The following is a 144,179-nucleotide window of genomic DNA, read 5'->3' as shown; positions in this document are numbered from 1 at the left end:
CTTGAACCCAGGTCTCTTGTGAAACAACTGAAAATGGGTTGAGATTGCTAACATAAATGAAATTATAAGTTAATCCATAAGCTTCCTGAAAGGAAATTGGTTGTGTATGTTTTTTCCAAGGAATATTTTACAATTTGTTCATGTGTGTATTTTCCTGAAATATAAACACCATCATCATTATCATCATCAAAATCTCTTTTTAGATCTAATGGATTACAAAACGGGGGTAGTCCATCCCCCAAATCCATAACTAGGGGTGATCATCAAAAACTGAAAAATGGAAAGATCAACCGAACCAATGAGACCAAACCAAAAATTCCAATTAATTGAATCAGCCAGTTTGGTAATTTCAAAAAACCGAAGGTATGGATTTAGTTTCAAATAACTAATACAAAAAACTGGCGATTAGTATACATATATTATATATATTTTTTATATTATCTATATATTGTAAATTAATATATACATTATATATAAATATATACATTTATAAGATATAATATTATTTATTATTTATAATATAATATTTTATATGTACTTCTAGCTTTTTATTATATATTTATAGATTTGTTTATAATATGTATTATAAATATAAAAAACTAAAAACCAACGCCAAACTGATGGTTAATCAAACTGGTCAATTGATTAACCGATCAGCTTCGATTCAGTTTCAATTACCAATTTTCCAAAAACTATAATATCTAAACCGAACCGTTAACACCCCAACCATGGTGCAAGTGGGATTCAATCGCTACGATTAATAGGAAACTTTACCAACCAGCTAGTTGGCAGATCATATCAACACTAATGAACTGGATCCCATGAATCCTGTTTCACCACTCAAATCTGTTTAATGCCATATATTCATTGTGTAGTTATGAATGTTTAAATTCTATTTCCACCCATGTCGTTTTTGTTTAGCCCTAAACCTTCTAATCCCTTCAACTTGCAACAGATCACCATCCCGTTCTTTGAAATATAAAATTATAGGAAATATGATACCCTAAAAGAAAGTCATTAAACTTGAATGTTTCACATTCTTGATTTAAAATAAAAGATTCTATATTAGTAAATGAAACGTCCCCGCCTCAAAAGAGAACATTGGCTGACATTAAAAAAATAAATCGAACTTCTAATACACTGTCACTGTCAGACAAAAAAAAGAAGAATGAGTTTGTAACATTATTCGGGGAAGTTTAGAAATTAATTTTAATTTTATGAGTAGAGATAAAAGTAAAACAGATAAAATCATCTAACAAAACACTGGAACTTTCTTTATTACCGCTTGAAACAAAATAGAGCCTCTCTCCGATGAGGGGGGCACAGGAAGCGGAAGGCCCTAGTCGTCTCTTTGGGTGTGTCTTAGCTTTCATTCATCAGTCCATGTTATTCAGGGAAAAAGGCTGGAGATGGATCAACCAAAAGGGTTGAAGGGATTATTTTCTAGTTTTGCAGGAGGATTCGTAGCTCGTGATGGTTTTTTCGTCCGATTTGCAGCGTTTGGTTGTTTTGAGGGATTTAGGGTTTTCATATAACCTGGTTTTGTTTTCATAGGTTATAATCGCTAGCTATTAATGAACTGAATAGAAAGATCAAGACGTGCCAAAATTTCGTTGCGATCCAACTGATCTCACTCTGTGAAATTGACCAGGAGGCACTTCGCATACTCTCTTGAAACATCCGCATGTGAAGCACTTCAGGTGACTCTCTCTCTCTCTCTCTCTCTCTCTCTTACATATAATCAAAAGTTCTAAACTGAACTTCTGAAACTGTGTTCTAGAAATGCTACCCATACCTTATAGCCATGACAACGATGGAGAGAACAGTAACAGTATGCTGGTCCAAGTGGTTGAAACTTCTGAGGATCCATGGATACCATTTGAAGACGATATCTTTACCGGTCAGGAGGACTCGAGCTCGTTCCTGCATCAAGAAGATCTGATCATGGTGCAACCATCTGTGGCTGAAGGGTTGATTGCAGCTAGCGACTATCAGAATAGTAAAGAGAAAGCTGGTAGGCAGAGGCGCTTTCAGACTGGGAAGTCAGTGGTGCAACCTGGTGCGGATGAGGAGTTGGTCGTGAAGAAACTCGATCATAACGCAAAGGAAAGGGTACGCAGGATGAAGCTCAATTCCTCCTACTTGGCTCTTCGCTCATTGCTACCAGATTCTCGTAGATCAAAGGTTGTCCCGCCACCATTCTTTCTCTGTCGAAGCTCAATCTGTTGAATTAATATAGGGGATTTTGGTTAGAATAGCAGACACTTGAAGCACAACAGCCTAGCTGCTGCTCTATGTTGTTTCCTAACCAGATTATTCAATCTGACCCAACTCAATGTTTCACAACCAACCGGATATTCCAGGTGACCCATTTCAGTTATAGTAAAGAACGTAAAAGACCCAACCTTCAGAGAGCTTATCTTGAAGAACTTAATACATAGCAACCATTACAACTGGGTTTGGTGCTGTTAACCCCATCATTTTTTTTCTATCCAACTAAATATGATCAACCCATTTCTACCCAAGATTTGGAGATATGAAGTCTCCATGCCCATCAATCCTTTTGGTTCATTCAGTAAGATGTTGCAGAGAAGTGTTCTCTGTCTAATTTGTTTGTCTATGATCTTGCAGAAGAAATGGAGCGCTCCTGTTATAGTGGGTAAAGTTCTAGAATACATTCCAGAGTTGGAGTCTGAGATTGAGAATCTTACTCAGAGGAAGGAACAAATGCTGTCCATCGTAGAAAAGAGGCAAATTCCCACCCAAGGTTCACCTTCAGAATCCAAAACTCCCACAGTTTCAGTAAGTGAAGTTAGAAAAGGAGAAGTGATAGTTCAAATATGCATTCAGAGAGAAAATTCCAGTGTTTTCTCTACTCTACTAGCTAATGCTGAAGGTGAAGGAATGCAAATTGTCAGCAGTTCGGCTCTTTCAGTCTCTGATGACAGAGTTTGCTACCATCTACATCTTCATGTAATTTTCTCATCTTATATCTTGTCTTTCTATTTTCCACTTAATCCCCACTTCCTCGACTAGTAGTATTGTTATCATCAGCAGCACACAAGTAGTAAAATCAAACTGCAACAAGAACTACAAAATTGGCGAAGTTGGGGATATCTGTTATTGCCGAACTATCAGCCCGGTCTATGACAGTGATGAGATAAATAAAATTAAGCATTCACACAATGAATTGGCTAACTCTAACACAAAATCCACTGGGTTCCTCGGGTTCAATGAATTATTATGCAGATTAGTTCCCCAGAATAACCAAACCTCTCCCAGAGTAACTGCTCTTATAATCAGTTTGCTGTTGCTATTGATGTGGGCCACTTGGATCTTATAATTTTGTGATCTCCTCCATTGATCAGGTGAGTGGAAGATCACCAAGAGCCGACTACATTGCAGTGTTAAGGACAAAGATACTTTCTTGGTTGTGCGGGAGATCATCTATTTCGGATGACAGAAACGTCTAACTGAAAGTCCTCTGTGAACGAAGATGGAAATTGGTAAACAAGTGTTTACATCAACAGATATATCATATTTTTCTTTTTTCTGTTTTTGAGTATTGCTCCAATTCTATGGATGTCTCCGAAGAGACATCTCAATTGTATTCGGGAGTACAATAAAATTCAATGACAAAAGTAGCAGAAGGCATGTGAACTGTACATGGTTCGGAGGATTTCCTACATGCACTGTGTAAGATTAGCAAAATTCCATCATGAAGATGTACAGTTAAATTACTATTTTTCTCAACTTTTTATTTTATTTAACCTTTTCTCGTCTCTCTTCACTCGGAAAATTTACCATTTCTCTATTGCTCTTATCTTCATTAAATGACGAGAGGATTTCATGGTCATCAGAAAGTTACAGCAGGTTCATGTGAGAGTAAATTCTAATTACAACTCCAGCCCTATCCGCTCTCGCTTTTCCTTGTGCAAGTATTTGGTTTTGTCGGTGATTTATACCTTAGACCCATGTGGAGAGATGAAGTCTTCAGTCCATTGGTTCCGTTTATATTTATTGAGTAAATGTTTTGTTATTATGTGAGTGCAGAATTGAGAAAAGTAATTAATGAAAGCATTTATGACATATAGGTGCCATTAAGCACTACATTAATAAATTGCCAATAAACACCTGCCCTTTTTAGGATGGAGTTTCCTAAAATGGGAAAGGGGCATAGAAATCAATGTTTCCTTTTATTGATGGGACACGTATACACCGTTTACTCAATAAACTTAAACAAAACCAAACACATACTAAGTGTGTATTTATTCTATGGGCATTTCAGGCGCAAGGGTTGAATCACTGTTTGGTTCACCCGTTTATTTAAAAAATGATAAAAAACTGAAACGCATGGATTTGTGTGCCCAGAGCCATTGGGGGTAGTGACAAATTATTGTTTATTCCAATGACATGGCGTTTCCCAAAACTGGTTGCTGGTGTGGCGTCAACGTGGATGCCGACATGGTGATTTGATTCGCTTGATCCCATACATTGCGGATCACAAAACAAGATAACCCTTTTTCGCCCTTTTCACACTAATGTGTCTGAAGAAGGAATTTACCCTGAGAACTACCGCATTCGTTTCGTCCGAAGAGAATTATCATGGCAGTTCACGACTTCCCCGTTCTTTGTCGTCAATAAGACCACCGTCAACCTGAAACGTTCTACAATTTCCATTGTTGCCAATATTGACATTCTCTCTCTCTTTCTCTCTCTCCAGATCCTATTACCGTCCCGCAAGTCTCCCTCGTGAACAGAACTCCTAGGGCTCTTCTTCCCGTTGTCGACAACCCTGAGTGTTTATTGCCATAACTCACCTCAAAGGGAAGAACAGGGAATGGCTATTCCCTCAAATGGGAAATGCCATTCAAATAGGAATGAGAATAGGATTCCAATTTCACCCAATAGTTAAAATTGAAATAATTCAGTCTGATTCCGATTTCAGATCCCAATTCCTACGAAACAAATGGGGCCTAAGGATTCGTATTTTTCCTAAAAAAAAAGAATCCTGATTGCCAGAACAAAGTTTGAGTTTAGCCAAACCCAACTAGAGCAGATTCATATTATCCCCACGAGTGACTTGCATGCTTTTTACAAGGAGCTAGAAAGCTGCTTTGATAGTGTGTTGTAATATTTAAATGGCTAAATTTGATAACTATACCTCCACTGGTCTATGTTTTTAATTGAGCTATAGGTGACAATTGACATGACATTGAGATATTAATATTTGGATCAAATTAAATCTTATATGTTGAATTTTGAGAGAATTTAGAATATTTAAAAAAATGATAAGAATATCAATTGGTGGACCCTTATTGGATCAATTATAGAAGGATCAAATTCATTGGATCAAGAACTTCAATTCCATTAGATTTGAATTCCAATATAGACAAACAGACACCATTACCATTTGCAGCTCTAGTTATTTTCAGGTGGGTCGTCCAGTAATTGGTCCCTTTCACAGACGGCAGGCTTTGTTTGGCCGTGCCCATGTCCCTACTGTTGCCCTAGAGTGCATGGCCGCTTCCATCAGCGTTCACTGATAGGAGAAGGAACATGGGGATGAAGATCAAAGTAAGATTTTGGTTTTTTGGGCATTTGATGCATTGACACTGGACGACTATGAAAGTTTTTTTTTCCGGCTGCAACATCTATCTTCTCTCTCTCCCTCTCGACTCTCTTTTTTTTGGGTTCGACAATTGATTAAAAAGCCACCCAGAAACAGAGTAAAGTCCGAGTATTGAGACTTCTCTTTTAGATGGGTATGGAGAAGCTTCATTAGTAAGGAAAGTTAAAAGGGAATGAATTGAAGGATCAATTAACAGTTCAAAGTTCAAACCGTCTGCTTATCTCAAACCATCACATATACATCTAGGGTTCTGCAATTAGATCTCATAATCATTTTAAGATGGTCGGCCATCCAAGCACACAACTTCCACTACCAGAGATTATCATAAGATCACTTCAACAAAATTTCTGGTTCAGAGATGATAAGAGATGGTTGGGCCTCGTGCAGGAAACGAAAGGGGACATATGGATCAGTGGATTACAACCGACTGATTACAACGAATGGAAATAACTGGGGACTCAAAATCCTATTAACATAGGCAGAAAACCACTTAGCACCACCCACACCATAACGCACATAGTTTAACAGAGCTTAACATCACTTCTATAAGTTTTAGCAGTCGCATCCATAGTTCAAAAATACAAGAAATTGAATACCCAGATGCTAAAGATGAAAATAAATACATCAAAGCAAGCCAAGATGCACTGATTTATAAAGAAGAAATCAATTTGTTAAAGAGAGAAGATGTAACAGAAGAGCCAAACTCACAAACCATGTAACCAGGAATGCAAGCATTAAACCTCTGTTTCAAGACTGATTGATCGATTTTGGGAGAAGAACCAAAAGATGGGGCGGCAACTGATTACTATGGTCAGGAATCTTCTAGAACCAGAGCCGCTTTTCCCATTCTTCCCCAGACTCCACAAAAACCCTAGAGCTAGATTTTTATAGTGACGTTTCAAGGGCCATGGTGGGCCTCTTAACGTCTCATGGGCCGATCCTTGCCCTTGGTGTTAAAATGAAAATTGGGCTAGATCAACCGAATGGTCTGGATCCACAAGACCCATAACCAATATGGCCCCATTTTTTGCCATGTTTAATTACGAGAATTGAACTCTAAGATTTGATGGGTCTCACCAACGGGATTAGCATCAAGTCATTCACTATTAAATAACTAATAGATCTAATGCCATGCAAGTTCTTTCTTTTAAAGACAATATAGGAAGTAAGAACCTATGTAATGGTCTGGTCTTCCTCACCAGAGAAGGCTGATCTTCCAAGCAATCTTTGCCAAGTGGAAAAAATACAACCTTTCCTTCGGATAAATTTAATATAAAAAACATTGAAATTTGGAATTATCAATATTCCTTGTGGAAGACACCAATAAAATGATGGTCACCAGATCAGATTCGCCACATCATTCCTCCATTAGGTTGAAATATTTTGAGGTGTAGGTAAAATCTCTACTTGACCCAATTGAGAATAATTTATCGAGGTGAACAAAATTTGTGGCCATCAGCTGTCTTTAGAATGGAATTTTCACTAGACTAAAATTTTGTCTTTAGAAAACAAAATTTGTTTTCATAGGTTAAAATCTCTACTTGACCCAATTCATTATTTTACAGTGCAATTTCATATATATCTATATCTCTCTATACTATCTATAAGAGTATAAATAGATGCAGTTGACTTTTGGAATTTTCACTAGACTAAAATACCCCTTCTTTAAGGTTTGAATCAGAGTGGAGAAATGGTAAATATGTAATTTGGTTTTCTCATTAATGTTTATTAGGAAATGTCTATTCTTTATTACAAAAAAGACACAAAAATTCATTCTTTTTGTGCAAAAATGTTATTTAGCATTCCCATTTAATGCTTGTTAGGGAAAATATAAAAAAAAATCCTCTTTTTGTTTAATAATAGGAAAACAAACCATGGTAATTGCTGAAATCTCCATTGAGGTTTTTGACCATTGTCCAAACCTTCCCTGCAGTTTGGTAATTGCAATCACCTCCCCTAAACTTCTTGACACAATTGCAAGTAGACCCCTTTTCTAAAATCTTCTAATAAGAGGTATGAAAATGTCCAAAATACTCATGTAATTATTATTGAGGCTGGTTTATACATAAAAAACAATTTAAATGTTATGAACTACAAAAAAAGAAAGTTTAAAATTGCAATTTTACCTTTGAGCAATTGATATGAAGGGCAAATTAGGAAAATACATCAATTTCGAGAAGGAAATTAGAAGGGACTGGGGTAGTGATTTATATGAAGAAAATTTGGGAAATAAACATTTTGGCCAAAAGTAACTACATAGGTATTTTGGATATTTTTGTGATGTTTGTTAGAAGATTCTAGTATGGGTTTACTTAAAACTGTGTCAAAAAGTTCATGGGAGGTAATTGTATTTACCAAACTTTGGGGGGGTTCAACAATGATCAACAATTTTACGAGACGTTTTAGAAATTTACCCTTTTCATTTATTTAAATTAAAAAAAAAAGAACAGACATGAAAGTACATCTTATGTTCTAAATAGCAAATGTTGAGTCACATTAACCACCATGAAGAGATTTCCAACTTGTAAATGGATGATTAAGGTAGTTGATGGTTTTCTCTTCTTTATTTCCAACATATGGTGGGTTAATTTTTCACTTCAATCACCTTAAAGCCCATATTATTGGATGACAAGATATCTGCAAGAGCAAGTGATATTTTTTATAACAATTCATTGTAAGGTTTTCAGCGGTGAAAGAAGCTAAAGTTGGATTTATCATATAGAAGTTAATTCTTGCAAAGGTAACAAAAATTCAAATAAAATTTTGATGAAGGTAACAGAGAAGTATGGACAGTAGGGGTGATCATTTCAGCCTGGCTCGAGCCCACATCAGGCCCGCAAATTTTAGGGTTGGGCTTGGGCTTAATACTTCAAGCCCGGCCCGCATATGTAATATTTTATATTATATAATATAATATATAAAATAAAAGTTTATATGCATGTTATGTCATTTAATATAAAATATTATAGATATGTAATGTTTTATATATGAAAGACATTGGCCCGAAATCAAGCCCAGCCTAGGCCCATGTAGACCTGGGCTAGGCCAGGCCCGGGCCCAGGCCTAAGCTATAGCCCTTATCATAAGCCCAGCCCATGATCACCCCTAATGGACAGGCCCAATGCAGATTTTTGAATTCCACGACAGAGCTATAAACATTCAAAATGTCAAAAACCCCCACTCTATACACCAATGCTCACCCATGAATTGGCATCAATTCTAAGCTGGCACCCACCCCAACTGTACTTTGGGCCTAAAAATTCTGACCCTAGGCTGAACCATCAGTCTCCCTAAAAATTATTAATTTTATTTCTTAACCATAATAAATAAGAATAATAAGAATTTTATCAATTCTTATTAGCTATGCAAGAATTTTATTTGAACATATATTTATATTAATGAACCATAATAAATGTGATAAATAAGAATACTTTTTTACAAATGTAGAAATATAGAAAAATGTAAAAAAAAAATGGAAATATATTATATAGTATCATCATCACAAAATCTGTCATATGCAAAGCACATAAACAAATACTAGTACTACTATTAAAAGCATGAATTAAGTCTTGATTCTAGAAATTTTTGACTAAACTATCTTTATCTTTTAAACTTAGTCCCCCTTTATTATGAGGGAAAAAAGGGAAAATCAATGATGCAGGAAAGATATGGTATCGAAAGAGTTCTGGCCAATGAAAACCCACCCATGAATTTTGATTAAATAACACCTAACTGGCTACCACGTTTATGATTCCAGTTAATTGGTCAAAAGTTTTTCAAATATCATATCTTTTTGATATCATAATCGAACTTGGACAAAAAACATAATTTGAACTAATACTTTTTATTAAATTCATTATATTCTTCATCATTATGTCGTATATTTAAGGTATTAACTCTCATTTCCTTTCATTAAATCTTATATTTAAGTCACATTAAATAAATGAACATTATGGACTTTTTTTTATTAAAACACCCTATTTATGAATTTAGTCCCTCTAACTATGTGGGTAAAAAATGTAGTTTAAAATTCCACTTCATTGAATTTCTTCTCATTAAGGTATTAATTCTCATTCTCTCTCCTTAAATACTTTATTCTAAGTATTTTTGTTTCTCACCAATAAATTATACAAATTAAATCTATACCCAATATTTTTAATAATTTAAAACCTATTCTCAAAACCAACATGGAAAACACACCACCCTTTTGGTTGAGTGGCAAGTAATAGCCCACACATCTGCATCAAATGAGTTAACCAATGCTCTCATAGTTAAACAATAAAAATAAAAAATATATATAAATATAAATATTACAAAAATTATAAAAAAATATGAAAAATTTAGGCACATCTCTAATATTATCTATTTATCATATCAAACAACAATAAGCATGGTAAATAAAAGTGTTTTTATTCAAAATGAAATACAATATTTAAAATTGGCCAAAAAATGGAACCATTTTCCTATTCAAGTGATGGGTCGATGGTTCAACATTTTAGGTCAAATGGATCAACCCATGATATAATAAATAAATAATAAAAATTAAAAAAAATAGAAACACAAAAATTATTAAAAACATAGTCATTTTGTAAAAAAAAACATTTGGTTGCATCTGTAATATTATGTATTCATCATATTAAACAAAAATAAATGTGATAGATAAGAGTTTAGAGGCAAATTATGTGGTCTTAACTCGAGCCTGAATTAACCCAGCTCGTAATTTTAGACAAGCTATCTTTGATTTTTGGACCTTGACTTGGGCCTAGGCCTAGTCTCAAAAATTTGGGACTTTTAATTTTTAGATTGTGTCCAAGCCTAGCCCTTGGGTAATTAAAGTAAAACCCAAAACAAAGTTAAACCAAAATTTGCATTATTTCATTTGTGCTCTCATGCATTTGTACTAGTGCAAATAAAATTGCACTACTACCAAAAATTGCCTTAGGCTTTTACTTTTCTTTGCTTTAGGTTTTATTTTACCTCATTCATAATGCAAAGAATCAAAATAAAGTGAAGGGTGAAATAAGACTCTATTAGAATTTGCAATGGAATCATTTGCACTCCCACACTTTTGTAATAATAATTTGGTCTTCCCCACTACATTGGAGAGGACAAAAGCCACTCAGGAGTCAAGTCACTCCATGGACCCTAGGTAGGCTGTAGACAACGCAAAATTATAGTGTCCCAACCAATGTTTTTAAAACCAATCCAGAAATGAAATAGTTTTGGCCATCGGTTTTTAGTCAATGGTTTGACCATCTAGGTCAAATAGTTCGAACATTTTAATCATTTGAAAACTTAAAATCATGTTATATATCATCTTACCCATTGGGTTGGAATATTAGGGTAAGGTGGAAATAAAAGTTATGAGGTGGAGGTTGCTAATGTCGACTGAGAGAAGAAGAAGAAGAAGAAAAAGGTGACTTGTACCAGTGATGACAACGGCGATGGCAATCTATAATGGCCACGACGACAATGATCTAAGATCTCTATCAGATCTCTCTTTCTCTCTCTCGCTCTCTCAGATCTCAAATCTGTGAATGACTGAATCTGAGATCTCTCTCATAAATCTCAAGTCTCTTAGATCTCTCTCTCTTTCACGACTTGAATCTCTCTCTCCTCTCTCTCTCTCTCATATCTCATATCTGATATCATTCTCTTTTTTTCTGTTTTATTATTTTAATTTTTTGAAAATTCTAAATAAATTATATTAAACTGCAAACCATTGGTCGTGTTGAACAATTCAGTAGTCAGGCCATCGGATCAATGGTTCGTTGACTAATTCAATGGTTTTTGGTATTATAACGGTTCAGTATTAAAATGAAACCAGTACCTTGACCGATTCCCCGGCCAAATGATCCAACTGTTCGGCCCGATCCAATTTTCAAAACCATGGTGCCAACCCACGTCCACCCCCACAGCTGTGAATGCCTTCAAATATGAAGCATCAATTAAACCATAAAACCCTAGCCTCTAAATAACACCTAGATCATTATAAAAATCTATGTATAATCCAACTCAATGTTTCATGCTTAGCAAAAGATAAGAGAAAAACTATATTTTTATTACTCATCTGAATAGTTGAGAATACAAGAAAGTACATGACTGAAAAAAGGAAGTAGAAATTCTGTAACAGAATGGTAATGACTTCAATACATTAATTATTGGGGAGATGCACAGAGGCTCATTACAAGCAAATAAACGCGGAGCTTTGGGAGAAGGGTAGCCTAGTGTGTAAGGAAAAAAAAAATGGTTGCATTATAATGATGTATTGGCCCGCTGAGCCTATTAAAGTCTTTTTGTTGATTCATTGAGATCTTTATTGGCTGTTGTTGGTCTATTTCAGCTCATCTGTCCATACACAGGGAGGCCTATTTGGCTCATTCTTGATCTGGCCCATGTGGGCCTATTTCGCTTTCATAACAATCAGCTATGGAGTCTCTTATTCTTGAAAATGGAGCAGGACTACTACATCAACATGTTATCTATTGGCCACATCATCATCATCAAAAGCAGCTTAGAGATTTGGACACATCATCACATTGAAACAGTTTTTGTCAAACACATGAAGATCTTTGATGATCTCCATGTGTTTAAGGGGGCATGTTAGGTAGTTGTATAAGACTAATTTGCTATGATTATAATAAGGATTAGATACGAGAGAGAGAGAGAGAGAGAGGAGATTAGGAGTACAAATATATACAAAAGAATACAAAATATAAGGTTTTGCACCCTACAAATTAGTATTTGTACTCCTTCCAAATTGAGCTTAAGTGAAGGAATAACAGGACCGTTTGTCTTAATCAACTATTTGGTGCAAATGCGGCCAAGGAATTAGCATATGCGGGTGAAAAACTAATCAAGATGGGTTGCAATTGATGGGCATAGAGGGAAATCATGCCCCTGCCAAATGGAACTTTCGGAGTCCCATCATGTGTGATGCCACCACCACTTGAGCAAAAACATTAACTAACTCTGGGACATAGACAGTATCTGCTCAGATTTCCAGGAAAACAATAGATATTAAACTATGAAGAAGAGCATCTTTTGACATTTCAGATACAATGAAGCATCAATCTAAATGAAAGATCGATCAGAGTATCACTCATACATGGGGATTAGAAGATAATACTTGATTACAAACACGACCATATGCAGCCATAGACTCGATCTTCTTTCAAATGCAGAACTCTCACAAAAACAGGGAGAACCTAGTAATTAAAAGGGGGATGGGGAAGAAAAGAAATGTAAGCCCACCAAGTTTATATTAGAACTAGCACTGAAAAAGAAGGAAGAAATAAGGTGACCTAAAAGATTACCTGGTTCAAAGGAATAGACACAGGGATCATCCTTGCAACTGCACTAGCAGATTATCTTTTACAGCATGGTTCAGATTCTCCAAACAATGGGTAAAGTGGAATATAAACATATATGTATAGCAAAAGGGCAGCTTTAATGCCCATGCAAATATTGAATATATTTGTTAGTAATAAGCTTTAAACTGGAGAAAGTCAAACCCAAAAGAAAAGCAGAAAAATAAGAGATGGCTAACATTAAATACTATGGCCAAATTGATGAAGGAAAATATAATTGAAGAATTGAAATCATAACCATCAACCTTTATAGACTAATGATGTTTGTTTGACAAAGGATACTTCAGGATTGGCTCCCCACCATTTCTACACAATTCACTCTCACAAATGCTTAGTTGTGTTGGAGTTTTGTTTGTTCTGATCCAAATCAAATAAGTTTTCCCCTGTTTTGAGCTTATTTTGATGCCTTCTAATATTCTTTTATGCCTCTGTTTTGTTCCAGCTTTACAGAGTGTACAAAGAGTGTCTTTCTTTGTCTTGAGTTGTGGAAAGTACTAGAATCAAAGGAATGAAAATCCACTTTAATTAACCTTATTAATCTTTGCTTATTGCTCATAATATGTCTGATAGACATATATAATACATATAAAGAGAATGGGCTAGAAACACTGCCCTCCTGCATGCGCCAAGTTGGCCTGGGCTAACACATGCATGTGTCCACATGCCGTGCCATGCCATATTGAGAATTCACATTTGTGCCCCACAGCACATCCTAACTGTGTATTGGGATCATTTTCCATATTGAACATGTGGCAGGCTACTTTTTACATGTGGTGTCGGATCAAGTTGGTAGGGTGTTGGAACATGTTTTGTTGGCAGGAGATCTGAACTCTTAGTTGTGCGGAGAGTAGAGCTTAATGAGTAGAACAGTAATAGAGAAGATGACTTTTCTCAACATTCCACAACTATGCTTATTTATTTGTTGTTCTCTTCTTCCTTCTCACTAGTTAACTAGTTTTACATTGGGCTTTCACTATTTCTTCCCTCTTTTCTCATATCAAGGCGTGCATAGTGTTCTAGTTTGTTGTTTTGAGTGGTAACCACAGTTTTAAGGATATCATCAATTACAGTGCCACAACTTTTATCTTTGACATGTTTATCTCTCTTTCCTCAGTTACTGGATTAAATTCTTCACTACATGGAAAAACATACTGCTTAGCTGCTAAGGGTGGATTTAAGCCAAAGTTGAGCTGAATATTTGGCTATTTAAATTTGGCTTGCTAAAAATTCATGAGGTTTGAGCTCAATTTGAACTAAGGACTCGAGGTTGAATTTAATTTGACCCAAAAGCTTTTAAGTTTGAGCTTGGCTTGACTCGAGCTCAACTGTGAGACAATCTTCCTATAAAAATTATAATATAAAAAAATTATATACAAAAGGTTATTTTTATTTTACATAAAAAAATTAAAAATTATAAAAATTATTTATTATTATATTTATAATAAGCTTGATTAGGCTCGTGAGCCTCAGAAATCAAATTTCATTTAGCTCATGCTTGACTTGATTAGCAAACAAGCCTATGTATTGAGCCCAAGCTTTGCTCAAAACTTGGTTTAGACCAAACCAAATTGATCTTTTCATGAACTGAGCTCGAATAACTCGATTGGTCTCCACCCATATTAGCTACTATTATTCTGGTTTATCTTTATATTTTGTTGTCTCTCTTATTCAAATTACATATTAATATTCTGTACTGTTTTTTTTTTTTCTTTTCGCTTGATTGTAGATGCTTTAATTTCCCATAATCTTAGTTCTACTACTGAAAATTTCTCCAACAAGTTGCCTCTTATGATGCTAATTTTTTTTACACCAAGGACATTACATTCTGCAAAAGAACTTAATTACTCAGATAGAGTTGCAAAGGGGCAGTGGGAAGATGGATGTCAAAATATTGTGTTGCATAAAATTCTTACATCAAATATAACCTACAATTGGAGAGCCCATTTCTTGGGCAACTTCAGCAAGGCAACAACAATTATCCGACCTTGTGGTGGGTATGAAACTTTATGTACTCATTAACAGTACAATGGTGAACAGTGGTGATAGGGCATAAGGGAGGAGTTTTTTTTGTATAGAGAGAAGGGTTTATTAGTTGTATACAGAAATACATAATTTTGTTTTACCAAAAAAAGGGGATAAACGCGTCAAAAGAAATTTTGTCTGCTATCTCCAAACACGCCTGACTCAAAGGTAGCAGGACCACTGAACTTTTTGGAGGAATTTTCAATGTTCAGAGCCATCGCTCGAAGCTAGCACTGAACACTACCTGAGTCTTTTTGTGCTGAACTGCTTATTGTTGTAGCTATAATAGTATAGTTGATTGGCATTGGACATAAGAATTACGTGTTGGAAGTGTTATAGAATATAGATCATTGTTTAAATGTAGATATAAATATACTTGACATCATCATTTTAATTTACTTTGAAATGCTTTGGAAAGCTTGACTATTACTTTGATCTATATATAATGATTATGAAGGCACAACATATTAAAAGACTTGACAACAATATATGCATAGATTAGGGGTGTCAATGAACTGGGTTTGGGTTGGATGGTCCAATAAAAGGTATTGAATTGGACCAATTCAAACTTAAATGGTCCAAGGTATTTATTAGATTGGATAGGACTTGGTCTATAATTGTAATGGATTTATATTGGACTAGATTGGGTTGAACTGATATCTGATCCATTTATAGAAGAGTATGTGTGTCAATGGACCATGTTTGAATTGGACCAATCTAAATTAAAACAAATTTGAATAGGTTGAATGGTCCAATAAGACATTGAAGTGGACTTTGGGGGAGAATCGTTAGTGGAGTGAGTGTGTTTCCTAACTTTCTAAAAATGAGCTATTTATATCTTTCCTTAATAACATGTTTCTGGAATCTTTTAATGCATGCTTCCATAGGTTAATTATTAAATAAAGCTAAACTAGACTAAGTGGACCTGGCCAAGTCTATGATGGTCTGCAACTCAACATAACTGACACTATAAACAACTGACTTATTGATCAACTAATTTGGGCCATCTACTTGCCCAATAAGAAAATGGTAAATTGCTAATACAACAAAAGGTATATCATGCATTTTACATTATAGGCCTATGAAGATGAGAATCTTTAATAATACCATTTGCATAAATGTCTTCACAATCAAACATATTGCATGCCAAAGAATACATCCAAGTAGGAAGTTAAAAAGTATTCTTCCTTAGGCTCAGTTTGGAAGCAGTACAAATGCAAATATGTACAGCGTAAATACATACAAAATATAAGGTTTTGCACTCTACATATTTGCATTTGTACTCCTTCCAAACTCAGCATTAACAAATACAAAATCTATACTACAAAAAAAAACTCATGACAAAGAAATAATAAAAAGAAAAGTAGAATAAACTACTAATCAAGAAAATGTCATCAAGATATAATAGTTACAACACCCTTGGAAGAATGGAGTATAAAGATAAGGGATCAAGATTGCTATAAGTAAAATCTAAATGGTGATTAAAGGAACTGAACCAATCAAATCAAGCTTAAGGTACCTAGTGGAAGTACTAAGAAGCAAGCTTGACTTGTGAAGCTCACAAGTCTAATCTCTAATCAAGCTTATATTATGTACAATACTTTTTAGTTTTTTAAATGTAAAATAATAAAGGGTCATTTACTAGAACATCCCTTATAGTTTTACAAAATTACTTAAACCTACCATATAGTTTGTGTTTTACTAAAACACCCCTTATAGTTTGCAACCAATTTACTTAATCAGCATTTCATTAAGAACTATTTGTTTTCCATATGAAAATAGTAACATGATCACCTAAAGTAATTGGAAAATGTTCAAGGGCATGGGCATGGACCCATGGTTATTTATTCCAAATGTACCCCTAAACTGAGTGAAAAATGTTCGAGGGTATGGATCCATGGTTGTTCATTTCAAAAGTACTTGTAACACTTTTTCTATATAAAACAAAATCGACCAAATAGTGAAAAGTAAAGTGGTTGTCCATGTTTTACTAGGGGTAAAATTGACGTTTTTGTTTTTAGTTTCTTTTGATTAAATTTATTTGAATGGATATTAAGGTTAAAACTGTCATTTTCTATTTTCATTTAATAGAAGGTTGATTAAGTAAATTGATTACAAATTGTACGGGATGTTTTAGTAAAACACAAACTTTTAGTAAATGACCCAATAATAAATAACTTTGGCATATTGTTAGCATCAAATTTTTGCTTGGTAAGTCGTCAAAACCCTAATTCATCCTAAACACCTGATCGAACCTTTTCACTCTCTTTGAAATACCCAAAAACCCTAAGAACCCGAATTTCAGCCCAGAAGACCCTAAATCCACTGTCGAACCTACGTAATCCCAATACAATGGCTCCAATTGAATCCACTACAACCATCAAATCAAGCACTATCATCAGACCCATGACTTCCCAAATACTACCAATGAAATTTCAACTCAAAACTCCCTCATTTACCACTTCATAAAACCAATATTCCATTTTGAGCCCTCTTGTTAGACTAAACACCCGCAACCCAAATCCCCTTGATCCTAACATCTCCGGACCAATCAAACCATACCATTAAACCCTAGACACACCGAAACATCTACCCTAGAGGTGTAAATTGGGTCTTTCTAGGCTAGCACAACATGGTGTACACAAAGAGCGAATCGTGCCATGTCGGGCCATACTTTTCTCCCTTAGGATAATTTGGGGGGTCGACCCACGGGTCTAGATCGAATGAGTTATAGGTCGTGCCGGGCAGGGCTATGGGTCGGGCCTTAGGCCTAGGCCGACCAGGCCAAAAAGGCCAAGATTGTTTTCTTTTTTTTTTTGACATTTTGATTTTTTTAATTTTTTTGCTAAGTAAAACTAAAATACTTAACTTTCCTTTGAGAACAAATTAAAAAAATAAAAAATCTAACAAAGAAATGAAAAAAATAAATCCTTGCCAAAATAAAAATTGGACAATAATCAGAAAATTTATTTCATTTAAAATGTAAAAATAATACAAATTGAAAATAAAAATTACATTATTAAAAAAATTACTCCATCTCCTTAACTTTAATTATCTACTTCATCAAGTGTAGTAGTGTCATGCCCTCCTTTGTCTTGTAATTTATACTCAACATCTAGCAATTCTTTAAAGTATATGTCTTTTTCTTGTTTCTCATGAAAGAAAAAATGTCTACTCGAGTGGCTAGTACCACCCTTGCTACTAAAGCTATAGTCAATCCTAAATTTTTGGCAAACGACTCTTTTTTCCTTCCCCTTAACCTCCTCTATTTTAAATATTTTCCAAATCGGGCTAATGAACTTAATGTTGGGAATTGGTTTTGGGAGGAGGAGCTGACCATTTTTAATTCTAAAAAAAATAAAAATTAATTTAATTGCACTTACCCGAATGATCGAATTACTCATTCAGAATCTAGACTTGATTTCAACGGTTGAAGCCTCAAAGCCTTCTAAATTGCTAAGTGTATGACAGCATGAAACTATATGAGATGAGAGACTGAGAGAGTATGCTATTGAGAAGAAAATTGTTGAATTGGTGTGATGAGAATGGTGGAGGATATGGCTATTTATAGGAATTGAAAATAATTCAATTGCCCAAACTACCCTAAAAACTAGCCATTCTTAGTTCTTGTGAGAGATATTTTGGTCGTTGTAAAGTCATTTATCACTTTACCCAAATGCCCCGAAAGTCCTAAACGAGCTATTATATAGGATATAGTTGTTGGAGGGGCATTACTATATTTTTCTTCCCAAGCCAAAATACATAAATACACCCCTTATAGCTATTTATAGGCTTTAGGGGTGGCAACGAGCCGAGCTTTTCATGAGCTGCTCGAGCTCGGCTCGTGAAAAGCTCGGATCGGCTCAGTTTTAGCTAAGCTCGAGCCCAATTCAGTGGCTCGATTATTAAACGAGCCGAGCTCGAGCCTAATATAGCTCGTCTCGTGAGGCTCGCAAGCTGGCTCGAATATATATATATATAATTCTTTATTTTACATATAAAAACTTAAGAATTGTAAAAACTAATTATTATTATACATATAAAAAAATTATTATATATAATATTTTTATTTTTTTCATTTTTTATGTATAAAATATGTATGTACTTACAAGCTTGATTAGGCTTGCGAGCCCAAGGTTTAAAATTTTGATACGGTACGCCTGATATGGGGCATATCATATCGTATCTTTGAAAAACCGATACAGGATACGCATGGAAATCGAACGTTTCACCTGATAGGCTTGTGATTTCACTTTTCTTTTAATGCTTAAATTTATGTTGATTTACATTTCTTACATTCAAAATTATAATTTTTTTTGTGTTATTAGTAGATTTATGGAATTTCATGAAGATATTTGGGGAAATATAAATTAACAAAAAATTTGAAAATGTAATTTTTTTCTCTGCCTATAAAGATTAAATATGTTTCAGATCTATGGATTTATCTATCATATCCATAGAGCAATTAAAATTTCTTCTTTAATATTTTTTTATTCTTTATATTTTTAGAATTAAAAAATAAATAATAATTAATTATACTTTATCATTTGATCACAGTAATTGAATATATTATAATTCTATTGATGATCTATCATATCCACAAACCAATTGAAATTTCTTCTTTAATAATTATATTTTATTTTTATATTTTTAGAATTAATAAAATAATTAATTAATTAATTATATTTTATCATTTGATCACAATGATTGAATATATTATAATTCTATTGATGATCTATTGTATCCACAAATAAATTGAAATTTCTTCTTTAATAACTATTTTCTGAGTATATTATATAATGTTTATTTATTTTTTATAATTTTTGAAAACGAATAATAAATAATAATTATTTAAATAATAAATAATTATTAATTATATTTTCACATAGAAGTTGTGCCAATGCATGTTTTATGGTTGGGTAGGAGAGTTGGGTTTTTTTCATCCCATAAAATATTAAAACTTAAGAATTATAATTTATAAATTATAGTTAAGCATAAGATTTTTAATGAAATTATAATTAGCTATAATATATTTCTCCATAAAACCATTAAAATATATTAATTTAATGTATATATACCTCATTGAGGTCTTATATTTAGTGTTTTTGATGTATTTTTATGATTTTTTAAAATATTTAAAGTGTTTCCAAGCGTATCTATGCATATCTTAGTTTTTTGCCGATGCACATATGTATCCAAGGCATATCCCAATACATATCTTAAAATTGCCTTTCTGATACACTTGGCGTTTCCGATACTTTGAACCTTGTACGAGCCTCATGAGCCAAGTTTTATTGGTCTCAATCTCAGCTCAATTAGCAATCAAGCCTATATATTTGGCTTTAGCTTGACTCGAATATTAATTTAGACCGATTTGAATCTAACTTTTCATGAGCCAAGCTCGAATAGCTCATGAAAATCTTGCTTCGTGTCCTCCCCTAATTATATCTCATGCGTTTTATCATGTTGCTAGACTCTATCTAAGCTGAGTACTTTTGAATCTATTCAATCATGTGCCTCGCTGCTTCTTTTCTATGGATAAAATTAGATAATGAGAAAGATAATATTGTACTATGCATGGTTTGTTGTATATCAAGTTAGCACTATCATTTCATACATGATATATATATATTTAAAAATGCATCTTACATAAGTAGATGTGCCACTTAATCCCCCTCTCTTAATGCTATTTTTAGGTGAGTACTTATTAGCTATATGAATTTACATTCATCATATGACTGTTGAGAAGCAGTTACTTTTGAACTATCAAGAAGTCACAATTCTAATGCATGTGCTACGAGTTTATGGACAGAAATAACAGTTTATTTTCTCGTTATTTTTCTCTTATTTCCTTGGGAGAATGAAATATATATGAAAATTGGAAAGAGATCAAGAAAGTGGAAAGAGATCATTTCTAAGAATTATTCTCCTTCATTTTGTCATTGCCAATTAGACGATGATGGTGATTCTATATATATATATATAGGCCATGTTTTGTATGATCTTTAGCTTGGCCTTTTAGAGTGCTATACAGTAACTGGTTGTATGTGCACATGACTTAACCATCTCAGTTGTCTTTTTTCTCCTCTTGTCACCAATTAGGTTTATTACTAAGTCCTCTAATATGTTCATTTCTAATTCTGTCACTTCTATCCTTGGCATTCATCCATCTCAGCTAGAGTCATTTATTGCATACGTTATTTCTTAATTGCAATCACTCTATCCCATATGACCATGCTACTTTTATAGTGATTTCATAAAAATTTCTTTTTAGTTTTAGTGGTATATGCTAGTTACATGGCATAGCATATACACCTCTCCACTTCAGCTACCACAACATTCTTTTCAACTTCATTGCAAATGATCGATATCTTTTGATCACTGTTATTATTGACATTTTTCACTACAATTGCAATACATGCATTCTATCTTATATATTCTAACTTGTCTTGAAACGTTTTGATTCTAAAGCATCTCTCCAAGGTCCAAACTATAGAAAACGCCAAGGTTTAAAATAATTAAATCTTTATTTTAATAATTTGTTACAAACATGTTTTACTAGTTTAGTAATTTAAATTAATTATATTAATAATTTTAATAAAAAATAAATCATTGCTAATCTAATAAATATATATTAAAGGAATGATTTCAGGCCAAAGCCCCCTATAGTCAGACATGTGGCCCATCTACATCCAAACACTTGTCATTCTAAAGGTTTAAACAAAATGGACACGTGTCAGATTCTGATTAGTGATAGTTCAAGAAAAGAGCCCACTAACATGAAGAGTGGAGCCCACCACCATGCAGAGTTGTGAGAAGAAGGAAACTCCCACTTTCAATTCTTTCCCAAAAAGGAAACTGTGCTATTAATTACTGTTAACTACTAAACTAATTAATTAATTCCAGCTATTGATTACTAATAATAATTACTGTTAACTACTTATGATTAATTAATTACAGCTATTAATTACTAATAATAATTATTGTTAATTACTAATAAATTATTGTTAACTACTTTTAATTAATTAATCTCAGCTATTAATTACTAATAATAATTACTCAGTGATAATAATTAATTAATGATAATAATTTCTTATAATAATTACTACTATTACTTAATTGCTGATGAAAATTAACTAGTGATATATTGCCCATTATTAATTCGGAAAATAACTTCTTATAATAATTACTACTAATTATTAATTCAAAATGATAATTAATAAAAATTTTCATAATGGTAATTAATAATTCGAGAATAATCATTTTATATTTATATTAACTCATATTAATTATTTTGAAAATAATAATTAATGATATTTATTTATATTATAATTATTATCAGAAATAATTATATTATTATTATAAATAATTATAATTAATTATTACTAAACTAATGATAATTAATAAGCATTTTAATAATGCTAATTATTAATTGGGATATAATCATTTTACATTAATATTAACTCATATTAAATATTTTATAAATATATAATTAGTGTTACTTATTTACATTATTATTATTACAAGTAATTATAATTAATACTATTATTAATCTCCAATAAATGCATTATTTATTGAAAATTAAATTATAAAACTTTCAATTATTCAATATTGCTAAACTTAAAGACTTAAAGAATTATAAAAGCAAATATTATTTTATGAATTAACTAAAAATCGTAATTATAACAAATTAATTACTTAATAAAAATAAAAATAATAATAATAATAGTAGTAGTAGTAGTAGTAGTAGTAGTAATTAGTTAATAATTATATGAAATAATTAATTATATTATTATTATCAATATATACAATTTATTATTACTAATAATAATGATTTCTAATAAAAATTAATTACGAATTATAATTACTTACTGATAATTAATTGCTTAATTATAACAATGCTAATTATTACTTCGGAATGTAAATTAATTAATGATAATTAATATTTTAATAATGTTAATTATTAATTGGAATATAATTATTTTATACTTATATTAATTCATATTAATTATTTTATTAATATATAATTACTGTTACTTATTATTATTATTATTATTATTATTATTATTATTATTATTATTATTATTATAAGTAATTATAATTAATACTATTATTATTCTCCAATAAATATTTCATTTAGTGAAAGTTAAATTATAAACTTTCAATTATTCATTATTGTTAAACTAAAAGAATTATAAAAGCAATTACTATTTCAGGAATTAACTAAAAATCATAATTATAAAAAATTAATTAATTCATAATATAATAATAATAATAATAATTTAATATTACTTATTTAAAAATCAATACACACATAATAAGAATATAATAGTAGTAAATAATAGTAATAATAATATACTTATTATTATTACTGATTTCATAATTATTAATATATTATTAATCTATAATACTCAATAAAGACGTGGAATAAAAAAGTATTCAAATTACCACTAAATGAATAAACTAAAAAGCTATGAGTATTCTAATTAACTTGAATTTAACACATCAACATGCCCAAAATTATAATTTCAACCTACATTTCCTATTTCTATCTCCCAATTCCCATAATTCAAACATACCATTAGGTTATGTATAGGTTTCCCTACCTTTTTCGTAAAGATAAATTTTAGCCAATCTACGTGCACCGTGGGGAGCTTAGACTTAAAATCCATAACCATGATTGACCAAAAGAAGTGTTGCCACCTAACTTGGAGGTGACTTCCATACTCAGGATGGTCCCATTATTCTCCTTTCTTACGTGTTTCTTCTGTTGGATGGGCTTTGGAGTCCTGATTATATTATCAGTTGATTATAGCCATACATGATGATGATTTAATTGTAGTCATATATTTTTCATCTCTTACTTTAGAGGATGGATGCATCTGCTATTGTTTGGCATGGATTGTTTTTCTTAGCAGCTCTTTGAATGATTTTCTTCCTTCTTTGCCTCTTTGAATGGATATCATTTAAATGCTTTTTATCTATTCATATGTTCCTAAATATTAAGCAGTATTTGTGATGTTGTTATAAACATCCACCTAATTTTACTATTTTATAAATAGATTAATGATTTCAAAGTTATTGATACTTTTTTGGGGTGGGTTGCTCAATAGAACATTGATTTTTTATTGTTAAATAGTAAATTTCAAATTAAATGATATTGTAGTTGCCCCTTAGTATGGGGTCATTGTCTAGATAAAACATGGTAAGTCTCTTAAATCAAATAAAGAGCCTACCCTAAATGTCTATTATAAATAATTAAAAAAATGAAATAATTCAAATTAAATCAAATAATTACTTGCTAAAAATTATTGGATTAAGTAAATAATAATAACAATCAGTTATTTATAGAAATAATTAATAATAATAACAATCATCAAGTAATTAATTAAGTAAATAATAAAAAATGAAATAACAATCATCAATTATCATTAATGTTCATTCAAAGCATGCCCCATAATAATTACCAAATACAGTAATTAAACCTTAAATAAGAATCAATATTTATTAACAATCATTAAAATTGTTAAGCCAAATCATTAATGTTTATTCTTAAATGCAAAATATGAATTAAAATCTATTATATAATAATTATACTCGGTTGGAAAAAAAATATTTTAAGTAAATATTTAACTAATTAAAAATTTAGTTATTAATATTACTATATAACAAAAGTTTTAAATTAAATACTAAAATAAATTATTAATAATAATAAGAATGGTTAAATTAAAGTAATAAATGGTTCAAGTTGAATTTAATGACCCATATAATTTTACGGGTTTGACATATAAGGGTCAATTTATATGGACCTGTAGACTGTATGAATGTCTTAAAAAATGGCAGTTTATAAATAGTAGTAAAAAATGGTGATAAAAATCATTACTGTTTATTATATATATGTACGGGGTCATTCACTAGTTACTTAATAAAATAATTATTTTTTCCATATTATTTGTTAGTATTCTATTTTATTTATTTTACTTTATTAATGATTAAATGTTTTAATTGTTTGTAAATATCACTTAAATATTTAAAATACCTAAATATCAGTAAACATATAAAATTAGGCTATAGTCATAATTAAATTAATCTAAGCCCAAACTTAAGGTTTAAGACTTAGGATTGATCCTCATCCCGACCCAACCGACCCAAGTTACATGCATTGTAACATTCGTAATTGGACTGAACCAGACCAAGTGCAACCCATGCATGCATTATTTTTGGGTTTTTTTTAACTATTTTTAGATAATATTAAATAAGTAGCTATGAAGGATGAGCTGTAAAACGGATCGGACTGGGTTGGCATGGCATGACTTGCTTGTAGCTCGAGCCAACATGAGCCAACATGACCCATAGCCTAAGCCCATGTAGGCCCGTGCCTTGCCACGAGTTGAGCCTTGGGCCAGGCCAGGCTGGGCCATGGATTATGAAAGGTTTATTTAAAAAAATTGAAAAGAAATCTTAAAATTTTTATTTTATATGAATTTTGATATATACAATTGTTTATATATATAATAATTAAATAAAATAGTATAGCAAAATTGAAAGCAATTGTTTATTATATATATATATATATATATATATATATATAGGCCATGCCATGTTAGCCCACGGGCCACAAGCGGCCTGACCCGGCATGTGGACTTGAAACCCCAAGCTTGACACAACCCATACAATCATGTTGTGCCCCGACACGACTCGTGAACCATCGTGTCGAGTTGCGGGCTACATGACCCGATTTACACCTCTTAGGATGGGTTACCCCATTGTGTAGCCTAATGAACCAAAAAGTTAAAAATCTCGGGCTAAATTTTGATAATGCGTTAGTAGATTTTAATGTTGCTTGGCCTAGCCCAGCCCACACCACACCTTAAGTTTAATAATATTTGTCTCGGCCTACAAGCTTGCTCGTGTTAATTATAAAACTATGATTTTTTTACAAATTAAAAAATATATATTTTTTATATTTTTATATATTAATATAAAATTTGTTATCTAAATATTATATAATAATATCTACCATATGTGAATATAATTTCCACGTTGAGTTTACTATGGGTTGTTTAGCTTAGGCCCTATCCACTAGGACCATCATTGGACTTCAAAAGTTCGATACTCAATTAAACTTCAAACCCGATTATCCTAGATTTGGATGTTAGAACTTGCATCTGGTTAATAATTCAATTGGATGTGGATTTAACCCCATTCAATTTGATTAAAATCCACGTCTAATAAAAAATTATTATTTTGTATATATAGTATAATTATTGTATATACATAGATATTAATATATGCAAAATCCAGCATTATAATAATGAGATATTGATGCAAATCTAGAAATTTCATAATCAGATGTTGATGTGGATGTAGTTGGATTTGATTTAAATTCGATCCGTTTACAGCCCTACTACCCACATTATGTGTGAGCTTGGTGCATCTTTGAGCTTGACCTAACTCAAAAAAAAAAAGTTGATTGAGCATGAAAATTTATAGATCTAATCGGGTTAGGCTAAGTTATAAACTAAAATATGTCTTCTTAATTTTATTAATTTTACAACCCTACTACCCGCATTGTTTGCTTGAGCCTAAGGTTAGACTAAGTTATAAATGGTCATCCCTAAGTAGGAGCCTTATGACATAATTAAATTTTATTATTAATTTTAAATTATCCTATATTTTTATTATTAATTTTAATTATCTTATTAATATTAATTATATTCAAATAGAATTAAATTGTATTTTAGTTTTTTAATTTATGAACTACTAATCTTTATTAATTTCTTAACTTTTAATATTTTCATTAACTTTATTCATTTTTATTAATTATAGTTATTAAGTTTCAAATTATTATTATTATTTTATATATTTATTATATAGATAAACTGGAACTATTTTCGAAAATGGGTCAATATAGACCTGTTTAACTTATCTTCTTTTCCTAAGTGATAAAATGGGTTCTACATTTTAAATTTTCATTAAAATTTATAAATCTCTTGTGTAGTATAGGCATTATATAGTAAAGGTCTCAACTTATAAAGTTATTAATTTTAATAATTAATTAAAAATGCATTAATACAAAGTTATCTAATAAAATAAAAAGAATAAACAAAACAAAATACACCATCAGAACATGGGTTCTATTTGCAATATATCAAACCCATGTTTAAATCATAATATTATTAAAATTATCAATTAATATTTTTTGTATTTAAATTTATTATTTTTATTATCGCTTATTAAGTTTTAAGTGGAATTGAAACTAAGTTTTGTTAATATTTATTAATTAGTTTTAAGTGTAAGTTTAGTGGATTTTTAAATTAATAATTTTTTAAAATAATATTTTTATTTTTGTTGTTTTATATTTGATTATTTAACCTCAACCTATTTATATTAAATATATTTTTTAAATGTAATAATAACATGCATTAAAATAAGAGGCCTCGGAAAACCCAAAGGTTTCTCTTTCTTTCTCATTATAATAGTTTACAAATTTATTGATCTAACAAAATGAACAATGATTACTTTTTATATTTTAAAGAAAAATAAAATAAGAAAAATGCAACAAATTAAGAAAATAGATAAATAGCTTCTCTAGCTGTTTTGCCGACCAAATCAACTTGGTTCATTATAAATTTAGTTTCAATAACTATGTATTTTTTTTTATAATTTTTGGAGATTAAACTATTGTTATTTATTAGAAATTTGACTATTAATTTAGCTGAAATTAGGAGTGTTCAAGGATTGGTTCAGTTTAGTTGCAAGTTGTTTTGCCAACTAAATCAACTTGGCCAAGTTGGGAGTTTAACACCCAAAACCGATTGACCATTAGTGAAAACCCACCAACTCGGGTTGTATCGATTTGGTTTGTTTGTTCAAAAGATTTAAACTTAAAAATTAAATTTAAGATGTATATATATAGTCAGGTAGGTTTAGTTTTGATGGATTTTCAAATGGCAAAACCGAAACTAACCTAACTTGGTTGGGTTGGAAAATTGCTAAACCACAACCAATTGGAAATACTAGAAAACCGACCAACTCGAGTTGAGTTCGATCGGATTGATTATTAAAATGTTAAAATATGAAGCAATTATATACACTTTTGTATTTCTAGGGGCTGTTTGGTATCGTTTTCGTTTCCTGGAGCGACAATGCCACATCAGCGCCACATCAGAAAAAACGGTGCTCCAAGAAACGGGCATTTGTTTGGAATCGTGTGCTCCAAGCCACGCCTCGGAAATCGAGAAGCCATAGCTTAGAGCAATGCCAAATTTGGTGTTTCCTGGAGCTACAGCTTGTTGTTGCCAACAGGGCAGTGATGTGGCACTAATGTGGCACTGGATAATGGGTACTAGTGCTGAAAACGTTTCCTGGAGCAATGGTACCAAACAGAAAAAGTTGTTGTTGCTCCAGGAAATGTCCTATCTGGAAGCAACGATTCCAAACAAAAATAAAGGCACCATTTTCTCAAAAAACGGTGCTACAACTGCAGCATCGATGCCAAACATATACCTATTGTTTAGTCAATTAACAAAGCCCATACATCACATAGGTCCCCGCTAGTATATGCATAAATAGATACATATTTGCATATATATATACATGCATATATGCATACTATTTTAGAAAATCATATATACATGCATACATGGATACACATACATGCATACCAAATTTTAATGTGGTCTAATTGACCGGTCTGAACCCGTCTTGAGCTCAAACCCAACATGAGCGTAACAAAATTGTAGTGCGGACTAGGCTTAAGTTAGATAGTTCAGACATGCCCTCAGGCTCAGGCTCAAGCTTTAGGCCCAATTTTTAAAATTGGGATTGGGTTAAACTAAAATCCAACCCAACCCACGACTTGCACCCCTAGTCCTGTCCTTGGAGACATTGCTAAAATTGAAGCGTATTAAGGAATCTTCATATCCACAATATGCAACCCATTGATAGGAAATTAGCATTGTGTAATTCACACTTGAAATATCCTATAGTACACGACTATAGGACATTCAATGAACCAACTGTGGACAATATAGAACCTCTTCTCATGTAAAAGAGTCTTTAATTGCTCATAGCTCATATTATTCTTCAATTAAAGATAACCCCTTTTATATAAAGTATATTAGGCCAACGTTGGAGTTTTCCTATTGGAAGAAGCCCAACAATTTTGGAGCCTCTAAGAACTTATCATGATCTTGACAAAGTCTGTCCTCTGGAGTTCAAAACTATATCCTACCTACAAGGTAGGATACGTAACTTCCTTTTGTCAACTACCTGACTATGTTTTAGCCACTTCAAAGCACATGAAGTTGATATAATAAAGACCCATTCAAGGAATAACAGTCACATTAATGTCTTTAAGTCTCAGTTTAGAAGGAATACAAATGTAAATTTGTAGATTGTAAAACCTTGTATTTTGTTTATTTTGTATGTATTTGTATGTATTCCTTCCGAACTAAACTTAATTAGTAACAAAAAATAATAGTAATAATAAAGTATGAGTTTGAAATTGTGGATGTTTATTGATTAAATATTTTGTACTTTATTTGTTTGAAAACAGAGAAAAGCAATGGTGAACTCGTTTATTTACATTTAAGTGTCACATCAGTAAAATGGTGAATAAACCTTTATATGCTAAAATGAAGCTTCCCCTAATAATAGACACACACATAAATTCAAGTCTACTTTTGCAAGTCCTCGTACATATGGATTCACATAATGGGGGGAATGCTGAAATAATGCCTATATGGCATTGTTTATTCGATAAATGCCCACACAATTCCAAACATAAGGAAAAAAACAATACTAACACACATTTTAGTTTTAAAATTGATTATTTTTAATATATATAATAAATATATATAAATATTAAATATTAAATTCATTAATTATAAAATTTATAAAATTATACATAATATTCATATAAATAGTAATTATAGTACGTAGGTTTTCTTCCATAATTATGCAACATTATACAATCCATTGACCATGAGAAACCATTGCGTTGGTGGACAGAGTAGCAGCAGTTCTTGGTTCCATTGAACCTTTTCTAAATAAGGTTATTTCCTTCTGGGAGGTCTGCTTCCATGAATTCTTTTCGAGTTGTAAATGTAAATTCCTTGGAAAATAATCTTCCACCACTTGCCATTTTCAGGGGTGAGATGAAAAGGTGTCGTGGGAGTTTGCATATTGCCCTTGATAACTGTTTGGTACCATCTGACAGCACAAGTACCAATAATGTATGGAGGAAATTACTGAGGTTAAAGAATGTCTGTTATGATGTTAGTTTTCCTCGTATGGATGATTATCCCCACCAAACAATGTTGGCAAGCTGGGATCCTGTTTATCTATCCACAACTAAAGAAGATGCTGCATCAAAAAATTCAATAGCTTTCTGGAAGGGAAGTCAAATAACAGATGAGGGTTTGAAGTGGTTAATAGAAAGAGGATTTAAAACTATCGTAAATCTTAGAGCAGTGATTGTCAAGGATGACTTCTATCAAGAGGCTATTGATGATGATGCCGTCTTGCAGGGAAAGGTTGAAGTGGGAAAATTGCCGGTTGAAGTCAGAACTGCACCTTCAATTGATCAGGTTGAAAAATATGCATCTTCAGTATCAGATTCCAATAATAGGCCACTTTTTCTTCATACCCAGGAAGGTGTTTGGAGGTCTTCTGCATTAATGGTCTCAAGATGGAGGCAATACAATATAGTTCGCTCTTATATTCAATCTGTCTCAAATAACCCAACCGCTCCCACTGAAATTTTTTCCAAAGATACAGAAAGAAAAGGGGGTCCACAGACATCATCCAAACTAAAATCAGGCATGCATTTGGAAGATGCTAATGTTTCACATTTTAAGGGTTTGAATGCCACCAACCGTGCTACTGAGATATCTGGGGAAGAAGTTTCTTTATCCCCGGAGAACAAAGATCATACTGGAAATGGAACCCTTAGAAACCTTATTTCTTCTCATTATAGTACATCAATACAAGGGATTAGTGTCACTGGAGAAGGGGTAAGGTCTCCCGAAGGCTTCTGGAGGGAAATTGATCCGCAAAATTCTCAGTTCCCAATCTGTGATGTTTTCTCCAGAAGAGAGATGTCTAGGTTTTTCAAAAGTAGGAAGATCTGGCCTCCCACTTTTTTAGATTATAAATGGAAAATATTGAGGGTATCAAAATTCTCTGTAGGGACAATTACAAAGACAGATCATAACAATGAAATCATTGGAACTCCTCATATATCAGAGCTGGAGAGGGAAAGAATTTCAAATGGGCCATTTCATGGTAAAAGTTCATTTTCAGAACCCCAAAACTCTTCTAATGGAGATAGATCCATTTCTATTTCTGCAAGTGTTAATGGGTTTTCCAAAGTAGGAAATCTTGTTGGGATTGAAAAATATACTTCTACCAGTGTGAGTTATAACTTGAAAAGGAGTATTACATCTACAGCTATTAAAGAGAATCCGGATAATGTGGAAAGAAATATTACATCTAGAAGTGTTAAGCAGGACCAAATGGGTCATGGTAAAGCCTCCTCGGGTTCATTTAATGATGTCTTGGAGATTGTTGATGGGAATATGTGGGCTTCTACAACTGGTGTTGTAAGAGTGCAATCAAGAAAGAAAGCAGAGATGTTCTTAGTCCGCACAGATGGATTTACTTGTACTAGGGAAAAAGTAACAGAATCCTCCCTCGCCTTCACTCATCCCAGCACAAAGCAGCAGATGCTTATGTGGAAATCAACACCAAAAAGTGTACTATTGTTGAAGAAATTGGGGCGTGAGCTCATAGAAGAAACTAAAAAGGTTCGATGTCAATTTCTTGGTAATCTTTTAAAAAATTAACCTCTACCTTTACTCAGTAACTATAGTTATTGGCATCAAAGAATGATAATTGTGTCACGTTGCAGATGGTCCCAAGATTTAGAAGATGATCATAGTTCAGCCTGTGAGTAATGGCAAGCAATAGAGAAACAGAAATAAATTATAGGTTTGGAGATATAAAATGATGAAATATAAGAAGCTAGGCATGGAAATTAGAGATTTTCATAAGCTGAATTCCAGTTTGCACATTGTTAACTTTCACTTTAAGGTATTTGGCTACTCAGCATTGATCATGTAGTGGTAAAATCTTGTGCTAACAAGCGTGAGAAGATGGATAATAAATTAGAATAAAAACAGATAAATAAATTAGAATAAAAACAGAAACACCTAAACTATCTGTAATGGAAGACTCCCTGAAACTTCTGCATACTTGTGAAATTTGAATAGTTCCCCTACAGCTTTAGATGACTTCTCTAGTTTAAGTCTTGCAGTACCTTACTTTTTATAGTAGAATTTGACAGTGCACTTACTCAACTTTTGAAAGCTTTATTATACTTTTCCAATTATAATGAAACTTTACAAGAGCAGTACAAGTAAATCCTTATGGTTGCCAATCAAGGTAAATTTGGTTGAAGAGAAGTAGGTGATTATCAAGAATTTCAAGGAAATCATCCAGATCTCTATTCATCAAGCTATGTTAAACAGTTATGAAAAGGCTATGGCTTGTGTGGAGAAGGTATCAGACATAGAAATATTGACCAAAAAATAAGTGCCCATGATGAGACATAAAACCCATTTGAAATGTTAGGAGGGAGGAAGGAGGTCATTACTTGTGGAATGTCATGGTATTAAGATCTTGAATAAAAAGAAAAAGAAAGATTGACTTCAAAGAAGATTTGCTGAGGATGAGGAGATAAAGGAAGCAGTTTTCTTTGTGCAGGAGGATAGAGCACTAATTGTAAAATATATGAGATGTTTTTTGAAAGGTAAATGTAATTTGTATTATGCATAGAGGATGACCTCAAAAAGCTTATCAATACATACCTTGTGAGGTCGGTATATTAAATTCAATGTATATGTTTAGATATAACCATGTGAGTTTTAAACCTATATATTGAAGAACATTCATTATAGGAGTTTCTTCTTTTAATACTGGAGCCAATACTTCTCCAAGATGTTTCACCTTATTCCTCTGTTCTATAGGTGGCAGCTTTTTTGTATTACGAAGAGAAAATGACTGTTTTTGTGGAACCTGATGTGCGTGACATATTTGTAAGAATCCCTGGATTCGGATTTGTTCAAACCTTTCATAGTCAAGACACTAGGTATGGAAACATAATGCTATCAAAAGGCAAAAGCATTTAAAATAAGATTTGATATTGTGCCTGCTTCTTGTAAGTCTTTTACTTGATCTTTTTTTTGAAGCCCTTTTACTTGACCATTTTTGGATAACCTTGATGTAGTGATCTGCATGAGAAAGTTGACTTTGTGACTTGTTTGGGAGGAGATGGGGTTATACTCCATGCATCATATTTATTCAGAGGATCTGTTCCTCCTATTCTATCTTTTAATCTTGGATCTCTCGGATTTCTCACTTCTCATAATGTATGTTTCTTCCCTCTACCTTTAGAGTCCAAATTTTACCCCTTTCTTTACACTTTTTCCCTAAGATAACATCCCTTTTCAACCACAGTTTGAAGACTATATGGAGGACTTAAGGCAAGTTATACATGGGAACAACACATTGGATGGCATATATTTAACACTTAGAATGCGCCTCCACTGCGAAATTTTCCGCAATGGTAAAGCAGTGCCTGGGAAAGTTTTTGATGTCCTGAATGAAGTTGTTGTTGATCGTGGTTCTAGTCCCTACCTTTCTAAGATTGAGTGCTATGAGCATGACCGCTTTATAACAAAAGTAAGAATGATGGATCTGTTATTTGATAAGCTTTCTGGAATATTCTTTGTGCAGTTCCATTGTAGTTTTTTATATGGTTAATGATCCTTTTATAATTGATTGATATCCATGTATTTTAGGTGCAAGGTGATGGAGTCATTGTAGCCACACCTACAGGGAGTACAGCTTACTCCACATCTGCAGGAGGTTCCATGGTCAGTTTCTTACCAAGAAAAGAGAAAAGAACCATCACTTCACTACTATTGCTGTCTTGTTCTTTAGTGTCCAATAACAGTCTAAAAACTCATCAATAGAAGCTATTCCTTCTGTTAGATGTCTAGAATTATAAATTGAATTTTTGCAGCTAAATGGACATCACATCTTTAAAATTCAAAATTGATGAGAAATGCTGAAGAGGCAACAAAAAAACTGCAAAGTTGTAGTTGTAATATAGAAGATAAAAGCAGAACTAGTGATAGAATGGTTGGAGAAAAAAATAACTGATATAGAAAAACAGCCAATTATATAGAATTCAGATAAAAAGTGGGATATATATATATATATGTATATATATATATAATATTAACTATATAATGAGCTCAGGTCTGAATCAGTTTGGAACAGCAAGAACTGGTCTTGACCCAATTAGTAATCCAGACAATACCACAGAACCAGTGTTTTTTTTTTTGAAAAAAGGTAAAGTAATTTTATTAGGAACAGAACAAAGATAAAAGAGAGGCCCCAAGTCCCCCAATAAAGATCCAAAACCAGTGGTCAAAATCCCAAAACTACATTACAACTCTAACAGGCTTCTAGAACTCAGCTGGGCTTCAAACACCCTGGTCTGGAGACCTTTTGCAGCTGCAGTCCAAGAAACTTGTTTACCAAAGGTACAGGAAATTAGAAAATCTACATTTTTCGTTCAGTTTTGGAAAATTATTCTGTTTCTTTCCACCCAGATGGTACTATCACTGCTGCAGGGACAGACAATCACACACTTTTTGCCAGCTTATAGAACCAGTGTATTTTTTTATTCCGGTTCTGTGGTTTTGTCTGGATTCCCAATTGGATCAGTATATATATATATATATATATATATACATACATATTGTAATTTTTGTTATATTTTATATCTAAAAGGGTAAATTTTATGAACAGTATACAAGACAATTATGGTTAAAAAACTTGTTTTATCAACATATAAATAGTTTAGATGCCAAGTATTATGAAAATGAAGTTCTAATTTGTTATTATCATTAGTAATTATAGATGCCAAGTATAATCGGGTCAGAGTTGTCAGACTCGATTGCCTTGATTAATAACAAGTTCAGTTCTGGGTCTTTCTTATAGTCCCAATTAATAATTGGAATGAGACTGGTATACCCTGTCCCGAACTAGAACCTAACCATTGACATTTCTAGATAATATACAATGATTATTATCCTACACTAGTTTATGGAAACCTCAGACCATGCTCTTCTTAATTATTATTGCTCTACACCTCAATTGCTAGGGGTGCAATCGAGCTGAACCGAGCCAAACGTTGGCATGTCTTGGCTTGGCTAGACTAAAATACTACTAGGTTTGAGCTCGAGTTCAAGTTCGATTCAAATTTTATTTTCCTATTTAAGCTTGATTCAATTAAATATTTGATGAGCTCGAGTTCAGCTCGAAAGCTCAAAAATGAATGTTTTTTTATATTATACATATGATATATTTTTATAATATATAGTATATTCTTATATTATATATAAAATATAAGGATGTATTTTATACATATATATATTATGAATATTTTTCGAGCCAGCTTGCGAGCTTTCGAACCAAACTTTTTATTGGGCGATCTCGAGTTCAAATAACTAATTGAGCTTACCTTGAGATTCAAGCTCGATTCAAACTCTGACTAGAATCAAACTTGATTAGTGCTAGAGACCTAACCTTGTAATCTCCCCTTTTCCCAACCTTTCTACCCCATGAAAAATTTATTACTCTATTTCTCAATATTTTTGTACCTATCCCATTATGGAATTGAGGGGAAGCACTAGTTTTGTATTATATTAGGTTATTTAGTGGTAAAGGTGAGGGGACATTGCTTGGTGCAATGGTAAAATCTTAGGGGTTTCAGGTGGAGTACTCCAGAAAGTATTAGCAGTTTCTGTATTACAAAATATCATTTGTCCTGCATGCTAGAGTGCAAAGGTTATCTAGAATTGTAGGGTAGCAATTACACGGACTATATGGCAGGAGAGAAATGTGATATTCTAGGATAAGGAACTGATGAAAGAAGAAATAATAGAAAGTGTAAGTGTGTAACAGCAAAAGTAGGACATTGGGTGAAAACAATGAACATTTTTGCACCATTCACCATGATGACATATAAAGGGGATGGGGGCAATGGGTATCAAAATATTAACTAAAAGGCATGTGGTTCAAGTTGATTAGAGGCCCCCAAATCTGAACTAGGTCAATCTGAGTTTTGATGGGTGTAACATGGGAGCCGTCGAAGGAAACTATATTCTGTACTACATGGCCTCAAAGTATGCTGAATACTAAACTTAGGAAATACATTGGTGGAAGGTGACTCAAAAGTAGTAGTGGGATATATGTAAGAAGACATGGAAGATGGCAGCATGGATATACTATGAAGGAGAAAAACCAAGTAGCAAGCTGAGGTTTGATTTCAGATGGGTGACAAGTTTAGTAAATTGTTTGGCTGATTCATTAGTGACAGATTGTAAATAAAAATGGGTATGGTGGAAGGTCGCCAACCTAAGTATGGGATGTAAAAACCTTGTATGTACACTTAACCTTTTATTACCTCAATAAAAGTCATTGTTATCCATCAAATAAAAGGGTACTATCTTGGGTTGACAAGTATGAGATTGTGTGTTCTAGTTTGAGACCAAGAGTGACCACTTTGTGCAAAAAGTTAAAAGCTTAGGTCCTTATCTGGTGGTAAGGGTGCTGGTCATTTTTTCTTATTCTACTTGAGGATCCTCTTCCTACTCAGATGTGCCAATAATATGTACAATGAGGGGCTTTGGCAAGAAAGGTAGCGTTTTATGGCGTATTGCTTCATTTGCTATTTCTTGGTGCATTTGGAAAGAAAGGAACCAGAGGATATTCATCTGTTTGGTTCACTTCAATAGTTCTAATTTTATTAAGGTACATGTTATTCTTAACTGTATTAGTGTTACTTATCTTTCCTTTATTAGAATCCTCTACATGTTGTTCATTTGATAAGATAATGGAAGAAATGAAGATGCTTGATGAAAGGAGGAGTATTATGGTGCTTATATTTAAGAACAATGGTGATTGTAATAATTATCGGGGGATTAAAGGGATTAAACTCATGAACCACATATGAAACTTTGGGAGAGAATAATTGATCAAAAATTACAACATGAAATAAGTATATAAGAACCAATTTGGATTTATGCATGATTGATGGAAAAGTTCAGAGAGGAAAAGAGAGATCTTCATATGGTGTTCATTGATCTAGAGAAGGCATATCATAGAGTTCCTAGAGAGATAATATGGTGGGTCTTGGAAAAGGAAGGGGTTCCAAACAGGTAATTAATCTAATTAAGGATATGCATGAGGGTGTGATAACTGATTTTAGAACACCTATGGAGACAGGGGAAGATACCTGATTTTATGGTTACTTGGGTCTTCACCAAGGTTCAACACTTGCCCCTTATTTATTTGCACTGATCGTAGGTGAATTGACTAAACATATTCAGTAGGAGACCCCATGGCATGTGTTGTTTTCTGATAAAACTAATGACACGAGTAACTATAAAATGATGTATTTGGGGATCACCAGGGCTTGGGGAACATTTGTAATGCTAAATTTGTGATGTTATGAGTTATGCATGGTTGGCTTTATGCTGTTTGTATCCTTTGCCTTTGTTGTCTAGCTTGGACAAGCTAAGGAGCTTCTTTTAAATCTCTTAACACAAATGTTCTACTTAACTATCAAAAATGAAGGATTAAATGCAAAATTAATCTTATGGACAAATGCCTTAGAAGCAAGGGGAATTTTAAAGAATGGAATAACAATGCCGGTTGGAAAGGGGAAGAGTTTAGTTCATATCTTCTTCCTTTAGACCCTTTTTCAATTTCTTCTTGTTCTCTACTATAGCAGATAGCTTTCTCTACATTTTCCACTTCTTTTTCTTCTCTTTTCTTCCTTTATTTTCAGGTTGTAACATCGTATAGAGCTATGAACTCGACCGTCATTTTCACATGTCTTTTTTGTGCCCTAGTGGTTGAGAACTCCTTTTCAAGACAAACAACACAAAGGGACTTTAAAGGACTGGTCATCCCTTAGGTAAATAGGTTTTAGTGCTATGAGTTGGTCCGTTTAAGGTAAAGGGTTTTAGCCTAGTTAGCATCAGTGTGTGCTTCCAAATTCATATGTCCATGCTTGGCAAACGGGAAACCTTTCCTTGGAGTACCTTTCAAGTAACAAAAAAACCCTCTCAGCAGCTGCTAAATGTGTATATCTAGGAGAATGCATGAACTGACTAATGACACTCATTGCATATAAAATATCTAGCTGAGTTATGCAAAGATATACAAACTTCCCAAGCAGTCTTTGAAACACTCCCTTATCAGTCAACAGTTCACCATCAATAGTCGAGTGCTTGTTATTTAAGTCTATAAGAGTGGAAGTCGGTTTAACACCAAGTTTGCTAGTTTTTGCAAGTAGATCAAGGACATACTTATGTTGAGAAATGAAGATACCATCCTTAGATTGAGCAACTTCAATTCCCAAGAAATATCTGAACTCACCCAAGTCTTTGATCTCAAATTCAATGTTAAGAAACCTTTTGAGATTAACCATTTCTTGGGTGTTATATCCAGTAACCACAATGTCATTAATATAAGCAATCAGAAATGTCACCAAAGAATCCCTCCTCTTAACAAATAGGGTATGATCAAACTGTGTTTGTGTAACCAAAAGTAACAAGGGCAGCTTGGAATCTCTCAAACCAAGCTCGAGGATACTATTTGAGGCCATAAAGAGACTTCCTCAATTTACACACTTTCCCTTGCATTTCCTTCCCATACACTCCTAGAGGTAAAGACATATAGACTTCTTCATGTACGTCTCCATTCAAGAAGGCATTTTAACATCAAATTAAAGAAGTGGACAATCAAAATTAGTAGATAAGGATAGAAAAACCTGAACTGAAGTCATTTTAGCCACGACCAAAAGTTTCTATGTAGTAAACACCATACATTTGAGTGTAAACTTTAGCAACCAAACGAGCCTTAAACCTCTCAATAGTACCATCAAAATGATACTTGATAGTGAGCACACGTTTACAATCAATTGGTTCCTTCCCCTCAAGCAAGTCCACAATTTCCCAGTTATTGTTCTTATGCAAAGCATATAGCTCAGTCATCATAGCATCCCTCCATTATAGTTTAGATAAGACTTCTAAGACAGACCTGGGGACTGCATGTGTAGAAACAAAAGCAATAAAGGAATACTAGATTGGGAAAAGAAGGTTGTAGGAGAGATGTTTGGAGATGCAATGGGCTATACACTTCCATTTACCTTTGCAAAGGGCAATAGGAAGATCAAGGTTTGGGAAGGTATTAGAAGGGGTAGAGGAGGGATGACCTATTACCTCAATAGTGATGGGAGGTACAAGAGGCTTAGTTGAAGGAGGAGAAACAACTTGTTCATACTTGAGTCTTTGTCTTTGGTACCACCTTTGGACAATAGGATGAGAAGTGAATGTGGGAGGATGAGTTGGAGGAGGAAGCGGAACTGGAATATGTGAAAGAGGTTCATTGGGAGGTGACTCAATAGAAGTAGATGACTTAACATAGGACTCAAGAGGAACTAGAAGAGGAACATCCAAGGACAAAGCAAACAACTCCTTTGAATGCTCCCCCTTAGGAGAAGTGCCAAAGAAAGGGATAGACTCTGGAAATGTGACATCCCTAGAAACAAAGCGGGTGTCATGGACTAGATCAAAACAACAATATACCTTCTGTGTGGAGGCATATTCTATGAAGACACACTTGTGTTCTTTTGTCTTTGATGATTGTGAACATGAACATAACAAGTGCACCCAAAAACTCGGAGAGGAAGAGAGAAGATATCCTCATTCGGAAAGGGAAGGCTAAAGGGGGTTTTGAAACCCAAAACCTGAGAAGGCATACGGTTTATCAAGCATGTAGCTATAACGACAACATCCCCTCAAAACTTAACAGGAACATGGGATGCAAAGAGGAGGCTTCTAGCAACCTCAACCACACGATGATTCTTCCTTTCCGTCACTCCATTTTGTTGTGGAGTGTAGGAACAAGAACTTTGACGAATAACCCTAAAGTTTTGTAAGGGTTAGAAATCAGATTAGACATGACCGAACTAGATCTAGTGGCTAGCTGAATTTTTAAAATTGTTCTAACCTAACCTAGGAACCAGTTTCTCGGTAATTTTGAAATCTGAAATTTTGGGATCAATCTTGCATTGAACTGGATCAGATTTGAAACTCAAATTAATTTCTGATTATATTTGATATGGAGTCCACAAATTCAGCTCCCAAAGTGGTAGTTCACACCTAATGTCAGACCTGAACTAGCCTTTTGCTGAAGATGGCATAGTAGTGAAGCCGATTCAGCTGCAACCTTTTGCAAAACGAACCTCCAACTTCCTTGGGATCAATGCAGTAGTGCAAGCCTTCTTAGGATTGAAGTTTTTCTCCAAAACTCAGTTAAGAATTGGAAGAAATCAGTTCCTACTGGGGCTGGAATGAATTAGGGTTTTATGGGAGCAAGGGAGGTGAGAGAGAACTGAAGAGAGCTTAGGATAGAATGGTTTGCGCATCCCTCTCTTCCCTTATATAGAGCACTTTCCTAGTCCTATTAGGAGCTGAATTGAAATCAGATTTGGATTAGGGTTTATCCTTATCAAATAAACTCTATCTTATTTGAAGAATGGGTGCTCCATACTCATATCCATAACCCAAATTCGCTCCATGTCACAACTTAAGTTGTTATGTGCCTGAACATTGTATGGTGTGGGACCCACAAAGGTCTCACTTAAGTCCACAAGGGTTTAGCCCCACCTCTAGAAGAGGTTAGGCTGGATTTTGGTCTATGAACCCCTGGCCGAATCAATTTGGGCTCAATTAGGCTCAACATTTTCATATAAATGATCATTGGATTCAACCACCCTATGAAGATGAAGCCAATTAGGTACTTAGCCCTAATAGTCTTTTACACCTAACCTCTCGGCCCATAATCATCAAAACACTGCTCACAGGGAAATGCCTCTTTCTTGATTGCAAAATGCAATGTCAAACTCTTTGTTCGGATGGATCCCAAGAGTAAAACCTTTTGCAAACCTTTTAATAAAATAGTAATATAACATATAACTACATTTTTGCAAATCAGATTTCAAATACAATTGAAATCCACTGTTGGCAGTTTTGGTTTCCATTAGAGAGAATGTAAATCCTGATATTCACTTTGTTTGACAAAGGGGCCGATCCTGTCACTATGATCACCACTCAATTGATTTCCTAAACTACCCCAACATTCCCAAATATTTGACCCTTGATAGATTTCACTAGTTGGCACATCAAAAACAATTCAATCAAAAACCTAGTGCTGTATCATAATCAAACCTGGGGTTAAGTGCAACTTTCCAGTTTTGTCCATCTATCTCCTAGGTCTAGGGCATAACTGGACATTGGTCCAGGTTCAACGTTTCAAACACCCACTGGATGTGCTTAAGGTCTAACCCTAGTAGCTAAGACAAGCTGCTCCACCATTTTATCAAAACACTAGTGTCGTCCTCTTTAAGATAAACTGCCCAAGTCTATCTAATGGCTGAGAACATTCTAAACTAACACGAGTTTCATAAGTGTTCAGTTTAAGGAGTAATTCACAAAAACATACAAAATGTGGTCATGAAACGATAATGTACTTATATTATTTATAAATGTTTATGTATGTCAATCTGATTAGAGCTAAGGGCATACATTGTCAAACATATCAAAGTAGGACGAGAGGTTCTTTTCAAAATATTCCTTAGCATTATTAGAGCGGAATATTTTGATTGAAGTGTTAAACTTCTTCACAATAGTTTGTATTTCATCCCGGGATCTCATAAGATAAATCCAAGTATAGCGAAAGAAATCATCAATGAAAATGATAAAATACTTGTAACCCCCATAGCAAATAAATGATATGGCCCCACACATCAGAGTGCATAATATGGAAAGAACAAACTAATATTTGATTAGTCATTGAATAAGAATGTCTAATGTTTTGCAAGTTCACATGACTCACAATGAAGACTTGATAAAGATATTCCCTTAAATATTTTTGAAATAAATGACTCAAAGCGGAAAAAGACAAATGACCAAAACGCAAACGACATAACATGACTCTATCAATAGACTCTGATGAAATAGACTCCAAAGCTACTCTATGATGTGGTCCAAGACTTCTATCAGGTGTATCCAACAAGTACATTCGGTTCGCCTCGTGGCCACTCCCAATCGTTCTCTGAGATTTCAGGTTTTGAAAAACACAATGAGTAGGAAAGAAGGTCATGCTGCAATTCATGGATTTAGTCAAACTACTAACAAATAAAATGTTGGTTTTTAAGTTTGGGAACATGAAGAACAAAGGATAAAACAAGGGAGTTAGAGGCTTTGATATCCCCCTTACCGGAGATGGGAGCAAGAGACCCATTAGTGAGGGATATCTTCTTTCTTCTAGAAAGGAGTTGATATGAACAAAAAAGGTTAGATGCTAGTCATATGATCCGAAGCACCAAAATCAATGATCCAAGGGATTTTATGATTACCTAAAAAAGTAGCATAATTTGTAGAAGCATGAATACCTAAGTGAGAAAATGCAGATGAAGGGGTCTTTCTTAATGAGTTGCTAATTCCACCTTTATTGTTGGTAATTGCTCCATAGCAGACTTCTTCTCACTTTCTCTATTTCCACCTTCAGGCACAATAGCAACATTTGCATTCTTAGGCTTCCTAGTTTGACCATTCTTCTCAGTATAGTTATTTTGAAACCTTTTTGGGAGAAAATCTGGATGTAGCATCCAATAGGTGTCCCTACTATGTTTTAGTTTCTTGCAGTATTCACATATCACCTCTTTAGTTAAGATATTTTGCCTCGTAATGTCAAACTTAGGGTTGAAACCTATGAGAAACTCAAATACCCTATTTCTTTCTACTAGTTTCCTGAATGTCTCTGCATCCTTGATGCTCTCCCAAACAACTGTCTCCATGACATTAATCTCCTGCCACAGTGACTTCAACATATAGTAGTAAACAACTACACTCTTCTCTCCCTGTCTCAAATTGTTTACATCATTCTTCAACTTATGTGCTCTTGTAACCAATGTTCAAAGAATCGGACCGGGCATCAACTTGATAAAGGTAGAGGTTCACAGGTTAGAGGTCCAATCGAGGTCGAACCATAGCTCAAACCGTGCTGATGTAATAAATAAAAGTAAAAAAAGACCAAATATGAAGGAAAATTAATCCACCAAAGCTTTCAAGAGGGCTTAGGCTAACCCACAAGACTGAACAACTAGGTGGACTATCTTGTATCTTAGCCAAATTTGGTGGACTAAGAACTTGAAGCAAAGATCAAATTCCAAGTTTAAAGAAAATATCAAATTAGATTTTCAATTTGAGCAAACCTATAAACAAAAGTTATAAAACTATGAATAATTAATTAATTTCAAGTTCATTAATTAAAAAATAAATATTAAAAATTTAAGTGTGAAATGTAAATGACTAAATGTTTCATAATGTAGAAATCAGAATTAAAGAATTTAGTCAATTTACATTTTTCAGGGTTCAGGCGATGGGAGGAGGAGAAAGAAAGAGGGAAGAAAACTAGGAGAGGGCGAGAGGCTGTCACGCGGTGAACAAAGCACTACCACTGCTGCCAAAGAAGAAGAACAAGAACAAAGCACTACTTGGCGTCGGCGGTACTAGCGGTCGGTGACGGAGTTGGAGTCTTCCGTGGTGGGCTAGTGGTTGGACTTAGGTTTGAATAGAAAGAGGAAGAAGAATAGAAGATCGATTGAATAGGGTTTTTGGTTTTAGGTTGGGATTGGGATTTTCGATTGGACCTTAGGGCCTCTTTGGTCCAATTTTAGGTTTTTTGTCTTTTTGTATTGAAAATCAAAATGTAAAAAAACCAGCTAGTTATGCAAAACTAGGATCAGTTCTCTGGTTGAACTGACACGGTGAACGGTTTTTTAACATAGCATTTTTAGGGGTATATCTAGACCAGCCAGGGGCTGGGTCATGGTTCAATCGGCTGGTTTGGTCCGGTTTTCAGAAAATTGCATGCAGCATTCAATTTTTGAGAATATGTTTCTATTCTGTAACACTGTCCTAAATTTCCTTGGCCGAACTCATCCAGAGGTAATGTTGACTTATGTGAGGTGGGCATAGAGTTGACTAACCATCCAATCATTGTGTAGTTCTCTTGTATCAATTTTTCATATGTAGGATCAATCTCTACTGGTTTTTCCTTACTACTTGTGAGATACCCTAGTTTACTTCTACTACAAACATAAATCCTTATGGATTGTGCCTAGGCCAAGTAATTTGTTCCATTTAGTTTAATTGTGGTCACTCCAGTCAAAACGGAATCAGTTAAGCCAACTCTAAACATTGGGATTTACTTCATCTCACTTCTCGATTGCTCCATAATAAAGATCCAAAAACAAGGTTTTTAGTTTTTATGGACTTAACTAAGGCCAGTCCATTACTTCTAGGTCCCAAAATTAGGGTTTCACTACACCTAGCTGGATGAAAGGAGAAGAACAACCTCTCCTACTAGAGCTTCCCAAACTCCTTTCAACTTCAATTGCCCACTTCTGGAGATCAAAAGAGAGCCCCCAAGCTTTGAGCGCCATGCTCAAACTGTCGCCATGCTCAAACCCTATAACTGTAAACTCTCTAGTCGACTAGGGTTTTGGGCAAAATATTAGAAGCCTCATCTTCTTGGCAATCTATAGCCAGATTCCATCTCTCCAAACCCCCTATTAACTAGGCACAAATGTTCTCTAAACAATCAGAAACTTATCTCTTCATACACTCTTCTAAACGAAGGGTGTATGGGGAAAAAAGGAAAAAAGAAAGAAAGAAAAGAAGAGGTGCTCTAATACCAAGTTGTGTTTTAGTTCAATAAAGTCTGAAAATAATCTTTGATAGTTGTAAGAAAAAGGAGAAGAAGGTAGAAGAAAACAGAAGAAAAGAGAGAAGAAGGTGGAGAAAAAGAGAGGAAGAAGAAGAGAGTTTGATACTTCTCTCCTTTCTCTCTAATCCTTTTATTAATCTCACTTAATTAGAACCAATTACAATTCTGACCTTTAGTGGGTGGCCAACTCATCAACACACTTAAAAGAAAATAAAAAAGATTAAAAAGCCCATCAGAGAAAGGCCCATTAACAAAAAAACATGTAAGAAACACTAATAACAAGAAAGTAATGCACTAGGGCCCCAGTCTCTTTAAATGGTGTTTGTATTAAAGTTTTTTGTTCTGATAATGAAAATGAGTATTTTCATAGTTCCTTTCAATCTTATTTTGATGCTTACAGAGTTCCCACACTCCTCAGTAAAATGGTGTAGTTGAACGGAAGAATCATCACATTATTGAGACAATTTGTGCCTTGTTACTCCAAATGTCTGTCCTTAAAACCTATTGGATTGATGTTGTTCTCACTTCATGCTTCTTGATTAATCGTATGCCTACATCTGGCCTTGCTAAAGACTCACCATGTTCTGTCACATCACCCTCAAGGTCCCTTTTCTTTCTCCCTCTACATGTTTTTAGCTATGTTTGTCTTGTCCATTGTTTGGGCCATAGGCATGATAAACTTGAGTCCCAAGCAATCTAGTGCATCTTTCTTGGCTACTCCCACACCCAGAAGAGGTATAAATATTATGATCCTATCCTCCATAAGTTGTTTGTTGTTCTTGATGTCACCTTCTTTGAGAGTGTAAAGAGACTGGGCCGAATGGGCCCTAACAGCCTCTTATGTGATATCATTTATTTTATCTTTTATTTTATGTTGATGGGCCTCACTTAATGGGCCTGTTATTTGTTCTTATTTTATTTTCTTTATGTAACTGCCAAGCTAGCCGCCCACTTAAGGGTATACTTGTCATCATCAATTTGTTTTAGAGATTAATAAAAAAATAGGGTTAGAGGAGAAGGAAGACTAATTCGACTTCTTCTTCTCTTACCTCTTCTCTTCGACATACACAGCTCTTGCACTATCATTCAGATCTGATTTGTACTGTTAATCACTGATTTTAAACCTAATATTAGAGGACTGATTCACATCTTGGTATCAGAGCGGGTTCAGTTCCTCTTTCTTCTTTTTTCTTTGTTCCTGTACACTCTAAAATCAAGAGAGTGTATGGAGAGATAGGTTCTCTATAGTATAGAGAATCACTTGCCTAGTTGGTAGAAGGGTTTGGAAAGTTTAGTTCTGGCCAGATTTTGCCAAGAAGTGATGTTGTCTTGCTACTGCCCGAAACCCTAGCCGACTAGAGATTTTCGAGTTACCAGGAAAGGTGAAGCTTGGGTGTGGCGCTCTGTGCTTGGAAGGTGTCTTGTGACTGCTAAAGGAGGGTGGTTCAGGTTTGGAAGAGTTTGGGTTACTCTGGTAGGTGCGGCAGTGTCTTCTCTCTCCCGCCCATCTGCTGGACGGAGCAAAACCCTAGCTTTCAAGCACCCAAGTTCTGGTTTGACTTCAAGTAAGTTCACATAGTCAAAATTTTCTGTTCTTTGATTTCCGTTTGATTAATGGAGACATATGGAAGTGAGTTCAAGCAGGTGCCAGCTTCTGGACTTGCTCCAGTAGATTTCGTTTTGACGGGTGTTACCACAATTAAGCTAGATGGGACGAACTATCTTGCTTGGGCACAGTCTATAAAAATCTATGTTTGTAGTAGAGGAAAACTCAAGTATCTCACAGGTAGCAAGGTGAAACCCGAAGAGACAGACCCTGAATTTGAAAGATGGATGCAAGAGAACTATACTGTTATAGGATGGTTAGTCAACTCTATGCAACCTCATATAAGCCAGCACTATCTCTGGATGTCTTCGGCTAAGGAGATATGGGATAGTGTAACTGAGACCTATTCACAGAAACTGAATGTAGCCAGAGCATACAAATTGAAAAGTTATGTGAAGAACCTGAGATAGGGGGAGAAGAGTGTGGCAATCTACTACTCCATACTAAAGTCCCTATGGCAGGAAATTGATGTTATGGAAACAGTGATATGGGAGAGTAAAAAGGATGCTGAAATGTATAAAAAGCTAGTGGAGAGAAATAGGGTGCTTGAGTTTCTCACTGGACTCAACCCTGAGTTTGATATTATCAAACAGAACATTTTGGCCAGGGATGGGGTTACTCTTTCACAGGCATATGCTATGATAAGTAGTGAGGAGAGTAGGCAACAGGTGCAGTTGCAGAGTCCATCTACAGAACATTTTGCACATGCGGGAATGAAACCGAAGGGCCCTATTGAGAAAAGAGAGCAGTTGTGTGAATATTGCAAGAAACCACGACATACAAAGGACACCTGCTAGAAGCTTCATCCTGAACTTCTTCCCGATAGGTTTAAGAACAATAATAACCCTAAGAAGGGCAATCAAGTGGGAAAATCCAAGACTGCTAATGCTGCTACAGTGCCTGAGGGGGGAAGTAAGGAAAGTGAAGAAAAATCAACTATTGAGCAATTGGCTGCAATGAAGCTGGATTTTGAGAAGTATGGGAGGCTCCTAAATCACCTGGAAGCTACGGTTTCTTCAACTCACCCTTCCAACAGTACATCATCTTCATCGGCTTTTGCTCACTCAAGTACATATGCCTCAGCAAATCATGCTTCAGTTTCAGATAATCATAAACTCCCTTGGATTATAGATTCCGGTGCATCAGACCATATGACCAGCCTATCTAACCTTTTTTGTTCATACCATCTCCTCTCTGGGAAAGAGAAAATATCCCTGGCCAATGGGTCACTTGCCCCCATCTCTGGTAAAGGAGATATAAAGACCTCTGACACCCTGCTCTTATCTTCTGTTCTCCATGTTCCTAAGCTTAACACAAACCTTTTATCTGTTAGTAGCTTAACAAAGTCCATGAACTGTAGCATAACCTTCTTTCCCACTCATTGTGTTTTTCAGGACCTGCAGTCTCAAAGGACGATTGGGAGTGGCCATGAGGCGAACGGAATATACCTGCTGGACACACCAAATCAAGCCTTGGGATCACCTCATGGAGTTGCTTTAGAGTCAGTTGTGTCAGAGTCTGTTAACAAAATTTTGTTATGTCATTTTCGGTTTGGTCATTTGTCTTTTTCTGCTTTAAGTCATCTGTTCCCAGATATGTTTAAAGGAGTGTCTTTATCTAGTCTTCATTGTGAGTCATGTGAGCTAGCAAAGCATTGTAAACATTCTTATTCAATCAGTAATAAAAGATCTCTTTCTCCTTTCCATATTGTTCACTCTGTTGTGTGGGGGCCATATCACATGCCAACCATGGGGGGCTACAGGTATTTTATCCTTTTTATTGATGATTATTCTCGTTATACTTGGGTTTATCTCATGAAATCCCGGGATGAAGTACCAATCATTGTGAAAAATTTTCATGAACTCATCCTCACCCAGTTTAATACTCGTATCAAAATATTCCGCTCTGACAATGCTAAGGAGTATTTTGAGAAAACCCTCTCCACCTACCTTGAAACTTTTGGGGTTATTCATCAAAGCTCTTGTTCCTACACTCCACAACAAAACGGGGTGGCGGAAAGAAAGAACAGACATGTGGTTGAGGTTGCCAGATCTCTCAAACAATCTCCTCAGGCTTGGTTTGAGAGATTTTGGGCTGCTCTTGTCTCCTTTGGCTACATTGAAACACAATCTAATCATACACTGTTCTTGAATAGAAATGACTCTCTGGTGACCTTCTTGATTGTTTATGTTGATGATATTGTGGTCACGGGTAATGACATTGAAGAGGCTAGTAAACTAAAAGCATTTCTCCACTCTGAATTTGAAATTAAAGATTTGGGAGATCTTCGGTATTTCTTGGGCATTGAAGTTGCTCGATCTAAGGATGGTATATTCATATCTCAGTGCAAATATGTCATTAATCTTCTTGCTGACACTGGTAAACTTGGAGCTAAACCCATCTCCACTCCCATTGATCCTAATCATAAGCTTTCTGCCACAGATGGTGCACCGTTGTCTGATAAGGGAGTGTTTCAGAGACTGCTCGGGAAGTTATACCTTTGCATGACTCGGCCAGATATTTCCTGTGCAGTAAGTGTTCTCAAGTCAGTTTATGCATTCTCCCAGAGATACTCATCTAGCTGCTGCAGAAAGGGTTCTGTGCTACTTGAAAGGTACTCCAGGGAAAGGTATTCTATTTGCTAAGCATGGTCACATGAAGTTGGAAGCCTTTACTGATGCAGATTGGGTAGGATGTATTGATGACAGAAGGTCCACCTCTGGTTATTGTGCTCTGGTTGCTGGGAATATTGTGTCTTGGAGGAGTAAGAAACAATCAGTAGTTGCTAGATCCTCAGCTGAAGCAGAATACAGGGCAATGGCTCATGGTGTGTCAGAATTACTATGGCTACGATCCCTTCTAGAGGAATTGGGGGTGGACTACGAGCAACCAATGATGCTCTATTGTGACAACCAAGCTGCTATCAACATTGCACATAATTCGGTTCAGCATGACAGAACTAAGCACATTGAGGTTGATAGGCATTTCATAAGGGAAAGAGTCTCTTTAGGAGAAGTCTGTTTACCATTTATCACATCAGAAGAGCAACTGGCTGATATCTTGACCAAGGGAGTTCCCAAGGGGAAATTGACACACTATATAAGCAAGTTGGGCATGATTGACATTTATGCTCAGCTTGAGGGGGAGTGTAAAGAGACTGGGCCGAATGGGCCCTAACAGCCTCTTATGTGATATCCTTTATTTTATGTTGATGGGCCTCACTTAATGGGCCTGTTATTTGTTTTTATTTTATTTTCTTTATGTAACTGCCAAGCTGGCTTCCCACTTAAGGGTATACTTGTCATCATCAATTTGTTTTAGAGATTAATAAAAAAATAGGGTTAGAGGAGAAGGAAGACTAATTCGACTTCTTCTTCTCTTACCTCTTCTCTTCAACATACACAGCTCTTGCACTATCATTCAGATCTGATTTGTACTGCTAATCACTGATTTTAAACCTGATATTAGAGGACTGATTCACATCTGAGAGTGTTCTTTATTTCTCTGGATGGGAACCCTCTCCCTCTTCCCTCTCCCATCTACTTCAAGTGAAGTGTTTATTCCTCTTCCCAATCCTAAGAAGCCCATTCGACCATCAATTAAAAGAGTGTACATCAGACGTGTTTGGGAGCTTGAGCCAGTTTCTACACCAGCTCAGATTCTAATTTCTAACTCTCCACCAACATCTGAATTGTTGATAGATCCTCCTCCTTTCGAGCTTGATCTTCCCATTGCATTATGTAATGGTAAGCATACTTGTACTAACCATCTCATTTCTTTTTATTGCTTTCTTGTTCATTTATTTTCTGCCCACTAGAGATTTGTGTCTCTTTAGTCTTCCGTCTTTGTTCCTAGGTTTGTTCAAGAATCCCTTGCCTCACCTAATTGAAAAAAAAAAGCAATGGATGATGAATTTCAGGCTGTTCAATCTAATCACACATGGGACCTTACCCTCTTACCCCTTGGAAAATAGGTAGTTGGTTGTAGGTGGGTGTATGCAATCAAATACAAATAGGATGGTAGTATTGAGAGGCTCAAAATGCAACTGGTGGAAAAAGGCTACACACAAACTTATGGTGTGATTACTTTGAGACCTTCTCTTTGGTGGCTAAGTTGTCATTTGAATAAGTTATTATTTCTCTTGCTGTCCATTTTGACTAGCACTTGTACCAACTTGATACCAATAATGCTTTTTTTAATGGTGACCTTCAAGAGGAAGTGTACGTGGAGCAACCTCCTGGATATGTTGCTCAGGGGGAGTTGAAAAGGTATGCAAGTTGTGCAAGGCAATTTATGGGCCAAAGTAGTCACCACAAGCCTTGTTTGGTAGGTTCAGCAGTGTTGCACAACAGTTTGGTCTCAAGCAATGCAAAGTTGATCGTTCAGTTTTCAGTAAGGATACCACATTTAGGAATATCATTTTGGTAGTGTATGATGATGGCATAGTCATTATTGGAAGTGATGTTAATGTGATTGATGATTTAAAGTAGTTTTTACAACAACACTTCCAAACCAAGGATTTAGGATCCTTGAAGTATTTCTTGTGTATTGAAGTAGCCCGCTTGAAGTGGAGTTTCCTTGTCACAATGCAAGTATGTCTTGGATTTGTTGGATGAGACAAGTCTTCTAGGGGCGAAACTAGTTGAGACCCCTATGGATCCTAATGTGAAAATGACTGATAGTCAGGGGGAGCTATTCAATGATCTAGGGAGGTATAGGAGATTACTTGGCAAATTGATTTATCTTACTATCACCCATCCAAATATCTCCTTCAGTGTAGGGGTTCTGAGCCAGTTCATGTAAAATCCCACAGTCGTTCATTGGGAAGGTGTTGTAAGAGTGTTGAGATATTTGAAAAGTGCTCTGGACCGGGGATTACTATACAAGAAAGGGGGAGAATTAACCTTAAAGGGATATACTGATGCAGATTGCGCAGGTTCCTCAATGGACAAGACATGAGATCTACTACATGGTATTGTACCCTTTTGTGTGGCAATCTTATTACTTGGAAAAGTAAGAAGCAAAGTGTAGTGGCTAGGAGTAATTCTAAGGTTGAGTGTAGTGGCTATAGAAAAGCCTATAAAGTTGTTTTGTGATAATCAGACTGCTATTCATATTGCATCTAATCCGGTCTTCCATGAGAGGAGGACCAAGCATATAGAAGTTGATTGTCAGTTTGTAAGAGAAAAGGTGACAAATGGTGATATTGTTACTCTTTATGTCAAGTCAGAAAATTAGCTAGAAAATTTGCTTACCAAGAGCTTGTGCTGTACTAGGATAGATTATATTTGTAACAAGCTAGAGCTCCATGATATATATGCTCCAGCTTGAGAGGGAATATTGAAATCTATGCCCATAAGGGGCATTTTGGTCTCTTAGCATAGTATTGTATTTTCCCTTGTTAAGAATCATTTAATAGGGACATTTTTGTATTTTCACGCATTCTAAAGAATGGAATAACAGTGTAGGTTGACAAGGAGAAGAGTTTGTATCTTCTAACTTTAGATCCTTTTTCACTTCCTTCTTGTTCTCTACTGTAGAAGACGGATTTCTCTACCTTTACCCCTTCTTTTTCTTCTCTTACCTTCCTTTATTCTCAGGTTGTAATGTATGTGATAAGTGAATGCCACTTAGATTAAAAGGAAAATCCTATAAAACAGTTGTAAGGCCAGCTATGCTATATGGAGCAGAGTGTTGGGCAGTCAAGAAACGGCATGTCCAAAAAATGAGTGGCATAAATGCATATACTGAAGTTGATGAGTGCAAAAACTAGAAAGGGTAGGATCAGATGAAGTCATTTGAAAGAACCTAGGAGTAGCCCCAATAGGTGATAAAGTTAGAGAAAATAGACTAAGATGGTTTTATCGTGTGCATAGAAGACCATCAACAACACCTATAAGAAGTGATTTGTTGCAAGCTGAAGGGGCTAGAAGGGCTAGGAGTATACCAAAAAGGACATGGATAGAAGTAGTAAGAGAAGATTTAATTTCCAATAGTTTAACAATTAATATGGAATTAAATAGAATGGAATGATGAAATAGATTCATGTAGCTAACCCCATATAGTTGGGGTAAGGCTTGGATGATGATGATGGTGATGGTTTTGGAGGATTTCCATGGGTTGAGGTTCATTTCTATTGCCATTGACTGTGAATTGTTTTTGAATCCCTTGGGGCTGATCAATTTTATATGTATATAGACTATAAATGACTCTGTTTGGAAGCTATCATTTTGTAAAGGGTGTTCTCTCATCTACTCCTATAATTTGTCTTATTTCAAGTATTTGTCAAGAAAACTATTAACTTGAATTCCATATTGATGGATCTATATCATGTAATATTCTTTTGTCCTCGACCTTGTTCTTGTTTTAAGTTTCATTGTTTTTTTAGTATGCTTATAAGCTTGTCTTTATAATCATGTGTTATGGATGATCTGGCTCACAGGTTCACCCAAATGTTCCATGCATGTTATTCACTCCAATATGCCCACACTCCCTCTCATTTAGGCCTGTCATACTTCCAGATTCTGCGCGGATTGAATTAAAGGTAGGGCATATGTACCTCTAAACAACTATTACTGATTAAATGGAATGAGAAAAAGTCTGTTATCCATGTTATTTGGATCATGGTCATTGCTAGAATGGTTCTATTAGAATCTTCTATGAATCAAAGCTTTATTGTATCACTCATGCTCCATTTTGGCATAGTTACTGGGAACTTTATTATAAAATGGAAGTGAGAACATAAAGTTGTCATGCTTTTCAGTGGATGTATCAGCTAGCACATCAAAGATAAGGAGGCAAACTAGAACCAGTGGATGTGGTTCCTACTGACCTGGAATCTAATCCTTCCTAGGCAAAAAAAGAAGGCAGACTGCATCCATGAAGATACAAAAAACATAGAACATGAAAAAAGAAAAAGCTATTCTGAGAGGGATGCCACACATATGCAGAATGTCAAGCATATATTAGAATTAAAGGAAAAGGTACAGAAAAACTGTACTTTTATATCAACTGCCTGAACCATGGTGGAACAACTGGAAGAAAGAAAGAAAAATAAGGAATAATTTTCCTGTGCTCAGCTTCTTGGATTGAAAATTTTTTATTTGCTATTATCATATATTACATTTCCTTCTAAGGGGCCTTTGCTTCATTCAATGGTAAAACCTCGAACTGACAAGAGTGAGAATACAAATTTGAGTCTGAGAGTGACCACTTTGGGCAAAAAAGAAAAGAAAAGCCAATTGTTCGGTCCTTATCCACTGCACCCCTCCTAAGTCCTTGGATAGCTGGGACCAATAATGGTAATGGCCCTTCATTATATTTCCTTGTGGATTATCTAGATTTCATCTTATGTCCATGCTTATGTTTCTTACTAGCTTATTGCTAATCCATTAATGATTTTTATGACTTGGGTGACCAGGATTCATTGTGACCTGGGCGACCAATGTTCAAATCTTGGAAGCAGCCTCTCTGTATGTGCAGGGGTAAGGCTGCGCATATCTGTCCCTCCCCAGACCCACATTGGGAACCTCGTGCATTGGGCTGCCCTTTATGCATTATTTTTATGTTTCAAATGCATCACTTGTCTTGTACATTTAAAGTTGACATCTAATGAGAACAAACTCCTACTTAAAACATGATGCCAACTCTAGTGGCTGTGCAAAGCTTGCGATGTGAAACAAATATGCTAAAATTCAATTTGGTTTTGTGCTAGAGGGATCAGCCATAGTAGCTATTATTTTATTGAGGTGATTGAGAAAAAAACCTCTGGGAGAAGAGAAATGTTCATGGCATTCATTGATCTAGAGAAACTATATGGCAGGCTCCCTAGAAGATAATATGGTGGGTTATGATAAAAAAAGGAGTACCAATCAGGTATTTGGATCTATCACCAAGGCTTACTAGGCTAGTTGAGGCCTGCACTAGTCATGGATGAATTGATTAAGCATATTAAGGAGGGCATCTTAATGATGTTTGTGGTTTGCTGATGGGATGGTATGAAACTAGAGGGCGATTATATGCAAAGTTGTATCTATGAAAAGATTCTTTGTTAACAAAACGTTTTAAGATAAGTGGGACTACAACAAAATATGGGCAGTGTAAATTTAAAAATAATAGGAGTAGGATTTGGGGTACAATAAGGATTAGAGATCAAGAATACCTCTACCATATGACCTTTTTTTATTACCTTGGTTTGGCAATTCATGACAAGGGAGAGATTGAGGGGAGTGCCACTCAGAATAAAAAGAATAAGGGCAAAATAGAGGGGTGCATCTGGAGTCCTATGTGATAGGAAAATACCACCTAGGCTAAAATAAAAATTTTATAAAATGGCTTTCAAGTCCATCAATGTTACATAGAGTATGAGGTTTGGACAAAAAAAAGTGTGTAAACATTGAGATTGATGACTGGAAAGACTAGAAAAGATAGACTGAGAAACTAGTATATTTCTAGGAATGTAGATCAGCCTTATTACTTAATAGGTGATAGAATGAGGGGAAGTAGAAGATGGTTTGGTCACATGTAAAGAAGACGTACAACATTAGTAATAAGTGACTAGTTGCAAGTTGTTGGGTCTAGAAGAACCAGGAGCACGCCAAAACAGGTTGAAGTAGTGAGACATGATTTGAGGGCCCATTATTTAACTAGGGATATGCCACTAGCCATATGCCAAAACAGGATTTATGTAACCGACTTCATATAGTCAGGGCAAGGTTTTTTTGAGTTCAGTTGGGTTGACCACCACCATATGATGAGGAGTTTAAATTTGCTTTTGCTTTCCTGAGCCAACTTATTGTCTGTCTTCTTTTCATTGAAAACAACTAATGATTATTATTATTATTTTTCATTTTCCCTCTTAGAGCAACATTAGTCCCCCCCCCCCCAGTGCTTGCTTGGAGTTTATGATTTTGAATATACACCAGAAAGCTTCCTTCAGAATAGAAAAGCATGACTAAAATCTTTAATATCTCCAATGATACTACCTAAACACAATAGAACCTCCTACATAGTCATGCATTAATAGACAAATTGTCTTCTACTGGAGGTGTGCAAAAGCACCATCACGGTTGCAAAAAGAAATATATATGACCCCCGGTGTCTTCTATACCATGTTAGAAATGCTTGGTTTTTAGTTTTCTCAGTGAACATCTTGTTCAGATGGATTCTGATTTCTACAACTCTGCAGCTGATGGGTTGTATTCCTCAATACTTCATATTTTTGTGTATTATCCATCTGTTCCTTGTATATTTGTTTTACCCCATATTTCGATAACTTTGTTGGATTTTGTCCATTCATTCCTTGGTGAACTAGATGATTGTAATTCCTCTCCTTTTTATTTAATTATAATTTCTTCAGGTTGCCTTTGGTTGTAGTGCAATTTTATTTGTACTAGTACAAATGCATGGAAGTGCAAATGAAAAAAAATCTAAATTCTCTTTTAATTATGTTTTTGGGTTTTACTTTATTCTGCTTCATGTGTTAATTTACTTCATTTTCACTGCAACCAAACAAAATAAGCTAAAATTTGAAACAAAAGTAGGTCAGAATTTACACTCAAATCATTTGCACTGCCATAGTTTTGCATCAGTGAAAATTTATTTGCATTGCAACCAAACACAGCATCAGTATCAATTGCAAATAAAAAATATTCAGCCAAAATATACAAAAGACAATAAATGTAGTTTAGTTGCAATCTCCTACTATCCCTTTAGAGCTGGTATCTCATGGGGAGGTTCAAGGTTCACCACAGGGATGATTATGGGCGAGGCTGGGCATCCTAGGGGTAAGCTTTTTACGTCCCCCCCTCCTAGGTTTCTTTCCACTTTATTACTTTAATAAAATTCACAGTGGCCACCCCTCCACCGAGAGTAAATTTTGGGACTAAAAACAAAGGCTGGGAATCCAGGCTTGCCCATATAAATTCATCATCATCATCATCCAAGCCTAATCCCAAATATATGGGGTTGGCTACATGAATTCTGTTTCACCATTCCATTATTTTTAAATTTTTAAAGAAATTAGAATTTTAATCTAAGTTTATATTTAAAATTACAGGATACACTCACACATTTATACCATAAATATTATTTATATTATATTGTAAATATTAGATAAATAAAACTTCCAGACAATGTGGGCCCAGGAAGAAGTGATCAACCTAGTTCACCACTAAGGGAATGGTGCTATGATCTGTGCTTCCATTTGCTCTTTATTGGATCCCATGGTTTTCTTGGGCTAATTTCTGTAACTTCTGTTGTAGTTGTTATAGTATTGTTTGTGGGGTGTAAGCATTCACTCAGACATTTGCTATATTGTTGGACCTTAATGCCAGAAGATTTTAAAGTGATATGGTGCTATAATAATTTTCTTCACAGTAGATTTTTACACTGTCTTGCCTTGTTTAGTTTCATTATATGGCCATAACTGCTTTTCGTAGCATGCTTATAATTGCAAAATTTCGGTTGCATGCATTTATGGCATTATCCATTAACTTGTACATATCAAGGGAGGATTGTTAGAAAGCTAAATCCTCTTATCAAAACAGAAAAAAAGCTAAATCTTCTTATGTAGCAGGAACTTCTAAGTGAATTCTTAAATTTCTAAGCTCTTTGTCCTGAACTCCCTGATAGTTTTTAAGTGTTGATCACCAGCAAGAAACTCTGAATATCTTTTTTGTATTCCTTTTTTAATCTGTTAGAGAGATCCCGGTACAGACCCAAGATAATTTTTTCCCTTTTGTGACTAATTTGTTTCCATACATAAGACTGCATATAATGTATTGCTAAATGGTGCTGGCAAACTCCTCAATTTTGTCTGCTGTGCAACTTTGCAGTTGGGACATGCTCTTTGAGTGACTTAAGCCACAGTATCAATATTAAACATTTTGTTCTAATGATTGCCTATGTTGTCATCCAATTGTATGGTAGTAGGCTTGGCTAAATTGAGGGTTTATTTAGATAGTTTTATTTTAGGGCATTCCTCTTCAGTGTTTCTTTTCTTGATGTTATTCTTGTAACAGACTCACTATCCGAAAACGATGAATGAATTTGCCTGCGGGCTTTCTTTTGTTCAAAAAAATTTTGGATGCCTATTTTCTGCCTGGTACCCTTCTATGGGCTGTATAATCCTGTTTCTAAACCTACATAATGTGGCACCTGTTGCACATGCCCCACCACAGGGATGGGGCATAAGGGAAATTAGATATATTTCAAGGATTTTAACTTTTTAAGTGAAAAGGATAAATTTGAGAATTGATGATGGGGAAACTGAAACTCTCCCTTATGCATACATACATGCACGCATGCATGCATGTAATGTTCCGCATTCTTTCTTTCTTTTAGTAGCATTCATTCTTGCCGTTTTGGAATATTTCCCAAGTCTTTCTCTCTAACTGTTCCGCATTTTGGAATTCAACAGATCCCAGAGGATGCACGAAGTAATAATGCATGGATTTCATTTGATGGTAAGAGAAGGCAGCGGCTCCTAAGAGGAGACTCTGTCCAAATCTATATGAGCAAGAACCCTCTACCTACAGTCAACAAATCTGATCAAACAGGTGATTGGTTCTGCAGCTTGATCCGCTGTTTGAATTGGAATGAGAGGAAGGATCAAAAGGCCCTTTAGAGGTTTTATGACTTGAACGAAAAAGCTTATTCTATCCTGCCCAAGGTCTTAAATTCCATAACAGCCGATAAATACAGATTATAATATTAATATAATATAATATAATATAATAACTTCATTCTCTCTCTAATAACTTTAATCATTACTCCTCTCTAATATTCAAATTCAAACCTAAATTTAAACATGCCATTAAATATGCCTTAAAGCCTTAAAGTAGCTATAAAAACTACAAGTAGGAGGATTTAAACCCTAGTCATTAATTTGTAGTGGCCAGAAGTCCACTACTAAGCCATATTATAGTTGCTTGTTATAAGCATATGCATTTTGATTCTTAAGTAAATATTCTATTCTTAGGGGATTTTTGGCAATAAATGCTAAAGTTGATTTTTTTAAATTTATATAATAATAAATATTGACACATATTATATTGATTTTATGAAAATTAAGAAACAAACATATAAACTTTAGTTCTTTCATCATTCTTCAATGATTACCAATTGTGTCCCGATACCTTACAATTTATATAAACCATTGAAGTATGGTCTTTTATGTTTAAATAACTCATTTATAGTTATATAAAACTTATATATATTTTTTTATTAATTAATATATTTTTTAAAGATTTATTTGAGTTTCCTAGCATATTCATGCATATCCTGATTTTTTGTCCATATCTAGGTGTATCCAAAACATATCCCGATACATCTCTTAAAATTGCTTTATTAATACATCTTATGTTTCTGATACTTTGAACCTTGGTCTTTCCCCCAGTTAATTGTAATTTTCTATAAAGAATATAAATTTACCTCATAAATGATATTCATAGTTACAAACAAAAATTGATATTCATTCCTTTACTGGCTTACATAGATTGGTAGTGTAACTCAATTGTTCATACTGTAAAATGTATTCAGATACTGCCTTACTAATAAAGGTCCAATTTTATGCCTTTTTGATGTATGCATGGTGTGTATGGTGTTTTACTTGAGTAATCTTTGTAGACTATCCCTATATATTCCAACTATTTGAGTTTAATTTTGCATTGTATCATGCCAGCTACGTGAGCTTGTACTTAGCATTGTAATATGTTGAAGCAGATACAAGAAATTTCCAATATCTTTTAAAATGGGATCACATTTTTGTTTCCATTCCTACCACCAAACATGGTTGTCAAATTGCCTAGGTAATGAGTTTTGACAAAGAAAGAGGAAAAACCATTTAAAAACTGATCCAAAAAGCCAAACCATTATATATTGTGTGTGTTTGTATAGGTATGTATAAACATGTATTTTATCAATAAATAATGTATACTTATGTTCAACATGTAATATATGTATTATTTTATATTTAATTTATGTTTTTAATTCAATTTTTTATTTTTTTTATTTGTAAAAGAATATTACAAATTTCAATTTGAGGCTAAAAAGGCGTTTTCCCTCAAAACTAATAAAAAGGTCACCCTAATTAGACATCAGAGTGCAAAGTTTTGGCCTCTAGAAGTTTGCATACACATTTAGTGTGCAACTTGTGGCCTGGTCACCAAGTTAAACAGGTCAACGATCTAATTGCCTGGGTCGAATAGTTTTTTACTTTTGTCAATGATTTTTTGACCAATTTTTGGGTTTTACTAGAGCCAGGCTCGAAATCTTGCCGACTGATGGTTCAAATGGTTGGGTCAATGGTGGGTTGAAAACATTACATGTAACATATGTATTATTTTATATCTATTTTATATTTTAATTCAATTTTTTAATTTTTATTTATAAAAAATATTAAACATTACAATTTGATGCCAAAAAAGGTTTTTTCTTTTCTTTTCGCAAAGTTAGTGGGGTAAGAAGATGCTTACAACACTTTGGGACGCATAGATCTCGAAAAAATTACCTAAAATAAAAAAAAAGATCACCCCAATTGCATATTGGAATACAAAGTTATGGCCTCTGGAAGTTTACATACATATTTAGTGTGCAACTCATGACCTGAACCACTAGATCAAACAAGTCAACGGTCCAACTGCCCGGGTTGGATGGTTTTTGACCTGGTCAATAGTTTTTACTAATTTTTGGGTTTTATTAAAACTAAACCCAAAATCATGGCTAAGTGATGGTTTGAATGGTTCAATTGATTGGGCAACGATGCGTTGAAAACACTAGGAAAAACTGTAATTTTATGTTAGTTCCTTGGTGTGACATGGCTTCCAGCAAATAAGAGCATTTTATTTCTACTATTTTCAATGGTTCAAACAGAATATTGCATTACAAAAGGTAATAACATTTTTAATCTCTTCAACCACCATCCCTTGCCAATGACCAAATAGCTGAGATGGTTAGTGGGCCTTCAAATATGGAGGCATGAATGTAAACTCTGAGTGCGGATTTGCTCCTCCCGCCGACCTCACATGTACCAGCCTCATATCGGGAACATTTTCCATACTTGATTGTTATTATTCATGGGAGATGTTTTCAATGCATAATGGGTGACTGTGAGGTTGGTGTGAGGAGCAGATCCCAATTCCTCTACTCTGTCCCCACCTCTTCATGATGTAAAACAAACTACATTTATAAAAGAAAGATAGATGCACAGACCCTGTTTTGGTTTATTGTCAAATGTTCATCGAAGTAGAAATCAAAAAATAATAAAAAAAAAGATTAATTAAGACTTGCTTGGTTTTATTGAATCTATTACCTCCCACCTCCACAATCTCCCCTCTTTAATTTTGTAAGTTGTATCCTTGGAAACAAAACAAAATAAGGAATTAGTAGTAAAACATGCCATATGATATATTGTAGTGTTGCCAATGGTGTGGTAGTTTTGTTAGGTGTGATTCAAAAGTTTAGTCCTTTTAATTCATTTCTTCCTTTTGCATTTAATTGTATACACTCACACTTGTATTTTCATGCCCACACGAACTCTTGAGTTTTAGCTAAATTTCAAATTCTTACTTGAATCCCACATGGGATAATTACTAAAAAGTTTTGAACTTATTACTAGGAGTTGGTCTTTGCCTCATGCCAAATGGGGGTGTATATATATGCATTTTCTTATCTCGGTTGGTGGTTGGGAATGGGTTTGCCCATATATCTGTTATTAATGGGGATTGGTGCAATGCATGAGTTTTGTTAAAAAATTTGTAGCATAAGGAGTCGTGTGATAGTCAAGTTGGTCTTAAAGCCCAAAGCAAATTGTAGCATAAGGAGTCTTGTGATAGTCAAGTTGGTCTTAAAGCCCAAAGCAAGCATTTTTTTGGGCTATGTTTTTTATCACAATCCAAGTTGCACTATCTTTTATTAAATAATTTTAAAATTTTATTAATGTAATTTAAGTGAACAATAAATTGATTAAAATTAACTTTGAAATGAATAGTTTTTATTTTATTAATTTTTCTTAATTTATATTATTTTAAAATGAAAATTACATAGTTTTGTAACTTTATTAATTTTAGTAGATATAGATTTATTAATGTTACTAATTAATTAATTAATATTATTGTTACATAAATTTACATTAATCTTTATTATACTGAAATTGATTTTAGTTTTTCTAATTATTAATCTATAATTTTATTTCTATTGGACCAGATTTAGATATATCCCAGTTTCAAATCCAATATGATCCGTTTTCTTCCTAGGGATATGATGCATAAACTCATGTCCTCACACCTCACTATTAACGCTTCATTACAAAAATAGAGAAAAATGGACCTAATTGGCCCCACGCATAGCGCATAGGGGATCAAATAAAAACATTATATAACACCTACATTTCCATACAACAATTAAAAACAAAATGACTCACTATCCTCTTCCCATGTCCTCCATTTGTAACCAAGCAAAACAATGTTCATAAAAAGGGAAAAAAAGGGAGAGAAAAACAACCTACAAAATCATTACCAAATATCACATATCGTTATGCTGATCCATATATTTAACAAAGCTTACCAAATGGCTTCAAATATCCATCTTCACATGGGATCATCAGAACTTGACTGAATGGCTTTAAACCCAACCAACAAAAGAATTAGTGAAAAAGAAAGTCATCAAACCATAGATTTATACTTGTAGAAGCAAAATAATTGAAGGTGTCAAGATATCATCTTCAAGTTGTTTGGATAACAAAGGATACGATCTTAAGAGATAAAATCCCAACAAAGTCTTTGCAATTGTTCCAAACCTAGTTCAAGCTTTGGAACTCTCCGTGTTGTTTATTCAGTCACAACCTGTATGGCTGTAGCCTCGGAGTCCGAGGCTTGTTAATGGCGAAGAGTTATTGCCTCAGAAAACAAACCATCATTTAGTATACAGAAGCAGATAGATTAGAATTAGAAGGTATTCACCTACAAAGGCGGTTTGACAATAGCGTGAAAATTATTTAAGCCATTTTTAGTCATTTTCTTCGCCCGACGACAAAATGGGTCCTGCGATGACCCGTTTTGTTCTCTAACATTTTTAAATGTATTAAAGCTGTTTTTTTTTCATTTTACAACCATTTTCAAACATTTGAGTTGTTAAATAAAAAGTGCAAGGTTTAAGGTCTCATATTTAACCATTTGATCTATTAACAGTTTGGACCATTTCATTTTACTAAATAGAGAGATTTGAAGCTGTTTTTTTAATCATTTATATAGATGGTATCTAAAAAATGGTAAGGTTTAAGCTTCTACCTCTGTTGTAGTTCATTGCAAGCCTTTTCGGTAACAAAGGCATTGAAGTTATCAAAATACCCTTATCATTGTTAATGCATGACTATATATAATTTAAAGTTTCAACTTTACCCTTCACTAATTTATTTTGCCTGGCAACTTTCAAAGAATAATTCTCCTTACTCTTCTAGGACAAACTAAGGTAAAAAGGTTGAAGAAAAGTAAAATTAATGCATTACATCAACATTCTTTATTTGGAATGTTGACAAAAAGAAGGTATTTGCACATTTTTTTCAAAACAATAGGGGAGACTTTTCTTAAACTTAAAGCATTGGGAGTTTTATAGGATTGTTAGAAAACCCAATGAAGTTTTTATAATTTTCCTTATTTTTAAATGGAATTTAAATTGATTTTAAAATAACTAAACTATATTTAAAATTAATATTTTTATTATTTTTTAAATTAGTAAGAATTGAATTTATTTAAATATATTAATTTTTTATTAAATTTAAGTTCCTTATGAAATTTAATTGACTGTATAAATCTTTATTTTTTAGTTGAACTTAAGTTGGTTTTAAATTAATAAAATATAATTATAAAATTAATAATTGTTTGATATTTTGCATTGGTTTTATATTAATTTTAATATGACATTATTTTTAATTTATCTTATTCCTTTTATTAATTAACTGTTTATTATTATTTTAATAAAAATTAATTAATATTTATTTTTGTTTTATTTAAGGAAGTTACTAAATTATTTTTATTACGGTTAATTATTTTTTATTATTTTGAAATGGAATATAAATGGAATATAATTTGAAATGAAAGTATATTATTTAGTGCAATAATATATTATTGAATATCTTAGTTTCGATATAATTAATATTTACTAATAATTATAGTTTATTGTAGAGTATATCTAATATATATAAAATTATATTTTAATTGAATTGGATTTATATAGATACATTTAATGTGTTTTATGCAATTTAATGGAGTAATGGAGATGAGAGAGAATTAGCGGCAAGAGTTATTAAAGGAGAGTTAATGGCATAATTAATGAGGAGAGATTATTAAAAGAGTTAGTGTGTGTGTGTGTGTGTGTGTGTGTGGAGAGAGAGAGAGAGAGAGAGAGAGAGAGAGAGAGAGTTCATCCAACCAGGGGGGGCAGAACTGGGCTAATACTCTATGGACCTAGCAAAGTAAAGCTGGATTACGCATTCCAGTTTCAATTCCGAGCTTCTAACAATGAAGCCGAATATGAAACAGTGCTGGTTGGCTTGGCACTAGCAAAGGAAGTAGGAGCCAATCACCTTGTACTGTGCAGTGACTCACAGCTCGTCGTAAATCAAGTGAATGGGGAATATAAAGGGTTCTGCTAAGGTGAGAGAACTCCTCTCCAATTTTGACTCTTGGTATCTCTAACAAATTCCGAGATCGGAAAACACAGTGGCTAATGCCCTTTCTAGACTTGTGAGCACGATTGACTTGACAAAAAGAACGAAATGCAACTCGGCTCATAAAACGACAAGCAACTCGCTACATGATAGTAGGCGAGTAGCTCTACAGAAGATATTTCATGTACTACAAAGCCGAGTTGGATAGATCCAACCTTCGACAAGGCGTATTTCCAAAAGAATGAAATGTAACTCGGCTCATAGAACGACAAGCAGCTCACTACATGATAATAGGCGAGCAGCTCTACAAAGGATCTTTCATGTACTACAAAGCCAAGCTGGATAGACGGATCTTCAATTACCTAAAACACGACACAATGCCGAAAGAAAGAAACGTAGCTCAGCGGATAGAACGACAACTAGCTCACCATGCAATAGTGGGTGAGCTGCCCTATAGAAGGTCCTTCACCCTGCTCTACAGAAAGTCCTTCTGCCAACTTGGCAACCTGATTCCTCCAAACTGCAACCTGCAACCACTAACCAGACAACCTCGGCCGATACTTATGAGCTCAACAAACTAGTCGCTCTGGGCCAAAGGACCTACAACAAGCTACTCCCTTCTTTGAGTTGACTTCAGCTCGGGAGTGGGGAGCAATTGCTGATGGTAGATTTGGCCCTCCATTGACATCATGACATGTGGCATCTCAAAAACAACTGGATGACACCCGACACCACGTAGGCAATGACCTGCCTTAGCCAAAATGATGGAGACCTGAAGACCTACCTCTAGAGACCTGCTAGAGACCTGGAGACCTACCTACAAGGCAGATCGACAAATCAACATGTAATGCCCGACATTAGGTGGGCGGTCGAGATGGGGCGAGCTCGGGCACCGCCATCGCAAGCTCGCCTAAACCGTTCCACACGCTACGCCCACATAGGCACCATTACTGCGACCATAGGAGTAGCTTGCTGAATGTGTGCCACAAGACCCGCGGGCAACCTGTAACCGTTGCACAAATCTAGCAACTAACACTTTAATGTGCCTGAAAATAGGGAAGCAACTCCATAAAGAGCTCAAAACAATTACCCTAAGCCCCCTAAGTCCAGGAGACTATATAAGACATCTAGATCCACCCAGAAAGGTATGCACACTGATACTCTTAGAGCTCCCTTATATTCTCAAAGACTACTCCTACACACTCACTGACTTAAGCATCGGAGTGCCCTCCTTGGGTAAAAACTACCCAGACACCCTCACCTCTTTTCTCTTTATAGCTCGAACACACAAATATCAGCTCGGTTGTACAGCTTGGCACTACCAAGTTGGACCCCTGTTCGAGCCAAATCATAAGACACGAGGGAGCGTCCAGATTGTGCATCATCAAAATTCGAGCAAGCCTTTGATTGAATACCAACTCTCCACTGCTATCTTGTTCACAGTATATTCATCTAAATTGAATCAAACAACATTTTTGGGTCCGGGTTCCAATAGCAACATTCTTCCTTCAAATGCTACAATAGGTAAGATTCCTACCTCATCTCCTTTGTAGTTTCACTCATTTAATTTTACTATTTTTTGGGGTTTTCCTAAAAACAAGAGATTGTCTACATCTTCTTGCAATCGAAGGAAGAAATTCAAGGGCTCTCTCCCTCTTCCAGTTGATCAACCAAGTAAGATTATGGGGGTCTAATATAAAAGGGGTGAGAATGTAGTCTCACCCTTTTGCTCAAGCCCATGTACCTAAAAGAAGGTTAAATGGGAAGGAAGAGATGCCTGGTTACAGAAGTTCCCTTCTATTGTAGGTGAAAGACAATTATCTTCTTCTACTACATTCTTCTCATATGATTTCAGGGAATAGAAGTAGTATTTGCACTGATCAGAGAGAGGGGTGCCTAATCCCTTTCTTTTTCAACTTACCTAGATCTGTAATGAAAAAGCTTGGGAGTCATTTTTTGGTTTAATTCCAGTTATCTAGGAGGCCCATCACTCCTTACTATGCCATTTTGGTGGGTGGCAACTCTAACATTTTGCTAAGAAGTGAATGACCGCTATTTTTTCAAGTTCACAGGTATTTATTGAATCAAATTATGTCATCTAAATTCGAATCCGATTAGCTATTCTATATGAATGGGATATCCAAATTTGACTGATTAAATATTCAAATTATCCAAATTCAATTCAATTATGTTGAATTCTCAAATTCAAAATCGGATTTTTGAATACCGTTGACACCCCTACTAACAACCAAAATAGCAGGCGCAAAGTAAATCTGTTGCATCATTTTCAGGGATTCAATTAGTATATGACACTTTACCAGTTCTCATGGGAGAAACATTTATTAATGTGTTTCCATTCAGAATTGAAGGAGCCCCAATTTTCCTTCTAGTTCCTAACTATTTCAAGAAATATTGACTGAACATCTTCGTCCACCCTACCTTTATTCTTCCCTTCTACTAATACATCTTCATCGTCTCTACTCAAATCTTGATGTTGTTATCATCCTTCCAAATGTTTTTTCGGAATTAAGAAATTAAACTTTCAATTTGAAATTCAGCTTCTTTTTGTTGGCTTTTGCAGGCTATGAGAACAAGAAAGAAAATTGGGTCGCATGGGGTAATATTTTAGACTTTTAGTTTAAGGCAATTTGATCCCAGAAAAATAAACCCTCACTCTTATTGCGTATTTTTTCAAAACTACCTGATTTTGTCAAATGACCAAACTTAGTCATTTTTCCTGTAAAAAAACCTTTATAATATATGATATATGATTTATCATTTATTATTTATAATATAATGTTTTATATTTATTATATATAATATTATGAAAATTAAAAAAAAAAAAAAAAAAAAACTGACAAACCAACGAATCAAACCGATGATTAACCAATCGGTTTCGGTTCAGTTTCGATTAGTGATTTTCCCAAAGCCGATACTACCGATTCGGTTCGAAAAATAAAAATTCTAGAACCCCTGGAGAAAACTGAATTTACTTTCTTTATCTAAAGAAATGCCGGAACGTGAGGCCGTGAGCTGCCGACTTTTAAACTTCTCAAGTTTCGAACTTCTAAGCAATATGATAGGACTCCACCATTGACCAATATTTCATTAACACTATTCCTTTCTCGAAAAAATATATATAAAAGAATGACACCATTCCATCGTGTATCTATTGTTTGAGACAATATCTATTACGTGCACTCAAATCACTTAATACTATTGTCCTTGTAGGGGGATCTACCTTATTACACCAATCCACAAATTTGTTCTCTGTTTAGAATAAGTAACTTCTTTTTTATTTTCTAATTATAATAATAAGCAAATTTATGGTTGGATCCATATGGTGCGACACAGAAGTATGGTGGTAAAATAGACCAAGCCCCAAGGAATCAACCCAAAGAAAAATCAGAGCGGTATTCCTACTTCAATCTTCTTCTAGTAACATGTTCTCAGAAATGTAATCATCTCTCCAGTGGCCAGGTTTCTTGACAAAACAGCTGCTTAAATTACTATAAAGACCAAAGTTTAGGATGATTAAATGAACAAAGCTTCATATTGTGATAATTTTATCAAAAATTCTCACAGTGGACCAGATTAAATTTTGTTCCAAATAAATAATAGGGTCAGTTGATCTAAACCTCATTTAAATTCAGATTGGTCATTCTCAAGTCTAGCGTACCGTTGAAATGGCTTCTGAAATCATTTAGTCAGCCAGTTGAGTTTGAAGTTTTGCAGTTCCTTCTTTGCTTGAAAAACCAGAACACTATCCCATCGTATTGGCAATGGTCAAAATCCAAAACCTCACACCCAAGAATGGTCTATCTTTACAACACCAAAACAACTCCAATTGCATTGGCTATTGTCAAATTCAAGTCCATGCTTACACCTAAAGCATGCTTTGTTTTCTTTGAGTTTTAACAATTGGATCTAGAAATATGGGAAATCAAAAGAAGTATCATAACATGATTTGGGAACGGAGAAATCTACCCAAGTGATGATACATAATTCATGATCATAGAGACGAAAAGGCAAAAAGGAAAGATCCTAATCTTCTTCTTTGATTCAGATTCAAGTAGGATTCAGGAAGGGGACGAGAGGCTTCCAGTCTACCACCTGCCAGCAGTGGATGGCCACCCTCCATAAATAGAACGAGCATCCAAGTGAATGAAAGAGAAATGGCTCATTGTCCGTCGTTTTAGAATATAACTAGCTGATGAATACTTATTCAAGTTGAAGATGTGGTCAACTGTTATTGGGTTCAAGGATACCATGAAATGAGTAAATAACTAAATACTAGTGCTCATATAGTTGATAATTTTACACTAGGAAACCAAAAACAGCACTAACATACTGAAGCAGAAACAGAGATAAACAGACTTGAGGAATATTATTTATCAGTTCAAGAATCTAAGTTAGGAAAGGAACCATTCAATGAAATGGTAACTGGTGATTAGTTTTCATCTACTAGATAGATATATTCAAAATGCAAACAAATAGGACAAGGTGGACCAAAGAATTTCAGTGAGAGTGGAAATTTATCAACACATTCTAATGATACTCACACCTGGACAAAAGCTCCTTCTTCATCTTCCTTCTACACATGGTATTTTCCTAATTACAATCCAAACAACAAATCCATAACCATATATAGAAACTGCTATAATAAGATACATTCAAAAAAATAATATGTTCTTTTCATCAAAAGGGAGTAGGGAGATTAGGGCACATCCCCTGTGAAAAGACAAGTACCCTTATTAATCTACATGTATGCTTCATAGGGGTGCCTATCTTTTCAAAACACCACTTTTGATCTATTCACTAGGAGTGTACCCCCTTTATGCGCTCTAATCACAACTCTTCATCAATGATGTTAGATAGAAAAGATACATCACAAGTCAAAAGATTACAACTTCTTTTATACAACAAAATTTCCAAAAGAATATCCAGTCTCTATATAACATAATCAATGTTCTGTATAGGATAATTCATGTATCAAGCATCGACTATAATTAATTCAAAAACCATAATTCTGTACTACTCAACTGACACTTGATAGAAATGAATCAAATGGAATTGCAGAGTTACACATTTTCTGAGAACACAGCAGATAAATACAAGGACACTAATGTCTACTATTTGATTCACATAGAAGATTCAACATACAACAACGATAATGAGCCATCTCACTTCATTTCCGGCTACCAGTGAATCCAATACCTCCTTGGAATAACTCGTTAATCCGAGCTTCAATATCCTCGACACTGTGTCTTATATGCTTCTCTGTATGCCTCTCTACTTCCGGAACATTATGCAACCTCCCCAGAAAATTCCTATACGCGGATAGAACATTTCCTGTGGCAGAGAGCCTCATCTCTGTCCGGAGCTGCTCATCCACGACAACCCAAGTTGATTGAGTTTTGCACATCTCCTCGAACTGCATATTGAAGCTCTTAAGCTTCTCCTTAAGCAACTTAGAGGCTGCACTTGGAGCAAGTGAGCTATTGTCGAGCTTCAACACTGCAATAACCTTGCCCCATGAGTTCCTCTGGTAGTTCACGTGGTATTGCCTGACCTTCGCCGAGTGTTTACGAATCCAATCCTCACCCAGAAGAGAACCTAGTTCACTGTCTTTAACCTTTTGAACAATGTACCTAGTGTTGTTCATCAAGAAAATAGCGCTTAATGCAGAGTCTCTGTAGACCCTAGATTTGCCCTCCAAATTGCTCTCTAGGAGCTCCATGATCCAAGCCATTTGCACTGCTAAAGGTGATGATGATGATGCTCGATCATTGGGGTCAGAAGTCCGATAATCTCCAACAGAGGGAATGTTGTCTTCAAAGACCTGCTCCAGGGTCTGACGTGCTCCACAGGCCGCCCGGAGGTAATTCATTACATACCGAGTGATAGGATGAAGACCACCACCAGGCACAGCTGCTTTTGCTGGATCCCGCCGGATCAAATTCTCCAATTCCATAAAAATCCCTCTAATTGCTTCCCCAAGTCTCTTCCAAATTGTAACCGCTTCAGTCCGAAGGAAAGCACAGTAGTGATCAGAGAATACTTCCTCAAATTCTGGCATCAGATCTCTAAGCGTTTCAAATACATCAAGGATCTTGAACAAGCGCTCGGGCGCTCGACTACCAATTGCAACTGCATCAGCAAAATTTAGGAGTTGGATGGCCGTGCCCCTACAGACCTCCATGAACGAAAGGTCTGAAGCAGCGGAGAGGCCAAAGAAAACTCGGTCACAGAGTCTTTGCTCGCTGGGGAACAGAATCCGGAGTGCCACATTTACTGCCTTGGTCCACCGCTCGATCTCGTCTTCAAGCTCCGACCACGGCATCTTGTGAACCTCTTCGATGCTAAGCTTCTGTAACCCTAACCTAGAAATGCTCTCCTCCAAGAAATCCCTCCTGCAACTACTGTACACATGAGAACACTCCTTCCCAAAGCCGGCCGCAACCATTCGTTTCGCGATCTCGTGCAGATCGTTGATGGTCCCCAGCGGGAGAGCGTCTATGACGATATCAAAATCCGTGACCGGGTGCGCCACAGGAATCCGATCCCCATTCTCATCTTCGTCCTCATCCTCATCCGACGAGAAATTCCCATTCCCAGCCCCAGAGCCTTCCAATCCATCTCCGGAAAACCGGTTCTGCAGATTAAACGACTCAGCGCTCCGTTCAATCAACAACCGAAACTCGTCCTCAAGCCGAAACATAGCCTGCTGTAAAAGATCATCAGCGCGATCCAAACACGCGGCAACCGGCTTCTCCGCAGCCATATGGTTCCAATCCCGCACCGTGGACAGCAACTCATCGATGGCATCGATGAACTCCGCAGAATCCGCAGAATCGGCCCAAATCGCCTGGTCCGCCGCTACGTAGCGGGAGATCCGACGGTCAAGCGACTTCAAGCTGTGCTCCAGGGCCGCGTAGCCCCTGGGATCATCGTCGCCGTCCATCTTCTCGGAAAGCTTTTCCCGAGAAAAGCGATGGTTGTCGAAGGTAGAGAAAATCTGGAGAATGTCATCGGTCATGGTCTCGGTGCGGCCAAGCGTCTTGGCAATGTGGCGGGCCACCGCGAGAAGCTTCTCTTCGCTGTTGTCGGCCATGAACGGTCTGCTTCAGCTGCTGCTGTGGTGCTATGGCTGGAGAATAAAACATGAGAGAAGGAGAGAGAAGCGAGAGTTTTCCCGCGGGAAGTGAGAGCAGTTGAGCGAAGTACCGAAAAATAAAAGCTTGAGAGAGAAAACGCGGTTTCTGCAAAAGAGGATGACAGAGGTTGTTGGGTTGAATAAAGAACGGAAAAGGTGGGAAAATTAAAGAGAAAAAGAAATAATGAGAACGCGGCAACGTCTCTGTCGAGAGAGTCGATTGTGAGAGGACGAGCGAAGCAATGCGACAACAAAAGAAGAGTTTGACTTGGGGAAAAAGGGGGGACTCAGGACTGCTTCTCTGCTCCTCACATGAGGAGCACTTTATCGACGTCAGATTGGAATCTGCCTATGCATGATGAAATGACAACGGTTCGGAAGGGGGAGAGATAATGGCATCATGATGGGTTCATCATCAGGTGAATGATGAGGGTGTGATTAGTTGATTACGTTGCTAGGTGCTGATCTGACGGTGGAAATGTGTGATTCAGCCATTCAGGGGTTGCGTGTAAAGGAGGGAGGAGTGAAGTGCCCGTAATTGACGGTCACCCCTTGGTCAGTTTGAGAGTTGAGTCTGTGAGAGAAGAAGAGCAGGAGGAGCGAGAGATTGCAAGAACGCGCGTATTACCATTTTCATTCATTGTTGTCCAGCGCCATCAGTTTCAATTTGCGTGCGAAATCAAAAGCCTGGTGGGACCACATGGCCCGGACTGAGGTGAGGTGGTGATTATTGGGTTTTTTAGGCGCTTTCTTAAGGGGGAACGTGACTTGACTATTGATTGATCGAATGCATGACACCTGGCAAGTTTTTGGGGGCTTTAAAGTGTCGAGACTCCGGATTTCGGATTCCGGTCCAGAGTGCCAGCCGCGTGTGGCCCCCGACTCGAAATAGTCCGTCCCTTGTTGAACCGGTTTACAAAAAAAAAAATCATTAGAGGGGGACCAGAGGAATAAGGTCCTTGATTGAATACGGAATTTAGTGAGGCAAAGTGAAGCCAAGGAATGAGAATAGGAGGATGAGAAGGGTCGAGGAGGGGCAGCTTATCGATGGATGATGGGACGGCTGTTTAATCGTTTTTGTCCTTTACGTAGCTTCCAACTTCTCACCGGTTAGGGGTGGTACTACTCGAGGCGACCCGAACATTCGACTATTCGAATTCGGCCGGGCAGAAAAGAAAAGGATTGACCGTTCATGGGCCAGGTTCAGACTGAGCTTTTCCCAAAATTTGAATGGGCCTGGCCCTTTGTGGCCCATGAACAGGTTTAACCATAACCCAATCAGCATTTATGAGTTCTTTTGTAGGTTTGATAATCTCAAGGTATGCTGTATGTATTATATAAAGACATAAAACCTTAGTATTCTTCATAGCACAACACAGCCTTCTTCCTGAAAGTTGGAACCAAACTATTTAGATTTGTTAGGGGGTTGTTTGGCAATGTGTATGATCTTGTTTCTGAAAGTGAGAACAATTGCCGCATCTGCAACATTCAAGGTTCAAAATTTCGATACAGTCTGATGTGCCGGTTGGGGCATATCGATACAGTCTGATGTATCGGTTGGAACGTATTAGCCTGTACCAAAATTTTGATCCTTGTTATTTTATGGAACCTATTTTTATTTCAAAAAAAAAAAACAAAAATGCACATTCACAAACATCCCCTTATTTAGTAATATTCTTTTTCCCACTTTGAATGGCTATAGCTAAATATTAGTTCACCCAGAAGCAACTTTGGGTAAAGTACTTTCAGTTTCATGTCTTGCCCTTGTAATCATGATTCACATTCTCACCTGATGCAATATTAGTACTTTTTGTCTTGTTAACAGTACAGATTTTGTACCAAAAAAATCGATGCAAATTTCGCACCATTTTCTTTCTCCATTGTCTCTCATATAATCTGGGACCATATAATTTTTATTTTCCATTCTACTTACAACCAAACACGACAAAGTCTAACCTGAAAGAAAATAAACCAGAATTTACACTCTTGCCAATTTTTATTTCCATTAAAAGTTACCAAACACGACCGCAAACGATTGAAGTCTTACCTAGAATTAATTATCATCACATGGATTGCATGACTGCTTGCACCAACTGGTAGTTTGGTAGTAGGAATTTTGCATCCCAAAAATTGATGCAAATTTTGCATCATCTTCCTCCCAAATTCACTCTCATATAAGACGGGATGACATCATTTTACTTTCCACTATATTCCTCATAAACAAACCAAACAAAAGTAAATCAGAATTTTCACCCAGCCCATTTGCACTTCAATGCAATTATACCAACGCAAAATCGCAAATGAAACTTGAAGTACAGATAAATGGAGTCTTACTAACAATTAGCTTATCATCACATGGGTTGCATGAACAAGGGTTAGAATATCCAAATTTAAATCCCCACAGCACAAAGCCCCAATGTTAGGGGCCATTTGAGAGGGCTGAGCTGAAGATTCAGCTAAACTGGTTCAGTTACTTTGAAGCATTGAGATGACTGATTCAAAGAGGCTGAAATAGACAATCCTTCAAATGACTGACTGACAGCCAATTTGGGTTCTCTGGATTTTCTTTTCACTAAACATAATTAATAGATTGTCCATGTGGGGTTGATTCCGAAAAGTCAGAAGCTGCTGCGCTTCAACCCTCTCAAATGCACACTTAGGCTGTGTTTTGGGGCTTAAAAGTGTTTTAACCTTAATTATGTTTCTAAAAGAATTGCTTATCACTCACTTAAAACACTTTTTGTCACATTTTCATTTACTAAAAAACCAAAACTCAAAGGTTGAAGCTTATCATCACTTTGCATGGCAAAGCTAATTTGGAGACATTGATCTGTTCTTTTCTTCCATTACTATCTGGGTGAATCTTAGAAACAGCCTTTCTATATGTACAAAGATACCGCTGACCGACTGCTGCATACATCTGTCTCTCCCCAAACCCCACATTGGCCAGAGACTCTGTGCACTTGGCTGCCCTTTTTATCTCTCCTTCCACCACCAGTAATTGTTTATTAAGCACAAGCTCATATGTCTTAAGAATTCTTAAAGCCCGGCTTTGAACTTCAGTGGGACCAAGTTAGGCCATACTTTACATACAATCCTGGCCCTGCTGAACCAGTCTGGTGAAAGTCTAATAAGCATCTCAGAGAATAGCTCTTCAGAAAGACCTGGATCTCCCAGTTTGTATCCTCCATTTCTTCCTTCTCAATCTTCTATCTACTGCATTCTTCTTCCTTCCATTGGAACCAGGAAAAAACTTTATGCTGCAGAGGTGGTGCAGAAGTTTCGGTTATGGTGAGCATCACTTTCCAGGAAGATGGTGGGGATGAAGAAGCCAATCAATCCACCATGCCACCAGACAGGCCACTTGGGCTCTGAAACATTCTGTGCATAGAAGTAGGACCCATGGACAAGGGACCCACCTCAACAATGTCACAGGGTCCCAGATGTTTACTGTAATTCTGTAAGATGGTGGGTTTGTATCCCTTCTGAGCATTTTTTTAATTCATAAGTTGTTTTTTCTTCCACACTGAATTCTGAAGAGAAGAAATAGGTTATAGAAAAGCTGCAAAGACTGAGAAGCCCACTCACTCTGTCACTCAACCCTAATACCCTATAAGCCATGAGCTGTCTTCTTTTGGATTTGGTAGCTTTGTTTTGACTTGAATGAATGTTCATAAACGGCTCTGCCAAGGCAATCCATTCAGAATCCCAACAAAAGAAAGAGCGTCTCGAAAGGGAAGTTGCTCACGACAATGTAATACAGCGGTCGTTGAGAAATCAGCGAACAATTGGCTGCCTGAAACTTCCCGGTTTGTTTAGAACAATAGAACCCAACTCGCTTCTTGCCAAAACTATAGCTGTAAGGTTGAACGGCTACATTATTAGGACCTTAGAGTATCAATGGACTGATTTTGGGTTGGATTCCATCCAAATCAAAATCAATTTATTAAATTGGAACGGTACAGAATTAATGGTCAAAGTATTAATCAGATTGGATTGGATTGGTCCATTTGTAATAGATTTATATTGAATTGGGTCGGATTTGAACAATATCCGGTCTATCAATAAAAGATAAGAATACAGTTATCAATTGATCACATTTGGGTTGAAACCAATCTAAATTAAAATCAATTTTAACAGATTGGGTGATGCAGAGTATTCATCGGATTGTAATGGAACTGGTCCATTTGTAATAGGCTCATATTGGACTGGATCAGATTGGACCAAATCCGGTCCAATTGACACCCCTATACATGGTGCCATGGTGGGGTTATGGTTTATGGGCCTGGGGTCCATTAAGTTAGCACCCGTCAATCTTTGTAGCTTATCCATAGCATTACAGGGAGTTCAGATCTGCTCCTCAGTGCATGCCTCACACCAGCTTCACAGCGCATATCATCCGTGCACCTGGAACATCTCGTATTTGTAAATTTTTAATTCATGGGAAGATGTTCCAGATGCATCAGTGTGAGGCGTGCTCTGTGAGGAGATCTGATCTCTGAAACAGGATCAAGTAGTCAACCCCATGTAGATGGCACAAGGCTTAGATGATGATGATGATGATATAGTACTAAATAGAACCAAATAGCAAAATAGGATTAATGTAGCCAATCCCATATAATTGGGATAAGGCTTAGATAGCGATGATGAAGATGATGAAGTCTGCATAAAGCTCATCAAATGGGAATTCAAACTGGCATCAACCAATGGAGTCTCGATACATCCTACCAATCTGCAAAGTAAAATTCTCAACCCAACGTTCTTAAATTAACGAGGGAAAGCCATTCCATTTATATGGTGCTCGTTTAGGTAACGAGAGTTTGAGACAATGGGGAAAAATTGGCCATTTACATGTATCTTCTCACATTGATAGAAAGCATATCTTACAGTGAACTGAATTTTAGAATCGAATATTAAGGGATAAATACAACTCCACTCCAATCAGCAGTCTTTACCCAACTATTTGCATCAGCCACAAGAATCCCATTTTTCCATTCCATTCAATCAACAACCTTGACAGTGAACAAATAGTGTAAGCAGAGAAATAGACAGCTACTAGTTCCTCATCAAGTGAATAAGGATGTATCTAAGAGCCTGAAAGGACTTTGGTTAGTGAGCTCTGCAACAATGCAACAGAATCTATAGCGGACTTTGCAAGCCAACTTATTCCCACTTTAACCCGATGTTCATCTGTTGGTAACCTGATCAGGTATGCTATCTTCCTCGCTGCAATGGGAATAGAAGTATGGTTAGTTCAGGTGACTAGAATGGCACAAGTTCATGTAAGACATGGAAGCTTACCTGTATGGCCAATGGGTCCCTCTAATGTTAGCCCCTCAATAAAGCTCGGAGAAAGTGCTGCATCATTCCTTCCCAGGGTCATCATTTCTCCCAGATTCTGAAATCTGGCAATCAAATTGAACATGTCAGATACCATTGTTTTTATAGTGTTAACCAATAAGCACTATTTATTGAATGGAACAGTTGCCCAGTATTGCTTAGCACCAAAAGACTAGCATCTTAAGTGAGAAATCATGTTGCATGTAAGCTTCCTCTGGACAAGGATGAAAGCTAAAATGCCTCCAGGTATTTAACTGGATGCCTCCCCGTCTCGTGTAGCCAATTTCCCATTTGTAACAAAAAAAAAACAGATCATATACCACATCCATGTAGCCCCTTGTTTTAGATTTGTTCCAGACTACTGTTATCAGATGTAGTAGTCATTAAGCTACCAAGGTTAATAGGTTATTTACCTATATTGCCTAGAACATAAACCTCCTTGAATACCAATATGGGCATGGTGTAGAGTAAGGGAATCTAAAGATTGAAGTATCACAAGATCATTGATATGCCATATCCTGTGCCCTATAACAATTCAGCCAATTTATTTATCAAAAAAAAAAAACAATTCAGCCAATTCTGGAACCTAGGCTCATAAACTGACCTAGCAATCAAAATCATGTACAGAGATGTAGATATACAGGTTTTCAAGTGAGGGCTGCCTTTATGGTAGCTCCGTGTCCTTCCATAAGTGTGAAGGAGGAAACTAGCATTCAAAATTTAAGAGAAATCCATAAAACTGGCAAGTGGAAGACAGGTATCTGACATGAAATCATGGCAAATAATAATAAACATTCAATATTGCTCAAACTTTGGGCCACACTGATATTAATGTTTCAGCAGCCACCATTAACCAAAGAATTGGCCATCTCATGACAAGTATTTCATATTATGATGCTTAAATTGGAAAAAGAGAATTTTATTTCAATGATTTACACCAACTTGCCAGAGAAGGCAAAGGGTGAGGGAAACCATTCAAGGAGCAAAAGCTAGGGACAATTTAAATTTTACCTTGTGCATTAGCATCGAAGATACAAGAAATGACAACAAGAACAGAAATTGAGCAAAAGGAAACCCAAATGTCAAATCAACTCGAACACTTCTTCTTTTTCCTGAATATTTATCATCATTCCCCACATGTTTCCCATTAGTGAGGGGACAGCATTAAATGTTACTTCTATTTTGTAAGTACTACAAAAATGACATTCCCACCGGAAACAAATTTTGTCATAACTTCCAAAAGTAGAACCTGAATCTGAGATCACATGTCCTTGTCAGTGTAGGAAGAGACTTGTGTCTCCTAATGGGATCTTGTGGCTTTCTAATTTAGGCCTACCCTTTAGCCTCCAAATTACCTGCTCATGGACTTCCAGGAATGTGGATTTGCTTTCGTTTTTTTTTTTTCATTTGAAGTAGGAACTTATGATTTCATTTTTGGATTGGGTGCAAGTTACTTTTTTCTTTTTTTATAAATCAACAGGAAAGTATTGGCTTCAAGAAAATTTACTTTGCATTTCTAAGAAAGTAGCAAAGTCACATGGTTTAGGACACCCCCAAAAGTGGGCCAACACTGAATCTTTTGTTTAAGAAGGTAACTGTAAATTGTATTAACCATAAGAGGTATAGAAGACACCCCCAAAAGATGATGAGATGTCATACAAGGGGCACCGCATCCAAAAGTATGCCATATGAGCTATACAAATACAAGTGTTCAAAAAGAACTAAATCAGAATATCTATATATCTAACATCCCTGAAGTCCTTCTACATGGCAATCCAGGAGGAGGGCAACCCCTTACTTTTCTCAAAAACCATCTCCACCTTCAGGGAGCATTGTTCTCAAAGATCCTGGCATTACACCCTAACCCACACCGCAGTGGGGGAATGCTTTTGCATAAGACCATATCCCTTTTGCTGATAATGCTAATATTGAAAAACATGCTAAACATATTATTGACAGAACGTAGTTAAAAACTTAAAATACAAACCTAAACGGTAACAAAGGCCGGTTATTGATTGCTGCCCAAATGTTCCAGCCAGCATAATCTGCTTGCTGAAAAGCAACCTGGGAAGCATGGAGAAGCAACTTAGCACAAATAAATAAACAGTAGTAGTTGTGTAAAAGCTCAGTAGGAAGATAGAAAATATTCTCTATAGGAATAAGATATCTAACTCATTCAAAAAAATGAGAGAAGATAGAGATTACCTGTGCAGTGGCTGGAAGAAGCTTTCCAGAAGAGTCCCTTACAGCAGCAGAGTCACCCACAGCAAATATGCGTGGATGGCCTTTGACACGGAGAGTTTCATCTGTTTCTGCTTGGCCCCTACCATTAATAGGAAATGCTAGTGGCTGATCATAGTATTCAAGTGGAGGCACTAGAGGTTTATTACCTACTGTCCATAGTACCAAATCTGCTTCCAGAATCTGACTTTTTAAGCCTCTTTGAGCAGGTTGAAGTTCCAGAATAAGTTTATCATGATCATGTTGTCTTGCAGTATCCCTACCCTCTAATGTTTTTGTCACATTGTCTGAAACCTCAACCTCACCACATTTTTTTATGCAGTTTACAAAATAACCCAGGAAAAGCTGAACATTCCTTGATGAGAGAACCTGATGATTGCATAAAAAATACTGTAATTTTTGGCACAATGCATCAGATTTCAAATTATAATTCTTCATAGCTTTAGGGAACAAAATCCGCCAGCATTGACAAAATAGAGTATATATTATTTGTAGCAATCTACAAGAATATGCTAAATAGCCAATGGGGTAACAGATATGTTGATCTTTCTACAAAAGATTAACCAGACATAGACTTTAGTTATCAGCAAGAATTTTTTCTGCAAGCATGATGGGTATGAACCTTAAGAAAGGGCTGTGAATAAGCTGAGCTTAGAATATAAAATAACCTGCTATGATACCAACTGATGTAGGACAGCTTGATTTGACACCAAATTTATGTAGGGTTGACTGCTCCAATACAAATTGGTGTGCAATCACTTGCTCTAATGCCAAATGATGTATAGGACTGACTGTTCTAATACCAAACCAAACTAATGTAGGATGACTATGACCCAGGATTGAGTCTAGGAAGGTATTGATTAGCTAGAATAGTGTTTATATATGATTTCAGAACTAAAGGTATAGAGGGGTTAGATTATGAAGGGCCTCAGGGCTTAATTGAAAGCAATGCAAATTTGTCCTACAACTATAAAACTTCAAATTGAAGAACATAGATCTAGAGATGGAATTTTTCAATAAAATTTTGTAAGTAGATGTTGAGAATGGTTAGACAGGGGTGTTTTTGGTCATTTTCTCCTTTCTTATACTCTCTCTGTATTTGGGCACCCAGATAGGGGCCTTCTTGTAATTATAAATTTTCAATTATAAAGTGAACTTTTGAGGGTGTGAACAGTGAACTTCACACACCTCTCGACACATTGCTTTCTTCTTCCTCTTCTTCTTCTTTTCTTCTCTTCTTTCTTTCTCTCTCTTGAAACCCTAGTTTCTGCAACTTGGTATCAGAGCGGGTAGAAGCATCTGGGAGTTAGTTTTCTGCTGATCTCCTACCCAGAGGCGAACTGCTGACGTCAGACCACCACCGGATGATGTCAGCAGTCCGTACAGGTGTAGGCATAAAACCAGAATAGTTAGATTCACCCTGATTTTAGATAAATTTTGGTATGACTCTTGTCGTTATATGAAACTTCTATGATTTTTGGTGGACTTTTCAAGGAAAAAATCGCAGAAATTCCAGATTTGATGTTGAGCCATGTACAGCAGGTTTAGTGATTTTTTTCTGCTGTAAAACCTAGACCATTCAGGTCGTTTTTCAATTTGGGATTGACGGGAAGTGGTCCCGTAATTTTCTGAGCACTGTGTGATTTTTGGGAGATTTTTTTTTCTCCCTCTATTTTGCCGCCAACCTAGTTTTTTGGGTCTTCCTTTGGTTCTTAACTATGGGGTAACTTGTTTTTGGGTCTGGAACCTCGATTGAAGTGTTGGGGGGTCCTTTTTGGTTGGTGAAAAGGTGTCTTGTTAGAATATGGAATCATCTAAGGATTTTCAGATGGTTCCCGGTGTGCTCCCGGGAACTGTAGATATTTCCAGTGGTATGATAACTACTATTAAACTGGATGGAACTAATTTTTTAGAGTGGTCTCAGTCTGCTAAACTTACCATTACTGGGAGGGGTAAACTGGGATTCATCATAGGAAGGAAAGTGAAGTCAAGTCCTGAAGACCCAAAATTTGCAAGGTGGGAACAGGCAACTCCCTTGTTATGTCATGGCTGATTTGCTCAATGCAACCTCAAATTGCCCGAAATTACATGTTTCTTCCATCTGCCAAGGATATCTAGGATAGGGTAGTTGCTACTTATTCCCAAGTTAACAATACTGCTAGAGTGTATCAGCTTCGGAGGGAAGCTTGCAGTATGCATCAGGGGGAGAGATCCGTTGCTATGTATTTCTCTTCTCTACAGTTTATCTGGGAAGAAATGGATCACTTGAAAGCTCTAGTTTGGAAGGACCCTGAAGATGGTGAGCAGTATCGGAAGTACATAGAGGAGAATAGAGTCTTTGATTTTTTGGTTGGCTTAAACCTAGAGTTTGATTTCACCAAACAACACATTCTTGTACAAGGGGAAGAAAGCCGAAGAACCGCCATGATGCAATCCTCTATGAGTGATCATTCTGCCTTTATGTCATCTCAACCCAAGCAAAATACTAGCAAACATCCCATTGCAAAGAATGTCGAGGATGTTATTTGTGAGTACTGCAAGAAGCCAAGACACACTAAAGAAAGGTGTTGGAAGCTCAATCCTCATCTAAAACCGGAGAAGTACAAAACCGGGAAGAAGGGCAATGCTCACTTGGCTACAGTTGGTAATGATGCTCAGCCCTTGGATGTGCTCGACTCCGCTGATGTGAGGGACAAACTCAGGAATATATTGTTGCAGCTAGAGAAGGGTTGTACATCCTCATCATCTGGTTCTGGACTTAGGAATCTATCTAGTTCATATGCCAAGACAGGTACTGCACTTGCTTGTTCCACCTCCTTTAGCCCATGGATTGTAGACTCTGGGGCCAGTGCCCATATGACTAGTATGCCTTCACATTTTACCTCATATAAGTTAACCCCGGGGAAGGGAAAGATTACTGTTGTATATGGATCTCAGACCCCAATCTCGGGTCAAGGTGAAGTCAGAATCACTAATAACCTTTCTCTTGACTCTGTTCTACATGTGCCCCAGCTACAAAAAAAAATTTATTGTCTATTAGTTCTCTAACAAAATCCCACAATTGCTCAGTGACCTTTTTCCCACCCATTGTGTTTTTCAGGACCGGAGCACGAGGAAGACGATTGGAAGTGGGCATGAAGTAGATGGAGTCTACCTCCTGGATGGACCTTCAGAGCATGGATTGTCAAGCCAGATTGAGTCTTGTTCTAATGAGAAAATGAGTTTTTGAAATTATGGCATTGTCGCCTTGGTCATATGTCTGTCAATTCTGTCAATTTTTTATTTCCAAACTTGTTTGATTCTGTGTCCAAATCGAATTTTGAATGTAAAGTTTGTCATTTATCCAAACAATGTAGAAACACATTTTGCAAACAGTAAAAGAAGTAATGTTGCCTTCCATTTGATCCATACTGATGTTTGGGGCCCATATGTTGTTCCCTGTATGGGGGGTACAGATATTTCATTTCTCTTCGTTGATGACTACAGTCAGTATACATGGCTTTATTTGATGAAAAGTAGAGATGAAGTTCCTATGATTGTTCAAAACTTCATGAATATGATCGAGACAGTTTGAGAAAAGAATTAAGATAATAAGATCTGACAATGCCAAGGAATACTTTGAACATCACTTGCATAGGTTTCTTGAAGACAGGGGCACTATTCACCAAAGTTCATGTAGTCATACTCCACAACAAAATGGGGTGGCTGAAAGAAAAAACAGGCATGTGGTTGGAGTTGCTCGAGGCTTATTGTTCCAACTCGTTTCTGGGGTGATGCTATTGAGACAGCTGTACATTTCATTAACAGACTCCCATCAAGGGTCCTTAACCTTCATTCTCCTCATCAACTACTCTTCTCTGATGAACCTCCTTTTAATCTACCCCTTAAGGTCTTTGGTTGTGTTTGCTTTGTTCATGATATGAGTCCTTCCCGGCGCAAGTTTGACCCTAAATCCGTTAAGTGTGTATTCCTTGGTTACTCTCCTGTCCAAAAAGGCTATAGATGCTTTAATGCTCTCTCTGGAAAGAGATATGTCTCTAAGGATGTTACCTTTTTAGAATCCTCTTCCTTTTTCCAGTCATCCCGTCCTTCTTTCAGGGGGAGAATGCAAGTGAAGATCGGACTCCCTTCTGCCTTCCTATTCCTACCTCTATTCCTCCCTCTCTTCCTACCTCTATTCCTTCTCCTCCTCCTCCTATGTATCGACCTCGGTCCTGGTAGCAGTTTTTCATCAGGCACAATAAGAGGGTGGCTCCTGAAGCAGAATGCCCATCACAATCTGAATCCCCAGACTCAAGTAAACTTGAACCTCCTGACAATCCTATTATTGATTCTGACCTTGATCTTCCTATTGCCATTTGAAAAGGGAAGAGGACATGTAGCAAGTATCCTATCACTAACTATGTGTCTTATGATGCTCTCTCCCCTTCCTATTGTGCCTATATTTCTGCTATTTCTTCTGTTTCCATCCCTCGTAGTGCTACAGAGGCAATGCAGTGCCCTAATTGGAAGGAAGCTATGAACCAAGAAATGGAGGCCCTAATAAAGAACCAGACTTGGGAGGTTGTTCCTTGCCCTAAAGATAAGATTCCTGTTAGGTGTAAGTGGGTTTATACTATTAAGCACAAGGTAGATAGATGGCTCAATTGAAAGATACAAAGCTCGGCTTATAACCAAAGGATACACTCAAACTTATGGCATTGATTATCTGGAAACCCTGGCTCCAATTGCTAAAATGAACCCTATTCATGTGATCATGTCTCTTGCCGCCCATTACTCGTGGCCTTTATATCAAATGGATGTAAAGAACACCTTCCTTAATGGGGACTTACAAGAGGAAGTGTATATGGACTTACCACCTGGGGTAAGTTTCCCTAATAGTGATAGAAAAGTGTGCTACTTGAAGAAGTCTTTGTATGGGCTAAAACAGTTTCCAAGAGCATGGTTTGACAGGTTCAGGAGTGCCATCTTAAAGATTTATTTTTCTCAATCTCATGCTGACCACACCTTATTTATTAGAAGAGTTTATGGTAGAGTAGCAATGTTGATAGTATATGTTGATGACATTGTTGTGACAGGTGATGATATCACAGGTATCTCTTAGTTAAAGTCATTCCTTGCTTCTGAATTTGATATTAAGGACCTTGGTGATCTCTGATACTTTCTTGGCATTGAAGTTGCAAGATCCAAGAAGGTGATTCTTTTGTCACAAAGGAAATATGTACTTGATTTGCTTCATGAGGTTGGGAAATTAAGGTGTAAGCCTGTAGAAACTCCAATTGATCCCAACCACAAGTTGAACTCTACTGAAGGAGAAGTTCTTCCAGAAAGGGGGGTATATCAGAGATTGGTGGGATGCCTTTTGTATCTTTGTTTGACTAGACCTGACATTTTCTATGCTATTGGAGTGGTTAGACAATATATGCATGAACCCATGACATCTCATATGCAGGCAGTTAACAAAATTTTAGCCTACCTAAAAGGATGCCCTGGCAAAGGGATGTTGTATTCCAACCACGACCATCTAAAGATCGAGACTTACATAGATGTTGATTGGGCAGGGTCCATCGATGATAGAAGATCTACATCCGGTTATTGTGCCTTAGTTGGAGGCAATGTGGTTTCCTGAAGAAGTAAGAAACAATCTGTGGTTGCTCGTTCTAGTGCTGAGGCAGAGTAAAGGGCAATGGCTCATGGAGTGTCTAAACTATTCTGGTTGAAGACCTTATTGACTGAGATGGGCATCCAAGCAGATGTTCCAATGAGACTATATTGTGACAATCAAGCAGCCATAAATATTGCTCACAATCCTATCCAACATGATTATACAAAGCATATTGAGGTGGATAGACACTTTATTAGAGAAAGAATTGTGAACGGAGAGATTTGCCTTCCTTTTGTAAGGTCAGAAGACCAACTAGCTGATTGCCTCACTAAAGGTGTTCACCATCCAAAGTTTGCTAAGAACCTTGCCAAGCTAGGCATGATTGACATATATGCTCAGCTTGAGGGGGAGTGTTGAGAATGGCTAGACAGGGGTGTTTTTGGTCATTTTCTCCTTTCTTATACTCTCTCTGTATTTGGGCACCCAAATAGGGGCCTTCTTGTAATTATTAATTTTCAATTATAAAGTGAACTTTTGAGGGTGTGAACAGTGAACTTCATGCACCTCTCGACACATTGCTTTCTTCTTCCTCTTCTTCTTCTTTTCTTCTCTTCTTTCTTTCTCTCTCTTGAAACCCTAGTTTTTGCAACTTGGTATCAGAGCGGGTAGAAGCATCTGGGAGTTAGTTTTCTACTGATCTCCTACCCAGAGGCGAACTACTGACGTCAGACCGCCGCATACTGCTGATCTCCTACCCACTATGTATCTCTAAATTTAACTAAACTATGACTAGAAGAACCAGAATCCAAGACCAAATCCCAAATACAATATGTAAAATGACCAAAATACCCCTATTTTCTAGAAATACAAAAAAAATAAATTAAAAAAAAACAGTTTCGATTTCTTTGATCTTACATCAGCTTGTGCCTCAATTGAGCTTATTTCAGTAAATGAGTCCACTAACAACCTAATTGGATCTGATATCCTACTTTTTCTCACAAAGTGTGTTAAACTCAAACCCACATTCTCACCTTTGGCAGCCCAATATTTTAATTGATATTAGTTCTGATCTAAATCATAGGCTCTATATTTGGGATTCCATGAGCAAAATATCAAAATGAGTTAGATGATCCAAGTCCAAGCTTGGAAAAAATCAAGCCATAGCTCAACTATTAGTTCATGAACCTGATCTAACCAGGGCAAAGCTTGGCCAGCTCAGCTCAGCTTGTTTACAGTCCTATCATATGATGCATCAGAGAACTTTCATCCTATCACTTTGCTCTATCTATAAATAAAATGGAGTCATAGCACATCATTCTAATGGTAAATCAGACCCACTAGGATGGGGATGGAGGGATGGGCACCTAGAGCTTGTTCTTAAATCATGCCTTCAAGAGCACTGACCTAACTATCTTCAAGCTTCACATAGACAAACCCCAACAAGTAACTGCATTAGTCTTATCTGTTCACAAACTTCTGCAGACGGTGTATGGTCTCATTTTTCACACTCACACATACTATGGTATTGCTCTAGATTTCAAGAAACCAAAAGTTCTTGACCCTGTTTTCAAAAATATCAAGAAAACTTGAAAGCATGTAAGAGTAGGTTACAGAAGCCTTGTCTTGTTTATTCAACGATCCTCCAGATTCATCTTAAGGCTAGGCTGACAGCATAGTTATAATAAAATCACTGGTTCAATTGGCATATCAACCCCATGACGAAGTGCCTGTTTGGGAGGGCTTTTGCACAGTAGCTTCTCATGTTTTGAGATGGGCCCCACACGAAAAATACAAAAGCTATGTTTGGTAAAAATCTGGAACACAGGCATGCACATTCTGAACGCCATTAGTATGACTGTTGAGTGAAGCTACTCCAAGTAGCTTATCCAGAACATGCACACACAACCACTCTGTAGCAGCTCAATCAGAACATAGACACCCTCCCAAACGGACTCTAAGTGATAAATATGTATGTATAACAGCATCTCTTATATGAATGGTATACTCGTGCACTGAGTTTCCAAAAACAATTCATTATACCCTCTCAAGTTGGCACATTGACAGACTAAACAAAAGAGACAAGATATGGCATATTATTGCTGGAGCCATTTTTTGGACTGTGGATGGAAAGGAACAGAAGAATTTTTGATAATTCCTGCTCCAAATTTGATGAAATTTTAAGGAATGCCATAGCAAAGATTACATCCTGCCGGTGAGCATTATTCGGTTAAAACTGAAAAACCGAACTGGTTTTTTTGGTTTTTGGTTATTTCGGTTTTGTAAAATTTTGGTTTTGGTTTCGGTTTTCCGGTTTAGAAATTTGGTTAACCAAAAAAACTGAATTAATCGAATTTTATTACCTAATATATATATACATATATATATATATTAACATATAATATGTATAAAATATATTTTTTTAATATATAATATATATTATATATTAAAATATACAGTATAATATATATTAAAATATATATATGGTTTTGAAATTCGGTTTTAACCAAAATAACTGAAAATTTTGGTTTCGGTTATATCGGTTTTTTAATATTAGGTTTTGGTTCGGTTTTTCATTTAAAATTTTGGTTTATTTGGTTCAGTTTTTAACCGAATAAACTGTTTGCTCACCCCTGATCCTGGGAGTCAATTCACAAGAGCTTTCGGAATTTACGTTATTCTTTTTAGTGTCAACTGTCTTGGATGAATAGAACAGAGAACAAAAATAAACTTAGGGGTGTCCAGAATGGTCAACCCCCACCCCAAAGAGTCACTTATATATTAGAGAATACGTACAATTACAATAATGCCCATACAGGACTGAATGAGAAAATAAAACAATGTAAAAGTACAAACTGTAATGTACAACAGGGACTATACTAATAGGGTACATCAAGTCTTAGAATCTCCACACTTAGGCCCCAGGATTCTATTTTGAGTTCTTTTTGCTTCTTTTTCTATGTATTTCTAGAAGATTTCTGCTGTACAGATTCTCTTTGTATGGGGATGGGCATTCCACCCTCTTCTCTTTTATCAATCAACATATTATACTTACCTTCTCTCAAAAAATGAGCTTATCTATTATGTTGCATCCTTATTCTCTCACAATCTTTACCAAAAATAGAAAGAAAAAGTGAGCAGTTACATAGATAAACCACATATGCTTCTAAAATGCATCTCCTGTATCACTAAAAATGTTTTTTCAAAGTGCTTTTGAAGTTTCTACCAAACAATGCTTGAATAAATTCTTAGATGTTGTGTATTTTTATTATTAACTCAAACAAGATCAACTTCTTACTCTTAAAGCTGCTTCCCTATTTCCAGATGGAGCAGTTGGACATATTGTAGTTTCAAAATTAATTGCCTGAACAACTCCCCTATCCTGGAGACGCTCTGATATCGTAGCAGCTAACTCAACACCAGAATAGCCACAGCCAACAACTGCCACACGTATTGGAGATGAATTACTACCAAATTGCTTCCGCTCAAGTGCTTTTAATTTTTCATCAACCTTCTGCATCATAAGAATATCAAAGATGTAATGAATAGGTATAGAACATTTTCCTCATATCCAGAATTATCAGGAAATAAAAAGGCAAGAAACTCCTATTGTTAGTCTCCAATCACAGACAAATATAAACAAATAAAAGCCTATAATACCCAAAAACCTGAATGGGCTTAGTATAGACCCTCCCACACAAAATGTTACCAATGAAAACACTGGGTACTGTAGTCTGTAGAGATGCTTCTACAATCAAAATAGTTGACATGTTTGACTCTTAAATGTTAATACTTTACATTTTTTATGTAAGTAAAAAATATATAAACAGTATAATGTAACCATTTTGATTGTCAAAAGCTTCACAGATATTATAAGTTTTCACACAATTTAATGGGATATAGTGTTGTAGAAACAGAGGGTTGCTCCATTGCGACCTGAGTGACCAAGGTTCAAATCTTAGAAACAGCTTCTCTGAATGTGCACGGGTAAGGCTGAGTACATCTGTCCCTCCCCAGACCCCACACTGGTGGGACCGTAGGAGCCTCATGTACTGGGCTGCCCTCTTATAGGGATATAGAAATAGATAAGTGGCTCAAAGAACACAATAAAAATAAAATAAAAAACAAAAAACAAAAAACAAAAGAATGATATCAGCATATTGAGTGGGATACTCAAACCAATATGATATCTTTCACATGTCAATGTCCATATCAAAACCAATAATGCACAAGAAAGTTTTACAGAGATTGAGTTCCATGTCATATTCTTTATTTATTTTTTTTTTTTTTTGAAGAGTCAAAGGAAAACTTTATTAAAAGGAAAAAGAAATACAGCAGGAAGATGATAAGATATCATCCGAAAGGAGAGAACAACTAAATGACCCAACAAACAAACGACATGACCCCTTTAACAACACCTGAAAAAACAAGCATGCAACTTACACACCAAAGACTCAAACTAAATCAGACTCGAGCTAAAAACCTTGGAAAAAATCTGGCAGAGAGGCTCAATATTCATCCACAATTTCATCCTCCTGATCTGAAACTTCCTCATCTCAAACTTCGCCTCCTTCCACCAGAGCTTTTTTCTTTAACTTCTCTTCCTTTTTCTCCTTTCAAAGTCCTCAAAGGCCCTCCTAGAAAATTCTTCACCACCCCAAAAACAGAGACCCAAACTTTTTCCGATTGTCACTTCTCTGTCTACTCACTGCTGGGAGAGCCACACCGCCTGAAGCAAAACCCTTGAGCTCATTACTTTGCACTTTCATGCTCGTACCAGAATCAGAACCCTCACCGCCCTCCTTGTTGACTTGGACGTCCTTCCCCAAACGAGAATCTCATGACTGTGCCTTCATCGTCATTCCTTTAGACTCATCTCCATGAGACAAACTGCCTCCTTCCCTTCTCTTGTAAACCCATTTGTAGTTTTTTGTGGGTCCTGCCCCTGCCAGACCAAGCTTCAACCTTGAGAAGATTTTCGTCACATGCACTACATTAGAGTTTCTTAGGCTGTGTGATTTCCTGCCATTCACTCCATTGAACAACTCAATTTTCTCTTCACTCTTGCTTCTTCGACTCAAGTAACATCCAACCTACCAACCTTCACCTCCTTAAAACGAAAAGCGCCTGCAGCGTGGTTCTCATCCTGATCACCAACGTTGTCTTCATCTTCTCTCGACCCTTTTCCTCCTGCCACTTCCCCGATCTCAGATTCCGCAAAGATGTCAGTACCTCCTTTCCCAACTTCCTCAGCCCCCTCTTCCAACCCCCACTCTCACAGGGGATACTCTTTTTCTTTAATACATTATCTCTACTTGCCCAAGAAAAAAAAAAAAAAAAAACAGCTTATGTTACCATGAGAGACAACTCAAAATCTGGATGAAAAACACATAAGAAAATCCAACTAGCAGTCTCTTTCTGCAAAAATACCTTAGTTCATCAGATATTTGCATCCTAGAGAGTCAAAAATCCTTTCCAAAGACCTAAGATGAAGTAGGCTTACCCTGCAATTTTTGTCTTTGATAAACAGGTCAACTTGCAATTTTATTATGTATCTTGGAACATGAATCCCATTAAGACACTTTACCAGTGTTTTAAAAACCAACCCAAAGGCTGAAACATTTTTGCCTCTGGGTCGTCAGTCAGAAGTTCAACCATCCAGGTCGGATGGGTAAGACCATAACACGTATATATACATATGTATGTATGGTTTATATATTATATCAATATAATATATAATACTATAATATATATATAATATATCGTATCAATTAAATAATATAATTATATCCTACATGTAATATATGTATATAAATGGTTTATATTAGGTCAATTTTATAATTTTATTTCAGTTTTTAATTTTTTATTTATAAAAAGCTAAAATTTGATATTTGGAGCCAAAAAAGGCATTTTTTGGCAAAAATAGTGGGGCAGGGCACCAAATAAGGTGCCTTTGGCACCGTAGGAGTAGGGGTGCCAATGGATTGGTTTTGGATTGGACATTGTCCAAACCAAAATCAATTTGGACGGATTGGGCTGACCAACAAGACATTAAATTGGACCAGTCCAGACTTAATGGTTCAAAGTATTTATTGGATTGGATTGGCTTGGGTTGGATTGAGCCAATACCTAGCCCATTGATAGAAGATAAGAATATACGTGTCACTAGACCAGATTTGGGTTAGAATTAATCTAAATTAAAACAATTTTGAACAGATTGGACAGTCTAGACATTGAATTGAACCGGTCCAAAATGGTCCAAAATATTCATTAGATTGGATTGGACCTGGTCCATTTGTAATGAAATCACATTGGACTGGATCAGATTGGACCAAATCCAGTCCAATTGGCACCCCTACTTAGGAGCACGTAGATCTTGAAAGTTAACAAAAATCAAAAAAAAAAAAAATCACCCCAATTGAACAACCAAGCGCAAAGTTATGGCTTCCAAAAGTTTTCAATACATTATGTGTTGTAACCCATGACCCAATGAATCAACGGGTCAACCACCCAGGCCGCATGATGTTGACCAAGTCAACAGTTTTTGGTCAATTTTTGGGTTTTAGGAAAACCGGGCCTAGAATTATCAATAAGATAAATTCCGAGAATTATCATGAAGCAAAAACAAGGGAAGGAGGAAAACACAGGAAGAAGACTAAAGAAACAATTAAAATACAAGTAAAAATTAAGAAGCCTTGCCTCATGGCATGAAGTAGAAAGGATAGGATTAGGAATGAAGTTATCAATAGGAACCTAGGAGTAGCTCCAATAATTGATAAAATGAGAGAGAATAGATTAAGATGGTTCGGGCGTGTGCATAGAAGTCAAGACCACCAACTGCTCAAGTTAGAAGAAGTCATTTGTTACACATTGAAGGGAAGCACAAGAGGGGAAGGAGGAAAACACAGAATACTAAAGAAACCATTAAAATACAAATAAAAATTGAGAAGCCTTGCCTCATGGCATGAAGTAGAAAGGATGGGATTAGGAATGAAGTTAACAGTAGGAACCTAGGAGTAGCTCCAATAGGTGATAAAATGAGAGAGAGTAGACTAAGATTAGGGGTGCAAATGGATTGGATCATGATCTGATCCTATTTTTGAAAGAATGGTAGGATCCATCTAATGGACGCCAAAAGGTTGCGGAATGGGTGGGCGAATTTCAAAAATTTTCCTACCTTCTCCCAACTGGGAATCATATTCCCTGAATTTAGAATACTATATTCAAGGATCTTACTTGAACCATGATCGAACCAGATCTGAACCAAAAAGCAAAACGGAGGAATATACCTGATCCGGAGAAGCAGTATCTCCCAAAGTTGGTGTTCACACCCAAAGAAGAAACCAAGATCCGCTCCTACTGAAGATGACACAGCTGTGGATGGAACGGAACCAGCAGGGTGCGTCCTACACACTGGATCCTTCGCAAGAATCCTCTGGAAACTCTGAACACTGAATCTTTCTCAATCTTTTTCGCAAGACTAATGTCAAGAACTGATTTCTTGACTCCCTATTGCTGCAAAGATCAAATCTTGCAAGAGGGAATGGCGGCGGCTAGAGAAGAACTCCTGGGACGAAGATGGCTGAATTGCTTCTCTTCTCTCTGGAGTTTTGTATGAGATCTAATCTCTGTTCGCAGGGGGTTTTCTTGACTAAAACCCTTGGTTCGAAATCTGATATATTTCTCTTGGGTTTCTCCTCCTTTCTTCTTGATTAAGAAACCTCCTAATTAGGAGTTATCCCAATCCAAATCTGTATTTGGATAGGGGATTATCTTAATCCTATCTTCAGATTAAGTTAGCTTACTCCTGATCTTATCAGGAGGTTACCAGATTCAAATCTGTTTTGAATTTGGTCTCCCAGAGTGGATAAGGTTAAAGGCCCTATCATTTTACTAACATTAATCTCAGATTCCCCCCATAGATGGGTGATCATATCAGCCCAGCTCGAAATGGGCTTTTGGCCCATTAAGTGTTCAGTGTTTAATTAGTTTCCAATCTGCTGCCCAGTTGGGCTTCTTTGTATGGCGTGGGACCCAAGCATTGATCTACACACCAGCCACATGGGTTCGGCCCAGCCTTTATTACAAGGCCCAGCCGAATTCACTGAAAAACTCAGTGAACCCCTGAGTCCATCACATGGACCCTATGGGCCCAACACTTACATTAAGTGGTCCCTGGGCCAAGCCATCTTATAAAAACCCAGGGACTGCGGGCAGGTGCAAGATTAGCCCATCAGGTATTATCCTAAATGGTCTTACACTTAACCTCTCAGCCCTTAATGATCAAGCACTGCCCGACAAGAGAGGACCTCTCCCTCGGCTGCAAGGAACAGTGCCGCACTCTCCACTCACATGGATCCCGAGAATTAAAACAATTTGCAAACATTTTGAAACCGTACATATATATATAAATATATTAATTTTGCAAAACAAAATTCCAACGATTGAAATCAACTGCCGGCAGTTTGGTTTACATCAGAGAGAGTGCATTCCCGATCATTACCTTTGTCCGACAAAGGGGTTGATCCTGTCACTATGATCACCCACTCAGATGAATTCTCAGACTGTCCCAACATACCCAGGTTTTGATCCCCATCTAAGGATCTCACTGATTGGCATATCAAAGACAGCCCGATCCGACACCTAGTGAAGTGTCATAATCGAGTCTAGGGGTCAGGTGTAACTTTCCAGTTTTGCCCATCTATCTCCAAGGTCCAGGGCAATACTGAAAATCTGGTCCGGTTCAAAGATTCGAGTAATCCCATACTGCATGTGCCTTGGGTCTTACCCTGGTGGCCGAGACAGGCCATCCCAACACTTGGTGGCACACCAGTATCAGCCTTGGCAGGATAAATCTCCCCAGACTTATCCAATGGCTGTGAACATTTAAAACTAACACGAGTCTCTATAAGTGTCCAGTTTTAGGGTCGTACACAGAATTAAAGCAAACAACATGAATCAAGCATGCACTTTATTTATTTCCACTAAATAACAAAAGTACATCAAATCGGATTGAAGCTAAGGGCATACAAAACTGTCTAACAATTTTGTCGAATCCAGATCTTCGGATTGGATCGGATACGGCATGGATGGTTATGCCATGCCTCATGGCATAGTAAACTCTAATTCTTGAAACCTGTCACATTGTCACATTATTTATAACATCATAGCCAAGATAGAACAAAAGATATTTGAGAACCACTTAGTTTTTGAATCTCAATGAACATTAAAAGCAGAGACAATATCAATAGAAAGAAAAAAGGAAGAAGAAGAAGAATATACACAGAATATTCTCAAAGCCTTTATACATGCATCCTCTAAGTGAAAGAAAGGCAATCCAAACTCTGCAGCCAAGTGGTTCTCAAACTTGACCCAGTATTTGTATTATATCCAAGGATCATAAGAAAATGTATTTGAGAACTGCTTAATTTTTGAGTCCCAATAATCATTAAAAAGCAAAGAGAATACCAGGAGAAGGAAAAAAAAGAAATAAATACAGAACATTCTCAAGGCCCTTACACATGCATCCTCCAAGGTGGAGAAAGGCAATGCAAACTCTGCAGCACCTGGTACAAGATCAAGTTTGGCTTCAGCTCCCAAAGCAAGAACCAACCTGGCTGCCCAGGCAGAAAAATGTAACATCAACCAAGGTATTAAAGCAAAATCCAAGTACAAGAAACCAAGGCCAAAGAGGATTATACCACTTAACTGCTGATATACAGAAATCAAAAGTTATAGCAACTTCCTTAAATTTACTTTTAAGTTTTATAAAATGTGATCAAGGACTACAGTTTAGAAATCCATGACTAAGGAACAGACATGGTTCAATGCTGGGTCATTGTAAAAGTCAGGGATGAGGTATGGAAAACAAAATTTAACTGTCAAAATAATTTCAAAGGTTGAGTAAAGAAGATGGCAATTTTACCAATCATATTCAATAAGTAGTCCACTTTCAAGATGCACCATTCCACCAGAACGGGTTTGTGTCAGCTGATTTATCTCAAAATGATCAGTGGGCTGTAAAAATTTCACTCTATCCTTGAAAAACTGCACAGTGGTGTTCACTAACAAATCTGAGAAACGGGGTGCTATTTCCCATGCATCAACTTCTGTTAATTGAAAGATCACAGATTATAAATTGTGCAACTTTTCTGAAAAAGAGCAAAACTAGTTTGAATGTATGAAGAATTCTAGCTCCATTTAAACTCTAAAACACCATACCTCCAGATAGAAGCTCATACAGCATAGGCTTAAAAACAAAACGATCAGACTGATCTACAAGAAGTACCTGGATCAATTGGCCAAAAAATTGATTGAGTTTTATCTTGAAATAAACAAATATCAATGCCACTCTCAATCTTGTTGAGAAGTTAGAATAGAATCTCAAAATTTATACAGGTGTGTATTGCGTACACCCAGAAGTTAATTAAAAAGGCATTTACCTTCACAGAATAATTTGAAGACTTTTTGAATAATAATAATAATAATAATCTGTGGAGGGAGCTGATTGCTGAGAAGTATGGTTTAAGTGATAACGGCTGGGATGCCCTGGACTCTCGATTGTCATATGGTTGTGGAGTTTGGAGACGAATTTGTAAAGTTTTCCCAGTAGCAGAATTTGTAAAACTCTAGCTAGACCCTTGGTGTAACAAATTGACTGAAAGAAAATTTTCCAGAGTTATTTATTTTGGCTTGCAACAAAGAAGCTACAGTAGCAGAATGCTTTCAGATAGAAGGAACTTCTGGTACTTGGAATCTTGCTTTTAGAAGAAATTGTTTCAACTGGGAGGTGCAGACGGGTGGCTGATTTGATGTCCTTACTGTGTAATGAGAAAGTCAATGTGGACAGACAAGATACTAGGCAGTGGAGATGGTCCAAGTCAGGTGTCTTTTCAGTCAGATCCTTTTATGCTGATTTGTTGGGAGAGCAAGATAGATCCTTTCCTTACAAGGCCATTTGGTGAAATGCAGCACCCTCAAATTTGTTGTGTGGGTAGTGGCATGGGAAAAGTGCTTAACTAAGGATTGCTGGTCAGGAAAGGAGCTAATCTACCAAACATGGAGTGCACCTTTTGTAACGACCATAGGGAATCTGTGAACCATTTGTTCCTTTTCTGCAATTTCTCTTAAAGTCTTGAATCATTTCAGAAAATCTGTTCCAGCTTTTGGGTGCTTTCCAGATTCTGTGAAGCCCTTACTAGCCTGGTGGAGGATGCAAGGAATATCTAAGAAAGGGAGAGCTTGCTGGGATGTGGTACCTCTAGCAGTTATGTGGGAAATCTGGTCTGAAAGGAATGGTAGAATTTTTTAGCATAAATCAAATCCAGAGGAGATGGTTATCAATTCTGCAGTTGACTGTTGAGAGCTTGGCTATACTCTTACATGTTTCAGTTCTGATAACCTTTCTTCCTCTTTTTTGAAATTAGATTTTTTGGGGAGGTCCTTAATGCTTGCACTTGTATAGAAAATTAGAAACTTCTTGTGCAGAGGTCCATACTTGTATATTTTTTTTTTTCAGTTAATACAATCTACTTACTTTTCTCAAAAAAAATAATAATAATAATAATCACAATGAGACAATACCAGGACTTAGCATGCCCAGACCCAGAGTAGGGAATAACTAAATAAGTTCCACATTGGTAGATAAAATGGATCGGAACAATGCAACTATGATACTTAATGGGAGTAAGCAAAGTTTAAACCAAGAAATTGGTTCAAGGGGGTGAACACAACAACTGTGGAAGACTTAATATTACAACTAGGACTGTAAACGGGTTGGGTTCAGATGGGATCTAACCATATCCAAATCTGATGTGATTATTGAAACATCAAATCTAAATCCAATCAGAAATCCAACATCGGATTCAGATTTAATCCAAATCCTCTTTTTTGAGAGAAGGTAAAGTATAGTATCTTAGTAACATAAAAAGCAACATGAATAGCAAGAAGTTATACATAGGGACTATACCCCATACCCTGCTTTACAAAAAGATTGTCATGTACTAAAAAGGAGTTGTAGCCTGTATTTTTAAACCAAATATGTGTAGCTAACCAAGAAAACATTTAATCCGAATCCTCTTTGTTGTCTTTAAAATAAATAAAATTGTAAAAAGTTTAAAAATAATTACTTTTTAACTTATACATATATAGACCTGTTCACAGGCCAGGCTGGGCTGGGCTTTGCATATATATCAACAAAACATGTTCATGCCCGAGCCTGAGCCTGGCCCTCATATAAAGCCCGAAGCCTGGCCTAGAAATTGGGCAAGAAGGTTTTTTTACTCAAAAACAAAACTGATTTATATTAAACAACTTCAAAGCCCAAAAATAATGAAAAATCTCAATATGGCTAGAGAGAAGAGAAGTGGAACAAAGAAATAAAATATATATAAATAATATATTTGTTATTATATAAAATATTATCATGACAAGATTTTTTGAGAAAGCCTGAGCCGAGCCCAAAAAGAAGTCAGGCTCAGTGTTCTGGACCTGAGCCTGAGTCCATGGGCCTAAAATCATGTCCAAGCCCGACAAATAACGGGCTGGCCCATCGGACTACCCTGCCCATGAACAGGTTTATACATATATAATAAATTTATATAAATATAGACTATTGAGTTTCCTTCTTATAAATTTTATATAGTTATATAATATATACATGATTATATTATATTATATATATATATTAAATTTTAACAATTTTAACCACAGATCTTAATTGGATCAGATGGGGTCAAATTCACATTTGATCCATTAAATGGATGCAGGTTCTAAGGTCCAGATCCAAAATAATTGGATCAGGTTTTGGACTTTTGGAGTCCATTGACAGCCCAAAATACAACTAGGACAATTGCATGAAGGGAAAATTCCCGATTAGTACCCCGTACTTTGGGCCTAGTGCCACTTTAGTCCCCGAACTTTAAAATGCGACAATTCAGTATCCGAACTTTCAAAACGTGCCAATCCAGTATCTGCCATTAACCAGTCTGTTAAGTGGCATTTGAAAAGACACGAATGCCCTTTGAGTGTCATCTAATTCTCTTTATCAACCATCCAAACATTGATAAAAAAAAAATGAACAGTCCCAAATCATTGCCTCTTCTATTCAAGAAAGTTAGGGTCACCAGAATACCCACTCAGACTGACCCCAACTTTCTTGAATAGAAGATGCAAGAACTTGGGACTGTTCATTTTTTATCAATGTTTGGAGGTTGATAAAGAGAATTAGATGACACTCAAAGGGCATTTGTGTCTTTTCAAATGCCACTTAACGGTTGATTAACAGACTGGTCAATGGCAGGTACTGGATTGACACATTTTGAAAGCTTGGGTACTGAATTGTTGCATTTTAAAGTTCGGGGACCAAAGTGGCACTAGGCCCAAAGTACAGGGTACTAATCGGGAATTTTCCCTTACATGAATTACTTTTCCATTTCCAAATGTGCTCAACTGCATGCAATATTTACATGATTCAGACTCCAAAGGGAAAACATATGATGCTGGAAAGACATGGTACCGGAAGATCTTTGACCAATCAAAACCCACCCATGAATTTTCATAAATACCACCTGATTGTTGGTTACCACGTTTATAATACTGGTTGATTGGTCACAAGTTCTTGGGATATCATGTCTTTCCAGTATCATAATTGAACCCTAGTTTAAATAACTGTGTAAAAAAAACAAGAGGATCATATAGCTCTTTTGAACATTTATGGCTCTACAAAGGGGGCTGAAGCTTGTAAACTATAATATTAACTACTTCCTAACACAACAGCAAAAATATCCAACCTAGCTCTTCTACGATAAGACTGAAGACATCATGAAATACATTGCTCAAACTGAAATTAATTCGGATAGGAAAATTGAACTTCTACATGTTTGAAATTTCAAAAGAAATCACAAAGAATCATGATATCAAACTCTTTATATTCATTATTTTTCTACTTTCTAATACATGGTCAGTGGTATCAGCAATGCATGTGCTGCATCTAAACCGTGTGGATAAAGAACCCTAAATATCAGTTTCTCCCCGTCCTTTGGGTCATGATCTACTTAGATGAGTGGGAAGAGGGGAACAATAAGTCCCAGATTCATAATTTATGAAAAGAAAAGTGAAAATTTTAGTTTAAAATAATAAAAAAAGAGGAAATTTACAGGGAATGCAACCTAACATATTAAAGAGTCCATTTTTTATGGGTAACTGTTGCAACCACTTCAGGCCCAGGCCCAAGAGCCCAAAACAGTGCAGGTGCGAAGCCACCCATCGCGCAGCAGTTCGTTAGAAGACAGAGGGGACCAGTAGCCACAACAGCAGATCCAATCCCAGAGTTGGTTACACATGGGAATATCTGATTCTCATGATGAGCCATCTGAGCCAGTATAAAAAGGCGTCCAATTCTGTAACTAAGTGATGAATAGAAAAGCCTTTCTTCTTCCTCTATTTTCTCTGTTCTCAGGAGGTCAGTCTCCCAAAGAGGCTACCATGGTAGGTGGTTCCTACCAGTTGGTATCAGAGGCAGGCTACCACTTCCAATGCCGCCGACACGATCCACTACAGTCGACAAGAGGGTCGATCAAATTGAGTTGGGTCTGCACCAGCTGGTCGCTGAGCTGAAGGAACTTCGGGCTACCATGTCCGCCATAGCCTCCCAATAGCAGACAGGGGAGTCTAGTCGGAGAGATGAGGAGATGGAGAATTCAAACTACCACAGAGGGAGGGGCAGCACACCACTTCCAGGCAAGGTAACCAAAATAGATTTTCCAAAATATTCCAGCAGAGATCCCACCCCTGAATCTTCAAGGCTAAGCGGTATTTTGAATACCACAAAATCACTGCACACCAGAGTGTCGATCGCCTCCATCCATTTGGACGGTGATGCGATCCTATGGTTTCAGTGGTATTGTCGCTCCCAACCACAGGTGATGTGGTCAGAGTTCACCAAGACCCTTTGCAATAGATTTGGCCCTACTACATTTGTGAACTACAACGAACAACTTACCAGGCTGAAACAGACGAGAACGATGATGGAGTATCAATTGGAATTTAAACATTTGTCTTCTAGGGTTTTTGGGTGGCCAGAAACAGCGTTGGTGGACTGCTTCATCAGGGGATTAAGAGATGATATATGCCTGGAGGTCAAGGCGTTACAACCAGCAACAGTCATGGCAGTAGGGGGCATGGCCAGACTGCAAGAAGAACAGTTGGACCAACCACTCTCTCGGCCCAATCTTGAAGAACCCTCCTAAGGTTGAACTAATGGTCCATAAGCCCGGGATTGAGCCCACAAGGCCCATCTTACCTTGGCTCACTGTACCTTTTAAGCACCTTTCATGGGCCAAAATGCAAGCCCGGCACGAAAAGGCCTATGTTACAATTGCGATGACAAGTTCAGGCCAGGTCACAAGTGCAAGGCCCAACCTACCTCCTACAACTAGATGAAGAGACCCCTAACGTGGACCCCTCCACACCCACTGATGGGGAAGTCTATCCAGTGGGCCCGAACCAAGAAGAAGCTGACATCTCCCTCCATGCTCTAATGGGCCGAGGTTCTATCCAAGCCATGCGAGTCACGGGCAGTTTGTTGGGAAGACCCATAGCTATCCTCATCGACAGTGGGTCAACATTGAACTTCATCACCTGCCTCCTGGCCAAACAACTTGGTATGATACTCAACCCACTTCCCCTTTTTCAATTCATATGGCCAACGGACATAAAATAACATGTGGCAGTATCTGCAAGAAGGAATCCATCTCCATCCAGGGACAGAAGTTCTAGATAGACTTGCACCCCTTGGAATTCTCTAGTGTTGATGTCATCCTAGGGGTGCAGTGGCTACGTAGCCTTGGCCTGGTGCTATGTGATTGGAATAATATGACCATGAACTTCACTAACAATGGGGAACCTTGCCACTTACAGGGTCTGCAGCCAACATCCAAGAAGAAAAATAGCCTTTTGAAAAGAAATGACTGTTTAAAAAGTTGCAGAAAATCAAAAGAAAGTAGCAGAAATCAGGTTTCAAGAAGAGAGAAGAAGAAGAAGGTGGCGGCAACTAGGGTTCAGAGAGAGATTTTCGAACATTAACCTTCTCTCTTACACCCCTAATTCCATTTCATTAAGTTAAACTTTAATAATTTACAGAGAGGCCCCTAGTTGGGCAAAAAACTAAAAAACATAACACAAGAAAGAATAAAGCCCAGATTAAGGCCCATTACAGCAAAGAACATGAAGGATCATGCTGAAGTTTAGCCTTAGGAATGCCCTTGGTGAGGAAATCAGCTAACTGTCCTTCAGAAGTGATGAAAGGTAGACACACTTCTCCAGAAGCCACTCTTTCTCAAATGAAGTGTCTATCAACTTCAATATGTTTAGTTCTGTCATGCTGCACTAGATTATGAGCAATATTGATGGTAGCCTGATTATCACAGTATAACATCATTGGCTTATCATGCTCAATACCCAGTTCCTCCATCAAGGATCTAAGCCACAGTAGTTCAGAAACTCCATGAGCCATGGCTCTGTATTCAGCTTCAGCTGAAGATCGGGCAACAACTAATTGTTTCTTGCTTCTCCAAGAGACAATATTACCTACCACCAAGCTACAGTACCCAGAGGTAGATCTTCTATCATCAATGTTTCTGGCCCAATCAACATTTGTGTAGGCTTCAAGTTTCATATGGCCATGCTTAGCAAATAGAATTCCCTTTCTAGGGGAACCCTTCAAATAACACAGAATTCGCTCTGTTGCTATCATGTGAGTATCCCTGGGAGCATGCATGAACTGACTAATGCAACTGATAGCATATGCAATGTCTGGCCGAGTCATGTATAGATAGAGAAGTTTTCCAAGTATTCTCTGGAAGACTCCCTTATCTTTCAACAATATTCCATCTAAAGCAGAGAATTTATGACTCATATCAATAGAAGTAGCAACCGGTCTAGCACCCATCTTCCCTGTTTCAGAGAGCAAATCAAGTACATACTTTCTCTGAGAGATAAGTATCCCATCCTTGAATCTAGCAAATTCTATGCCAAGAAAGTATCTCAATTCCCCTAGATCTTTGATCTCAAACTCTGTATGAAGGAAAGATTTGAGATAATTAATCACTAATACATCATTACCAATCACAACAATATCATCAACATACACAATCAGGTAAACGGCCAAGGATCCTCTCCTCCTCACAAAGAGGGTATGATCAGACTGTGTTTGTACATAGCCAAAGCTAACAAGGGCAGCCCTAAACCTTTCAAACCATGCTCTAGGGGACTATTTAAGTCCATAAAGAGATTTCTTCAGCCTGCAGACCTTCCCTTTCATATTTGTTTCATGCATCCCAAAAGGAAGACACATATAGACCTCCTCATGTAACTCTCCATTCAGAAATGCATTCTTTACATCCAGCTGATAAAGTGGCCAGTCTGAGTGTGCAGCCAGAGATAGCAGAACTCTCATAGAAGTCATCTTGGAAACAGGAGCAAAGGTCTCTAGATAATCAATCCCATATGTCTGTGTATAACCTTTTGCAACCAGCCTAGCCTTGTACCTTTCAATGGTGCCATCTGCATGATATTTGATAGTAAAAACCCACTTACAGCCTACTAGATCCTTCCCTTCAGGCAAATCAACCACTTTCCAAGTGTCATTCTTGTGCAGGGTATCAATTTCTGTTTTCATAGCATCCCTCCATTCTGGAATATTAAGACCTTCTAACACAAACCTGGGAATTGGGTTAGAAGCAACAGAAGAAAGGTAGGCAAAATATGGAGAGAGTAAACTATAAGAAAGGTGTTTGGAAATGCAATGTGCAGTACACTTCCTTTTTCCTTTCCTAATAGCAATAGGGATATCAAGGTCTGGGAAGGATGACTCCAAAAGGCTTGTATCTAGACCTGTTCATGGGCCGGGTGGCCCGACGGGCCGGCCCGGCCCCCGGACGGGCTTGAACATGTTTATAGGCCCGCGGGCTTAAACTCGGGCCAAAAAGCCCGGCTCGCAATAAATTCGAGTCGGGCTCGAGTTTTGTCAAAATAGCCCGGCCCGGCCCGGCCCGACCTAAAATTAGACTTAAAATGGGTTATGTGATTATGTCCATTTGAATAAATTTTTTTATTTAAGAATGTAAAACTGTGTTTTAAAACGTAAAAGAAAGGGAAAAAAACCATCTTGTAGGCCCATTGTTCATTTAAATAGGAAAAAATGCATCTGAATTTTTAATTCTAATTTGAATAGGGAAAATTGTAATTTTTTTATTAGGTCGGGCTTCGGGCTCAGGCTCGGGCTTCGGGCTTTTTATCAGGGCCGGGCTCGGGCCCAAGTTATAGGCCCATTGGTCGGGCCGGGCTCGGGCTCGGGCCTACCGTATTTCCATTAATGATGAGTAAAAGCCCGGCCCGGCCCATGAACAGGTCTAGTTGTATCAATACTTGTTGTCTCTTCTATGACTAGAAGTACAGGAGGCTCATGTGCTGTAGGGGAAACAATCTGCTCATTTCTGGTTCTCCGCCGTTGGTACAACCTAGGATTAAAAAGAGGACAAGAAGGTAAAGAAGGAGGGATAAGAACACTGGAATGAGAATGAAATGACTGATCCTCCCTTGACTCATTTGAAGGAGGAAGAGTCTCAACAGAAGACTTAACTGGGACAGGAAGGGGAAGACCAAACAACTGTGACAAATTCTCCCCCTTTGGACAATGCCTCTCCTAAGAAGAATCATAAAAGGAAGAGAGCTCATCAAAGGTAACATCCATTGAGACATACCGAGTGCTAGTCTTCGGATCAAAACAACAGTAACCCTTTTGTGTAGGGGAATAACCAAGGAAGATACAATTGTGGGCTTTTGGTTCAAATTTATGTCCCTAGACACTTGGGATATGTACATAACAAGTGCAACCAAAGACACAGAGGAATAGGAAAAAGATCCTTGCCCGGATGAAGAAGACTGAAGAGAGACTTAAACCCCAAAACCCTGGATGGCATACGGTTAATTAGGTAGGTTGTAGTGAGAATAGCATCACCCCAAAATTTTGTAGAGACATGTGAGGCAAATAGAATACTTCTTGCAACTTCAACAATATGCCTATTTTTTCTTTCAGCAACTCCATTCTGTTTTGGAGTCCTAACACAGGAGCTTTGGTGAATAACCCCCAAACCATTGAGATAGCAGGTCAGGTTTTTCTCAAAATATTCTTTTGCATTGTCGGATCTGAAAATTTTAATTCTGGTATCAAACTGGGTTAGGACAAATTCATGGAATTGCCTCACAAGTCTGGGAACTTCATCACGAGACTTCATAAAAAATATCCAAGTGAACCGAGAAAAGTCATCAATGAAAAGATAAAATATTTGTAGCCACCCATAGAAGGTAAGTGGTAAGGCCCCTACACATTAGAGTGCACAATATGAAAAGGAGAAGATCTTTTATTACTCAAAGGATAACTGCTTCTACAATGTTTTGACAATTCACACGACTCACAATGAAGACTGGACAGACTAATTCCCTTAAGCAGTCCTGGGAATAAATGACTTAATGTAGAAAAAGAAAGATGACCCAAATGAAAATGACATAACATGACTCGACTGATGGACTCTGTAGATGTAGACCCAAAATCAGCTTTTCCAGGTTGCTCGTGGCTCTATCCAAGAGTGTCCAGCAGATATGTTCCATTCGCCTCATGGCCACTCCCAATCACTTTCTGAGACTCCAGATCCTGAAAAACACAGTAGGAAGGAAAGAATGTTACACAACAGTTCAATGATTTTGTTAGGTTACTTATAGATAACAAATTTGTATTTAGCTTGGGTACATGAAGAGCAGAAGGAAGTACCAAGGAATCTGTAGCCTTGATGGTTCCCTTGTTGGAGATAGGGGCAAGAGAGCCATCGGCTAGGGTGATTTTGTCATAGCCAGGAAGTAAATCATAAGAAACAAGCCAAGTGAAAAGGTTGGTCATATGATCAGAAGCACCAGAATCAATAATCCAAGGGATTCTACGATTACCTGAAATAGTTGCATGATTGGCAGAAGCCCGTATACCTAAATGAGCAAATGCAAAAAAGGTTGAATTTCCTGGAGGGTTGGAAGAAGAGGCCACACCCTCTAGGTGACTAATCATCCTCCCAAACTTCTCATATTCTGCCTCCATAGCTGCTAACTACTCACTAGCAGTCATCTCTTCAGATTGGCATTTGTCACTATCTAGACCAACAGCAATATTGGCACTCCCTGCCTTCATACTATCAGACTTCTTTTGAAACCGAAGAGGAAGAAGCTCAGGGTGCAATTTCCAACACTTGTCTTTAGTGTGTTTTGGCTTCTTACAGTACTCACAAATAATTTCTTTCTTCCCTGAGCTACTTGGAGTCCCTACAGCTCCCTTGGGTTTCACTCCCATATTAGCAAAGTGATCATTTAAACCAGCCCCTTGGACCTGGACAAGTCTCCTGCTTTCTTCACTACTTACCAAGGCATAGGCTTGAGACAGTGAAACAGTACCCTTAGATAAAATATTTTGCTTTGTGATGTCATACTCTGGATTCAACCCTGTCAAAAACTCAAACACCCTATTTCTCTCAACAAGTTTCCTGTAGGTCTCAGCACCATTAGTGGTGTCCCAAGCTACAGCTTCTATCAAATCAATTTCTTGCCATAAAGACTTCAGTATTGAGAAATACACAGCTAATGGTTTCTCCCCCTATCTCAAATTCTTCACATCACTTCTCAGCTTGTAAACCCTAGCCATATTTAATTTCTGGGAATAGGTTTCAACAACACTATCTGAAATTTCCTTTGCTGAATTCATCCACAAATAGTGCTAACTAATCTGCGGTTGCATTGAGTCCACAAGCCATCTAATAATAGTATCATTTTCTTGCATCCATTTTTCATATGATGGATCATCTTCCGAAGGAGCCTTCTTGTTCCCGGAGATAAAACCCAATTTGCCTCTACTGTAGATATGAATTTTTACTGATTGTGACCAAGCCAGATAATTAGTTCCATCCAGCTTGACTGTGGTCACAGCCAGTAGAGAGTCTACAGAGTCTCCCGAAACCTATGTTGTGGGCCAACCTCTAACTTCTAACTTCTGAAGGGTTCATCTTCTTAAATACTTCGAAAATAACTTCTAACAACTTTGAATAACAACAAATGAAGACAAAACAAAAACTGTGTTGTGGGCCAACCTCTATGCAACTGTACCAGCTACCTGCGTCACACCCGGAAGCCCGGAGAAACAGAGAAAACTCAGCCACTCCTTGTAGACTTCACAAAACACCAATCCACTTGATTCGATCTTCCAAATGAAGGATGAGAAGACCTTATGTCACTAAGCACCCAGGTCAAACTCCCTGTGGGGCCCACAATTAGATTTCTCCAGAAAATTAGGGTTTCGGGCAACACACTCGAATCTGTCAAGAGGATGACAAAACCAGTCCCCTTCTCTCCAGAAACCACTAACAAATGGGCTGAAATAGTTTTCTTTAACTATTCATATGATTCAGTTCTCCATACATTGTGTATGGGAAAAAAGAGGTGAAAAAAGGGAAAAGTTGAGCCTGCTCTGATACCAAGAAGAAAAACAACCTTTTGAAAAGAAATGACTGTTTAAAAAGTTGCAAAAAATCAAAAGAAAGTAGCAGAAATCAGGTTTCAAGAAGAGAGAAGAAAAAGAAGAAGGTGGCAGCAACTAGGGTTCAAAGAGAGAGATTTTCGAACATTAACCTTCACTCTTACACCCCTAATTCCATTTCATTAAGTTAAACTTTAATAATTTACAGAGAGGCCCCTAATTGGGCAGAAAATTAAAAAACATAACACAAGAAAGAATAAAGCCCAGATTAAGGCCCATTACAGCAAAGAACATAAAAAATAAAGAAGGATAAACAGCTGATGGGCCATTCGGCCCATCTTCTCTACAATCCACAAACACCCTAGTTTGGGCCTCTAAACCCTTAGGCCAGCCCCTATTTATGCATGTTGGCTTACAGCCCACTTCCCCCACTCTTGATAACCTCATTGAAGCCTTCCCAAACTCCACCTGCCAACAGGCCCTCCAGGAATTGTTGGCCCAGTTCAAGGACATCTTTGGGGAGCCCACCACACTACCCCCTACTTGAGCCCAAGACCGCAAAACTCCCCTCACCACCATCTCTTCCCCCACTAATGTCCAACCCTATAAATACCCCTACTTTTAGAAAATAGAAATTGAGAAGGCTGTTACAAAACTCCTGCACAAAGGCTACATTCGAACCAACACCAGTCTCTTATCCTCTCCTGTCTTGTTAGTCAAGAAGGACGGATCTTGGTGATTTTGTGTGGACTACTGCGCCCTGAACCAAATAACCGTTAAGGACAAGTATCCCATCCCCATTATTTATGAACTCTTGGATGAGTTGGGATCTGCAAGAGTGTTTTCCATACTGGACTTACATTCAGGGTATCATTATATACAGGGGCACCCAGAGGACATACCCAAAACTGCTTTCTGAACCCACAATGGCCACTATGAATTCTTGGTCATGCCATTTGGGCTTACAAATGCCCGCTCCACCTTCCAATCCGTCTTGGATGACCTGTTTAGACCTTACTTAAGACGGTTTGTGCTAGTATTTTTCGATGACATCCTCATCTACAGCCCAAATTGGCATGCCCACCTAGAGCACCTGCAACATGTATTATCAATTCTAAGGGGAAGCCAATTGTATGAAAACTCTCTAAGTGCTCCTTCGACCAGAGAAAAGTCCACTATCTAGGGCAGATAGTACATGAGGGGAGGGTCACTGCTGACCCAGAGAAAGTGGTGGCCATCCAAGATTGGCCCAAGCCCACTTCGGTGATAGTTTTGAGAAGCTTTCTAGGACTTATGGACTACTACAGGCAGTTCATTCAAGGTTACGGGCTCATAGTCGCCCCCCTCACCCACCTCTTAAAGAAAGAATCATTCATATGGATGAGAAAGCTCATAAGGCTTTTGATGTACTCAAAGCTATGGTCACTAGGCCACCTGTTTTGACCCTACTGGACTTCTTCCAACCTTTTGAACTTGAAATGCAATGCCTCTGGTGTGGGTGTGGGGGCAGTACTGATGCAGCAAGGAAAACCCTTGGGCTATTTCAGCAAGGCCTTATCTTCTACTCACCGGGCCTAGTCCATGTATGTGAAGGAGCTGATGGCCATTGTGTTAGCCATCCAAAAGTGGAGGGCCTATTTGCTAGGTCGGCAATTTGTCATCAAAACTGACCAAAGGAGCCTCAAATACCTCCTAGAGCAACGGGTTCACACTCCGAAGTAGCAGAAGTGGCTCAACAAGTTAATGGGTTTTGATTACCAAATTGAGTACAAGCCAGGCAGCACTAACCGGGTAGCTGATGCTCTCTCCCGGATGGAAGAACTGGCCCAGCTCACTTGCTCTAAACCAACCTACCCTTTGTTTGAAGCCATCCGGCAAGAGTCAAGGCAAGATCCCCAACTCCAGTTGATCAGAAACCAGGTTCAAGAAAATCCAGCCAAGGTAAGCAGGTACACTATTATTGGGCCAGATTTGTTTTTCAAGGGGCGTTTTGTGATTTCATTCAATTCAGCCCATATCCCCAATCTGTTGAAGCTCTTTCACAATTCCAGCCTAGGGGGACATTCAGGAGTTCTGCACACTCTTAAGCTCTTAGGAAGCCATTATTACTGGCCAAGTATGCACCGAGATGTCCAACGGCATATTGCCGAATGTTGGGTATGTCAACAGCAGAAATACCAAGCCCAATCACCGGCTGGGCTTTTGCAGCCGTTCCATAATGGGTATGGGAAGAAATCTCCGTGGACTACTGATCAAAAAAAAAAAAAAAAAAAAAAGAAATCTCCATGGACTTCATTACAGGTCTACCTCGTTCAACCAGCAAATCAGTGATTCTGGTGGTGGTTGACCAGCTAACAAAGTACTGACACTTTTCAGCTCTGCCTCACCCATACACTGACGCCATGGTGGCTGAAGCGTAAAGGGCATGGCCAAGCTGCATGGGAACTGTAGAGGAGATGGGCCGAATGGCCCATAGACTGTTATTTCATGTTATGTTTATGTTTCCTCTGTAATGGGCCTTATTCTGGGCCCATACTCTGTAATGTTCTGTTTTTGTAATTTCTTGCCCACTCAAGGGCCTCTCTGTAATATTTCAAAGATTAACTTAATAAAATGTTTAGAGTGTTAGAGGGAGGTTTAGTTCGAACCTCTCACTCTCTAACTCTCACTGTTGCCAGCTCTCTCTCTCTCTCAACGTCTTAATCTTCTCTTGTTCATTTTTCTGGTTTTGCATCTAATCTCAAGCAGTCCTATACTTCAAGAGGACTATTTTCAACTCGGTATCAGAGCGGACCAGAGCTTGGCGTGACCCTCATGTGGTTCTAGTCCAGCCAACTGTATGAGGATGTTCTAGGGCTGGAAGTTTAAAGTCATTCACCTTGTTCTTGAAGGTCTTTGGAAGGTGCCCAAGTCTCTACACACTTGGAGAATAGTTCGGTGACCAGGAAGAATCAGAGAGTAAGGTGTTCGGCCTGATTTGAAATCAGAGAGAAAGGTGTTCGGCCTGGTTTGAAGTTCAAATGAGATTCACTTACTGTAAGTTATCTCAGTTATTGCTGGGTTATTTTCGTTGCTTGGGAGGGCTGTTAAAGTATTCGAAACCCTCCTCCATTCTGCCCTACTGTTCGGCTGTTGCTGGACTGATTCAACTCAGAGATTTCTGGGTTGTTTTGGAGTGCAGTTCGGCTGTTGTTGGACTGTCAAGTTGCTGAAACTGATTTGGACTCAGTGGTACTAGTCCAAAAAATTCTGTCCAGCCTTTGTTTTGGACCTATACAAAACATTATTGAAGTGGTTCCTACTAGTTAACAGTAGGGTGTTAACTACTGCACACAGAGTGTTTGTCAAAAGGCCTCTCAAGGACTGTGGACTGTTATTTCTTCTCTTTGGGACAATGGTTGTTGGGGACCTGAAATACTTTGTGTTTGGAGGTCTGTTGGTTGCCCCTTGAAGGCTGAAATAGTATTTCTTACTATAGAAAGTGCTGCCACCGAGCTGGACTGTCACGGTTACCAAGACTGAACTGTTTTTTTGTGAGTTGGTTGTTGTTGCCGATTCAGCTCAAACTAAGTTCATCAAGATTCCCTGTACCTTGGAAAACTTATTAAAACCCTAATTGGAGCCTTTGTATGATGGATTCCTCGGACCTTGAAAGCAAGAGTGCTGCTGAATATGAACAAACTTTGGGAACCCCAGCCGATTCTATGTTGGTTGTAACTACAGTTAAACTTGATGGGACCAACTACTTGGCATGGTCACAATCAGTGAAAATCCATATTTGTAGCAGAGGAAAATGGGGGTTTATTTCTGGGAGCAAGAAAGCTCCCCCAGAGAATGACGAGATGGATGCAAGAGAACTACACAGTGATTGGGTGGCTTGTGAATTCAATGCAGCCACAGATTAGTCAACACTATCTTTGGATGAACTCGACTAAGGAAATCTGGGATAGTGTTGCAAAAACCTACTCCCAAAAATTGAATGTTGCCAGAGCCTATAAATTGAGGAGTGATGTGAAGAATCTAAGGCAGGGGGAGAAATCACTTGTAGCATACTTCTCAACCCTGAATCTCTATGGCAAGAGATTGATCTGATAGAGGCTGTGACATGGGATACCCCCAATGATGCTGAAACATACAGGAAATTAGTTGAAAGGAACAGGGTCTTTGAGTTCCTAACAGGGCTGAATCCTGAATATGACATCACAAAGCAGAACATTTTGTCCAAGGAAAGTGTTTCATTGTCACAAGCATATGCTTGGTCAGCAATGAAGAGAGTAGAAGGCAAGTACAGGTTCAAGGAGTCAACACCAATGATCATTTTGCAAATATGGGGGTTAAACCCAAAAGGATTATAGGGGCTCCCAGTGGCACAGGAAAGAAGGAGGTGGTCTGTGAACATTGCAAGAAGCCGAAACACACCAAGAACAAGTGCTGGAAATTGCATCCCAGTCTTGTCCCTATCCGATTCCAGAAGAAAAATGATAGTAGAAGGACAGGAAGTGCACATGCAGCCACAGGTACAGATACAGAGGTTGAGCCTGTCTGTGCACAGTTCACAGCCATGAAAGCTAAGTATCCTCAGTTTGGAAAGATGATCAGCTAGCTTGAAGGTGTAACTTCATCATCCAACCCTTCTGGAAGTTCAGCCACCACCGCATTTGCTCACTTAGGTATAAGAGCTTCTACTAACCATGCATCCACCTCAGGTAATCCCAAGACCCCTTGGATCATAGATTCAGGTGCTTTTGATCACATAACCAACCTTTCCACTCTGTTTGTTTCGTATGATTTGCTTCCTGGTCGTGACAAAATCACCTTAGTTGATGGTTCTCTTGCCTCTATTTCTGGCAAGGGAATTGTCAAGCCTACAAACTCCTTACTCTTATCTTCCACTCTTCATGTACCTAAATTGAATACCAATTTATTATCTATTAGTAGCTTGACCAAGTCATTGAATTGTTGTGTAACCTTTTTTCCTTCTCACTGTGTGTTTTAGGATCTGGAATCTCAGAAGGTGATTGGGAGTGGCCATGAAGCGAATGGAATATACTTGCTCGACACTCCTGGCCAATGCCTTGATCATCCCAAGAATGCTACCTTTGGTTCTACTTCTTCAGAGTCTATCAGTCAAATTATGTCGAGTCATTGTCGTTTTGGTCATTTACCTTTTTCTGCTTTGAGTCATTTACTTCCCGAATTGTTTAAGGGAGTCAGTGTGTCCAGTTTCAATTGTGAGTCATGTCAGTTGTCAAAGCATTGTAGAAACAATTACCCTGTAAGAAATAAAAGAGCTTCTTTTCCTTTTCATATTGTGCACTCTGATGTGTGGGGGCCTTACCACTTATCTTCTATGGGGGGCTACAGATATTTCATCCTGTTTATTGATGACTTTTCTAGATTCACTTGGATATACCTAATGAAATCCCGTAATGAAGTCCCAAGACTTGTGAGGCAATTTCATGAGCTTGTTTTAACCCAATTTGATACCAGAATTAAGGTTTTCAGATCTGACAATGCAAAAGAGTACTTTGAGAAGAGTTTATCCTTGTATCTCTCTGACATGGGGGTTATTCATCAAAGCTCTTGTGTTAGAACCCCTGAACAAAATGGAGTTGTTGAAAGGAAAAATAGACATATTGTTGAAGTTGCAAGAAGCCTTTTGTTTGCCTCACATGTTCCTACAAGATTTTGGGGTGATGTTGTTCTTACTGCTACCTATCTTATAAACCGTATGCCATCCAGGGTTTTAGGGTTTAAATCCCCCTTTAGTCTTCTTCATCCAGACAGGGATCTTTTTCTTATTCCTCTTCGTGTGTTTGGTTGTACTTGTTATGTTCACATTCAAAGTGCCCAGAGGCATAAATTTGAACCAAAAGTCCACAAGTGCATCTACCTTGGTTATTCCCCCACACAAAAGGGTTATTGTTGTTTTGATCCCAAGACTGGCACTCGACATGTCTCTATGGATGTTACCTTTGATGAGCTTTCTCCTTTTTATGGTTCCTCTCAGGAAGGACATTGTCAACAGGGGGAGAGTTTGTCACAAGTATTTGCTCTTCCTCTTCCTGTCCCAGTTGAGTCACTCGACAAGCCTGTATCCTCACAAAATGAATCAAAGGAGGATCAGCCACTTCATTCATCTTGCCCTAGTGCTCCTGTTTCTTTACCTCCTCGTCCTACCCACAATCCCAAGGTGTATCAAAGGCAAAGATTCAGGAATGAGCAAGTTGTTTCCCTTACAACAAATGAGGCTCATACACTCCCAATCACAGATGAGATAACAGGTACTACTTCAGCCCCTTTGGAACCATCATTCCCAGATCTTGATGTCCCCATTGTTGTTAGGAAAGGAAAGCGGAAGTGCACTGCACACTGCATTTCCAAACACCTTTCCTATGATCTACTTTCTCCTTCATACTTTGCTTACCTCTCTTCAGCTGCTTCTAACCCCATTCCTAGGTCTGTGTCAGAAGCTCTTGGGATTCCAGAATGGAGAGATGCCATGAAGTCTGAAATGGATGCTCTACACAAGAATGATACTTGGGAGGTGGTGGATTTGCCTGAAGGGAAGGATCTAGTTGGGTGCAAGTGGGTCTTTACCATTAAATACAGGGCTGATGGGACTATTGAGAGGTACAAGGCCAGACTTGTTGCAAAAGGCTACACACAGACATATGGAATTGACTACCTGGAGACCTTTGCCCCTGTTGCCAAGATGACATATGTGAGGGTTCTTTTATTTCTGGCAGCAGCTCACTTTGATTGGCCTCTTTATCAATTAGATGTAAAGAATGCATTTCTGAATGGTGACTTACATGAGGAGGTCTACATGTGTCTCCCTCCAGGAATGTATGGGAAAGATATGCAAGGAAAGGTATGCAAATTGAAGAAATCACTTTATGGCCTCAAACAATCTCCTAGAGCCTGGTTTGAGAGATTTAGAGCTGCACTTGTTAAATTCAGCTATGTGCAGACACAGTCAGATCATACTCTCTTTGTGAAGAAAAGTGGATCTCTAGCAGTGTATCTCATTGTGTATGTTGATGACATTATAGTGACTGGTGATGATGCCTTAGGCATTCGGGCCCTTAAGTCTTTCCTCCATAGAGAATTTGAGATTAAGGATCTAGGGGAGTTGAGATACTTCCTTGGCATAGAAGTTGCTAGATCCAAGGATGGGATTCTTATTTCCCAGAGGAAATATGTCCTTGATTTGTTGTCTGAAACTGGAAAAATGGGTGTTAGACCAGCTGCAACTCCCATTGATATGAGTCACAAACTTTCAGCTTCGGATGGAACATTGTTGGAAGACAAAGGGGTCTTTCAGAGACTTCTTGGGAAGCTTTTGTACCTGTGCATGACTAGGCCAGATATTGTGTATGTTGTCAGTTGTATTAGCCAGTTCATGCATGCTCCTAGAGATACTCATATGGCAGCAGCAGAACGAATTTTGTGTTATCTGAAAGGCTCTCCAGGAAAAGGAATTCTATTTACCAAGCATGGTCATCTGAAACTTGAAGCCTATACTGATGCTGATTGGGCTGGAAATATTGATGATAGAAGATCTACTTCAGGGTATTGCAGTCTGGTGGCTGGTAATGTTGTCTCTTGGAGGAGTAAGAAACAGTCAATTGTGGCCCGATCCTCCGCAGAAGCAGAGTATAGAGCCATGGCACATAGAGTCTCAGAATTGTTGTGGCTAAGGTCCTTAATGGAAGAACTTGGGATTGATCATGACAAACCCATGATGTTGTACTGTGATAATCAGGCTGCCATCAACATTGCTCACAACCCAGTACAGCATGATAGAACCAAACATATTGAGGTTGATAGACACTTTATTCGAGAAAGAGTCTCTTCCGGTGAAGTGTGACTTCCATTCATTACTTCGGAAGGACAATTGGCAGATTTCCTCACCAAGGGTATTTCCAAGGCAAGGCTTCAACATGACACTGGCAAGCTGGGCATGATTAACATCTATGCTCAGTTTGAGGGGGAGTGTAGAGGAGATGGACCGAATAGCCCATAGACTGTTATTTCATGTTATGTTTATGTTTCCCTCTATAATAGGCCTTATTCTGGGCCCATACTCTGTAATGTTCTGTTTTTGTAATTTCTTGCCCACTCAAGGGCCTCTCTGTAATATTACAAAGATTAACTTAATAAAATGTTTAGAGTGTTAGAGGGAGGTTTAGTTCAAACCTCTCACTCTCTAACTCTCATTGCTGCCAGCTCTCTCTCTCTCTCAACTTCTTAATCTTCTCTTGTTCATTTTTCAGGTTTTGCATCTAATCTCAAGCAGTCCTATACTTCAAGACGACTGTTTTCAACTGGAGCAATGGACCCCTCCTTCCTCAACCACTTTTGGAAGAATATTTCCAGCTGTAGGGTACCAAGATGTTCCATTCCACCAGCTATCACCTACAAACTGACGGGCAGACAGAGGTTCTCAATAGATGCATGGAATCTTATCTATGTTGCTTTGCAAGGGAGAAGCCCAAGCAGTGGACTCACTGGCTCCCGTGGGCCAAGTACTGGTACAATACGACCTATCACTCAGCTGTTGGCATGACACCATTCAAGGCATTCTATGGATGTGGCCCGCCCCCCATACTCCCTATGAATTGGGAACCACTAAAGCTGCTTAAGTAGAAGCCACACTAATAGCCTGAGATGAGGTCCTGAAAATTCTCAAGGCCAATTTATCTAAGGCCCATTATGGTACTCATTGAAGGGATGAAAGATCCATCATATGGATGGCCGAACCCTACAGGAAGGTTGGGCGAAATTTCAAAATTTCTCTCTCTCCCGTCTGGGAATCACATTCCCTATTTTAGAAAACTGCATTTTCAATGGTCATTCTTGAAACAAAACCGGACCAGATCTAAAACCAAAGGGAGGAGAGGGATATACCTGATACGAAGTAACAGTAACTCCCAATGAAGGTGTTCACGCCCAAGGAAAAAACCAAAACCCGCTTCCACTAAAGATGACATAATGCATAGTGAAGCAGGATCAACAGGATGGCTCTTCAGCAAGAACCGAATTCTTCAGCAAGAATGGAGTAAAGGGCTGGTGAGCACGACTTCAGATTGTTTCTTCAACCAATAAACAATATCAAGAACTCTTCTTGTGTTATGGGCCCGTGCGTAGGATCCCGTCACGGGTCGGTCCACGGAGCGAAAGCCCTACTTTCCCTTCGCCTTCCCTTGCGTGCAGACCCTATTGCGGAAACTGAATGGGTGATTTGTCCAAGAGACCACCCGAACTCTCCTCACTCTTTTCTTGACTGCGAAAACTGAATGTTTTATTTCAATTCGTAGCTCCTTAAATAGGAGATTACAGAAGGAAAATTCCTAATTAAACTCAAACTCCAACTTGAACTCAAACTCCTAATTACCTACTCCTAATGGTAACTCACTCTTACTTAAGATAAGATAAAGATAGGGATAAGATAAGATGAGGGATAAGGGATAAGATAAGGATAAGGTAAGCTGGCGGCGAGTTGGCTTGACGTGTCCAGATAAGGGTGGGCCCACCCCTATGAGCTGTCGTGTGGGCCCCGCTCTGCTGCTGCTGCTGGGTGCGTGCGCGCGGCTCATGGTGCCGCTGCCGCACAGTGCGTGCGCGTAGTGCTGCTGCCGCGCAGTGCGTGCGCACCTCATGGTGCCACTGTCGTGCGGTGCCGGCGTGTGCGCGGTGCGTGCTGCCGTGCAGTGTGCAGTGCGCGTTGCTGCCTGGCGGTGCGTGCTGCACGCCATGGTGCTGTTGCCGTGCGGTGCCGGCCGTGTGCGCGGTGCGTGCTGCCGTGCGGTGCGCACTGCTGCCTGGCGGTGCATGCTGCATGCTATCGGCGGTGCGTGCTGCTATGCAGCGCTGCCAGCCGGTGCGTGCTGCTGTGCGGCCTGTTGTGCGTGCTGCTGCCTATGACTGCGCCGCAGTACGCTGCCAGATGGTGTGACCACAACATCTTGATAAGTGGAGATCGAACTAGGTAGAGATAGCAAGAACAAGGAGAGAAATCTGCAGATTGCTGTATGTAAAACTGAGGAATTCGCCCCCTATTTATAGTCTCCTTTGGATCAGCCTCCTAATCTAATTAGGAGAGAGTTTCTTGATCCAAATCTGATATTTAGATCTGGACTCTTAAATGGATAAGACTTATCTTATCCTTCAACTAATCCTAATCAAATCTAGCCCCTTTTAATTAACTGACTTAAGCCCAGTTCGAATTGGGCTTTAGGCCCATTAAGCCTATGTGCTCACTTACGCCTTTAACCTGCTGCCCAGTTGGCTCTCTTTGTATGGCGTGGGACCCTTGCATCAATCTACACATCAGCCACATGGGTTCAGCCTAGCCTTTGTTACAAGGCCTGGCCGAATTCACTGTAGGAGACAATGAACCCCTGAGTCCATCACCATGGGCTCTTAATGGGCCTAACATTTACACTAATTGGTCATTGGGTCCAGCCACCTTATGAAAACCCAAGGACTATGGGCAAATGCAAGATTAGCCCATCAGGTATTACCCTCAATGGTCTTACACTTAACCTCTCAGCCATAATGATCAAATACTGCCCGACAAAAGAGGACCTCTCCCTCGGCTGCAAGGAACAGTGCTACACTCTCTGCTCACATGGATCTCGGGAATTAAAACCTTTTGCAAACATTTTGAAACCATAATATATATATATGTGTGTATCTCTTTATAAATATATTTTGCAAAACAAATTTCAACGTTTGAAATCAATTGCCGACAGTTTAGGTTTCTATCAAAGAGAGTGCATCCCCGATCATTCACTTTGTCTGACAAGGAGCTGATCCTGTCACTATGATCACCCACTCAGATGAATTCTCGGATTGTCCTAACATACCCAGGTTTTGACTCCCTCTAAGGATCTCATTGATTGGCATATCAAAGACAACCCAATCCAACACCTAGTGCAATACCATAATCGAGTCTAGGGGTCAGGTGTAACATTCCAATTTTGCCCATATATCTCTAAGGTCCAGGGCAATACTGGAATTTCGGTCCGGTTCAGGGTTTCAAGAAAACCCACACTGCATGCACTCAGGTATCACCCTGGCAGCTGAGACAAGCCACCCCAACCAACTTGGTGGCACATCAGTGTCAGCCTTGGCAGGATAAATCTCCCCGGATCTATCCAACGGCTATAAAAATTCTAAACTAACACGAGTCTCATAAGTGTCCAATTTAAGGGTATTACACAGAAACATACCACAATGACATGAATCAATTATGTACTTTATTCATTTACAATAAATGTCAAAAAATACATCAATCTGATTGGAGCTAAGGGCATAATTGTCTAACACTCATCACCGACATGTAGAGTTTCAGATAGGCGAGTTTGTCTATCTAAAGCTGCAGCCCTATAGCAAGTCTCAGTGGCCCGTCAAGTTGGCATAAACTTGCTCCCAGATTTTATGGTCCCTTCTCGATACTGGAGAGGGTTGGGTCTATAGCCTATCGCCTCAAGCTCCCTGCCACCACCAAGCTACACCCAATGTTCCATGTTTCCCTCCTCAAGAAGGCCTTAGGCCCCTCACCAATGTTGTCGCCACCCTTCCCAGTTTCACAAAAGAAGGGGATATGGAAACTGAGCCCACCCGCATTGTTGATTTCAGGTGGGTACGCCAAGGACATCAAGTGATCCCAGAAGCAAAGGTTGAATGGGTCAGTCTGTCACTAGAAGATGCTACATGGGAGCTGTACCTGCAGCTACAAGACAGGTTCCCTAACTTGGACCTTGAGGGCAAGGTCAATCTTAAGGGGGGGGAGTTGTTGCGACCACTTCAGGCCCAGGCCCAAGAGCCCACAACAGTCCAGGTTCAAAGCCACCCATCGCCCAGCAGCTCATTAGAAAACAGAGGGGACCAGTAGCCCCAACAGCAGATCCGATCCCAGAGTTAGTTACATCTACACATGGGAATATCTGATTCTCATGATGAGCCACCTGATCCAATATAAAAAGGCTCCTGATTCTGTAATAAAGTGATGAATAGAAACCTTTCTTCTTCCTCTATTTTCTCTCCTCTCAGGAGGTGAGACATCCTTGAAGAGGCTACCATGGTAGGCAGTTCCTACTAGTAACACTCAAAACTTTTATTGAGAATTATGTCAAAGAATGATATGCAACTTTAGTGTGTCAAAAACACCACAGGTTTAAGCTAGCATCTGCTATACATCCATTAGCACTACTATTTATAAGCTCCCTCCTTGGGCAATCAAACGTCAAAACAGCTGATTCCTGCTTGTTCCTTGTCTTGCAATGGCATCAACCATGCTCTTGGCTGATCTCAGCAGGTTGTCCTCAATGTTATAGACTTATGGTAAATTGTTTCATCTCCCTCATGGCATATCCATATTTCAAGAGCCCATACTCGTTATCTTTGAACAGGTGTACAATAACATGAGAGCCCTTCCGCAGCTAAATTCATGTAATCAAGGCATTCAGCCAGTCTCAATCCTTACAAAGGTGCAATTAGTTCTGTTCATGTGGAGTGACCATGGCCAATAGGTAGAAAATTATGAAAAAGTTCATGTTACTTAAATACCTTTAATTGGTGAAGGGAGACTAACCTGCAATAAAAATATTTTCTTTCTCTTTTTTTCTCTAAGCATATTATTTACTTCACAATATCCCAACTCCAGGATCCATTATTCTGACCAAATTAGCCATTTCTTGTATGACATGCAAAAATTGAAGGCAAATCTCCATAAATTTAACATTTTTTTATAATAAGCATGAATTCATTATAAGAAAAAGAAAATAGAGAGGATCAGGTGAAGAGCTTTCACCAAACAAGAAGAGAATCAAACAATCAATGGATACAACAAAACCCCAGAAACATTCCATTGCAAGACCCAAAATCAACCACAAGTTGAATCCCAAATCTTGCCAATTCACTTCTCTAAATTCAGAATGCATAGAGATCAGTCCATGAATGAATAAATGACACACATCTTCTGGCTCTTTGCACATAACACACATGTTAGGCAACTGAAAACCCCTTCATTTTAGGTGATCTAAAGAAAGGAGACCATCCAAAGATAATAGCCATGCAAACACTTCCCACCTACCCTAGGAGGGATTCCCCCATTCCCTCCTTCACATCAGATATATCCAGATGATTCCTGATTAAAGCATCATAGAAAATTTTGGTTGTGAGCTTCGCATCAAAACATTATTTCCACCATCTTGCATCTGCCTTGTTGCAATCAACCTTCATATTTTCCAATTCAGCAAACAACAATTTACATTCTTACAATTTCCTAACTAATAATGGGCATCTAAATGTTGAACACCACACAATCTGCTTACCTCTTTTCAAAGCATCATCTGACTATAATGTTTTGTAGAACTCACCCTATATAATATTGGACAAATCTAGCAAAATCTTCTTTCTCCACACCATTCATCTTCCCAAAACCCCACTCTACTACCATTCCCCACCACAAGCTATCCTAGATCTTGAGAATTCAGAATAAAACGCCATAATCCCTTTTCATAGAGAAACACCATATGAACCAAATTCTCTTGTACCCTGTTCAAACTTGTTACTCTGTACTTACCAACCACCGCCCTTCTTCAAAGAGACTCTCTTTCCTTTCTGAATCTTAAAAGGCAATTAGCCAATAATGCTTTGCTGAGAGATATAATAGAAGAAAACAAAATCAGTTCCATCAACCAGATAGAGCTGTCAATATATCTAGGAATCAATCTTTTTGTTTTTCTGATAAATATATATAGGAATCAATCTGGTAGACCAACAAAGCATACCCAATACACAAATAGAAAGAAAAGAGCCATTTATCATATCTTCATGTATCAGTACCTATGGGACCATTGTTTGGTGTAATGGTAAAACCTTGGGCGACAAGTGTAAGGACCCAAATTTGAGTCTGAGAGCAGCCACTTTGTGCCCAAAAAAAGGCGACAACAACAACAACAAAGGCTAGGTCTGTATCCAGTTTACCCCTCCCAAGGTCCCAAATAGCTGGGAACAACATTGGATGATGGCCCTTAATGTAACAGTACCCATAGTAACAAGTTAACAATATCCAATAGTTCAAATTAGTTTTAATTCAAACTGTAGTTCCCTAAATACAGTCCATACTCTGCCAATTAGACTAGAGATTACATGTAATTCAGATTGGATTCCCTCCCATACATAAGAGCTTGTACAATTCATGTATTTTCATTTGATATGTTAATAAATATGCTTTGACTCACATATAAAAAAATTATAGTCAATTAAATATAACTTGACTGGTATCAAATATCCAATCTTGATGAACTTTGTATCACAATATTCTCTCAAAATATTACCATTCACTTTTATAAGATCTGGTTTGTAATCTAGATCCTCCAAAATCTAAAGCTATAATAAACCAAGTGTGGTTTGTAAATTTGAGATAGTAAAACCCACTATAAAATATCCAGTGGACAAATTTTTCTGACCAGCATTGTTCAAAATCTTTATACTCATGACACAGCAATTGAAGATTTAGAACCATATTTAAAATAGCCCCGACTTTTCTGGAACTATTAAGTCAGAGGCACTCTGATAGAGATTTATAGAACTCAGTGAGGCACTACTTCAAAGAATAGTAAACTGAGTATGGTTTATCAATCTAACATAGTACAAAATCCACTACAAAGTATCTAGTGGACAAGATTGATTCACCAGCACTACTTAAAACTTTCAGCATTAGAACATAGCAGTTGAAGATTTGGAATCATGGTGTGATTGTTCTATGAGTTTACATGGTTCATCTGTAATCTATGATACTCAGACACCAGACCAATGGTGCTGTATCACATCAGATACTTCAATTTTTAGTGTAAACATCGTATCCAATACCATACCCAAATGTGTACTTGCTGTATCCAGGTAATATAGCCTATAATATTATATGGTTTGTTATTTGTTCAATTTTCAAACTTGAGAATTGATACTTTGCAAAGGCACTGCAAAGACTGGAAAAAAAATATATATTATAACAACATTGAAAGAAAAGTTTTACAATAGTTTATCAGTGTATAATGGATTAGTACTTATTTCATGGCAGAAAAAAGAATCAGCCATGTTGAAATTTAAAAACTCAAATTAATGGCACTGATTCAAAGCTTACCTGAGGTTTCTTATCATTAGGCCACACAAGAGATTCTAATCTTAAAGCTGTATATAAGCCTCCAAATCCTCCTCCTAGTATGCAAACTCGTGGTTTCTGTAAGCAAAATATACCTCCACTTTAACAAAAAAAAAAGACCACTAAATCTCGTATTTTCAATTTACATGAAAAAAAAATAGAAAATAAGAAAGAAGTTTGGAAAAAAAACAACTAGAATACAACTTGACCAAGGAGCAACATTTTCCCTAGATTAATAGGCTAAAATAAATATAAAGAGGTAGGAATCATGTCCATTCAGGTTAGACCAAGACTAACATAGATGTGAAGACTTGTGGGAAAGTGGTTGGGGCTGGGAGCCGGGAGAGGAGAAGAGGGATCATAGAGTTAGCTGGGAGATAGTGTGTAGGAGTAAGAATTGTAGTGGTTTGGGGCTTGGGAGTATTAGGAAAAGGAATATGACTCTGTTGGGAAAGTGGTTGTGGAAGTTCCCTATGGAGAAGGAGAAGCTATGGTCTAGGATAGTGGCAAGTATACATGGACTGGAGCACAATGGATGGGACGCTGGAATCAGAGCTAGGACCACAAGCAATTCTCCTTAGAAAGCCATTCATGACCTGCTACCAGTCTTCTCCCCTAATATCAGGTATGAATTGAATTCCGGTAACTCCATAAAATTTTGGGAACAAACTTGGGTGGGGAGTGCCCCTCTAAAGGATCAGTTTCCTTCTTTGTATGCTCTTTCTGAATTGAAAAATGAGCCAATCTCGTCTTTCACCACCCCGTCCTCTTCCACTTCTAGGATTGGGTGGAACTTGGGTCTAAAAAGGGATTTGAGGGACTCAAACTTCAACAGTATTTCGAGCCTTATTGCACTTCTTGATAACGTTGTCTTAGACCCCACTAGGGCAGATTCTAGAATTTGGACACCTACCCCCAATGGCATCTTTTCTTGTGCTTCGGTCTTCAAAGTCTTAAGTCAGTCCACCAGTCTTACCTTCCCCCCTTTCCCTGTTGGTGAGGTTTGGTGCAGAGAAATACCTCCTAGGGTTGGTAGTTTTTGTTGGGAAGCCTATCTGGAAAGAATCAACACTGGTGATCTACTCCAAAAGAAGAGACCCAATACTTGCTTGTCACCTCAGTGGTGTGTTCTTTGTAAAGCGGATGGAGAGACTGGTTTTCACCTACTGGTGTCTTGCCATTTTGCAAGGTCAATTTGGGATTGGGCTTTCTCCCTATTTGGATGTAGCTGGAATCCGCCATCAGACTTGCAGGGCCTTTTTTCCCCTTCTTTTTCCAGGTGACGGATAAAAAGGGGAAGGACAATGTGGAGAGGACTAAGGGCTACAGTATGTTGGACACTTTGGGAGGAAAGAAACTCCAGGATATTCTCAGAAGCTCAAAGAGGAGCAGCAGATCTGAGGGCTATCATACATATTAGGGCGGTACAGTGGCTGAAATCTTTAGCACTATTCACAGGTTACACTGTGGATGACATGTTGAGGAAGTGGGGTGAAATTGCAAATTGCACACAGACCAAGTCAGTAATGAGTGTGGCTTGGACCCCGCCACCTGGTGGATTCTTGAAATTAAACTTTGATGGGTGTAGTAGGGGAAATCCGGGACAATCGGGGATTGGGGGTGTTTTTAGGGATGAAAATGGGGTCATTTCTGCCATGTTCTCAGGCCCAAATGGGGTGGGTGACTCCCTTAGAGCTGAGATCTTTGCAGTTATGGAAGGAGTCCGGAAAGCTAAGGAGTTGAACATCAGGAAGCTCATAATTGGGGGATTCAGAGGTGGTGATAGGGTGGCTGAGTAAAGATCACAATGGTTTATGGAAGTACAATAATGAGAGGAGAAAATTCAAGTGGTTGGTGCGGGAGATGGAAGTTAAGACATGTTGGGTTAGAAGATCGGCTAATTCCTTAGCTGACGGTTTAGCTAAACAAGGGGCAGAAAGGGATTCACTGTTTTGGGATAAGTTGTAACTTAAGTGTGTTTTTTTTTTTCTTTTTTTCCTTTTCTTGAGGTTCTTTGTTGCTCTTGGAAGATAAGTGTGTTTGTCTTCCTCTTGTAAATCTTCTATTGATGATTTAATGAAAGTGTTATTGATCAAAAAAAAAAAAAAACATAGATGTGAAGAAAGCATGACATCATGTTGGTTCAGGTAGACTCAGATTGCTTATACCAACTCAGTCCTGCCATGGATCAAAATTATCTACAGACCAGACAACCTAAAAGCTACAAAGAAACAAGTCTGGGTTGACTGGGAAGCTTGTGTGAGACAATACAAAAAGAAATAATCACCTTTTATGTAACAAAGAACCTCAAGAAAAGGAAGCATGACATCATGTTGGTTCAGGTAGACTCAGATTGCTTATACCAACTCAGTCCTGCCATGGATCAAAATTATCTACAGACCAGACAACCTAAAAGCTACAAAGAAACAAGTCTGGGTTGACTGGGAAGCTTGTGTGAGACAATAAAAAACGAAATAATCACCTTTTATGTAATGAGACCATCCCTTGTATGCCATCCTTCCAGAGTACCATTTACAAGAAAGCTCTTGAAGGAAAGTCCATTGTTTTGTGAGCCCATTTCCCAAGACCTTCCCATAATCTCGTTACGAGATGAGAACACAATAAATATCAAAACAATCAAAAATGAGATAAAGATCAACCAATCCATCCAAAACATACTTCAAATTCCCCCTCCTTCAAATGAAACCTCTTATATGGTGTGGAAAAATCTCTTCAATGCAAAAAGTTTGGTTACAAAAAATTTAAAAAAAAAAAAAAAGATGTACTAGTAAAAACATAGACCACTAACCACCTAAAAAAGTGGTTCACTTATCATAAAGAGACAACACTGTACAAATGTTGTTCCCTTCACTGGAAGTAGAATAAATTTTCTCATACAAAGATTCAAAAAGTTGAACCTGGATATGTACTTTTGTAATGCAAATAATTGGGCATTGTGAAGATTTCAACAATAATGACACAAATGCTCCAATACAAGAAAGATAAATACTAATATAAGGAGTCCAACCTGCTTATCAGGCCATGCATATGTTGGCAGTACTGCTTCTCCTTCAATCGTCTGCATAATGTCCCCATTTCTCATTGTTGTGCCCAATGCAATAAAGCTGAGTCCTTTCCTTGGGGATCTTGTGAATGGAATTGTATTGCCTGCATATCTTCTTGAAGAACCAGCAAATAGTTTGCTCCAATATTTTGCCCCTCCTGGAATAACTAAAAAGCTAATGTTTCAAAATGATGTAACTTCAAAGTAATAACCTTGTCTTCAGTTTATCCAACATCAGACTAAATCCAAATCCAACATCGTTATAATTTACATTGTGGGTAAGGTACATAAGAGAAACGTATCTAAATTTTAAAGCAGCAGTTCAACATTACTAAAAGATCCCTAGCTGGGTCAGAGACAAGCCAAAGGAACAAGCTTTGGCCCCTGAAATTTTACAAATTCCAACAGACCTGAGAAAGTTATCTCCTCTGCTTCAACTGAAGGCCTAAATTCACAAATAACTTTGAACATAAACTCCTTTAGATCCCACATCATCCAGTTAGGAAAGATTTTTTATTAGAGTTATCATATGCAGCCAAAGAAGGAAAACTCCTTTTGTTTAATAGTGTTAGAGTTAGCCGAATGAGGGGTAGATTAGTCTTTCACTCAGTTTAAGTTATGTGCTTATGTGGCAGTTCTAATTAGACTTTCTGTCCCATACTTAAGTGGGGGCAGTTTAGTCATTGTACTTTAATTAAGAACCCTTAATCCATATTATGGTCGACTGGTAGGGTTTAGGCTACCAAGTTCGACTGACTCTTCTTCTTCTTCTAATTCTTCTGCTCTTTCTCCTTCACTCTCTTCTGGTTTGAACTGCTGAAGCTACTGAAATAACATGGTATCAGCGTGCTAAACGAAGGAGAAGAAGGCTGCGGCAAGTTTAGTTACTGCAGCAAGTTTTATTTTTTTAGGACTGCCGCAGTCCCTATTTCAAGTGGTTAGGAAGGTGCGGCAGTGCTAGGCTATCAGTTCCATATTGCTGTCACCATGTGTAACAGCTATGGTCGTGTGGTGGTGTTTGTGATGTTCATCCTCTATTGAGCAGTTTCAAGAGGGCTCGTGTGTGGTTAGTTGAGTTGCTGAGTTACTGTCATTGTGATTTATGGTTCTGTGTAATCAGTAGTGGTGTGAACAAGAACAAAAGTCTGTATTTTTGTGCTGGAAGGAGTGGCCAAATTGTTTACATCAATTTTCTGACTTGTTGTTGCTGTCTGAATGCTAGTTTACCTTTTTTCTTTAATCTGAAATGGTAGTCGAACCTGTCTGAAACATCAAGCTCTTAATCTGAATGGTAGTTTACATAGTGGTGATTGATTGTGACTGGTTGTGAACCTATTATCTGTGTTTGGAGACTGCTGTAGTGCCCGAAACATCAAGCTCCTGACAGCAGTACTCGGTTGGTGACTGGGGATTCAGCATCAGAAGTAGCATTGGGAGGGCATCATGGCAGCAACAAGAGATGGTTGTAGTGATCAGAAACCTGGTGTGATGATTCCTCTGACTATCTGGGTGTGCAGATGACTTCAATTAAACTTAATGGTGAGAATTATGTGCCATGGGCCAAGCCAGTAGAAGTTTTTTCTCAAGGCAAAGAGGAAAGTGAAACATGTGAAGGAAGATAAACCATCAACTGACTCTCCAAGGTTTGATGACTGGGAACAGGAAGATGCCCAAATCATGACATGGATATGGAATAATATGGAACCCAAAATAGGTGCCAACTTTATGTTTTTAGATACAGCTAAAGACATATGGGAACATGCCAAGAAGCTTTATTCTGGGCAGGATAATATTACGAGGGTATATCAGCTCTATCAGGAGTATTTTGATCTGCAGCAAGGGAATAAAACCTTAGAAGAGTACTATTCCAATTTGAAAAACCTCAGAAATGAACTCAATGTCTATCATCCCCTAACTCCAAATGTTAAGGTTCAGCAACAACAGAGGGAGCAACTAGATGTCACTAGGTTCTTAGTGGGGCTGAAATCAGAGTACGAACCAGTTAGAGCCCAAATCTTGGGAGGCTCTACTATTTCTACTCTTGAGGAAGTATTTGCAAGGCTTCGTAGGATTTCTTTGGGTTCTACAAAGTGTACCACACCATCTGGCAGATCAATATTTGTGGTAGCCAGAGGAAGTGGGCGTAGTACTAGAGGGGGAGGACATGCATCTTGAGGAAGTCGTGGTGGTTTCATATTTGGCCGTGGTGGTGGTCGTGACTCAGGGGGAGGCCGTGGTAAAGGAAAAGGTAACTCTACTAGGAAGTGTACCCACTGTGGCAGGGAAGGACATTCAGTGAATTTCTGTTATAATCTCCATGGCCCACCTTCTACATGGGCTAAACATGCAATAGCAGGTGGGGTTGATGTTAGTGATAACCAACAGCCAGATCTCACACCTTCCACATCTACATCTGTTTCCGGGAAGGAGGTGATGAGTGTACCGTGCGATGAGTATGAGAGGTTCCTTCAGGCTACTTCACAACATACTACAGCCACCCATGCACACTCAGGTATAGCTTGTCTGGAATCCAAACCCTCTCCCTGGATTATTGACTCTGGAGCCTCTGATCACATGACCGGGACTCTAGGTGTGTTCTCTTCCCTCTCTGAAACTTCCACAACTCAAACTGTTACCCTTGCCAATGGTTCCTCTTCTCCCATCTGTGGTGTTGGTAATGTTGACACGACTTCTCTTTCATTATCATCTGTTCTATATGTACCTAAATTTCCATTCAATCTTATGTCAGTTAGTAAATTAACTACGACCCTTAATTGCTCTATTACATTTTTCCCTTCATTTTGTGTTTTTCAGGATCTCAAGACGGGGAAGAAGAATGGTGGAGGGCATGAAGCCGGTGGATTGTATTATCTTAACGATGGTGGATCGTCAGTTGCACTTCAGACTTCCTTCACTCTTCTACAATGGCATTGTCGGCTGGGACGTCCATCTCTCAAGGCACTCAAGATACCAGTTCCGTCTTTGAGTCATTTGTCGTCTTTATAGTGTGAACCGTGTCAATATGGGAAACACCATCGGGTTTCCTTCAGTCATAGAGTTGATAGTCGTATGTTGAGTCGTTTTGCTTTTGTTCATTCATATGTTTGGAGTCCAATTAAAATAGAATCTTATAATGGTTACAAGTATTTTGTCACTTTTATTGATTGTTCAATGATGACATGGATTTATTTAATGAAAGAAATGAGTGAATTAGTTTCCATTTTTCAAAAATTCCATGCTGAAATACATACGCAATTTGGTGTTCCAATCAGAGTTCTTCATTCAGATAATGGTCGTGAATACTTTCTCACTTCTTTTCAACAATATTTAGAACAACATGGCATCATTCATCAAATTTCATGTGCATCCACCCCTCAACAAAATGGGGTGGTTGAAGGAAAGAACCGCCATTTCCTTGAAACTGCTTGGTCTATTCTTCATCATATGAGTGTTCCTAAACGATTTTGAAGTGATGTTGTGCTTACTGCTTATTTCCTTATTAATCGGATGCCCTCCTTCGTCCTTCATGGTCAGTCTCCCTTTTCTATTTTGTTCCCCACCTTATCTCCCTTTCCATTAACACCCCGAGTCATTGGTTGTGTGTGCTTTGTTCACAATCTGAGTCCAGGGTTAGACAAACTGGATGCACGCTCTATTAAGTGTATCTTTCTTGGCTACTCTCGGACCTAGAAAGGGTATAAGTGTTACAATCCCATTACTCGGAAGTTCTATGTCTGTCCTGATGTCACTTTTTTTGAGTCCATTCCATTCTTCTCGAGACCTAAAGTATCGTTATCTCCACCTTTGCTTTCTCTCCCTCTTCCAGTCCATGATCCTGTTCCGGTTGTTCCAGTTGGGGCTGAACCTTCACCTCCTCCAGTGCAGATTCCTACTGAATGACCACTGATCCGGCACGTGTATACTCATCGACAGACACAGGCACCTCCTCCAGCTTCTACCTTGTCTGCAGATCCTGTTATTGCTCCTGTCCCAAAACCTTCAGAGCTTGATCTTCCCATTTCTTTACGGAAAGGTAAATGTAGTTGTACCCTACATCCCATTTCTAATTTTGTTTCAGTCTCTCACCTTTCTGCTTCACATTGCTAGTTTGTTTTTCTATTGTCATCTATCTCTATACCTAAGGATGTCCAGAAGGCCCTTACTTCACTCGGGTGGCATCAAGCAATGGAGGAGGAACTCTGCTCTTTAGCATACTCCCACATGGGAGCTCACTACTCTTCCTCCAAGTAAGCTTGTTGTGGGTTGTAAATGGGTGTATACTGTTAAATACTTGTCGGATGGCAGTGTGGAGCGTTTAAGGCACGACTTGTTGCTAAAGGTTATTCTCAGTTGTATGGGGTGGACTATATGGAGACCTTCTCTCCAGTGGCAAAGATTGGCTCAGTCCGAATCTTAACTTCCCTAGCAATTATGTATGGTTGGCCCTTGTTTCAACTTGACATTAAAAATTCCTTCCTTCATGGTGACCCCATGGAGGAGGTATATATGGAGCAACCACCTGGGTTTGTTGCTCAAGGGGAGGATGGTAAGGTGTGTATACTGAAAAAGGCAATTTATGGGTCAAAACAATCTCCTCGTGCTTGGTTTGGGAAGTTTAGTGAAGTGGTAAAGAATTTTGGAATGAAACAATGTCAGGTTGACCACTCAATGTTCAGTTATGATTCAGAAGCCGGAAAGATTTTATTAGTAGTCTATGTGGATGATATTGTCATAACTGGTAGTGACAAATTGGGGATTGATAAACTAAAGGCCTTCCTGCAAGAACATTTTCAAACAAAAGACCTTGGGAAGTTGAAGTATTTCTTGGGTATAGAAGTTGCCAGATCAAAACAAGGTGTAAATCTGTGCCAAAGAAAATATGTCCTTGATTTGCTGGATGAAACAGGACTGTTAGGTGCAAAACCGGTTGAAACTCCCATGGAACCAAATGCTAAGTTGAGTAATGATACAGGTGAAATATTTGATGATCCTGGAAGATAAAGACGGTTAGTGGGGAAGCTGAACTATCTGACTATCACAAGACCAGACATCTCCTTTGCTGTCAGCGTAGTGAGCCAATTTATGCAGAACCCTCGGATACCTCACTGGGATGCAGTTCTTAGAATTGTAAGGTACCTGAAGGGAGCTCCAGGTCGTGGGTTATTGTACAAACCAGGAGGAAGACTTAAGGTAGTTGGGTATATAGATGCAGCTTGGGCAGGCTCAGTGTCGGATAGAAGATCTACTACAGCTTATTGTACATTCCTTGGAGGAAATCTAGTGACATGGAAGAGTAAGAAGCAGATTGTTGTGGCAAGGAATAGTGTTGAAGCCGAATATAGAGCCATGGCACACACTACATGTGAATTAGTATGGCTGAGAAACCTCCTACAAGAAATTGGATTCTCAATGGACAGACCTATGAGATTGTACTGTGATAATCAAGCTGCAATTCACATCTCATCTAATCCTGTTTTCCATGAGAGAACAAAGCACATAAAGATTGATTGCCACTTTGTGAGAGAGAAAGTCCTTACTGGAGAGATAAGCACGGAACATGTGGGCTCAGGTGATCAGTGGACAGATTTGTTTACAAAAGGTTTAAGCTCAGGGAGAGTGAACTATATATGTAACAAGCCAGGATTATATGACATATATTCTCCAGTTTGAGGGGGAGTGTTAGAGTTAGCCGAATGAGGGATAGGTTAGTCTTTTCATTCAGTTTAAGTTATGTGTTGATGTGGCAGTTCTAATTAGACTTCTCGTCCCATACTTAAGTGGGGGCAATTTAGTCATTGTACTTTAATTAAGAACCCCTAATCCATATTATGTTCGATTGGTAGGGTTTAGGCTACCAAGTTCGACTGATTCTTCTTCTTCTGCTCTTTCTCCTTCACTCTCTTCTGGTTCGAACTACTGAAGCTACTGAAATAACAACTAGCAATAAGATTAATTTTATTAATATGGAATATAAATAAGATTAGTACAACTTGATGGAAAAAGAGTCATCACCCAATTATCAAAATCAAAGTTACATAGAAGCCCAAAATAGTTGTTCCTTGAATACCCCTTGTTTGGAAGGGGAGTCAGCTAGCAAATTTGCACTCCTTCTACCCACTTGAATTCTGCATTCATATCCTTCACAATCCTTTCAACTTCCCTTAAAACATGTTTGAGAGTCCAAGGGATATTCTGCCGCAATTAGCCCATGAGATAACTACCTTTGAGTCCCCTCCTACCTCCACCTGTCTAAAACCCAGTTGCTTTGCTAACCGAAGACCTTGCAGCAATGCCAATAATTCTGCTTTTAGGGAGTTACCCATGTCAATTGGCCCTGAAAATAGAACCAATATTCTACTCTCAAAATTTCTGATTACTCCTATTCCTGCCAAACCATAAGAGCTCCCATCAAAGTTCAGTTTTACTTTGTTGTCTTCTCGGGATTTCCACTCCATTCTTATTTTTCTTTTTTCTCTTGAAGAATGTGCTACCTCAGTCCAGGCTCTAAGAACATCAGTGACTGAGAACATTTGGAAGCTATCCAAAGTCTTGATCCGTAGTGCTACCTTCAATTTGATGTTGTCTATCACCTCCTCAGAGGTTCTGCTTTTTCCATTGAATATTCTATTATTCCTTTCTTCCCAAACAACCCAACTAACTGCTACCTTAGTAGCTTTCCAGAGTATTCTCCCTCTTTTCTTTGGCTGTCACAAAAAGTGAGGACTGAAGATGTCCACCAAGGCACATGAAAAACTCCCCCTCCAAAAAGAGCACAGAAAAACTCCCAAATTCTATGCACAAAGGCAAATGAGATTGGTAGATGGGAGAGGGTCTCACCACTACTCCTACATGTGAAGCACCAATGAGGAGAAAGGCAAGAAAAACGCCTTCTTCTTTGTAGCATATCACAGGTCTTTACCTTTCCGAGGAAAAATTCCCAGCAGAAAGCTTGAAGGAATAGGTTTACTCCAAATTTCTTTAACAAGGAAGTCCACCCCTTGATAAGTGGGAAAGGTAAGGACTTGGAAAAAAAGAGGAACAGGTAAAGAGGCCACCTAGTGAGGCTGACCATATTCTCAAGTCCTCAAGGTCTGGGTCCAGGAAGGCTTCCCCCAAAAAGTCAAGAAGGTGAATCAAAGATATACATTCACATTCCCTTAAGCCTCTTCTGAAGCCCAATTTCCAGTTTAACCCAGTAGAAGAAGGTGTTCCCACACTAGATACCTTCTCACTTGACTTAGATTTAAATAATGCAAGTAAGTATTCATGTCAAAATGCTTTAAATTTGATGAAGGATGAAGGATCATCCTTGAACATTATACTGCCAGTCCAAAAAAAATCACAAAATTCCATTCCTCTGATATAGATATTTATTGGTTCCCCATTTTTTTTTTTGATAAATGATTATTGGTTCCCCATTAGCCAAACAAAAGACAAAACGATAGGAAATTTTTTATCTTTTTTTTCTCTTTTTAAGCATATTATAAGTATTTGGCAAAGGATTTTCAAGATCCCATTAGCTAGAAAGACCTGCTAGGCTCATTATATTACACCCTAATGTCACATACTATAGTACACGAGAACCCCTCCAGATCTTTTCTTTTCTTCTTCTTTTTTTTCGTTTGTTTGGATCATTGAATTCCTCCAGATCATAATTAAAGACATGGGTTCAGATATCCCAAGGTCTCTAGGTTTGCTACAAGAACCAAAATCCCAAAAATAGGTTTCGATTTGACAAGTGAACAAAAGAACTAATTTTTGTGTCCTTTTATTATAAGTGATATTATAAATCATTAAGAGGCAAAAAGGCATCACAAACAAAAAGGGAAAATAAACTTTAAGTTCCCCCAAGTATCTCTTTAGAACAACATAAAGTTACCGCATTGCAATCTCTAACCCATACCACATCTTAAGCCAAAAAGTCAGGTACAGTATCATCTTCCTTCAGAATCCATCTAAGAGGAACTGAAAATTTACTATGATACCTGGATATCTGTACACAGGTGCCATAGCATGTCAAATACTTCATTTTGTAGTGTAAACTTCACATCCAATATTATATCCAGGCATGCCTTTGCATGTCCAGTTAGCATAGTATTTACCAACCAATACTTCCCTCATAAGATAAGCATAGCATTACCTAATAGCATTGTTTTAATCTTCCTCAACTAAAAGCGGGCCAAAGCCCTTAGCCTTTGGAATACTTTAACTATGAAACAGAAGATGAAATGGAGTTCAAAGAATCTAGAGGCAAATCATATTACCCCTCCAAGAAATGAACCTATACTTCTACAGGCAAGAAAGGATACTCTTTTTTGCAATGCCAAATTTGAACCCAGATGCAACGCTATATAATGCAGATTATCAAATGCTATAAATCCCAGTTTTCTCTTGGAGGAATCTCAATTACCACTTTCATAGAAGGGCAAGGCTAATTTCCCTTAGCCTTCCATCTAAAACTGATTCTGTGTTTTTTTCATGTTTGTTTAGTTAATTACATCATGAATTGGGATGAAATAGTTAACCTACCAATATCCTCCTTCCTTAATAGACTTCAAATTGTTACAGTAGATTTGATTATCATGTATCAGAATGTGGACTATCAATAGATCTTCTCCCCAAAAGCACACAGTGATCATATTGACCCTGGAAAATCTAGACCCAAGAGAAAACAGAAGGGTGTTGTTAGGGATCCAGAGGGCCAGGCCAGCAAGTTGTCAGTGTATTCTAGGAGGAGAAGGAGGCCATGTCAGTATCCTGAGCCAACAACTCAGAGACTGCTGGGATTAACTAATCTAGCTACCAAATTGACAAGTTGTAAATCTATTGTGAATCAGTTACGAAGGTAGCTGAACCAATATAAAATGGAGTGTACTTTCACAGAAACAGTTATCTGCATCTTTGGGCTAATAGAAGATATGCATTGAAGTAGATCATCAAATGGTGATTAGAGGATGAGAGATAGGAAAGTGAAAACGGTCTTTGAGGCCATGCCTTTAGATTTGAAAGACAAGATCATTGGTATCCAAAGTGAATACCTCTTTCCACTAGGTTCCTTGATCCACTAACTCACCAGTTGACAGCATTTAAGAAGAGTAACCACAAGGAATCAGCTTTTGCGAGGTATCTCCTTTCCAAGTTGATTATTTACTTGTATAGTATAAGGGACTCATCCTTGGATGTTGCATAGCTCCAAAGTTGTCTTTGCAAGTCTGAGCACTTTTATTTACATCTTTTTACATTTTATGCTTTAATACAATACACCTACTATAGGGGCTTTTCCTTGGTGTAATGGTAAAATCTCGCGCTAGCAAGCGTGAGGACATGGGTTTGAATCTGACAGCAGCCACTTTGTCCAAAAAATAAAAGGTTAGGACCACTTCCAGTCTGCCCCTCCCAAGACCCCAGATAGCTGAGCCCAACATTGGGTAATGGCCTTTTTTAAAATACAATACACCTACTATATGTAATTGGCAGCTCAGTGCCACTTTTTTACATTGAACTGTCCTTGCTTAGATATCCAGGTGTGTAAGTACACCAAGATTGAGACATGAATCATGATACAACAAACAATGTTTAATCTAAATAAAGACGTTTATAATTGCCTATTAGGGATATAAACAAGATATAAGCTTTTTTTTCTTTCTTTTCCAATCAGTGGTAATTCTTTTTTCTTTCTCTTTCTGATCAGTAAGACAAAACTTGGTGCCCAACGATCTTCCAGTACCACTGGTATGACCATGGCATGCATGAATGGTTCATTAACATGCATCAAGTAAACTCTCGAGCAGAAATTTTTCATCTATTTCTTTTTATCATTTGCAATCTTTCATCCCCTTTACAATGCAAGTTTGTTCCGCGTGAATGAAGTCCAGATAGCATTTCTCAATTGATGTTCAGCTTCAACTTTATGAATGCAATACAAAGAACATATTTCTTAACAAACATCCTAATTGTTAAACAATTGATTAAACAAAAACATCCTGGTTAATAGAAATTGAAAAGATGTTCGACCTCCTACTCCTTTTTATTCGTTGACAGAACCATATTTTCAGAGCAAGGAACCCATTTTAAGCCCATTAAGAATTAAACTACTTCTCAAACAGATAAATGGCAATTTACAGTGTTTCAACATCCTTTATAATGCCTCGACAAATTCAAAGTAGCATGATTACAGAGAAATAAGGAAACCCCATCAAAGATACATCAAATAAATTCTGGGCAAGAAGAATATAAGAAATTTCAAGCCAGAACAAGAACTCACGTTCGAAGGGCGTCAGTGTTGCTGAAGCAGACAATGCAAACTGCGCCATTCGAGGGGAAAAAAAGCAGTACAATGTTGTTTTCGTTTTCCTGGTTTTGGTTAATCAAGCTGAACGAATGAATAAGCGACCGGAGGGTAGAGTTGAGAGTAGCCACTACCCTTCCTTCGCGGCTCTGTTTGTTCCACGATAGCCGCAACGTCTTCGCATTCTGGCCTTCTGGGAGCGGATCAGCGGATAGGCGAGAATGGGCCAATGGAGCGATCATTTCCAGCCCGGACCGGGTCGGCCGGTAAATTTTCGGGCTTGGGCTAGGTTTTGACTTTTGCGTCCAAACCTGGCCTAGTTCATTTGTTTTTTTTTTTTTTCGCTTCACGAGGCTACACAACAGGGAGACTATGTTCCCATACCCAACCCAATTCTGAAACAAATCTTCATCCCCGACCCCCAATCCCTATCGGTCTTCATTCCCGATCCTTGATGGACACGGATTTTCCATAGGGATCCGAATTTCCAAAATTTTCTAATTAAAAATATTTTTTGAATATAATAATTATTTAATAAAAAAGTCTTAAAATATAAATAATTTTTTAAATATATTCTAATATATATAATATAAATAATATTATATATACACTCCCCATTCTGTCCCTGGTTGGGGATCCCTATAATACCATCCCCATCCTTACAAGACAATTTCCATGGGTCCATGGGGTTGGGGAGACTAGGTACTGGAGACAAATTGCCATCCCCTAATTATGACAGAACCCTTTTGTTGTGTTTGATTTGAAATAAAAAAAAAAGGTAGGGAAAGGTAGGGTACCTACTTTTTCTCTTTTTATACTCCATCTGCTTTTATACTCCATAACTCCAACACTCAAATCCAAATCCGTTAATTGACATTATGGTTAGGATAAATTTTCCAAAATGCTCAATGTGGGTTGTATGTTAGATGTATTAGTTTCAATTCAACCTTTATTGTTATACTTTATTCTTCATATATTAATAGTTTATTTATGAATTTTCTAATTTATTTTGTGTAGTTTGTATGCATTTATATATTTGATTTAACAATAACTCAAAGAGATAAATAAGCTCATTGAGTTATTGAGCGAATAATAAGAGATAGAAACAAAATCAGATGCACCATCAATGGAGCTAAATAAGCTCTCATATAAAAGCAAAAAGCCTTATTACCCTACGCATGCCCCAGTAGACTTACTCTTTGAGGAGGAACCTGAAATACCTCCAAAGGGAAAATAGTCCCTATTCAGAGAGTGGTAGAATTTGCAGATAAATTTCCCAATGAAATTAAGGATAAAACCCAACTCCAAAGATTTTTAGGTAGCCTTAACTATATAGCAAACTATTACAAAGACCTGGTTAGAGATCGACAACTGCTCCAAAAAAGACTAAAGAAAAGTCATCTAAAGTGGAATGATCAGTTCACTCAAACAATGAGTAGAATAAAGTATAGGGTAAAAACCCTTCCATGTCTCAATATCCCTCATCCAAAGATCCCTAAGATCGTAGAAACCGATGCTAATGAAATTGGATATGGAGGAATCCTAAAGCAACATAGGAATGGAAAAGCTGAAATCATTTGTTTCACCTTTGGTACCTGGAATGAGACCTAGAAAAAATATTCTACTGTCAAAAAGGAGATGCTAGGCATTGTTTTATGCATTTCAAAATTTTAAGGAGATTTGATAAATCAACATTTTACTTTGAAATTGATTGTAAATTTGCAAAATAAATTCTTGAAAAAGACGTTAAAAATTTGGTTTCAAAACAGATTCTTGCCAGATGGCAAGCTATCTTATCAATTTTCAGTTTTGAAATTAAGTATATTAAAGGATCTAATAATGCTTTGCCAAACTTATTGACCAGGGAATTCCTCCAATGACATCTAATTAAAAATGGCCAATAGGAGACAAGATCTCCCTCCAAGTCCTAATCAAAGGCATCAAAGAATGACTAATTAGTCCAGCCCTCGAACTCAATTCGAATCAAACTCTTATAGGACTTATCAATCCCCCAGTGCGTCTCTCTTAATTAGGGAACGCGCTCTGGCGATTGATGAGGATATTCTAGCCAGTACATAATCAACTCTTCAGACATTGTGATAACAATATCTCGTGAAAAAAGTAGTCATGGTATCCTCTCATACATGTAAATCCAAAAGGTGCCCTTCAACGTCTTGCCTTAGAATACATTGATGGTAATCATTTCATAATGTGGTCTGAATAAAGACCAAAAGTACTATGAAGAAATTCTCCTTCATACGGGTTCTGCTAGAATTCAGCACTACTACAGGGACCCTAGTAAATTAGAAATAGCTTATTCAAATCTAGTAATAATTAAATTTATGTCAAAGGCATCAAGGGGTGACTCCAGCAAACTAATATTAATCACCAAGCCAATAGATAGGAGACCCAGAATGTTCAATTACTGGGATTATCAGGATACTTGGTACATATAAGGTATTTTTGGTTCAAAATTCTATCTTCAAACATTCGTGGTTATTTGGTTCTTTGAAGAGTTTCAGGGCCCATATCCATATTGGGTCTATATTTAGTGGACTACGTGGGGAGCACTAGACAATATCTTCTCTCATAATGAATTATTAGATAAATATTCAAATTTTGGGCAAGGAAGAAACTACTCAGAGTTTGAATTCTTTAAAATATATTGCATCCCTTGTATCTTGAAATGGAGTTATCATTTGGATGTCTCGTGGATTCTTCCATCCATTGATATAATTATTGAAATTAAGTGGTGGAATAAATCCAACCTCACACTAGCTCTTAAGACAGCATAAGAAAACGAGGTTTTTTAGACCCTATTCAAGTCCTATGTGGAAAAGGCTCAAAAGTAAGTTTCCTGACTTGGATCCCATTTAGCTCGAAGAGATGTCCCTTCAGTTCATAGAAAAGATGAAAGATAAAAGGAAAGGAATATCTAAAGGTATTGAGAGTGAAAGTGTTCGGTATTTTAATTAGGGGTGTCCATGAAAAATCGAAAAACCGAAAAAATCGAATCGAACCGCAAAATGCGGTTAACCGAACCAATCGGTTCAGTTTCAGTTTGGATTTTTGAAAAACTGAAAGACCAGTTCAGCTTTCGGTTAACCTACAAAAAAACCAGCAGTTAACCAAATTGACCAGTATATATATGTATACTATATATTTTTTTTTAATATATGCCACATATTTTCTATATATTATACATAAATATATATTCATTATATATATAATATATACTTATATTATATTTATATATCATTTATTATTTATAATATAATCTTATACTTATATTTATATAATATATATTATAAATATAAAAAACCAAAGAACCGAAACCGGATAAAAACCAAAACCGATGAACTGGTTAACCGGTGGTACCGGTTCGGTTTTGGTTTGGAGAAATGAAAAAACCAGTACCATCGATTCGGTTTGCAAAATATGCTCATGGTTCAGTTAACCGAACTGTGGACACCTCTACATTCAGTCCCCACTAAGGGTCTCGATTAAGAAGGAATTTGGCTTTTGATAGATATCTGTCCACTTTAAAATTGTTTGACCTTATCTTCAACAGTAAAATTTGCCACCTCAAAAGTTGAAAATAAAGGAGCATCTTTCCATAGTAAAGAGATAAAGAAGCATCTCCAATTCATCTCTCTGCCTAAAAAGACAAAAGAAAAAGAGGCAAGCATCTTAATTAAAGATGCCCCCAAGATAAGATCAGATCTAAAAAGATATTTCTTGAAGCTGCTCTCATGCCTTTAAATAAGGATCGCCTTCTCATTCCAAAACACGAATGAAAATTATGTCTAAGAGTGTTTTCTTTCTAGCCTTCTTATTCCAAGTGTTTGTGAGCATTTTCTTTTCTAAGTGCATGTCATATGAAAATTCTTGTGAGGATTGTCGAGTGTAATTGTTAAGTTTTGCTTATAGTGTGCTTCCGGTGCGCTTTTCATTTTGTAAGTTGAATATTTTTGTAATATGTTATTTCTTTAAATCAAATCATACTGCTTTGTTGTTTTCACTATTTTGTTACTATTTTCATGCATAGCATATTGCCTCCCTCAGTTTAATTTCTATTATTATACTACTGTTTATCATAACCCTATGTCGATCGCAATTATTGCCCAATTTATTGCTCACAACATTTATTAGAAATACTAGAAGATATTCCTAATGAGGAAACTAAGACGAAACATTTACTAATGGCAATACAGGGTAATAGAGAAAAGAATAAAAAACAAAAACTCTAAAAAATATTTGTTTAAAAAATAAAATATAATATCGTACAATGAAATTATTAAAAAAAACTCAAGGAACTTCCTCTCGGTCCCCTACTTTGATAGACCTAAAACAATAGAACAACAACCTCAAAATCGATGTTAAATCTCTAAAATGAAGAATTGAGATATTAGAATCTTATAAAGATTTCACACACCAAGATGGATCTAGTAGATCTTCAGAAATAGAAAGTGTAGAACCCGTTGAATTTGTGGAAAATGATGAAGAATCTATGTATTCAATTGAAGAGGTAAAATACCAAAAATGGTACTCAAGAATAACTATTAAAATTAAAGATTTAGTTTCATAGTTATAGCCTTAATTGATTTAGGTGTTGTTGTAAACTGCATAAGGGAAGGAATTATGCCTTCCAAATACTTTGAAAAAACTTCCCAACATGTAAATGCTGCTGATGGAAGGAAGTTGGAAATTAAATACAAAATCCCGATGTCATTACCCCCAAATAGAGTTGTCATTGGGTTGGGTTTGGTTTGGGACATGGTAGAGTCGTCCTAAACCAATAAGAAAATGCACTATTTTCATACCCAAACCAAACCCTGTAAGGTCTACAATTTTAGACCCATGATCTAATTGACTAATAATCAGGCTTGATAAGACCAAATTATATCACATGCATGTAATAAAAAAAACAATTAACTTAAATAGACCTATGCATTCATCAGCTTTGTCCCCATTTCAACTCCCATCCACTGCCGCATATTTGAATTGAAAAAAGGGTAAATTACAAAGACGCCCAATGGCAAATACTCCTTGTGCTTTCATTTGCGACAATGACATCCTAAACTTTTATGTTGCGATAAAGACCCCATCCGTTAGCATTTCATTAGTTAACTTCAAAAAATATTCTCATTGATTATTTAAGCTTTTTAAATCCCATAATTTTCCTTTTACTATTTTGTTCATATGATTTTACCCTTTCACTTACACTTTGATAACCCGATAATTCTTGAAAATATTAGTTCTTACATAGTTAAAATAGCTGTTATGTATACATGTACACAAGTTCTTCTTTTTCAGCGATTTTGTATAAGATGCAAGCAGATTTTATAGTATCAATGAAAATTATTATGCATTCAACGACAACATATTAAAAACTCTTTGCCGGTGAGATAGTAGCAACAATGTCCAACAAAGAGCAATGTAGGGTTCCTACTAAATAAATTTCTAATGGTATGTTTGTGTAGGTTAGGGTTTATGAGAAAATAGAAAACGAGTAAAGAACAAAAAAAAAAGGTGGTTTTCCCCATTTTCATTGTTTTGAATTTTTTCATTTTATGCTCATTGAATCATGAACAGGGCATTTTGGTAGTCTAGTGTATTCAATCAACTCAGTGTCAAGGGATCTTTGTCACGACATAAAATTTTAGGGGTCTTTGTTACAAATAAAAGTACAAGGGGTATTTGTCATTAACATCATAGTACAAGGGGTGTTAATGAAATGAAAATTTCTGGCATCTACTCTGCAAGTTGTATTGGTGATTTTGGTCAAACCGGATCTTAGAAACAATTGTTGTTGGCATTGCCCCCATTGCTACCACCACCATTGCCATGAGTCTTGAGTACATTAAGAATAAAGAGTGAAGCGGTTTAGAGAGATTGAGAGGGCAAACCGCAAATAATGAGTTCAGACAAAGAGGGAAGAATGAATAGCTAAATGGTAGGGTTTTTGTAAAAATGCTTTATCCTATCCAAAATTACCCTTCTAGACATATACTATTTTGAATATTACACATAAATTAAAGTCAATAAACCATTAGAAATTTAAACATTAAATATACTAGTGTAAGGGCATTTATGATGCATGTATACAAGTAAATGACAAAATATAAATTGACATTATATAATCAAATTGAACATTTTTTACTTGCAACAAAACCAAGGCAAGTATCCACTTTATAATAGTATAGATTAGATATTTAATATAAATATATAATATATTATGTATTTTCGGTTTAGGATAGCCAAAACCAGTTGGTCCCAAACTAATAATAATAAGGATAAAAAATATTGAATCGGAATTGACTCAATAGTATAAAACCTAGAACCAAATCTGTCAAGTTGACCCGACCCATTGATAACTCTACCCCAAAGTACAATATAGTTCTTTGTAGTTTTCACTAATTAAACTTTATTAACTTAAATCCCCATAAAAATACCAATTAATTCTTAGAAAAAGCTAGATATTTCCAAATCAAGGTTCAAAATATCACAACAATGTACGCCACTACAATGTTTATTGGTTTTTATCCCACCAATAGAAAATATAGGGAGTTAAAGAGGGGGATTCTTTATGTTTATTGAAACTTTATACCAAAAATGTTTTGGCCCTTTTGAGTTTCGTGACATGCAAAAAAATTAATATATTTTAAACCATATTGATATTCCAAACATAAAAATGGGTTGGATGAGTGTCAAGACAACCATTTTATTGTCAGGGTTCGAATGACTATTTACAATGCTAGAAATACCAAACAATAGGATTTTTGTTGTTTGCACATATTTGTTATTTTTTTGTTATAATTGAAACTTAGGAAGTAGATGAATCTAGTAGTAGAATATCTCCATTATACATATAATTATTTTGATGTACAAATTCGCTTCTATGATCTTTGGTGTACGGACTATTTCTTGGTGTAATGGTATAATCTCTGGCTTACAAGCGTGAGAATGTGGGTTTGGATTTGATATCCATTTGTACAATATATGCCAAAGGTTAGGTTATATTCGGTCCATCTTTCCCAAACTCTATGACAGTGGTTATCTGCTAAATAAGTTGTCAATGATATTGATAACCATTGAATCTCCATTATGCCACAACTCACAACAATAATGAATAATTATAATCTAATTACCTCTCATGCTATTCTTGTTTTTATGCTATGTTGAATGAATAAACCCCTATTGGTTTGGCCATACTAAGGATGTGATGTTTAGAGTAATCTCTAGTAACCTATGGCCACGTATCCTTAATATCAAATAACCCAAAACTTTGCATAGGTTGAGTGAGGCCACAATCATGCCTAGGTGGGGTTCCTTTTAACAAATATAATATCATTACATGATATGTAGATGCCCATAAAAATGGCTAACCATTTTTTATCCGCAAATTTATTCCTCATCGTCCACTCCTTCATTTGATGGAGAATATGCTTGAAGGCAACATTGGCCCCCGACATAGCTTATCAACTTGTCAAATTATATAAGTAATGAGATGGCAACATTGGTACTTGCTTCTTACAATGTCTTGGAGGGGGACCCTCAGTTTTTAATAAATCCCACCATAGGGTTTATTTATTACTTCTACCACTCTCAATTTTGCGTCCAATTGAGTAACACTAATCAGGTGAATGTGTTTCATAAAGAGAGTTATGTTCTTGTCAAGTTATCATTCAAAAAATAGATTGATTTTTCATCAACTTCCATTCTACCATCCATGGAAAACCTTGTATCAATGTCTCTTAATATTTTAAAAAGTTCCTTTCATGTCCATGATATGGTAAGAGATAACTTTGTTTCAAAGAAAATTTCCTACATGGGATACTTTGTCAAGAATGCCTTGATGCCCTCTTTTTCCCTTTTTTCCCTTGCTAAAAAAAAAGTCTTTGAATCTTATTAGTTCAGTGGATCATTTTCAAGGGATGAGAATTAACTCATTACATTTTTTACTCAAAAAAAATGAAAGAAAGAAAGGAAAAAAAGAACTTTCTTAAACTTAGTATTAAGATTTTTAGGACACTAGAGGCTAGATTTATGAAAATTAGTGAGTTGCCCTAATGCTTTTTGACACTCCTGAAATGTACTATGGATTATATGAGATGCATTGAGAGTGACATATGCATTGATCATGCAATCACCAACAAATTGAAGCATAGGTATCAAGGGTCATAATTTCAAAGTATTCACTCCAATCTGTTTGTGGGTGCTCACTATCATTCCACCAATGAATCTAGCCAAAAGTTCAAGCTTGCAGTATAAGGTGATAAGGGCAATAACTCTTTGTTTGGAGTAAGTGAAATTTCTATAATGAGCGACAATTAATTAACCATTGTCTTTGCAATGATTTTATAGATAACATGGTAGGCACTTAAAGGAATGAAGTGAGTAGTTTCTTTTTAGTGTTTTACTTTAAAGATCAAAGCATATAAAGGAGTTGCCAAACTATTTAGTAAACCTTTTTGAGTGTACTAGCAGAAGGGCATGTGTATCTAAAGTAAAAATATATATAGTAGTAAAAATTATTTAATATGAAAAGTAATTTCTAAAATTAAATAAAAACACATGAAAAATTAGATTTTTTTCATAACCATAATGTGCAATGGATTATTACAACTTTGAATAATAATCGATTACATGATAAATATTCCAATCAATAATATACAAAAAAAAAAAATCTAGAGAGTGGATAATCACTTTTGTTAGTTGGGTAAGTATTCTTTGTCTATTACTTTTTACTTTATTGTAGAGCTTTCCCTTGGCAACTACAAAGGTACAAATGGGGTCATTTGAGAATAAATAAGAATAATAGTATATACAATGAGGAAATAAAAATGTTGTTTCTCTAGGAAATTAACAATATAGCAATGATTAGTAGGGATGGCAATTTTCCCTAGGGCCCTTGTGCCCCGCCCCTTGGGATCCCTACTTATCTATGTATATATGTATGCTTTTATCTACATGTGTATGTATATTAATATTTTTTAAAATATGGTTGAATATGTTTGAATATACTTGGGTTTTTAATAGGAGATTGTAAATTCTAACTAATTTATTTTAATTTTTGTGAAATAAAAAATAAAAAACAAAATGATTGACATCATAGAAAAAAGCACGAGGAGTGGGATCCTCGTGGGGATAGGGACGGAGATAACCTTGTCCTTGTGGGGACGGGGATAAAGTTATAATTTGTTAGTAGAATTATTTATAAACAAATAAAATGATTTAGTAAATTAAATAAATATCATTTTAAATATAATAATTTATTTAATTTAATAAAATAAGTAAATGAATAAAATAAAAAGTTTATTTGGATAGGACTCGTACATGCTATCTTGAACGAGACCCGACCCATTGATATCCCTAAACATTGGGCTAATAATAATTTGTTGATAAAATATTTCTAAATAAATACATAATAATTGATTTAATTATATATATAAAGAAATGCAATTTTATATATAATAATTGATTTAATTTAGTAAAATA

The 144,179-nt window shown here is 37.1% G+C and overlaps 4 protein-coding genes across 7 annotated transcripts; 2 read left to right on the top strand and 2 right to left on the bottom strand.

The window, feature by feature from the left end:
• The first annotated feature begins 1,275 nt into the window (after positions 1-1,275).
• On the top strand, positions 1,276-3,790 carry LOC104587533 (transcription factor bHLH160-like). Its single transcript, XM_010245179.3, has 4 exons — positions 1,276-1,700; positions 1,781-2,184; positions 2,632-2,973; positions 3,369-3,790. Exons 2-4 carry the CDS (start codon positions 1,783-1,785, stop codon positions 3,471-3,473), a joined length of 849 nt encoding a protein of 282 aa, XP_010243481.1. The 5' UTR covers positions 1,276-1,700; positions 1,781-1,782; the 3' UTR covers positions 3,474-3,790.
• A 26,247-nt stretch (positions 3,791-30,037) lies between these two features.
• Positions 30,038-59,155, top strand: LOC104587534 (NAD kinase 2, chloroplastic-like). 2 transcript variants are annotated; one of them, XR_016076790.1, is made up of 8 exons: positions 30,038-31,835; positions 33,057-33,178; positions 33,317-33,458; positions 33,547-33,771; positions 33,891-33,965; positions 53,016-53,117; positions 53,994-54,057; positions 57,993-58,129. XR_016076790.1 is itself a non-coding variant. In XM_019196031.2 (7 exons), the coding sequence occupies exons 1-7, from the start codon at positions 30,111-30,113 to the stop codon at positions 58,197-58,199; spliced, it is 2,598 nt and encodes an 865-aa protein (XP_019051576.2). In that variant the 5' UTR covers positions 30,038-30,110; the 3' UTR covers positions 58,200-59,155. The 2 variants fall into 2 exon arrangements, 1 of the variants encoding a protein (XP_019051576.2); XM_019196031.2 differs by lacking the exon at positions 53,994-54,057 and having other exon boundaries at positions 57,993-59,155.
• Positions 59,156-69,166: 10,011 nt separating this feature from the next.
• Positions 69,167-71,614, bottom strand: EXO70B1 (exocyst subunit exo70 family protein B1). The gene has a single exon (XM_010245181.3). It carries the CDS (start codon positions 71,350-71,352, stop codon positions 69,427-69,429), a length of 1,926 nt encoding a protein of 641 aa, XP_010243483.1. The 5' UTR covers positions 71,353-71,614; the 3' UTR covers positions 69,167-69,426.
• A 4,599-nt stretch (positions 71,615-76,213) lies between these two features.
• On the bottom strand, positions 76,214-134,887 carry NDC1 (NAD(P)H dehydrogenase C1). 3 transcript variants are annotated; one of them, XM_010245183.3, is made up of 11 exons: positions 134,655-134,887; positions 124,355-124,548; positions 121,309-121,404; positions 94,799-94,865; positions 94,503-94,686; positions 94,097-94,190; positions 87,876-88,091; positions 78,940-79,344; positions 78,722-78,798; positions 76,696-76,799; positions 76,214-76,620 (listed from the first exon to the last, which is right to left on the bottom strand). In XM_010245183.3, the coding sequence occupies exons 1-11, from the start codon at positions 134,701-134,703 to the stop codon at positions 76,481-76,483; spliced, it is 1,626 nt and encodes a 541-aa protein (XP_010243485.1). In that variant the 5' UTR covers positions 134,704-134,887; the 3' UTR covers positions 76,214-76,480. The 3 variants fall into 3 exon arrangements, with proteins under 3 accessions (XP_010243485.1, XP_010243484.1, XP_088744676.1); XM_010245182.3 differs by having other exon boundaries at positions 124,355-124,557; positions 134,655-134,860; XM_088888550.1 differs by lacking the exon at positions 121,309-121,404 and having other exon boundaries at positions 124,355-124,557; positions 134,655-134,844.
• Positions 134,888-144,179: the final 9,292 nt, after the last annotated feature.

This window comes from Nelumbo nucifera, chromosome 5, assembly GCF_055504915.1.
Source record: "Nelumbo nucifera cultivar China Antique chromosome 5, China Antique-T2T, whole genome shotgun sequence".
NCBI lineage: Eukaryota > Viridiplantae > Streptophyta > Magnoliopsida > Proteales > Nelumbonaceae > Nelumbo > Nelumbo nucifera.
The sequence above is the reverse complement of the archived record's forward strand: the minus strand, read 5'-3'. Positions and strand labels throughout refer to the sequence as shown.

What these genes read in the sequence shown, in the direction of transcription:
- NDC1 (XM_010245182.3), bottom strand. Translation starts at nt 134,703, where the DNA reads ATGGCGCAGTTTGCATTGTCTGCTTCAGCAACACTGACGCCCTTCGAA. An exon ending in ATAGGGAAGCAGCTTTAAGA is followed by an intron (nt 79,345 to 87,875) that starts GTAAGAAGTTGA and finishes TGCAATCATCAG; the next exon opens with GTTCTCTCATCAAGGAATGT. An exon ending in TTCTTCCAGCCACTGCACAG is followed by an intron (nt 78,799 to 78,939) that starts GTAATCTCTATC and finishes CATGCTTCCCAG; the next exon opens with GTTGCTTTTCAGCAAGCAGA.
- LOC104587533 (XM_010245179.3), top strand. Translation starts at nt 1,783, where the DNA reads ATGCTACCCATACCTTATAGCCATGACAACGATGGAGAGAACAGTAAC. An exon ending in CAGATTCTCGTAGATCAAAG is followed by an intron (nt 2,185 to 2,631) that starts GTTGTCCCGCCA and finishes ATGATCTTGCAG; the next exon opens with AAGAAATGGAGCGCTCCTGT. An exon ending in GCTACCATCTACATCTTCAT is followed by an intron (nt 2,974 to 3,368) that starts GTAATTTTCTCA and finishes TCCATTGATCAG; the next exon opens with GTGAGTGGAAGATCACCAAG.
- LOC104587534 (XM_019196031.2), top strand. Translation starts at nt 30,111, where the DNA reads ATGAATTCTTTTCGAGTTGTAAATGTAAATTCCTTGGAAAATAATCTT. An exon ending in TCATAGAAGAAACTAAAAAG is followed by an intron (nt 31,836 to 33,056) that starts GTTCGATGTCAA and finishes TCTGTTCTATAG; the next exon opens with GTGGCAGCTTTTTTGTATTA. An exon ending in CATCTGCAGGAGGTTCCATG is followed by an intron (nt 33,966 to 53,015) that starts GTCAGTTTCTTA and finishes TCTGGCTCACAG; the next exon opens with GTTCACCCAAATGTTCCATG.
- EXO70B1 (XM_010245181.3), bottom strand. Translation starts at nt 71,352, where the DNA reads ATGGCCGACAACAGCGAAGAGAAGCTTCTCGCGGTGGCCCGCCACATT.